The 144,179-nt window shown below is 39.9% G+C and overlaps 3 protein-coding genes across 3 annotated transcripts in view; 2 read left to right on the forward strand and 1 right to left on the reverse strand.

The window, feature by feature from the left end:
• Nucleotides 1–4,966: 4,966 nt before the first annotated feature.
• Nucleotides 4,967–103,711, forward strand: LOC140232007 (globin C, coelomic-like). Its single transcript, XM_072312158.1, has 5 exons — nucleotides 4,967–5,378; nucleotides 83,497–83,570; nucleotides 94,454–94,571; nucleotides 102,594–102,822; nucleotides 103,553–103,711. Exons 1-5 carry the CDS (start codon nucleotides 5,371–5,373, stop codon nucleotides 103,709–103,711), a joined length of 588 nt encoding a protein of 195 aa, XP_072168259.1. The 5' UTR covers nucleotides 4,967–5,370.
• A 14,149-nt stretch (nucleotides 103,712–117,860) lies between these two features.
• LOC140232393 (putative RNA-binding protein Luc7-like 1) lies at nucleotides 117,861–132,774 on the reverse strand. Its single transcript, XM_072312522.1, has 9 exons — nucleotides 132,600–132,774; nucleotides 130,408–130,499; nucleotides 129,004–129,102; nucleotides 128,284–128,394; nucleotides 122,397–122,540; nucleotides 121,200–121,376; nucleotides 120,113–120,345; nucleotides 119,081–119,149; nucleotides 117,861–118,599 (listed from the first exon to the last, which is right to left on the reverse strand). The coding sequence occupies exons 1-9, from the start codon at nucleotides 132,658–132,660 to the stop codon at nucleotides 118,161–118,163; spliced, it is 1,425 nt and encodes a 474-aa protein (XP_072168623.1). The 5' UTR covers nucleotides 132,661–132,774; the 3' UTR covers nucleotides 117,861–118,160.
• A 5,162-nt stretch (nucleotides 132,775–137,936) lies between these two features.
• Nucleotides 137,937–144,179, forward strand: part of LOC140231498 (THO complex subunit 4-A-like) — an 11,717-nt gene continuing 5,474 nt past the window's right edge. The window contains exons 1-4 of the mRNA XM_072311631.1: nucleotides 137,937–138,259; nucleotides 140,789–140,941; nucleotides 141,473–141,620; nucleotides 143,064–143,133. Of these exons, the coding sequence (XP_072167732.1) occupies nucleotides 138,029–138,259; nucleotides 140,789–140,941; nucleotides 141,473–141,620; nucleotides 143,064–143,133 (602 nt within the window). The 5' untranslated portion in view covers nucleotides 137,937–138,028. The remainder of the gene's footprint in view (nucleotides 138,260–140,788; nucleotides 140,942–141,472; nucleotides 141,621–143,063; nucleotides 143,134–144,179) is intronic.

The following is a 144,179-nucleotide window of genomic DNA, read 5'->3' on the forward strand; positions in this document are numbered from 1 at the left end:
GATAGTAATGATGTATCTTATGGAATTATCAACAGGTGTTTCCGATTCAGTGTCAATGAAATTGACTTGAAAGAAGACTAGCGTCGCCCACCAGACTTCAACTGCCTCACTGCAGCAGCCAGGGAACTCGAACCACTGGCCCCGTGATTGATAGTCTGGGGTCTTGTCCTCTATGTAAACCACAGCAGCTCTGCTTTGGAGCCCGAACGCAAGTTATGAACAATAATTCGTTGTGAGATGTACCTGAGGATACATAAAGCATAAAATGATTCTTAAAAAAAGTACTACAGCGTAACATCCAGCCACAGCGCTCTTGGGTGAAGAAGTATATCGAACGGGAATTTCGGCCAATGTTCGACTGACAATGATGTCAAGAATAAAGCCAAACAGATGTAACAATAACAGAGTTATTATAAGACATAACAAAATGAAAGACAATTAACTGCCGTTGTTGCTTTTTTTTACTGTACAGTAAAATATGTCACAATGGCAAATGGCAATAAAAAGAAAATGGGTGATGTGACCACTTGACGATTCTCACAATGTTTTGTACGCGGAAGTGATCTGTGAATATACTCTCTCTAAGAAGATGACAGTTTGAGCGGAATGCAATCAGTCATACAGCATGTACCCAGCATGCATAGACATTTTCATCTGTCCCATAGTTACAGCTCTGGGCCCCGTTTTATCAAAACATAATGTCGATTTTAAATTTCCTTACCACACAAGCTGCCATAGACTTACAGTCGAAATCAAATATAAAATCAATTTTAACTCTTCATAAAACAGGGCCCTGGTCACAAAGTGGTATACTTTTTGTAAAAACAATAACGACATCGCTGCTCATCATAATTTTCTATGACCAAACAATCACAGCAAATTGGAAGCAAATTGAAATATCTCATCGCATTTACTTTACAGAAGACATGATCATGAAGAAAATATCCCCAAAGTAAACTCACTCCCTTCCGATTAAACAACAACAACAACAACAACAACAACAACAACAACAACAACAACAACAACAACAACAACAACAACAACAACAACAACAACAACAACAACAACAACAACAACAACAACAACAACAACAACAACAACAACAACAATAACAACGGCCTACTGTGTGGCGTTTGGTCACGTCCATCCAGGACCCACTCATATGGGGCTATATAGCCCTCGATTCATTTCATAACGCGTTGGACGTGTGTGAGGATGCAAGTATAATCCGTGCCGATTACCTTTCCAATCTGTGTAAACACCGGCAAACTCCGGGCCCGGTAATCAAGCCTCCCGATAAGAGTTCGATTTCATGTTATGTTTCGCCGTCCGCGTGTTGTGGGATCACTATCCACCCACTGCAACCGGCGTGAACTTGCGGATGGAGTATGCCGGTTGCCCGGCGGATTGCTCTGTTATTGACCAAGAGCGGAGATTCGACGTTGCATTTTAACACCAGATCTTGAAGGAATTTTTCTTTTTTTAAGGGGGAGTGGTGGAGGACGGAGTCATGTGTTTATTATTGATTATATATACAGTTGGAAAACTATTCAAACATGAATTTGAGAGAGCGAAGCCATTAATGTCGCACATTCGTTAGTGACGAATACAGTTTGAATAGTTATTAATGGGAAGGAGTCAGGGCGTTGTTTTTGTTTTGTTTTGTTTTGTTTTGTTTTTGCTTTGTTTTGTGATCTTGTCGAAGGGGGCGCAATCCCCCCTTTAGCGAGCAGCCCTGTTTTGGAGCCATCGACCTGGGAGGACTAGAATGAAACCATATCGCAAGTTGTCCAAGTCCATTATTCGATGTCTCACGGTGTGTGAGGAGAACCAGGTCAGGTCAAAGTGGTTTTATTGGGGGACCATAGACTCCAGGGGCAGACCTCATCATCCCCCCGTGCCATTGGGTCTGGATGGGATGGGGGAAAACTATAGCCCCTCGGAATATAGCAGATTTGATTCTCTTAACTTGTCCCTTTAACAGCAACAACAGTAACAACACCAGAAAAAAAAAACACTCTTTGTCCACTCGGATATCTTAACTCTGTTATAGTTGATATCTACAGAGATAGATCTACGCTATGAAGATTTATCTTCGGTATTGAAAGGTTGAAAAGTCCATTACGGAGTTCAAGGTTGTTGTTCTTTTCGTTGATAGAAACTACGGTCAGGATTACCCACGGAATGTGAATTGTGGCAAATCTTGTAAGAGATGAAAATGAAAGGAAGTCGTTCTATACAGAGAATCTACAAGTAAACCTCGAGGATTTTGTTTTACTTGTCACTGTCGGGGGAATGTTGGTGTGGGTGGGGGACGGAAATGTAGAGAAGAGGGGTAGAAACAATATTTATTTTGGGTTTGGTCGCATGGCTTACCCATAAAAGAAAATTCTTCAATACTAAGCACTAAAATTGGCAAGGCAATCCTTTCCTGAAGAAATTTTGTTTGTCAAATAATGTTAGGTGACAACCATAACAGGTACATCTTTAGCAAATGAAATTTGAGTCCTTTTACGAACGGAATGGGGATTATTCATGTTCTTTTGTATATCAAAACATACTTCATATTTCATTTTATTTTTGTTCTTTAGAGAAGGAAAATTATGAACAACCATTTCATAAAGTAGGTGGCTATAAATCATGAAGATAGCCATTTTGTTTTCATGTAAGTTTGTTTATCCTGTATAGGAAAAGATAACAGAAAAAAATACAAATGATATTGTCAGTATATGAGAGAAAAAACAGAAACTATTTTTTCATTATATAGATATTTTGTCAATTTTAGAATCAGCAACAAGATTTGGGAATTGATATGTTTTTTGAATCTCTGCAACAAAAACAGAGACCTATTCAAAAACAACATAGTATGCTGAAATGAAATACAAAAGCATGAAATACCAAACATCAACATGGAATGGTAAAAATTACAAGTTGACAATGCAGCATCGCACCAAACCACAAAAACGTTGATTTTTTAGATTTGATGAAAAAAGTTTAACATTCATGTGCTCTACCAAAACCGCCCCACCCTCCGGGATCGGTATATCAAGGCCTTATGATCAGGTAATCCTCAGCTCCGACAGGTGGATTGGAAAACGGAAGCATTAAATGTTTCCGTTAACTTGATGTTGGCAAGGCGGCCCTTAAAGGGAAGATAAACCCCAAGAGCAATGTGGATTGAGTGAAAGCAGCAACATTAGTAGAACACATCAGTGAAAGTTTGAAGAAAATCGGACAATCGATGCAAAAGTTATGAATTTTTAAAGTTTTGGTGTTGGAACCGCTGGATGAGGAGACTACTAGAGGTTATGACGTATGAGTGGACAACAATACCAAGAAAATATAAAGAAAATTCTACAAAAATCCATTTTTCATGAAAATTACAAATTCCATCAACTTGATATTGACATATGTTAAGGGTAGCAATTATTCCCCCTGCTTTCTGAAAGAGGTTGGTCCATTGCTCTTTCATGATTCTAGAAAAGTGAATTTTTGTTGAATTTCCTTTATATTTTCTTTGTATTGTTGTCCACTCATACGTCATATCCTCTGGTAGTCTCCTCATCCAGCGGTTCCAACACCAAAACTTTAAAAATTCATAACTTTTGCATCGATTGTCCGATTTTCCTCAAACTTTCACTGATGTGTTCTACTAATGTTGCTGCTTTCGCTCAATCCACATTGCTCTTGGGGTTTATCTTCCCTTTAATGATTCCCTTTCAGGTCTGCAGGAAAGAAGGGCGAATGCGGTTTGAGGGCAAGAAGGTTTTTCAGCGGAAGGATTAGTCAATCATCGGTTTTTTCTTCCAGTGTCCTCTGTCCTAGAATCATGACGCTACTGTACTTTACTCCAAAATCTCATCACTGATTTAAACAGATTTTCGCAATTCTGATCAACCTTTAAAATTCATCCCAGGTTCAAGTTGAGTTTGATAAATGGGATGAAATCAAGCGATGAGAACGGTGAAATTCCAGTGTTCCACGTCCTACAATCGTGGCGTTTTAGTGGAACACTCATGTCCGTCGTTATGATTACTTATGTATTTTTTTTTTACCATGACAAAGTGCGCATTGTTTCTTTTTTTTTGTTGTTATGATATTATTCGTGCATATACTTCATATTGTGTTTGATGAACTGTCCTTATCAGATGCCTGAAAGTCAAATTGACAACTTGTACCGTTTTGAATCATGGTGTTTTTTTTTGTGTTTTTTTTTTGACGGAAATAGATAAACCATTGAAAAAATGTGTCAGTAAGAACTTAAAAAAAAGCTTCATAGTGGTTTCAAAATAATGTGTGCAAAACATCAGTTTACTCTCAGAAAAAATTGCATAGGAAGCTTTGTTGCCTCATTAAAAGACATAATGTTCTTGTAATCCTCTCAGACATCATGCAAATCTGCGGTTTTTGTTTATTTTCGAAAGAATGAAAAGTCATATTCTTTGAATTCGCTTTTTATCTGTTTGATGATCTAAAGTGTCAGCTAATCAAACGGGAAAGATCGAAATAATCTTATATAAAAATGTAACCAAGGATTTGGGGACGTGTGGGCGGTGTCATTTTTCCCCTCGGGCTGGAATGAGCAAAACCGAACACAAGCGCGCCACCTCAGTTATATCGATATAAAGCTGTGGCATTTTTTTTCCCCACCTAGGCTCCGCTCGGTAGCGCGCAGCATGGATGCATTAAAATGATCAAAGTGCTGCTACTACCGGTTGTGTGACAGGTTCTCCCGCTCGCTCGGGGTGTTGCACTCTAGTCAAACAACTGTCTGGACCGCGGAGCAGGATCAGTGCGCGTTGTCCGTACTCCGACGATGCGAGTGCGATGCGGACTCGAGTCCACTTTGGCGCGCACTTCAACCCCGGCTGCGCTTACTTTCGAAAGGCGTCGCACAGACATTCTAGGCACCTCCACCGTCACTCCTAGGGGCCTCGTATCGCGACTCACAGCAGCACTCAAGTGAGTTTGTGAAAGATAGCCGAAACCTGTCACTCCTCGCTGCATAGGCAAGTCAGCTCGAATCGCTGAACGGATTTGTTACGCTTTTCTCACAAACAAAACTTTCGTCATCGCACTTCACTACTCCGCCGCAGCGAGTAAACAGAGTGGTATCGCGTATCGCTTGATTCCTAAACGATACCGTTTATCGTCTGTGCAGAGAGGCAATTGGTGGATAGTTTTTTAATGAATTCACCTCCCCCGGATTAGTCTCAGGACAAAATTGGAATATCAATCAACACACCTGTCTCTCTCTCTCAAGCGCCACATCGGCTTATGACTTCGTGACTCAGAACTGCCGACAAAACACGGACTTTGTTTACGTCGACCACCGCCTGGTTCTCCGGCTGGAAGCAGACAGAAAGGAAAATGTCAACGTGAGTTTTGTTTCCTCTCAGTTCTTAATCTTTCCTTTGAAAGTCATCTCAAGTAGGCCCCCAATTAACGTTCTTCTTGACCTTGACATTGCACACGTTAGAATTCGGCGATTATTATGCAAACTGCTGTTGACGGATGAAAACTCAAGTAATTTCATGCAGTCTGTTTGAAAACGAAACAAAATAGCTTGGGCCAGAGGCAGACACTTTAAGTTTTAACCACTTATTTCGATACACACAGTTTAATCACATTCACTTTAGTTTTGCCATCTGTGTTCATAAATACTTGAAAGCATAGCTCGTCAGTGTATTTTCTCATAGTGCATAATTATAGTAATTTAATACATTCATGCTCGCCACCCTTTCATAGACATGAATATACCTACGATGCTGAATTTGCACACGTACTTGTCATTCCCCTCTCATTTCATTATAAATCTGTCTTAACGTTCATTCGTTGTCCAGGCGACGTGATAAAAAAAAAAGCTGACCATACTTGCGTCTGTTTCAGACCAGCTGCAGACCCTAGCCTTGATTTTCAATATATCAGCGGATTAAAAAAGATTTTGTTTGTTTGTTTGTTTGACGTAGAATTGAGTTAGAATGTAACACGAGACGTTATTCTTTTTACAGGTGTCTGTTTGAATTGTACCTAGAATGATCATGTATTGTTCGAACAGATTGGTATACACCGTCGTCGAAAATTTCAGGGAAAATGTATGTGTTTTTTTTAAATCTCTTTACAATCTGAATTTCACTCGAATATCACCGATGAATGCAACCGACTGCGATGGGGAAATTAATATACTGTATGGGATATATCTTCAGTTTAGAATGTACAGTACCTACACTGAAACATCTAAGTATCATTACCCATCTGAAATATTCCACCAAATGAAGATATCGACTATGGTACGTGTTTGTTTCGAATCAAGCTTGGAGTCTGCTTTATCGCCGAAGGACTAGAATGGAAAACGTTTATTCCGTCATTTCAGTTCTGCGAGGCATATCTGTGAGACCGTAGCAATGCTGTATGGGCGGCGATGAAGGTGCATGTGATCACTGATGGGAATATGTGAACACATCTCATGAAAAACAGACAACAGGATTGGCTCGGGTGTGGGGGTATAAGAAATGCACCCCTGGATCTTCCCCTATACCGGGGTTATCATGGTTGTTGTTGTTGTTTAAGTTTATGGCGTTTTCCATTCAACCTGAATGTTAATGGCTCCCTTCAGTAGTCTAACATCCAGACAGTGCACTGATGATCACACACACTTTCCATGCTCGGGATGCAAGGCTCAGCCTCTATTAAATCATGTAGCCCCATGATCAAACTGGGCTCTTCCCACCTCCCTGAACAAACCATGTCACTCTGTGATCAAACCAAGTACCTCCCTGATCAAAATGCCCTGACTGCACGTTCGTGTCACCCCGTGGAGAGCCGAGGAAATTCTTCTCATATACATCTGGCAGATGAGAGACACCCCCTCCCTCTAGCTCTCCCTCTCTCCCAATGTCGTCTTAAAAGGAACAACATACAGGTGGGAGAAAATATGTCCTGACGCCTTGAAGTCAGGTTAGTTCGGTAAAAGAAAGCTATCTCGCTTTGAGCTGATGGATCATAGACATCGACGCTATAATGGAGCGATGCGGCAGCGGAGGGGAGAGTGCTGTCAGGAGGGGAGGGGTTGGTACTTAGTGCTCTACGTACCACTGTGCATCTACATCCCTTTACATCAGACAGTTCATCATTTTGTAGGGCCCACCCCGGGAGAAATATGTTTTCATCTATATTTTTGTAGCAACGAAACAGGGAATGTTGGCGGGTAAACCAGGGAAACATTCCGGTCATTGAAGAGAGCTTAACCTTTCGACAGCACGCCTCCCGTGCACGTTCCCACAAACAGCCTTTTGAGATGAATTCCAGCCGCCTTGTTGCCGGTCTGTATGCAGGCAACATCGACGTTGATGACAAAGACGTCTGTTTTAAAGCCAACCCAGTATCTATTAGGCCTTTCATATTTTCTTCAGTGAGTAAGAACGCTCAGGGATTTCCCAATGTTATGTACTCGATTGATGAGTACTCCGCGATCAGCAATCGAGTGTCTGCCCTTTTTGTTCAGAGCGAACACTTTTCCAAGATTATTCTGTTCTCCAGAACAACTGCTCGGGAGTTGGTGAACACCCCCTTTAAACCCGGTCTCCATGTTGTATGATTGTCGTTCTGTAGAGCAGTGACCAAAAGACGAAAATCAACAAGCCAATGTCGGTATAATTGACGACCTCCATCTGTAGTGTCACATATTCTTCAATATTTGCCATAGCGATTGTTTGACACGAATCGGACCACGTGCAGAGCCAAAACAAAAAGGTTGATTGGCAGTCTTTCTCTTTCATCGAAAAGGACATTGATCGTCAGTCCTCAGAGTGTAGGGTGAAATGAGTGAGAAGATTGTTATTGCGGCGAAAGGAAGCCAACAATCGCATATGCGAAGGGTTAAAAAGATACCATTAATACCTGTGAAATCGTTTCTATACATGGAATGCCATAGCCCTAGGTCCACGGCGTAATTGCTGAGGAGTAATCTGAAATCATGCCGTATGTTTTTATTTGTTACTGTCAGTTTTTTTTTTTAACCTCAGCTGTTTTCAGTGCCTGCTTCCTGCTTCACAAGTTTTTCTCCCATTCATCAATGTGCGATTGTATTTTATGCCCACAGTTACAAAATCATTGTTCCCTTTCATCGAAGACCCCATTTCGCCGTGGCAACACTTTACACAGAGCGATATTTCAAACGCCTCCAGCGATCAACAGATAATCTCTCTGAACACATAGTTTTAACGTGGCATGTTAGTATTATATATTGGAAAGAAGAGAAAGAGGAAGTGAATAGTACCCTTGGCGCGCTGGAGTACAAACTGGAATAATAAACTTCAGAGCAAAGTGCGCGTGGTGCTGCGTTATTTTGTCCGGATTAGTCCTGTCGTGACTAGCATAGTTAAGCTGCATATTCCTGTTTACGGAATGAATATTTGGTTGACGTGGTATGGTAGGAAAAAAAAAAGAACTCTCCTTGACCTCTGAATCGCTTTGGATGTGGAACTCATTGGGGAAGGAAGAAATTACATCCATCCGTCAAAATTCGCCGCGTAAAGTTTATCTCAACTCATTATCTTGGTCTGATGAACATGATAGCGCTAGATGTCCCTTTTTACCTTTTTGATGCTTCCTCTTTTCAACTCATATATATAGCCCATCAATGTACGCCTGATTGGAAGCGTTTGCAGACTCTGCAGGCGTATGTTTACATGTATGGATACATACATGTAGCTGGTGTGACCACCTGGGAAATGTCGCTGATGTATATACCTTACATTTCTTAATTATTTTCAGGAGAAACCAAAAGCTGTATGTACCAGTGACCTCTCTCTCTCTCTCTCAAAAAAAAAAAGCACACAACCGACATATATACGTAATATGTTTATTTATATTTATAAAGAAGCGAAATAGAAATGTAGCAGTTATCAAAATGAATTATGATGCGCTGAGTTGCAGAGAACAAACTTTGGCCTGAAATCAACGCGAAGTCACGAATGGTCCGCAGACTAACGCTGATTGGCTGGCGGGGCAACCAATCTTTTTTTCCCTTGTGCTCTCATCCTAGCAGTTATCAGTTCTATAGATCCTCTCAGGATCTCACCAATAAAAACAATAAGTTTTGCTCTCAAAGGTGGAGGAGAGAAAATGGGAGTTAGAAAGTTAGGGGGGGGGGGTGTCCGGCGTAGTTCGGTCCGTTACGATTAGGCCCGAACCTGACGAAAAGTTACGAAGAGAATACTGTGACATATGTGATATAATAAATGCCTGTCAAAATAAACAAACAATCAAAGGTGTAGTTTTGTTGTTGATGGAAATGAAGAAAAAGAAATCAAGTCAAATATGAATTCAACCCAAGTCTGAACAGCTGGGCCAACCAGATCAAAGCCGCTCACTTTTTTTTTTGCCACTCAAAACGTGCAAAGGTCGCCATCGGGCTTGTGATTTTTCCCTTTCGGAGATTTGACAAAACCCCTTGCCAATTATCACCTTCTTCCAGATCATATGATCAGAGTCACATGTAGCACATAATTACGTGAAACAACCTGCCTCGTGAACTTAGAAAAGTGGGCTGAAATACGTTCATGTAAAACTTAGATGAATACGAGTGTAATTAATCACAATCACGGATAAAGCGACAGTCGGTGCATCCTTGTATGAGTCGTAAATACATCACATTTCGTATTTTGATTTTTTTTTTGTTTTAGTTTGGTAGGACTTTGCCAGTCACAAAATCATTCAAGATGAGCAATGATAACCATTGCCACTTCTACTCCTCGCAGAATGTCTGCTATTGATACTTGATAGGTCGATATTCAATGCAATCTGTACAAAGAATTAGCTCAGTATCATCTTGCAGTTCAAAGTCATTTCCCTACTCACAGATTTGGATATTTGGTCTGAAGCTGATCATCTCGTTTACATATCGAATTAGAGAGAAGATGTTTCACTGGTAAGATGATTTCAGAAATGATTTTCATGTCTCGTTTCTGAATATAGAACGGCAATTCTATTTTGAAATTTTGGCGTATTTCACTTCAATATAGACAGATATATTGAAAAGAAACCAAACCAAAACAAAAAGACACCCCAAAACGATGAATACAAACACGCAAACGCACAAACGAGCTTCCACCCTCCATGAATTCAGAAAAGATCGTGAGAGAAGTATTGAGACAAATAATTTCCATTCATTCTTTCAGCAAAATGAAGAGAAATGCAACTAAAATTTCCATAGCTATATGCAAGAGATATAAAGAACATAATCGAGAACATGGGAGGGACGCATTTTATCTAGTGATGTGAGTTTTGGCTCACGCATATAGGAAAATGTCAGAGGTTTGATTGTGTACGTGTTTGTAATTCTTTTTTGCTTTTATAATCTCAAAATCCCTTGCACACGTGTTGTGATATGAAATCTTATTGAAAAGAGGAGAATGTGAACTTTTACGTGATTTCATGTCACTATGATTTTCTTTGCTTTTTCTAATCTTTAAAAAAAATGTAGGGAGACTTTTAAGTTTTCAACAACTTTGGCAACGACGGGGTTGTCTGTCCTCTAACAACTTCCATCGCCTACGGGAAAGGGCGGTTCTTATCGCGATCGATCATGGCGAAATGTGTTTTCAATTTTCCCGTTTCCGCAACAAATAATGGGTTCCTTCTTTCTTCTTTCTCTTTGTCTTTTGTGAGAGAGTGAGGGGGTCTGAAATTCAAGTGAGCGTCATCTTTTTGGGATGCTAGAAAGTACTGAATCGATGAGAGTGGGGGAAAGGGCTGCATGAATGTTGGAGCGGTGGAGCACGAAATAAGCATGCATTCAGAGTGTGGGTGAAAAAAAAAAATCAGATCGACTCGCAATTCATTGTCGGGCGCCGTTTAATGATAATATCGTGTCGATTTTTATACTCCCATGATTCCATCCACTTCCGATTCGTTTCGTTTATGAGTGTCCTATCTGACTGTATACAAAGAAGTCTGACGTGTCGACAACACCCAAGAATATGCAATATGTAATTGATTTTATGTTGGGGATGGGGCACGGTAGGATAGTGGATAAGACTCTTGATTGTCAATCAAGAGTCCTATTTATTTTTTTGCCAGTATGCGCTCTTATGTTTATCTATATCGTTTATCTATTGCAAAAGCAAATGTTTTTGTTTATGATGTAATACCTGATTTATCTTGTGTTATGTTTTGTTGCAAAAGAATGAAAATATATGAATTGAATTTAATTGAATTGAATCGGAAGTCCCGAGTTCGAATCCCGTCAAGTGCCTACTTCTTTGGACAAGGCGTTTTTACCCGCTATGTCACTTTCGAGTTATCCATGTGCATTTATGGGTACCTGGCAACGCTCCTGTATAGGGTAGTAATGATGATAGGGCCCTCTGGTAAAGCAGTGGCAACACTGAAGAGGCTACCCTGGATAAAGAAAACCATTGTTATTTGGCGTTGTCTTATATCATGATTATGAAGGTGTGAACAGGGCGACATTATGACCATAGTCTGGGGAGTGGTTGCCTTTTATATACCGACCAGACCTGCGTGTGGATCCATCCTGGCGGATGGGTGAATACGAAAGAGATGAGCAGAACTGGAGAAAAAGAGCTTATAATGCTCGACAAATGCTCGAGCCAATTTAAGGGCTCTTTGGAAGCGATTGTCGTCTAACCTTTGTAACCCGAGAGCGCATCTTCGTCCGTGGGCAAACACTGCGCGCCAGCGGACGATGTTTGCTTTCAGATTTGGGACGGATGACTCTCGGCGCTACCATACACAGTGCATGCCGATGCACAGTATGTATCTGTCGGCTGTGCTCATTCTCTGGCTGAGGTGCGATCTCGGTTTTAAAGAGTCCTTATGAAGAAAAACAAAACTGTACCAAAATGACATCTTCCCTATAAAGGCATAGCTTCAGATTGGTCCATGATTTGAAGTTTCAGCGTCAGCAGGGTGACTAAAAACCAGGTTTCTCATAAATATATGGCAAAGACACATTGGGCCATGATTAAGATGATTAGAATGATGACGATATAAAACATAATCAAAATTTAAAGGGGATGGCTAGTAACTGATCAGTGAGAATCAGTGGGAATGCTGGGGGTGATTGTTCCAATCCTTGTGGGATTCATTTAAGAGCACTTTATATATAGGCCTATATTGTTGTGTGAAAATTATTTGCTTCAGAATGCTCTCATAATTATTCAAGTAATGTGCAGTTTAATCTTTCCAGGTTAGCATGCCTGTACAGTGGCGGGGCGATCGTTAACGATTAACTGCACATTACTTGAATATGAGACCATTCTGAAGCAAATAATTTTCACACAACAATAGATATATAATGTACTCTTAAATGAATCCCACAAGGATTGGAACAATCATCCCTCAGCATTCCCACTGATTCCCACTGATCAGTTACTAGCCATCCCGTTTAAGTAATAAGAATCATTACGGTATTCAGCAACGTTGAAACCGGTAACATACGAAGTGAAGGATTTATGACAAATACGAGTAGGCATATAAGTAGACCACGTCCAAGAACAATTAGCTTCTTTTTTTTTTGCAACTCTGATATCAAATCGTAATGTAGAGCTTATTGACGAGCAAGGGCTTACGTTCTCAGTGAATATCTGGAGTGCATTTCACCTTTACACGAAGTCACTCTCGTTCGAATGCACCACGTGACTAAGACTTTCTTCTCAAACTCTTTATGATTCGTTTTTGAGCAGAGCTGGAAGAATATCAGCATGGCACATTTCCATCATGCCCCAAGGCGAGGATGAAACGAACAATAGAATGGAGTTCCAGGACAGTTTACTAGTACATGTGTATCGCCTTGCTCGAGGCGAGTTTGGCTTCATATCAAGGGTAGACGAATCATCAACGCGCAATGTCCGTCGACTCTCTAGTCCTGTGCGAAATTTCCTATGAACCGCTAACTCTAGACGTATACCGAATAGGACCAGTCCTATCTGGAAATGCTCATGCAGCGCATTTATATATATTTTGTTCATTCTTTTTTATCTGATGGTCAGCTGAAGCTTAGGCCGTTTAATCTACCTGACTAACGCAACTTTTGACTGCGCGGAATTAATTGTCGTGAAGCCATAGATATTTGATGATGAAAGTTCGCATGATTTACATAGACCAAAACTAAACCATGGACTTGATGCAAACTGCATTCATGTTCGTGAGTGCGGGTCAAAATGATAATCTATAGGCTTATAGGCCCGAATTCACGAAGGTGGTACAAATGAAACCAAGGTTTAAACCATGGACAAAAACCATGGAGCACCAAGTGTCGCATGGAATATTTCGTTACGAAATCAGTCATTTCGTCGATGAAATGATTATTTTGTAACGAAATGACAACATTTTGTAACTAAACGAACATTTCGTGCACAAAATGATAATTTCGTTAACGAAACGGTCAATTTTGTCGACGAAATGACCAATTTCGTAACAAAATATTCCGTGCGACACTTGGCGCTCCATGGTTTTTGTCCTTGGTTTAAACCATGGTTTCATTTGTACCACCTTCGTGAATTCGGGCCATAGTGTCAGCTATGGTTGACATAACATCGCTACATTTGGAAGTTACAGGCAATAATGCATACTTTACATCTACGGTACATACAGTACATTTCCTTTTTCCATTTCCAACCCTCTCCCTTAAAGCGCATAGAGACACTACGGTAGTGATATGCGCTATATAGAAGCACTGTATACTTCCAACACTTAAAAAAGTGCAATTAAGGGAAGGACCCTTTATTTTTGACACTCCATACTAAAAGACTGAAGAGCATATCGCTCTAAACAGCATTATCGTTACTATTACGACAGTAGGGTGAAATGTGAAGTACAAGTGAAATTTGCTGTGATCATTGGTGATGGGAAGAATATACGTTGTAGCTCAGGTTAGAAGACACATTATTTTGAATAATTATACACTGTACTCACGTTCGCTATCGTTAGCTCCTCTCACCTTTGTTAATTGTCTCCATGTTTACGATCAGATGATAGTATTTATGGTAGCATGTAAGTCATTTGTGTCGATAATGAGGCCTCCATCAGGATCAAGCACTAGCTTAAGATGGCTCTGGACCCCCTGCCTCTTCTTCCTGTGAGCATCAAACTGGAATAATCTCACATCTTCCCGAGAGTATATTAAATGATAAATGTTTTCATATTCATTGATTACAATTGTACATGCAAGCATACATAATATTGTATTTTGTATCACTCATTTTTTATTCATTTTGTATCATGGCATGTAAGTTATCAAGTTTGTTTGTTTAAAGTAGTACAGACATCAGACCAAATTGAATCGAATCAAAGGCCATTGCCCAGAAGGTCACTTCATTGACTATAGAGAGTACTACACGTACTAGTACGCGATGTGAGACATGCGAAAAGCCATGTTAGGCATTTATTTACAATTTATTACAGTCATGCACCGCAAGGCAACTATCGTTATGTCGCTGCATTTTTATTTCCCCATAGACCATGTAGACATTGTTTCTCCCACGGTTTCTTTTTCTTTTTAGTTTCGCACTAAAGATTGGAATGCAAATGCCCTGTTTGTGTGTAATGACAACCCCTACCCCTAACCTATACAGCATCATGTTGGCCCTCGCTGTTGTTTTTACGCTAACGTTGTATTAGACTTCCATTAACATTGTCATCGAATTCAATTATGATTTCTGTTATTATGTAAGAGGTGACCTCAGACTGGCTTAAGTGATAGTCTTGAGTCAAGTCGTCAACTGCGCTATCCCGAGGAGAACCGATTGATAGGGCACAGCCCCGTGGACATTGCGCGGATGATTACTCGAGGGAGTTCACCGTGACCTAGGAAGTTGTAATGAGTGTGTGTGACTGATGGAAGGCTTGAAGGGGTAAGATTGGTTCTGTGTGCTGTGAAAACACTGCAGACAATGAGTAGAAATCAGTCTCAAAACGGCGAAGAGGAGAGAAATGATAGTGCTGCAACACGAGGGGGTTCGATGTTAACAACCGAAATGATGGTCATTACCAGAAAGATGGGGACAACAAAACGCCTAAGGAAGGGTAAAGATTGATAGCGCATTTACCTGACACTGAAAGTCCAATCATTTCGGATGAATTCTGGGTGACATTATTGCGCAATAGGAGGAAAGACGTGAATTGCTGAATGTTCCGTGCTGAATTGAACACGTTGCGCTTTAATACCGAACATGCAATCATTGTCAGAAATTCGTACAACTTACAAGATAAAAACTAGATGGGAGACTAGCCGACGACGTGAAAGCTTGTTTTTTTTATATTCTTCTTTCTTTTCTTCTAAATTATATCCTCTTTTTTTTGGCAGTGATTTAATAACGCTTGAGCAAAGACTATTCCCACTGCTGCGAAAGACTGCATGAAAAAAAAAATAATGTGGGACAATCTCTGCCAATATGTTTATCAGATTACCTTTGTACATTCAGGTTAGACCTGTATTGCTTTGGCAGAAACAGCCTATAAATAATCATTAAAACAGACCATTACGTTGCTAATGATTTCAATGGAAGGGTCAGTATATGAGACTTCAAAAAAGTAGTGGCATTATAGGATAAAAAGAGGAAAAGCACGATGGGAATGGGGTCACGTGGTGTTGCAACATAATCTTGTACCGTAACCTCATCACCACACGGGAAACCATAAAGCTATAACTCTGTAATCGGAAGCTTGCGTTATGATTTATAACCGTCTACGTTTGATCTAAATCATGTAAAACTCTCATTTGGCTTGGAAGGAAGTAATATCATATGGTCTTCATCAAAATACCGTGATCCATGCTGCTTTCATAGGCAAAAACCTGATTGGCAATATTTGTTTCCCGCCATCTCTAAGCTTTCATTCGTTTATTTATTTTTTTTATTTTTTGGGGGACAAAAACTCAGTGTATTTGACCTACACTCCACATTCTGCGAAATGACCAGAGAACAACAGTCACGTATCTCTTCGCGGACCCCCCCCCCCCCTCCATCACACACATACACACAAAACAGACGCCCGTACACACATACACACCAAATACTCACACGCACCCACACATGCACACACCAAAACATAACAGAAAAAACAGAGTTAAGTTCAGAAGTTTGTATTTTGTTTATGCCATACTGACCAGAATTAAAGCTTGACGAACCGTATTTTTAGGCAAAGCCCAGACAAAATGGTCATTTATGGGTAGAGTATGTATTTTTCTTCAATTCTAGTCTTCTCACTTGGGCTCACTTATAAACGCAACAATAGCCTTGAAATTCATTCCTGATCGTCATCCCATTTTCTTGCTTTGTCCACTTCTTGCTATGGGGGATTTTATAATCGGCGGAGTTTGATCCGCATGACAGCCCAAAATCTTCAGCCTTTCCGTAATTCTGCCAAGCATGCGTCACGTCCATACAGGTGCAAATACAATTGTCATGCCACTGCCCTGGGACTATATACGCACACAAGCATAATGATGCGAATGTTTGGTAGTGGCTGACATTGAAGAACACGACAACACATACTGTAGTTGAGCAACTGAATATTTGCAATTTACTGATGCTTGATTTACCGTGTTGTATAACGGCAGTCAGACAGCATATTGAACTAAGTGTCTTTCAGCGGACGAGTTATCCCATTGTCTTTTTGCTTTGTTGATAGATTAGATGAAATAGAACGACCATTACGCGAAGGCTATTGTGTAAAATACCACAAGGAAAACTCAAAATGATGGTGAAAATGGGAACTCGCTTCCTTTTCAGTCGCTCACCGTGTCACACCGTGTAGTACAGACGTCGGACAGATTTCAGTAAAAATGTGTTTGAAAGGATGGTAATCTCTATTGTGCGTGCCATATTGAATAGAAGCAACGGAATTGAGGCATTAGAGCGGAGAAAAATTCGAGCGTATCCAATAGTCAGACAATAAATGGTGTTGTAACATGACAGTTTGAATGTCAGTGACTCATACAAGATGGCGTCTGTCAGGGCATTGATACCTGCATGTATTGTTCGGTTCGTATGTGTTCGTTTATTTTACCATGTGCAGATAAAAGAATTCATTTAGAGATGCTCATTCGCAGGCGGTCCTCAATAATGACGCAATGTTTGATGGTGACATTTTTCCCCTCGGCAATTTCAGTTGCTTTCATTATGTGGCGGCGTTTTCGCTCTAGTCCTAGTTTTCAATATTGTTGTCACATCTTCTTTTGTACCGTCACTATTTTTAAAAGTTCATTTGTTATTCTATAAACCCCTTGCCATTACTCTGACACATTCTAATGGAGGTCAATTGAGGTCAAAACAGGTGTAGAATGCTGTAGACTTCTGTTGAGTTAGTCTGCAGTCACGTGCCAATGTTGACAATAACATTATATTGGTGCCTGTAGTCGTGAGATTCAATATACAAATGATGCACAGGACAGAGTGGATCGGTGAGAATTGGATGCGCAGGTGTAACTCTGAAACTGTTTAAACCCACGAGCGCAGCGAGTGGGTTTTATTTAGACTGTTCCAAAGCTAAACGAGAGCATCCAATTCTCATCGATCCACGAAATAGGCCTGTGCATCATTCGTTGTATAAAATGGGCCAGTAAATTCATGAAACACAATCTTAATAATAATATGCCCATCATGCGTCCGGTACACCTACAACACTATCAGCGACTATTTATATACAAGGCTTGAGCCATAATAAGGGATGCGTTCGGGTTTTACCGGACGCGCGGCTCAGTGTCGATCAGTAAAAATCATTGCATGACAATTGACCAATCAAATTGCAGGGATTCCAAAGCCCATTTTACAATTGTGAAATCATAAATTTGCTGTGCTCATCTTATGTTCGCTTATCGTAACTGATTTGAATGATTGACATTTCCTGCAATTGTTTGACTGACATAGTATTGTTTCTTGGGTCCCCTTTAAAGTAAAACGACAGATCAGTATGTGAGAAATGAATGTGCGCGCACTCAAGTTTGCCAAGTTTGACCTTGGCGGGAAAAGGCGCTGGCAGACGATCGCTCAGCACATCATTCAATCGGAAGTTTAATGTCACGAGCGGTGACATCGATAATGTGTAACTTCGTCTTGACATATTAAGAGGAAATTAAAGTGCTTCCCTACATCAGTGTTTCGAAATTGTCAACTAACTGATGGAGGTACTACTTCAACAGATTTTATTTTTTTTTTTAAATTCCAACGCCATTTGCAACAACAATGCTGCTTCCAATAAAGAATCTCTCTTTATTATACCTTCAGCCCGTCATGCCCATTGCTTCTATAAATACTGACATTATTGTTTGCCCTTCCCTCTTTTTGATTGCTGCTAATTTCTGCCAAAGCTAATGTAATGAGAAGATGACGTTACATTCGGGGTAAGCCTGCGTCAACATTATCTTTCAAATTTCCAGATAGTGGGTGATGAGTAGAACGTGTGAGTAAAATACATTCGTGAGTAGCAATGTACAGTCGACCCTGATGGAAGGATATTAAGACCGAAATAATGAGTCAAGTGTGACATCATTGTCTGCGTCACAATGTGGAGGACTGCCACCCGTCCTTGTGAAGCCCGCCCCTCAATGCTTTGCACAAATGGGCTACTGTCATTATGTATTGCCCCCCCCCCACTATTACACACAATAGCAGTGTCCTGCATTCTTGCGCAGCTAAGTATATCAGCTCTATGTACCCTTTAACATGTTTAAAGGCTGTGCCAAATCGTATATGATCTCGTGGTAGCGATCGCGTATATGAATATTTTTTTAAGCCCAGTTTTTGCAGCTTACGTGATTTATATGAAGTTAAGTATATAAAACATACAACAATGTTCTGCTAATTCGTTATTAGGTCCCTATACACGTATTTCCATGATGATTTTATGGTTCTCACCAACTTCTACTCGCCCTTGCGTTTTCCTTTTTCTCAACCGCAGTCTGCGGCAGAGGCAAAGTCCAGCGCTATACATGTATTTTAAAATGAATAAATGGATTGCTGGCTGCATTGAATTTCAAGGTACTATCGCCTTCTTTTCTTTTAGGTGTTAGGTGAAAGAGACAAAAGGAAGGGTCTGGCTTTCTACCACCTGCCAGTGGCCCTGGTAACAAAAAAGCATTTCTTCGTGAAGTCCAAAGTCAATGGCCATAAATCGACAATCGTGACACCCCTCCTCCCCCCCTCGAACCTCGAGTCATTATTTGGAGCTACTGAGGTGATTGCCAATTTGTCCTACATCCTTTCCAATATCTGTGAGTCCTTGAGGTGTTTTGCGCTCTCGTTTGAAACGTATTGTTTCGTCGTCGATCAAAAACGAAGTTCACAACAGCTCAGATGGATTGGACGCCTTTGGAGTATGATTGTCTCAACTCAGAATTGAGTCAAATAGTTCCAGCATTGTTGGTTGCTGAGACTATTTCCTGCAAGGGAAAACTATGCATTGGAGAAGCTGTAGGTATTCCAACGACGCAAAAAGAAATTCAGAGATGGAGAGATAGATCAAAAAAGAAAGAGAGAGAGATAGAGGGGGAGAGATGGAGGAAGGAAAGGGAAGAGAAAACAATCCTTCATCTTATTTTCTTTGCCATACCACAGGAGCATTATTTTGATGTTACATTCATAGTAAATAAAGGCGGTTCTTATGTTCTTATGAGTGTGCCTTACGAAGAACTGAACAGTGTGAGAAATGTTTGGAGTCTTGGATCAAGGCTAGACAGTGATACCTCAATCTGTTTGCCAAGTCTCGATCGCGCCCGATGATTTCTAAAGAGAGGCAAGAGCTGCCCTCCATTAAGATTTTGTTTGAATATGTATCGTGAGTGTCCTCCTAGAGCATATTGCACTCAAACGAAAGGGAGTACATACGCGAGGCCACATCCGTAAAGAACCTCCAACAGCGCTATTTATTTGACACCCCATCTCTAAAGAACTAACTGTTAGCTTTCGTGGCTATACTAATCGAATCTACCCCGAAGACAATGAAATACTTTTCTGGAGAGAGGTTGTACGACTTCATGGTGCTAGAACACATCTTCTTTGTTGCAAGACGTAACATCTCAAACAACTAAATCTCAGCCGACTCCTTGTGCATCTCACTGGTATATTCAAATATTTCTTTGGAGATTTTTTTTCATTGTCAGATTATAGGCTTTGCGCTAATAAGCAGTTATGGGGGGGGGGGGGAGGGGGCATGTGGTATGGTGCGTAAGACTCTTCATTTAAAAACCGAGGTCCCGGGTTCGAGTCCGGCCAAGTGTTTACATCCTTGGACGAGATTTTTTTTTTTTTTTTTTTTTATCCCATGATGTTCCTCTCGACTAATCATAAGGTATAAAAAGGATAATAATGGGATGAAAATAATGACAGGGCCCTGTGAAAGAATAGTGCTAACACTGCATTTACACACCCCGATTTACACACCCCGATTAAATCTGATAGTAACACATTACTGTTGTAATTATTAGAAAGGTGGTTAGGAATTATAGGATACGATTTCATATACAAACACATGAAGATGCCGGGAACAGTCTCTTATCTCCATATTAATGTTGATAAAGCGTTATTGGACTAAGGCATTTAAAGACCTCGGGCCAGTTGTCAGAAGAAAAAAAAAATCCTGCACTGTTCGCATAATGAAATGAGTTATGGAAAGATGAAAAGATGCAGACAGAGCCAGGCAAATTGTGGTTTAACCTTCCTCGTGAGACGTAGAAGAATTCACCATCTGCCACATGATGAGCTTCAATACTGACGTGACATCAATTTCGTCATTATAGGCCAGTTTGACGAAATGCTCCGCCGGAGAAATCCGGGCCAGTATACTAAATGACAATCGCATGCCTTCCCCCGTTGTGACGTCATGGTGTGAAGTGCTGATGGCATTAGGGATTGTGTTTCGTGACAGTATCGATCAATGCAATCGCGATCAAATGCTCCTTCGACGACTACGTCAGCGAGCGATCTGTCGTTTCGATCAAGCGTTAGATGACTTTGGAAGAGATCGTCAGCTCAGTCTCGGCACTGATGAAGTTTGCAATATTTTAAGGACTGTCACACCGCATTTAGATCTCCCTCCTCGACAGTGCGCTATAAATACCAGCCGATATCTGCTTAGAGGATACCGCTACATGGACACCCTGTTCGTGCCATCCAACATGACAACCATTATTACCAGCGAGAAAATCTCCCCCACCCTACAAAAAAGTGCCTTGTTTGTGAGAGTCGTCGCGAGTAACGCGCATCAAGATCTATGTTTGGACTATACAGAAGTGCTATTGAAAGTTTCAAGGCTGCAGTGTAATTGACTCTGATGTCTACTTTATCCTCATTCTACGTGCTTTTTTCATTAATATTTGGATATCAGTAACGCTTGTATGACGTACGACTTACATCTCCGAAGTTGCATTTGCAGAGCTACGTCTCACGAATAGACTTGAGATATAAAGCATTGTATATTAAGCTATACAGAACTGTGATAGATAGATAGATGAAATAAAAAGCGAGAGATAGAGAGAGAGAAAAAAAAAGAGAGAGCGGGAGTAAAGGAGAAGGGAAGAGTAGAGGAAGGAAGTAAGAAATAAAGAGATAAACAGAAAAGAGGTAAGGTGTAAAGTAGAAAAAACAATTTGGTAGAGACCATTGCAGTAGAGAACTGGCGTTTCCACTTCTCTAAAACAAACATTTAAAGTCGTCATGCTCATGGAATGTGTATTTCGGTTTTATTATCACTCTCCTTACATTCGTCGCCGGGTTTTGTTATCATCTCTGACATCAAATGAATCTCAGAAACAGCATAAATGTAACTTTGTTGTCCATTCTTGTTGATACTGAAGAACCATTTAACAATAATGTGTCGTTTTACAAGGGATAGAACGTACACTTCGAACAATTTTCTGGAAATAATTCATGGAAGTATTATCTGGCGTATCAATTATCATTTGATGGGGAACCAGGTGTAATAGAGAGGGTTTCTCAAAAGAACCACCATTTTCCTTCCATGAAGTTGACAATAGGCAAGTCTGTGACGTAATTAAAAAGCTGGAATATTTTCCTCGAAAGACAGCGTAATGTTGTTGTTGTTGTTGTTGTTGTTGTTTTAAAGAAGAAAAAGAGGAGAGAGAGAGAAAAAAAAAAGCGTAATGTATTGGGTATTTAGTCAACCTGTTCTTACATTTCAAGACTTGGACTCCAATTTGCGTGCGTCGATTGTTGCTATGTCTGACAAGATTCTCAAAATGTTTTCTGATTGTCTGGAACTACCTTTGCTGCAGGGGGATGAGTAAGTCTGACCGAGTTATGTCAACACTCTATATAGTCAGTTGGGGGAAAAAGCGTCTTGTTCTTTTGCATACTTCGACTTACGCTAAAGAGCCAAGAAAAACAAAGATTCGTGCGTCTGTGCCTGCTCTCACGAGCTACTATGAGTCAAACGTTCGGGGACTCTAAGTGATTGGATGAATCATAGTCTTATTAATCAACTGTAATAAAGATGCATTAGAGTTTTATCAATCAGCTAGCAAACAATGGAAGACGAAGAAAAGTGGAACACTTTCAAAACGTACTACATCCTACCTACAATCAGCGTTTTGTGTTTCTTCGTTTCGTTTCGTTTTTTCTTTCCCCTGAGGGTGAAAGTTACACCTAACATGAAATACGTTTTCCACCATCATATTTCATCGCGCCCGCCCCTGCATAAATCACCTTCAAATTAGGAGTTAGCAAATTTGGCGCCATGTTCGGAGAATCCTGGATTGACTCGTCTGTGCAGAACATGGTAACAGATGACAGCATTTGTCGATGAAGAATTAGCTCAAGAAAAGTGTGCATTTTATGCTCAAAGCTTTTATTTCATGTTTTAAAAAGTAATAAACGTATAGCTAATACTGTTGCGATTCTTGCTGATGAGGATACCACCTATCCTGGTTCATAGCGTCTGTCCCGTCAAACATAAATTATTCCGAATAAGTCGATAACCTTTAAGCTATGCTTAACCTTATTGTTGATAATAATCTAACCACTATATAGGTTTGTTTAAACAAAAGTAGCTTCCTATTTGCTTCATAGGCTAAAGCTAGAAATGAAATGTATTAGGGATACTAATTTGGTCAACTAGATGGGATATAAAACATCACAATGACCATAATTTAACAAAGGGTTTCGTTATCATTGTTTCTTGAAAAATTAGTTCAAGCTTGACAAGAGAGAGGTTTCTGTCAGATTTCAGATCATCCCCAGATTTAATGCCAATCGAAAGTGAATTGCATATTTTAGTGGTTACAATGGAATAGTGTAATTCAGTGTATACAGGCGTATTTTTCTTGGCAGTGTTTACCGAAAAGCAGATTGTATTTGTGATATTGCCTGTAGAGTTTAATCTAATATCCGACGAGGAAATCAAAATGTATTCAAATTTATTTCCTGTTTCTCAACTAACGCGAACTCATACTTGATATATTTGTACCACACCACATCTGTTCCTGTGACTTTTTAAAATCTTTCCCATATTCTCATGGTGAAGTGCGTGGTTGGAGAAGGAGCAACTTCACATGAGAAAGCACCGTCTCTTTCTTATTTCAGCTTGCAGAGGTGACGAATTCTCAAGACCAAACGGGTTTGGTCTTGAGTATTACGTTGTTTTCGCGTATAAAATTTGAAGACATGTCGTGTTGACTCTGCGGAAATGAAATACGGACTGTTATGATCTGAAAGTTTAGTGCCGACGTCACTGTTGTCTATGTACCATTTTGGCCGAACGGCATGGAATTCAGAGAGCATCCCCGTTTTACAGAAGAATGCGACCCCAGCGCCTTAGCAACTGTAAATCATTTGTTGGGGTTTTGTTTAACTGTCACAGTGTGAGGAAAGCTAAGGAAGGTTCAAACTTTGCTCATCATTCTCCTTTTAGTTTATGTAGTTTTTTCTCCATTGCTTCATTTGAGTGTCATCTTTTGACAACACTCATTTTCCAAGCAGCAGGTGCCTTTTCCCGTAACTTGCTCAAAATGCACGAACTGGAATCGTCATTCCTTCATGATAACGCTTCTTCAAAGAAGGCACCTCCCCTCTCCCTTTTTCTCTGTCTTTTTTTTTTTTTTTGTCTTTACCTATCGCTATCACTGTATATTTTCCTTCCTAATTCGGTCATTCTTCCATCCTTTCATGTCATCGTACCCTTGTATTTCTCCCTGTTCATTTATCTTTATTTGTATGCCTTCGTGTATGCTTACATGTATTTCAGCATATTTATATTTTTATTGTTGACGTTCTGCAAGGTGCGTGCTAGAATTTTGACTTTATTCGTGTTGTTTTTCTTTTAGGTCGAGTAAAATGAAACTTTTTATCACATCAGTCAAATGTGAATTACAGTCTCGCCATTGACATAAAGGTTGATTTACGATAGCTCATGTTTGCCCGTGAAATCAAAGGGGGGGGGGGGGGGGGGACCAGAGGAGAAAATAACTCGTCAAATCCTTCGACTCAATTTCATTTGATATTTTTTAACACATTCAAAATTGTATAGTTTCCGGCGCCCTTAAAACGAAAACTGCACACACATACACACACACGCACGCACACCTATTTTAGCCGTCGAAAAGGCTTCTGCTATACACCATTTTTGCCTTTGATATTGTAATAATATGCAAACAAGAATTCCGATCCAGCTTGCCCAGTTATCACCATTATTTCACTGACTTCTTTATGAGAGCAGAATTTGATCATGATGACCCGCTATCATCCTCGTCGTTTTATTTTCGCATATTGTACAGTGTTCAGTTCGAGGGGTGGGGTGGGTAGTAAAGAACAATAAGGAGAATATCTGGGATGTGAATGTCTACCATTATCACATGATTTCATCTCGCTCTTTGGTGATTGAAATGGACTTATATGAAGGGGAATACATCTTTTATCGATCGATGAGCGGGCTTTCTAGGGCAAAATAAATCAGCCGTGTGGTTTCCATGGTGACGCTTTGGGCGTCAGGACGCAGCACACAAGTTCGCCAGAGAATCACCGAAGAGCTTCCGCTGAACTTTCTGAAAGGTAACGCCTCCTTTAATGAAAATTAAAGCTCAAGGAGCCACATTTCCCAAGGAAATGAATGTAACTGAAACTCGGGGTTCGGATCACTTTTACATCCCTTCATCCTTTTCACATCAAGGAGTGCTATTCTCTTCATGTCTCATAATGTTCTTTGTATGGTTTGAATGTTACACGAAATCCAGCTGCTCCGTTGTATGAACTGATCGAAAATATCTTTTATTCACACATTCCCACGGCGTAACGGTTGATAACACTGTGCAGTCAAGAACATCTCTACACATGGTATCGTCAGCGCATTGGCAAATGACGTGGACAAACCTCTATGACACTTTAACTAAGTAAGACACTCACTTATATTACGTGTTCTAAGTGCTTTAAACTTCGTCCTAATGGGTGGTGATGTACAGACCAGTTGAGGATGGGAAGAGTCGCACAAATATATCAACTTAATCCATCTGTAGAGCTAAGAGCAAGACGGACATTAACTGCCGAATAGTCGACGATGTACAATACATACCCACAAACCTTCTGAATGACTGTTCTGCAAAGGAATAATTTAATCTGATGTGTGTGACTTCCGCTCGTCATGTCTAAGCAAACAAGTGTATCTGTTCTCCCTGTTAGGTCTTGATCCGCTTCTGCATGCCGTAAGTCTTTCCCTGGAAAAACATTGACATGACGGTGTGTGGTTCCGTGGCTCGCCTCCCTGTGGCGCGCCCCCAAGATGGACCTACGCGGGGCGAGAGGTTAACGGGAATAACCGACGGCGATGATATGACAGCAGTATTTTCATTCCGTTTCGAGTCACCGGAGACACTATTTTAGCTTTTTTTTTCTTTTTTTTTCAAAGGGGAGGGGTTAGGGGAAAGGAACGGATTGGGAGTTATTTCTTCGATGTATTTTCTGTTCATATTACGTAGTGGAAATACTGTATACGCCGAAAATTTCGAGAGGTTGTTATTTTCGCGAATATCGCAAGTCGGGTGCTATTCGCGAAATAAAATACGCGCGAAAAATATCAACTCCCATCCCGACATGAATGTGACGTACCGTCCGGGACTGCAGGTCCCCTATTCCACAATATCGCGAATTCAACTGAATTCAACGAAATTGTCGGGAAGTCCTGATTAGCGAAATGTCCGAACTCGCTAAATATATGGCATATAGGCCTACAGTTACTGACAGAACATTGTCGAAATCTGTTCATGACTCCCAGGCAAAGTTTTGGTAATGTTTTGACATTTTTTCAGCTTCTTTAAGCAGTATACCTCCGGCATGTCCGTTGCCATAGATCCTCAATACATGCTTTTATAAGTGAAACCTCTGTGATATTAATGTGACTAACAAACGACATGGCGAGGGAACATGCAAGTTATGCTGAGTCGAGGGAAAGGTGCATTCCAATACCTTTTGTTAAACATTTCAGTACTTTAGCAATGATTGACCGATGAGGTCATCTCAAGAATATTGGTTTGGAAGGATTTTTTTTTTTTGTGGGCGTTCCCAAGTAATCTGAAGAAAAATAGAAGAAAAAATCGCTAAAAATATATGGAATGTTTCTAGATATTCGTTTCACCGCAAGAGTGATGTTGAGGGTATCATAAATCAACACAAATCAACATGCATTTGGATTTCAGGTCCCCTTTGAATATTGGATTTGGTAAGCGTGACTATGAACGTTTTGATCGTGAATTCTCGTTCGATCATCTTTCCCGCGTAGTCTGCCTAACTTCCGAATTAAGTTGTAAGGGGAAAACGGAGATGGAGAGGGAGGGAGAGAGAGAGAGAGAGAAAGGGAGAGAGGGGTGGGGGAGGGTACCCCGCAACAGTCTGTTAAAGATCTTTTCTCACAAAAACATTCAGTACACAAGTAAAACGGAGGTCGAATGATGAAACAGATCGAAATATATGTAATAAACAAAGTCGTTTAGAAAATACCGATGCATCAGCGGGTTTAAAGGGGCCCTGAAATCCAAATGCATGTTGATTTGTGTTGATTTATGACACCGTCAGCATCACTGTTGCGATGAAACGAATATCTAGAAACATTCCATATATTTTTAATGATTTTTTTTCTTCTATTTTTCTTCAGATTACTTGTGAACGCCCACAAAAAAATCCTTCCAAACCAATATTCTTGAGATGACCTCATCTGTAAATCATTGCTAAAGTACTGAAATGTTTAACAAAAGGTATTGGAATGCACCTTCCTCTCGACTCAGCATAACTTGCATGTTTCTGTGATATTAATGTGACTAACAAAAGACATTGCGAGGGAACATGCAAGTTATGCATTTGGATTTCAGGGCCCCTTTAAACAGGGGACTTGGGGACTATATATTACGGTAGGCAAAAATGAACAAGACCGAATCTTGCAGAAATTATAACCATTATTATCAATATCAAACCTCGTCGAAGTTTTTCTTGTTGTGATTCAAATTCCATTGAAAGAGAATTCCCCACAGTTACAATAACACATGGCATAAAGTGACGTGATAAGTAAGATAAGAAGCAAGTTCGCATTCATTTCTCTACACACTGATGAGGGAAGCATCTTTCACCCGCTGCCAGATTTTTTCTTTTCAAATTCATACGATGCCATGAAGAGATTGTGCCCCGGGGAAATCCTGTAATGGAGCAATAAAGCGGGAATTTGTCGTCTCTTCATTGCGCGTATTACTTGCCAATTTTCGACTGCAAATGAGGCCGACAAGTAGAAACAGTGGTTCACGTGGGGGCGCCCTGCACTATTGCATTTTGTCTCTGTTAACCCAGATAGGCGGTGTGAGCGTGGACCAATCAGGGCAGCTCCGTGCCTCCCGTAACCTAGCTGCCTTCCGTAGATATTAAAGATGTACATAACGTTTGTTCCTTGCCTGATTCCTAAGAATAGGAACCCAGCAGTGTACGTGATTGGACTCGTGTGTATTTATAGGATGCTGACAAACAATCTTCGTGATCAGAGCAAATCGGCCTAGATATTTTCATTGTATTCGACTGTGTACTGATATAGATTGTTCCGTTCTATTCCCGATCTGCAGCAGTGGGTTTGGTGAAAATTCGGGACATGCCCCTAATTATTGGCATGTCTCTAATTACCAGGCATGTCTTTGTCGGTTTGGTGAGGAGAACCCCTGTATGCCAGATAGTCAGCCGCTGATTAATTGAACTTTTCTCTCTCGCCCAGGGTCGCTATGATTTGATTAAACATGCGCCTTACAAGCCCTGAATAAAGAAAGAGAGAAAATGAAACCTTCTAAATTCCAGGAACCACAGGATTCTAACACGATTTAAAACACTCGTCACATTGCTACTGTCCTTGTAAGGATGGAATACTAACTCAAGCACGAGTATAGTGATGCGAACAAACGAAATCCCAAATTACACGCCCCTCTCAACACAGACTGAGTGCCATTTGATGCTCAGTCTTGGTAATGAACCGATGCATTGGCGCCTGGGACCACCGAAAATGGCGCCACTTGGACTGAACACATTACACGTACACAAGCAAGCAAGTAAGGAAGCAAACAAGCTGTAGGCCTATACGTGCACCGGCTAGTGCTGCCATGTCTGCGTGCACTCATTCCGAACCGCGTGACACGCCGATAATATTCTTATAGGCTTACATTATTATTACAACCAACATGATTATCACGTTCAGGTGCCTGGGGTATAGTGTCTTGATTTCAATCCCTCGCTTTGCAAATTCCTTTCGTCTATATATAGGCCTATCACGTGATATCATGATGATGATTAGATTCCTAGGAACACACGTGTGCCCGCTACGTTGAAGTTGATCACTTTCTTTCCGATAACATACAAGAAGCAAACTGACGAAGAGTGGAGATGGTGCGCATAATATGATGTGCACGCTGAAGAGGAACATTGCAATGCAGAGGCTTAAGAAGAGGTGAAATGTTCAAAATGCCTCTCAATGACAAATACGCAGATTGCACCCTTATTTGTTTGCGAAATTAATCTTTGTTCTCATTTTTTTAACGTTTAGAGACAAAAGTTAAAAGTGGAAATATGATGTGAGAACATCCTTCAAGATGCTTCGTACCACTTCCGGTTTATGAACCTGTAACCAAAATGATAACGAAAAAGGACGAAAATGCCACTTAAGACCTTTGACCTTGAAGTAGTCAACGAAAGTTGAGTTTTTCTGGTTTATTATCATGATGTAGTACAACTTCTTTTCTTCACATTGAGCCCACTTTTAATCTTATAAAAACAAGCAGTTTTGAGAAGTCAGAAGTGTTGAAGAGACCTTTGAATATTTCAAAACTTGACCGAGCAGTAAGGCGAGACAGTTGATCAAGCGAGATGTCCAGGAAATGATATTATCACGGATATGAACTGCAGTAGACAGAGGAGTAACATGCCAATTTCGCTTGACGTTTCCTTCGTGGTGTCCACAGGGTCGTTGACTTCGCCGTCACTACAATCTTATTTTCCCCCATCAATATTCCAAATTATTGCCCCCTATCACCTGCTACCGCTCCAAGGAACTCTCTCATTCAATTGACCTCCGACAGTGTATCGTGTGAAAGATACTGCTCACTTCTGTGTGCGACAAGGCGTGGTCAATGAGAGCCACCGTGTCGGCTTCCGCGCACTCCAGTAATTTGGTTTGTCACGTTCAAGGCTCGTCAGAGAGGATGGGAGCCCCAACCGGCCAGAGATGTCCTCGACCTCTGGCTTCTGTGAATAGTAGTCTGATCACCAATAATTGCTCTCAGCTGACCACTTGCGAGGAATGTTTCTGTCTGTGGGTAAAGAGGATTGTAAAATGACATCCAGGTTTTGGGGAACTCCCGCCAGCTGTCGAGGTCATAAGCCGATGAAGAACTCGCCACAAACACTCTCTAGATAGTTTGATACGGACTTACTACCGCGAAATAGACGGAAGGGCTTTCTTCGCCTGTCGCGACAGGTCGGAAGGATTCGCCATAAATGGCTCCAATCCCTTAATTCTCACGTTAGTTTGAAGTGATTGGAGATACAGTGCACTCCCGTTATAACGAACACGGTTATAACGAAATTCCGGTTACAACGAAGTAAAATTTCAGGCCACAACTTAATCCACTCTATGTTTTGTTTTATTTATTTGTTTGGTTAAAACGAAATTTCGATGAAACGAAAGAAAATTGCCCGTCCCCAGGACTTCGTTAAACCGGGGGTCCACTGTAACCATCTAGATTGTCAGGAGGAATAATGGGATTCCACATACATGGGCAGGGTACACATTCAAAGAAACTTGATGTACATGGAAATATGTAATGATGTGTATTTATAAACTCAAACTCGACTGAGAAAGAAGTTATAAATGCCCCTTTTTCATCCCCACATGATATTTCGTGATTTCATGATTACAGTCAACAACCTAAGTGCCGATAAATGTGGACTCCAAGACATTGTTACTAACTTTTGTGTCTTGATAAAAGACAGCATCGTCTTCAGGAGATTAACGAAGAATATCATCTTCGAAGAAATTGGTATACCTCTCGTGAAAGGATTTGCGTACGACCCAAACGCTGAAAGTGTCGTTGACTCTGACTACAGCACCACAATATATGTGTAATGTGAAAATGACTTTAAAATGGTCTTTTTATGAATCAGGATTGTGATCAGATAAAAGCCCCATTCCTTGAATTATTCTTCTCCTCTCACATTTCCCGCTAGTGAATCGGCTCTTTCAGGGCATACGCACCATTCGTTGCCACTCAAATGGCATCGCAATGGTCGCTGTAACCTTTCGATGTAATCCAACATCCGAGGATGATTTTTCTTTTCCCAGAAGACCAACATATCGCTGCCTGAGAGACATTAGTAGTTTTATGAGCGGCGTGCAACGACATATCATGTCATATAAAGATCATAATGTCTTCCGTTATTGACAGCATCACATCTGTGTGAAACAAGTGTGATACGATAAACTCCGCAGGAGAAAAAGTCACATGAGCCGCAAATCGCCCAACTCGAAGCCAAATCCCTCAAACAAACGTTAAAAAGGATGCTAACCTACCCCCCCCCCCCGTGTATACATACAGATATACGAAAAGCTTTTTATTATAGTCGAAGTTGCTAAGTCGGACAATCGGACGAATCGAAAGAAAAATACATGACCTTTTATTTAAAAATATACGAGACTTTAGTTGCATTAGTCGAAGTGATCGCGTTTACAGCGCAAATTTTGGTTACACTTCATCATGTGCTGCGCAGGACTCTAATTCGCTCTGCTCAGTTTTCTTCTAGTGTACATGTCTGCTTTGTAACCAATGTGACCAATCGGTCCCAATCGGAAGCCAAAGCCGTTTTGGTGTAGATATCCGTTCTGGTGCCCAGATGTTAATGAGGAAAAAATCTGTAAATGAGTGATGTTCGTAGATGTACTAAGGCCGTAACAGAGCAGCAACGGGAGTGTACCTAGTATTTTATTTTTCTGTGGAAAAGCAAGTCTCTGATTTTAAGATTCCAGGGCCCCGTTTCACAAAAAGTTGGTATGATAGGAACTCTTGCTGGAATGGCAATTGTCATGGTAACGACAAGAATCCAGCTTCATGATTGGCTGTTGCTATTGGAAGTTGTCATTCCAGCAAGAGTTGCCATCCTAACGTATTTTATGAAATGGGGCCCAGATGACTGTGGTGATCGCTGGTGTATTAATCAGGATTGTCTATAGTCGTGCATGGCCAGCTGTCTAAACTGAACATTAGCAAGCCAACAGTCACTGACAGTAATGACCAGCGTTTGAACGCATTTGCGCACGTACACGATCATACAACATTTGCCATGCTTGCGTTACCTCTTGTTTTATCGTAGGCCTACATTAGCGCCGTGTATTTCCTTCCAATAGCCATACTGTAATATTATTGTAATGGACAGAACTCATGGACCAAATCTACGTTTAGTTAATATCAACATACAGCAGAAGCATGCATAAACATCAATCAATACAATCACACACAATCACGGTGTGAACACGTCCATTACAATCATGTTTACAGCTGGAAAAATCGACTCTCCTGAGAGTCAAAGATTGCTGAAGACGAAGAAAACACTTTCTTCAGTTCACATGACTTGGACTCATGCACACTGCCAAGACGAACGAGACCGATGGGTCGTTTCAGTGACTTCGGTCTCTTCGGTCCTGGCGAAGGAGCCACACGGTGACGTTAGATGGATAGCTGATAGCCTTTTCCCTCCTTTATTACCGCCTTTCGCGAATGATCCAGTATTTTGACCGACACTATGACTGTCGTTACGTGCACGCCGTGTCGTACATCATGCCGCACACAGCTCTCCAGCTGGTTGTTGATGGGTCGTAGGATAGGGAAGGGTTACAGGCCGAACAACATGACAAAGCACTTGACACATTCCACCGGCAGGCCTGCTATCATTAGTTTATCCACGTACTCAGCAGACATTGTAAGCCCTCTATCCCTGCCCATTCATTACAATTTGCGCACATCCCGCACGTCACGCTAAATGCTCATTCTGTCCTTCGGTTCTCCTATAACTGCGTCTGCGCGGGCAAACAGAACTACATGTACTTCGAACGTGCACGTGTGTTTCACTGCTATGCCAAGAATCCTACATCCCATTGCAGTAATGGTAGGAACAAACACAGTTTCGTCTTCTCAAACAACAGAACGTCGTTTAGAACGATTAAGTTTATAATTCAAGCGTGTATGCTAATTCTCTCTCTCTCTCTCTCTCTCTCTATGTATGTATATATATATATATATACATATATATATATATATATATATATATATATATACATATACATAACATATACATACATACATATATAAAACAACAACAACAACAACAACAACAACAACAACAACCACCACCAGACTGGTCTGTCATAGCTTGCTAATAATATCCGATATATTCTCGACATGTGTTTCCGGTCCAGCAGCAAAGCGATGGCAGCCATGAGAATCGTCGACTCCCAGAAGAAAGGAAGTGGCTCCCTGCTTGGAGGTGGATCGGTCTCGCGCGAACGAAACACCCTGTCCACCTGTTCACTCGTTCTCTCTCCCGAGTCCCTCTCGTTTCCCTCTCCATCTCTGACTGAGATGGATACGACAATGCATTCCACTATCTCGCGTTGTCGTAAACGATGGGCAACGTTCACATCGCCTGCCTCGAGTATTGATCAATGTTCGAAAGACTGTCGAATAGATAGACCAGACCGTAGTCTCGTATTCAGGCATTTGAATGCCTCTTGGCCGATCTATGACTCCATAAAGTCACACGTAAATCCCATAGAATTACTTAGTGAATAGGCCGTACGTTTTGGTGTTAATTTGTCACAATGTACTTTTTTTTTCTGCTTCGTCTTGACCTTCCTAATATTTAGCCTATTGAGGTGAAAAGGTCCTGGTCCCGTGGTCCTGGTGTAGAACGCAGATTAGTTGCACACATGTCTCACCTGTCCCCGCCACAGCCGTTACTGGCTCCAACGGTCCCTGGTGTTTCTGGCACGGCATAACAAGCATGTCACTTACAATTGAATTCTGCATGTGTCAGAAACATCTGGCTGGAATGTACAGACTAGGAAAATCACAACAGGCTGCTCTGAAGGTAGGCCTGCTACCAGGGAGGTGGGAAGAGACCCACCTCCCTGGCAATACAATCTTGGCATCTGAAACCAAACGGCTTTCAGAGTGTTTGTTCATTGACAAAGAGGACTATAATAATTGATATCTTGATTTGGCGAGAAAAGGAACACAGTGAAACAGGAAGTCTCAAATTGGAAAATTCCTGCCTTCATCTCTATTCATCGAAATCAATTAAAGCTGTAATGAGGGTATAATCAGTTTTGTACGCACCATTTACGAGATCAGTTACGTTGTAATCCCTTATAGGAAACTGAAAGATGTAAAGTGATTTCACATCAGGGGTAGATGTCAAGTTACGTAATGAATTTACCTGGACCAAGGGCAGTGATTTGGCTTACATAGTCCGTCTGCCTCCCAAACCAAAATGACCAGGGTTCGATTCCCGAGTCTAACTGAGCATTTTTTTTTTTTGGTGCAATCATACCATCCTCTCTAGTAAGAGGCAAAAATCACGGTTTACGCACGTAAAAGATCCCACTTCATTCGTTAATCACAAAAAGCAGGGTGCTAACCGGTTGAAGTGGTCTACCTACATACCCACACAAGAAAACGGGCAAATGATGCTGACCCCTCGTGACTCTTCCCAGGTGACCAGCAATGGCTAGCAAACGATATCAACCAGATACATTGTTGAAGAATCGGGACCAAACAAAATAAACAGAAGTTAGCAATGATAGTGGTGAAAAATAAGTTAAAGTGGCAAAACCCTTCAAATCTATGTACCGACTGTTTGCGAACCCAAGTTCACAAAGCCACCCGCTGTAGCGTGCATCAGTTCCACTGCTTAGTTGAATTCCGACTGTTCTATCTCTCTCTCATTCATGTTAGCACAGTGAAGTAAGTGTGAAGGATTTCAACCTTTCGAAACTGTTTTCCCGTATGTTTCCTATGCTAAGATGTATAATTATCATGCTTTGAGGGATGAAACCGCTCGAAACAATGCTTAAATTACACTGTATGTGCTGTAAGTCATTTGGAACGACAGCGTCCCCGTATTTGAAGAGAATTTACCCCAAATATGCATGTGGATTCAATTAATGCATGCAAATGTGTATCATGAATACACATAAAGTTAAAAATCCTCGAAAAATCTATTCAAAGTGAAAGATTTGGTCAAATACATGTACCGTCATCGCTGGATAAAAAGACTGATTACAGAACATTTCGTGATGTCACAATAGGGCAACATTACTATGCAAGGAAAATATGAAGAGAATTCAGTATGTTTTAATTTTTGTAGGATAAGGAAAGAGCTTTTGGCTAATCCCCTTTCTAAGGTGGGGGTATTGATAATTACCCTCAACATAATATGCCAGCAACAAGTCGACGAAATATGCGCTCTTTATAGAAAAGGAAATTTTGTGGAACTTAACCTCAACTTCACCTCCCTAGGTCCCTTAAACACTTCTTTATTATTTATGGGTATCATTGTGTCAACTGAAAGGAAGTTCACTTCTTAATACCGCTACTATCATTGTATTCTATAAATGTCATTCAAGTTACAATCACTTGCTGTTGTCCTATTTCCGAATAGCGACAGGTTTAGCGACGCTGTTGCTTTTCCTGAACAAGTGGGACAAAGATTGTGGTCGTATATGTAAAAATAGAATCTCCGATGATATTTTCAAGAAGCTCGGAACGATAATATAATGAACTATATACCATCCACTTTCCCCTCCTCTTGCGGTTGGAACAAAGCAAACAGAGTGTTAAACAGTGTTAAAGGCACGACAGTATGGCATGACAGGATGGTCTGGTATATTATATGTGGCCATGGAGCAGAGTACCATGTTTCCCACCGACCTATGACCTTTCATTGATCGATCAAACATCTTCTGAGCCCTCTAGCGACCTGCTAATCCAAATATTAACCCATCAGACTATTCTTGGCTCAGCTAGTCTATCATTGCAGTCGCCCCCCAAAATAGGTATACGGAAGGAAGCAGGAATTTCATGAGGCTATGGTTTACAGTTCTTATGCCTTAAGACCATCTAACCGACTGGAAAACGTCTTTTTTTGGTCAATTTGTAATTTTTTTTTAATATCAAATTGACGACTTGTCTTACAAACATGCAAACTAAGACACACCAACAGACAAGCATTATCTGATTTGACATAAAAGACTTCTTTACATTTCTATGTCGAGGAATAGAAAACCCATCATATTTTTTTTTTGAGGGGGGGGGGGGGCACTTTGTCATGCACATTCAAAAAAGTTCAAGAAGTGACGCCGAATCGCCAGTTCAAGGGGCATAAAGCCGACATTAATTTGCTGGGCACATAGTCGCCACCCTGGATGTAACTGGACGCCAGTATTGGCGTACTAATACGGCTCTACTGTCAGTAGGACAATGATAGCTTTATAGTTGCTTAATCGGTTGCGCTCATGTAGGTAATTTGTCTACATAGGAATTAGCTATTAACTGCATGTAGTGTCGTCAAATTGTTGTTCCAAATGTTAAAATGAAATAAATCGAGGTTGTGGGGGACAGGCAGGATGAGAAAGCAATGGAACGTTTTCTCAACAACCCTGCAATTCAATAAATTGGTTTGGTTGAAATTGGAAGATATGTGTCCACCCTTCAAAGCAAATACATAAAATTTGCATTTTCTCATCCTTGATGAATGCTGACTTTTTATTTGATTACCCTTTACCAAAATGTATTCCCTCAAAGACATATTAATCAAGATGGGTTTGATAATTTTCGAGTTATCATTCGACACTTCGAGAAGTCTTCCCCTACGTTTATTACACAACGCGTTTGCCGGCACACGAGGAATGTTTGACAACCGAAGTCCTTATTCCTTGAAATAGCAGCAACAGCAACATCAACCACTAAACACAACATACATCGACACCAAATGACTGGAGTGAGAGTCATTAACGAGTTGTCGCTGTGAAGGTTATACTAATTTATCTGGTGTAATCAGCCGCAGTACATGGTTGGAACCGACAATCTCTTTCAAGGGTGATATTGATCGGATTTTCCACGATCACCAGGGTTCCATTCCAGCTCCTCGGATCCGATCGCTGTGACGCCCATTTATAATATACTACGTGAACAAGCACTTTCCTGTGTCTTCCTCCACGTGGCCGGTCTCGGTCAGGCGCAGCCCTGGGAGGAGGAACTCGATGAACGAAGTGGGTCACACCTGTAAAGCCACACGAGAGGGTAGTTCAGATTTCAGTTAGACGAAGAGTAGAGAATGTTTAAAGACCGCCGGCATCTTTGGCAGAGTATTACAGTCACGACAGTAGGCCTACTGGTACAGAAGCGCATAATTACTTCTGAGGTACAGGAGTTTGCCCTGGATTTATGATGGACGGTACATACGACATTATTATTTGAACTGTAAATCAATCATGTTTCCTTTTCCTATCTCTCGCTCTCTCTTTGTGTTTCAAGGCGACTAAAATATAGAAACGTCCCGGGTACACAGATGAAGAACAGTGTGAAGGACAAGGGAGAATCAGTATCTATTTTCAGTGAAAAAGTGCATTTCTCGATGGAAGTAGTATGAAGGTAAAAAAAAAAGCTGTCACTGTCATGACTACGCTGCGAACTACCACCTGTAGAGGAAACGTTGATGGGTGTGATGGATAATTGTCTTGGAGAGGTGATCCCTTAAACGGCTGACTACCACTTACCCACCATCTGGTAGAGTGGTTGTGGCGGGGTATATAGGGATAGGAGTTTCATGTCAAGGGCGTGCGTGAACGCGTCTTTCTCTTGCTGATGAAGAATGTAGTCTAAACCTCCCGTCGATCACGAGCTCAGTATGGGCCCTAATGCGTCGAATTAACCTTGACAGTTTCTTGGCGTAACATGAGCGCCAAAGTCGCAGACTGTATAATCAGCGTCCAAAGTTGCGAATCAAACAGCAGTGAACACTGAAAAAAAAAGTGGGGACAACAAAGATAACACTTTCTTTCGGCGCGGGAACACTGTAGAGAAGCTTATGAGACTTTCGGTGCGTATATTCTTATAGATGGGATAGGGTTACCCAATTATGTCTCTCTGTGAGCAATGATTACCTGACATAGGCACTGGACAATCATTTTTGTGTTCTTTTGATTGCGTGGAAAAAAAAACCAAACAAAAACGAAGCACCTGCTTATGCATGTAATGGCTGCCAATCTTTCTAAAATTGCATCACGCACCCACACAATGCATGAAAAGAAATCATAACAAGTGTAATCATATTCCTTTATTCGATATCCACCTTGATATTTTAAAGGGGCATTCCAGACGATTTTCATAATTTCACATCATGTAGTACATAAATCGACAGCTCTGTGTATAAGATTTGTGGAATTTATCGTGGTCCTTGAGCAGAGAAGCAATACTCTGAAAAATCTAAAGCAAATTACACTGAACAGTGTTGATGACATACCAGCCTCTCATATTTCAGAAATGTAGCAGTGGAAATCCATTACAATACCACTTGCTTAACAAGTTCACCTGTGTAGAATGTATGCATGCCATCGTCTTTTGTTTTCCTTCCTTGAGCCCCAACTCATGCATTCTAATGTGAGGCTGACATGTCATCATCCTTGTCCATTGCAATTTGTTGTAAATTTTGAAAACATTCTTATTCCTCAACCCAATCACTATAAATTCTGAAACTCTGTGCTCGGTATAACTAATTTGTAGTAAAAATTGTTCAAATGTAAAAGTCTGAAAATCATCCAGAAGTCTCCTTTAAGTGTACTTTTAATTTGTGTTTGTCCTGTGTGTCTGTGTCTACTACCTATGTAGACCCACTGGATATTAGACCGAATGCGTGTGTGTTTCTAGGCGATGTGTATTATACGTGCTCTGTATGTATGTATGTATGTATGTGGTACAATTACGGGTGTATGCATGTTGATGTAAATGTTTTGTGAACCTGCGTAGGTGCATTCATGCATGTGTTGGATGGCGTGTCAGGTTTTTAAACACGAGTACGTTGTATATTCAGCTCAATCATCTGGGGAAATGTCTTTTTTTTTCGCTTGCAGTTCCACTGAATAGTAGCCTATGATGGATTAGGACAGAAAAACATTAAAAAACCGTACAATCGGAGATGTGTTTTTAATCCTTTATGCAGATTATAATGCCGTATGTATGTAATCTTTTGTTAGCACTTTACGATTTCTTCTTCCCCAACAAAACCACAATATGATTACATCGGGCTTGACGATCCCATGGGAAATAAACGCTTTCTTGCTCGGTTATGGAAAGCGAGGTAAGAATCAAAGAACAATGGATCATAATGCATGTACATTAACTTTTCATAGTAGGTGTGGTAGGTAAAATTGAGCCTCACCAGGCAGTTACAGGCCTTTATTATCACCAAACAATACCAAATTCCTCTTATTCTGGCTCTCCTGCGTTGCTATGGCAACCCTGTGTGAGATGCATTATCACGCTTTCTCCTCCTCTCAATGTATCTTATGACGTCTGCCCCGCCAGGTCTCAACAACATCTTTATCTTATGTCAACCCCTGATGAGAGCATGGGGGCTAGAGAACTCTTGTGTTTCTCACCCCAGCAGTAAGATCCCGGAGAGAAAATTTGTGTCAAATATCTACTACTATTCGTATAGTGAATACCGTAATTCATTGCGTGGTGTGATGCATGCACACTGTCTTTGTCTGCAGCTGGATGACCCCAGAAACTTTGTAAAAGATTCGCCACAAAAAAAAAAAGAAAAAAAAAGTGTAATTCGATTTTTGCCTATTTCCAGAGACGTGAAGAAATGCTGTCAATAAAAAGATTATACTTCTACCAATGATATAATAATAATATTGCTGATAAAGTTCAACAATGATAATAAAGGTAATAATCATAACAGTCGTGCTTAGACTCACGCAGGTTCTTGTAAGCCATGGAACCTTTCTAAAACATAATCACGAAATAATGTTGAAAGGACTGAAATTATGGATATAATTAGAACAGATTTTGGAATGGATATGGCGGCAAAAAATGAGAAGACGTGTTTTGTTTTTGTTTTTGCTTGTCAGCCGATTTGGCGACAGAATTGTCATTGGGTCAACACCCCCCCCCCCCCCCCCCCCCATCAACGAAAAGGTTGATCTGCCCCTAGTGACGATGCTATCAGCGAAACAAAATGATATCCCTCTGAAATTTATACAACGTGTTAAAGAAGTACTGTTCTTCTTGATGACAATAATAATCATATGCATTTACGTTCATAAGGCTATGCTTATAAACATTGGAAGTTCCTCTGGTGAGGTTTGATTTTTGCCTGTCGTTGTGACACTCAGTTCAAGAATCGACTGCAGAAGACGTGATGCATTGGAGGCCAAATAACAACCCTCGATTTTCGAAGATCACTCGGATTCCGATAAGGAAGACGAGCGTCGGTGACGGGGAATTCGCTGCCGCCCCGTCAGCCCGAGATCGTGCACCTGCGACGGCTGTTCGTCGGGCGATATTGATTTTCGAGCGCCTAATATCTTTAATAAGAAACTGATGGTGGTATGGAGTGCCGCGAAGGGTACGATGCGGCCCTGGCTTTGTACTTCGCATACCAACCAAAAAAATATGGGTCTTGCAAGTTTATTTTCTCAAGGGAGGAATGGGTCTCAAACAGGTAAAAAAGGAAGCATCAACAAGTCGAAATCTTGCCTTCCTTCCAGCAGTTCGAGTAAATTTCTGAAAATAGGCGACTGCCATATTCCAATTCAACGGCGTAAGATATTCATTGATTATATACAGATGTAAACATTTACATGGAATTGCACTGGAATGAAGTAAGCTCTCCTAAAGCTACCTTTCAGGGTATGGGAATTGGTCATATTGTCCACGTGAATATTACTTTTCCTTTGAAAGCTAGACCATGACTCTTGTGTGAACTTGGCCCTTCCTATGCACCCGGAGTTCTCTGCGATGCATTCGTCTGGACCGAAGGTTAAGATGATGCCAGCATGCCTTTTAGGGTATCCTGCACAACACATTCCACATGCATGTCGGAATAACATTCGTGGGAATATTTATTATGTTTCGCTGCTTTCAGCTTGTCTGGGAGCACGCTTGAACGCTCAAAATTTCTGTGAAAATTCTTATAGGTATGGTGTCTCCAACCGAGGCATTGCTATAGGTATTTTAGAGCTGGCGTTGACAAAGGCGAGACTCCCGTGGCGTGACTACCCAGCGACCTGCGCGACCTTGACGCAATAACTTCAAGTTTATGTTTATGATTAACTCCCCGGGCCACTTTGATCCATGTGCGGACGTATACACATCAGTCGGTGAAGTGCTGAGCGGAAGGGGAAAAGAATGACCCGTCTGCACAAGGGAGAGATGTGCAGAGCCAGTTCTGCTCTGCATTGTGTCGGCTCGCTATCAAAAGGGAGCTCGGAGGTTCAGCCTCTTTGCGGCGCCAAGTGTCCCCACCAAGCTTTATCAGCTTTATAACCCCATTCCGCTCTGATCTCTTCGTGTCACACCATCATTTCCGATCATTTTATACCACTGTTAAACTGTGCTCTCCCCCTACCCCCTCCATCTTTGGCTTGATACGTCGACCGGCTACCACACAAGTTTTAACATTGATGCATGGACATGACTACAGAACCGGGGAAACTATGTAGGACAGATTAGGAAAACTGAAGGAAAAACTTGAAACCGTTGTGATTTATACGTGATGCACTGTGGAGAAGTGATATATGTTATACGGTTTGACAAAAAACAAACAAACACAACAACAACAAAGAGAAAAATGGTCCCATTTTGTGCCTATCCCCTTCCCATCCCCTAATCTTTCACGAGCAAACTTGAAATTACAGTCACCAATATAACTTATTCATGGCACTAACATTGAGAAGAAAATTTGTATAGATTCCTTAATTTTGGTTCCCCCCCCCCCCCGGCACTGTGCTGCAGGGGACCCCCAGATGGGGAATGGTGCTCATTTGTACAAACATCTATTCTATCACCCTACTAGCAATAGCATCTGCCAAGTTTGGTGGAAATTTGACCATCCATTTTCAAGAAGAAGATGAAAACGTACAGTTTAGGCCCCAGCATGGAGCCCATCAGGGTCCCAAGGGGGAGGGGTACTCCATGAGCCCATACACGTCATGAACAAGTCATCAATGTACTTACTCATATTAACATGACCTCAGTGCTATCACTTCTGGTTTCAGAGAAGACGATTTTTAAAGATTCATTAAAGGGGGAGGGGGCTGGGGCCCTTAGGGAGATGGTAACCGTTAATCGAACAAATTGAGATCCTATCCCTGAAGGGATGCCACCTGCTAAGTTTGGTAAAAATCCTCCCAGAGATTTCCTAGAAGACGAAAATGTAAAAAGTTTAGGCACGACGGACGACGGACGACTCACGACGGACGCCGGACGATGAGTGATCGCAATAGCTCACTTGAGCATTTGACTCAGGTGAGTTAAAATAAGGGCGTAGATGTTAATTGTATTTCAATAAAATCTGTATCACTATTGTGAATGTTTATACTTGATATAGTGACATGGAAGGGCAAATATTTGCGCATTAATTGGATGGTACTTTTAAGGAAGAATAGTCTCATGGCGAGACTTATGCTTGCTATTCACAACATGAATCCCTTGTCTTCAGGAGAATCCTGATGGGTCATGTTCAACAGTTCAAGGTATCATGATGGTATGAGAGTCTTGGAAAAAGTACCTGGTATTCTGTTTGTTTTTGTTTTGTTTTGCCATGGATTGGTCAAACCTCTTTCTCTTGCATTATGTCTTGTGAGAAAGTTTGAACTTCGCCTTGCAAACTCTAGAGGAATGGGAGATGTGTACATCATCTGCAAAGGAAGGAATAATGCCTGTTTGATGTCGGAAGCAATATCCTCTCGCGCTCACGTATGATTTTCACGTGGCATGCCGCCAATTAAAGGAAGACAAGAGATCAATATTAGCCTTCGGGATCAAAGCACAGCTTCAAGTCTACTCCATACAATATACGGCTTCAGGAACAAACACAAGCAATCCAAGCAAATAGACAAACATGCCAACAACCAAACACACAAACAACTGAGTCATAGTAAAAGTGAGTGACAAAAACAACTTTCTCCCTCTTGGTGCTGACAATGATCAAGTGGGGTTGAGCTTCTCTAGTACGTGCAAATACTTTCACGCAAGGACGCTTTAACGTTATTACTGATGATCCGATGATGCTTTTCTTGTCAACACCAATTACTTGCTTCATGTTCATTTTGTAGCAGCGTGTTTTTTTTTAACGAATATCTCGAAAATTCAGACTGCCTCTAATTCATATTCGACAAAAAAAGCTAAGAATTTGACATTCCATCACCCCATAGAGCCGCGTGCCTGCTTTCCTTGGTAAACAGCAGCACTACAGACCCAAAGAAGTAACGTATGTTGTAGTGGTGCGGGGAAAGTCAGTTCAAACGAAAAGACGAGTTCTAAATTATCCTCCAGCTGAAAAAAAGAGTAATGATAAGATGTTGACATGGATAAAATTATGTGGGACGTGCCAATCAGTCGTTCTTTTGATTATTCGTGATTTGTCAGAGTATTTTGATTATTGTTAATTTTCTTTTTCACAGTTGCAAATAGTTCACACGAAATCTTCTAAAACATTGCATTCTCGGATGAAGCCCACCTGCATACATCACCGCCCGTTGGTCTGGGCTTGAACCTTTGGATTTTGAGTGAAGCGCCGTAACTAGAAGATCGCGAAACCTCTCCGCTGAAGTATACACGGAAGCAAAAGAGCGCATCTTTGCCTTTTCATTGGGAAGAGGAGAAAGTTTTATGTATGACTATATTTGAGCTAGGGTAGTTTAAAATAGCTTTTGCCAAATGTCCTCTCCCCAGAGGAGCGAGCAGAGGGTCGTCACGCGATCGAGACACCTGCCGACGGGTCTTAACTGGAGGCCCGTCAGAATTTCAAAAAGGAATTAAGCCTTTTAATTACCGAATTTTGTTACCAATCACCAGAAGCTTATTACATAATTTGTGTCGCACTGACGGCAGAAAGATTCTAGCGACTCCATTGGTCGAAGTGGCTCAATGAATTATTCATTAGGCGTGATGCGCAAATTACACTTCTCCTGACTCATGAATGATTATTACGTTCGAAGCTCTTAAAACACAGACACACAACTGACTCGCGCTGATGTTCCTCGGTTTGCTCAGTACGTGATTTTTGGGGTGCTGTTCGTTATTCCGAAGGTTCGTTATTCCGAAGGTTCATTATTCCGAAGGTTCGTTAATCCGAAACACACAAATTCCCTATACCTAGAGGTTCGATAATCCGAAAATGAAAAAGGGTTCTTTAATCCGAACATTTGTGGCGTTATTTCGAAGGTTCGTTAATCCGAAAATGAAATAGGGTTTGTTGTTCCGACGGTTCGTTGATCCGAAGTGAAATAGGGTCCGTAACAAACCTTCGGAATAACGAGCTTTGTGTCATTTTCGGATTAACGAACCTTCGGAATAACGAACCGTATTTCATTTTCGGATTAATGAACCTTCGGAATAACAAACCTTATCACATTTTCGGATTAACGAACCTTCGGAATAACGAATCTTCGGGATAACGAACCTTCGGAATAACGATCCTTCGGACTGAAGAACCTTCGGAATTACGAACCTTCGGAATAACGAACTGTAACCATTTTTGGTACCAACAACGGTGTGATAGCTTTTGTGCACAGGACAAAATAGCTATTTACAAAAAACAAAACAAAAACAACAACAATGTTTCCTCGACGCGGAGTCGGAAAGTTGCCACGGTTCCACGCTCGGCATGTGGTTTTTCGAACATACTGTTTGGCTGGTGTTTTGTTTTGTTTTTCTTGTTAGGCATTTCGATTGGCCAAATGTTTCACGCAAAGTTTAATTCAAGTGAAATGAGTGACCTTGTTTTTTTCTGGATTACGTAGTGTGTACGGTGATAGAAATAGAATCAATGCGGCGGAAAAGGACTCAGTGAACAATATATCATAACATCGAAATTGAAATTTCTGGTGCTGTACATTGCCGAGAGTCTACTGTAAATTCGGCATTAATTCGACGAAAAAGATCCATGAAACGTTCAAGGATTTAAAAAAAAATATGGCGATAAATTCTTAGTTTTCTGCTCTCTAGCGAAAGTCAGTGGCACTAGAGTAAGTCATGCGTCAATTGAGTAGAGATTTTTCGAGAGCAGAGATTTACGAAATGGTGCCTCTTCTGGTTTTGATGCAGAAGGAACTATGGGAGGGGATAAAGAAGGAAGGGGTACTTGATACCGTGAGGTCGATTCATTCTGAAATTTCGCTACAGTGTCTAAGTGGCGTTGATGCATCTCAATTAGATTTAGGGGGTCATTAGCGCCCAGCTGCACAGTTCAAATCCTGATAGACTGCCGCGAGTTCGTTATCCGATGAAGGAGTGCGGAGTGAGTGAGAGAGGGAGAGAATTAAATCGTCTCTCATTGGACAATTACTCATGTGATTGACTGTTGCCATGTGACGATTTCTAGTTTATTCAAAACAGGAATTCGGAGTGAGAGGATGACTCGATTTGATAACGTTGTTGTGTTGCCATTGAGCCGCCCTGTCTATCTCTTTCAGAATCATGGCATGTGAGATGTAGCCTTGCCCTCAGATTTTACAGTATGCACATATATCGGCATCATCAAACCAAGGAGCTACAGTAGCTCCTTGATCAAACACGCAAAATATAAAAGCAAAACCTCCAGATTTTCACCAATACCATGTACCGGTCTTTCACTGACATTGCATTCTATTAGGGTTTCGCTTTGCTCGTCAAGTATTTTCTCGACATAGCGTCATGTTCGTCGGGTGATATTCACCAAATGACTCGATTCTTTTCCCCCGCCATTCCACGTATGGCATGACAATAATCCCCGGGTAAAAAGACATACTAAGCTACCATAAAAACTCCGTGAGAAACTACGAAATTTTGAATGAGAGGTGCCCTTGTTTCTGAGTGGTGTGGATGTTGGGATTGGGTGTGCTGGATTTAAGGGTAAAGGGGTCGAGTCTGGGAAGGAGCCTGAGACCGGGAGAGGGGGGGAGGGATAATGTGGATTGAGGATTGGTTAGGCTGTAAATTGGATATACATGTATTATCATGACCATGAGGGAGGGGGTAATGAGTGTGTGCATGGGGTGGGTGGGGGTAGAGAATTATAATGCCGGAAACGTAAAGCGTGTGCGTGTGTGTGCGTGCGTGTGTGTGTGTGTGTGTGTGGTGAAGGTTGATTTGTGTGGGAATTATTAGGGAACATGATGGTATAAAAGATATCAGAAGTTAGCGGGGGCGTGAAAGAAAAATGCTTGAGAAAGGTGAAGATGCGTAACTATCTGCTTTAGTCAAAACGCGGCGACGCAGAGTCAAGCAGCTGATGATCAGCCATTCCATTCACGCCTCAAGTCGGGCCGGATTGATTCTGCTTGATTGATCCAGTGAATGTCGCCTGTAGATTAACCCTGTCGACCCAGTTATTTTCCAAGCCAAGTGTGGCTCTCCTGGATTGCTTTAAGCCTCTCAGGTCCTCTATTCTAAAACGGTGTTGATATTTCAGGCACAGTCGTTGCCAAGTGTAAATACAGTGTTCATTAATATACAAAAGGGGGAATGGGAATGGAACTCTGTGAAAGGCATAGGATTAGTCAGTGCGGCTCGGAGCAGGTCAGAATGGTTTGATCTTACCAATGTCCACTTCACTACTGTCAGCAACGTTGAATGGTCTTTGAAAATCTTCTGATAAAGGCCAAGACGAGAACAAACTGCCATTTACCTTTTGCAAAGGTATGTGGTGATGCTTTAAAGTTCATCTTTATCCCTTCGTATTCTGGGGTGCTGTTCGTTATTCCGAAGGTTCGATATTCCGAAGGTTCGTTATTCCGAAGGTTCAAACACACAAATTCCCCATACCTAGAGGTTCGTTAATCCGAAAATGAAAAAGGGTTCGTTAATCCGAACATTTGTGGCGTTATTCCGAAGGTTCGTTATTCCGAAGATTTGTTAATCCGAAAATGAAATTTGGAAAAACGAATCTTTTGAATAACGAATCTTCGGACTGACGAGCCTTCGGAATAACGAACCTTCGGAATAACGAGCTGTAACCGTATTCTGCGCGTTTCATTGACATGTAAATCATAACTTTCCCGTAAGTGTAGATATACACCGTACCAACAACATTCATGTTAAGGGTCCCGTATTTTAGATAAGATTTTTCTTTCTTTCGACATTTCTCATGCTGTAGTGTAAATGTGGCCGCTGATATCTGTTATACCAATGTTGGGGACTTGTTTCATTCCCTATAGATAATCTTAATGATGTTACAGAGGACTTTTTAATATTGCTTCAAGGAGAAAATAGTACAATGTCCTTCATGTTTAATTTCCACACTTGTCTCCGTGACTGCACAATACATGGATGTGTTATCAGAAGTGGACAGTAAAGAATATCTACTACAAATGTTTCACATGAAAAAAGTGTCATGATTATATATATGTATATATATATATATATATATTAGAGATATGTGTATAATTATACACGTGTGAGTGTGTGTGTGTGTGTGTGTGCGTCTACATTTAAACCACAAGATCTTACAGTGATTAGCTTCTGTAAAGACAAAAGTTAAAAGGTATCTTTAGAACTATCAATCAATGATATCGTTCAGTGAAGAAGTATAAATTAGTGCAAACTACAAAGTATTTTTCACTCTTTACTAGTCAGTATCGTATTGATCAAAATCCTCCACTTCTTGTTGCTCAAATTCCATCGCTTTCACCCCGAAGAAACTTGTTCCCACGCAGTTTATCTCCCTTTACCTCGCTAAGGGCCACCAGCCTTCGACATTCGATGCAAGCAAGTTGCTGGCGGTATTCACAGAGTTAACCCGTTTAAGAGCTTCGATCCACTCCTCCCAAGATCAGAAGACAAGTCTGTTACACGCGGGGAGCTGACTGTCGCAGTGCGTATACTTGACAGATAGCATTCAATACCGGTCACAGACATTGATGAACTTCGACCCCTTCCCCTGGAGCAAAGTCATGTCTTTCCACCTGGAACATATGTGCTATTTATTTGGTAATACGCCAACGACATCTGTTCAAATATTCCTCCTGGGAGCGGTACAAATTAGTCATTGTTTAGCAACTCGACTGGTGAGTGAAAAGGCCCTAGGCAAATGTTGCAATGCCACACGGAATGAAAAGGTTACTCCCTATCTGAAAAGGACAAATTACAGACCATAGATAGGATAAGTCGCTGAGAAATTTCCAATGCTGTCCCAATATGCATCTCTGCCATGAAATACAGTGCACTCCCGTTATAACGAATATACGGTTATGACGAAATTCCGGTTACAACAAAGTAAGAATACAGGCCGCAACATCATCCGCTCTATTTTATTGTTTATTTGTTCGGTTATAACGAAATTTCGATATAATGATAGAAAAGTGCCGGTCCCAAGGACTTCGTTAAAACGGGAGTCCACTGTAATCACTTCTCGCAGTGGCAAAATTGAAAAGGGCGTGCAGTGGACAGTAAACACGTTAGAAAGTGCATTTGATTATTACTGCAATTTACTACTCACGAGGGGACTGCATTCTACAAGCTAGGCTTTTAAGCAATCCCCTCCATTTCCGACTTTTTTTTTGTTACGATTCAGTTACAGTTTGTCCATGCATTTCTTCATCTAAAGTATGTTTTGTCTCATTGTAAACAAATGAGGGTGCACTTAAATCTCATTTGAATATGCAAAAGTCACATTGTACTTTACTTTGTTTATATGCAGATGTCATGTTTTATAATTTCGTCGGAAATGAAATGAAATAAAATGAAATGAAATGAAATGGAATTAGAGAGATACCTAGGCCCTATAGGACAGAAAGACGGATGCGCATTGATGTGTCATTGGTTCCAAGGAATATTTCAACCTTGCATTGTTTTCACATATTCTACCTTCTTTCATTTAATTGGGACCGCCACTGATGATATCTTGGGTCGCAGTGTAGTTGCCGCACTCAGCGCATCACAGATAAACATCAATCTTTGTTTTGTTCGAGCAATCATCGACAAAATGGACTAGAAACACTGACATCACACGGATGTGGTCAAATAGAGGAAATCCGTACGTCTTGATATGAGCGAGAGGTCGAGACGTTATAGTTTTAGTACCGAAGGAAATTCAGGTAGCACAAAATCAGCTGCTGCCGCCGAGAATCAGTTGTCAGGTGTCTTGAAAAAGATCACGCTGTTAAGCCATTGCAAAAAGCAGCACCCGCCGAAAGAGGAAAATTGATATCGTTACCCAGAACCTGAGTACGCGATAACATTATTCAACGCGTGCGTGGGAACAATGGCACCCAGCAAGATGGCATTCGTACTGCACGTGATAAAAGGCCGTCAATTCGCCTCGTCTTAAAGTGTTTCATTCTGTCTCAGGTGTCAAAGGCAAGGAGTTCATGGTCGGCGCAGGTGCCTGAAACCACCTACCATGCTCTTGTTCCCACTCCCCAATGTTTTCAATCACAACAAAGCTGATGTTACAATGATCCGCCCTCTTTGTACGCCATGGATCTGTTTTGCACGCCATATCGCATCCCATTACATTCTTGGGACACGTATTGCCGTTTACCAAGGTGGTATACCAAATCTACTGCTCATCGGAACATGATCATGCTGATAGAAAATGATAATTGTTAAATGATGAAGACATTTTGCCCAGGATAATGATCTTCAGGCTAATCTCACTTCACCGGACGTTCTCACTGTTATCATTGTCAGGTATTCACATTTACACCTTGGTCGAGGGAGAGAGACCTGTTAAGCAAAAGACATGCCCAAGTGTAATATATGAAAGTACACTATTAGAACCGAGGTCATTATATTCAGTGTTTTTCACTAGGCACAACCACTTGGTAGAACCATCACTGGTCAAGGTCTCGTCTTTATGCGGTCGTGTTTGAAATCACTCTTCTTCCACTTGTCGAAGAAAATAGATCAGAGTTCATAGTTAAATGTTCAAAATGTTAAATGTTTATAGAGAAAATGAAAATATATGCAATCATAAAAGGTAACAGGAAATCTGAAGAAAGAATCCAATCACAGGGACGATGCATCGAGGCTCAATGCAGGTCGCGTTGTCCGCTGGGTGGAACCATTGACCTAGAAAACCGAGCGAGGACTACGCACGATATGCGGATTACCCAGACCAACGAGCGTGAACCGTTGAACCGCATGCAATCTCGCCAGGAGAAAACTCGCCTTTCGACGCGCGCCTATTAGTCTCCCGCGAACGTCGTTTTTGGAACCCAGGATTATCACTTTGAAGACAAGGTGGTTTCTTTAAAGGGCAAGTTCATGGGGAGAGCCGATGTCTGCACCCTGCGTCACAAATGGAATGGCAGTGCAAGAAACATCCTCGCATGGAGTAGACTCATGTACCAGACCTTTAAGGAGTTTCTTTAACAAAATCAGCAATCAAATGGTTTGTGATTGTTTTACCTAACAAGGATGATGTTTTACGTTTAATGGCAGGAAAAAAAAGAGAGAATCATGAATGATGGAATCACAGATTAAATATTGTATGTTTCCTACAACTTATACCTACTTCATTCTAACTTTACTAAAGTTGATGTTGAAGTAGAAGAAATTTCTATTTATTTGAACCTTCGAAAAAAGTAGACAGTAGATTCATACTCATAAATACAAAGAAAACGAATGATAATGATAGTCACAAAAGGTCTTCAACAGCTGAAACGACAGTGAGGACAAATATTGATATAATGCTATTTTGAATTTTAGCCGTATTTGGCCGTTTTCTAAGACCCGTCGCGTGGTGGCGCATCAACGGGAATCGCTGGGCTTAGACGTGTCCCAGTCGTTAGTTGTAAAACTGAAAATTATCGACGAGCGTTTGATTTCGCCGCAAAACTTTTACGCGTTTGCCTGTGTTTGAGTATGGTGTGTCTGTGTGGGTGTATCGCCGCGAAAATGCCCATCAAAGTCCAGTCTTAACTAATGATACACACTTGCATACCCATGGTCATGAAGGGTTAAATTGAGCAATTCACGCAACAACAAAGAAAGTATTGTGGAGGGTGGTGTTGAGTTGCAGTTTAGAAAACAAGTCACATTCTTTTAAGATAACGATCACGAGCGTTCTGCAGCTACACAGCAGAAGGCCAGATCGCTACTGACAGACTGAAATCTCATCATAAACATGACCAGCACCAGTGACCAGCATTGTTGTCAGGAGATACTACACTGTAATCCAAGAGAGAGTGAACATCCAAAGGCGAGTACGAGAATTCAAAAACAGTTTTTATATAATGTAGTTTATTCCAGTCAAACTGCCAGTATTATGGTCGTTGATCATGTGAGCGTTTTACACAAGTTGATAACTTTCTCAATTATGGCAAGCTCATGTACAAATCAAGCTTTGGCACGATGCGATGACGGCTATGCCTGCATGTATGCATTTGCTGGCACAAACCCTTGTTGGTCATAGAGAAGTCTGTGCCAAGACTACTACATGCAACACTCCCGCGCTGTTTCATAGGCCCTGTGTTGTTGCAGTGCCGTGGTGCCTGTATTAGTCTTGGCGTATGCGGACTCCGTTACGACCAACATGGGTTTGTGCCTGCAAACTGTGGATGCGTCCTGTGCAAACCCAGCAGTCGTGCAACGATCGTAATGCCAAAGAGCAATAGCTCTTTTGCAATGTATCGTCTCTATTTTGTGCATGATGTACCGAGTATATTAGGGTACATTTCTATTACTATTTTGTCGCTGTTTGCAATACTTCGTAAAGTCGAAAGTATGAATGATTATTAAAACCGCAGTAGGAAGCGTTTGCACGAAACGAATGCATCGCACTCGTACGTATTATACATGTACGACAGTGTATACGCAACGTACGCACACACACACACACACACATACACACACAAACAATGAAGTATGCATTATGCATTTACAACGGCGAAGTGCCTGTCGTCACAAGTCTAATAACTGCCAATTTCAAAATGTCATGCCTAATTATGTATTCATATGAGTATTTCTCAGAATGACAAGGATGAATTTCTTTTATTTTTCATGTGTGTACACAAATGATATTTGTCTATACATCAGCCAATTATCTAAGAAATTGAACCTTGTCATTTTCCGTAATATTTTTATACTAACAACTACTACCACATTCATCTTCGTGCTCCATAGGTTTAACACGCAAAGCATCGTAATGCATGATGGGACATAAGGTCATGAATAATGCATTTTGGTCAAAATAGGCCATATTGTGCTATCACAAAAATAGCAGTATATCAATATTTGTCTTTGTCTGAACGAACTATCTACCATAATCAAACAATCTCAAATCCACAACTATCAGACTAACAGACACTATACTGACTACTTCTACTATCACATTAAACCAGCTTTAGACATGCGTTTTGCCAGTATTGCATGATATAACGGCGGTCATTTTTCGTGGCACATTATGTTGGAGTTGGTGACCACTGTACTATCCAAAATTGACACCAACTCCAGTATTTTTTTTTTTTAGATGTGCTCGTCTAAAATGTTTCGTATATTGTTAAGGATTCGTCTACCACCCTCCATAAGTGAACACGTACGGATATACGACGTATGGATACAAGACGACGTTTTTGTTGTGGTTTTTTTTTTTTTAATGTGTCCGTGTGCCTGTAAATTGATACATCGTATGGGTATAACTCTTATATGGAAACGATTATCTGAGCATCATTTCGATATACGACGCATATCGATACGAAGATTATTCATGTCTAAATGCTAGGGTTATCGCGAACTACCAGATAAATGCACCGGTACGCAAAGTTCGTACCGCGCAAGGGAAAGACTCATACATATTCATGAACTTTCCATGAAACACGACAAAGCGCGAGGTTTGACGCGACGCGATAAACGTATCCGGTCGTTGTGTCTGAATGCTTTCCTATCATTATATCGTATATCCATTCTATACGTCATACGAATATACGATAATTCGGTGTGAATAGTCTCATATCAATACGTCATACATCCCCAAAATATGGATATATGGATATACGATAACTCGGTGTGTTTGAAAGTGGCCATAGTATCTGCTTGTGACAGGGCTTTACTCCGTACTTTCAACAAAATTGATTTTCAAGAATAGCGCTGCACCTATGTATGGTCCTGCTGACCTATTTCTGTTCATACCTGCCTTATTGTTTTCTCAATATAAAGCCTCGTTGTTCAACGTTGCCCTCGGATGTTGTTTGATGTTTCAGACAAGCGACAGAGGGAATGGTATTGACATTTCCGACACAATTCTACAAGTGTAGAATAATAATTCAGCCAACTTCGTTGGCGCATAGGTCTGTAGAGAGTCAAAGAGTTGGAATATCAGAACGGGGAAATGTTTCAAGCGAAGGAATTGGAGGTGTGTCCTTGCCAGAATAAATTCCGTCTGCTATTTTCAGAGGGTGTGATCAGGTTTGGCAGGAAATAGCCTTACCGTTCAGCAACTGTTAAAACTGGTGCCTATACATCAACACCAGACCAAGGTGCTTTTTCATTCGACCCCCTCTCTTTCTCTTGAACACATACACGGTTGAAAAATTAACCTCTGAAGGTAACATGTGACTAATTTTTCATTGTACATTTGAAGTTTTAACATTAACTGCTAGCATGGTGATATTATTGTTCATTCTACCTAGTTCGGTTTACCTTTCAAGATGGACATTATGGAGCAAGCTCGCTTTTTTCCTTTTTCCTTTTTCCAATTTACCAATGCATGCATAATCCCACGTCACTGTATATTTTACCACAGCATTCCAGACACAAACATTGCACCTAAAAGGAGAGTAAAATATTGAAGATTTTTTTTTTAATCACAATTCATATCAAATGTTTTAGATTGCTCCCACATGATTGCTTGTTTCAACAACTAATCAGATTTTGCATTCTGTTACTGAAACTTTTATACTATGATGTGCCACGCACAAGATGAAACAAGTGTATGAGAGATCCACTGGCCAAAGTGAGCGTTTCAATGGTGAGATTGCAGGATGACATTTTTAAGAAGGAAAAAATTCATGCCCTGAAGGACTTAAAACTTCCAGAATCTACAATTCCATTAAAAACGTCTTTTAGACAGAAATAAGCTACTCCATATCATGATAATACTCAATTCATTATCACTGTCTTGTTATCATTTGAAATGACTTCTAAGTCACTTATTCTTCGTTGAATGAAAGCTAAGATTAGATTCTGTAGCTGTTCTGAAGGTAAATTCAAGTCACGGATGAATTTATGTGCAGCCTGGTATCCGGACTCATAAAAAATGGAATAGAACCTTTAAGTTTCCAAGATTGACGGATTCCCGCCTGAGCGTATTCTCTCGCTCTGTCGTTGAAACCGTACTGGGATTTGTCCCACACCAGTCATTTCTCGTCCTGATGAACGAGATTTCACGAATGCCAGCGCGGCGGAAATGGGGTTACGACAATCAGGCGACACCCTCATGCTAAACCACTTTCCCGCCAAACAGTTCATCGAAGAGCATACCGCTTACCCCGTGGAACTTCCGAGTTGAATGACTTAAAACGTGCAGTTACGATATTGATGCGAGGTCTCTTTACGAAATATCCTCACCATTAGATATGAAAGTGTTCCACACCCAAAAGGCCTTTGCAATTTGTTCCATTTCGGGAAGTATATATACCGAAAAAAAAAATGGTAATGTTTCTTCACAACAAAGCAAATATATATATATATATATATATATATATATATATATATATACATACACACTCAGCCAAAAAAAAAAGGAAAAAGAAAAAAAAAGAAAATAAACACTTTTTCAAGTTTTTATTTTGCATTGATATTTGGCTAAAAGTTAGTTTGATATATACCATAATGTAATTTGATTGACTATCAACCTGCTAAGTCAGTAAAAAGGGAAACTTTTCGTATGAGTGAACACCTTTATATTATTTTCTCTTCCGAGGCAGAAAAGTAAATATTGCAAAAATGAACAAGTTGTCATTAAAGGGTGTGTACAGTTCTGGTCGGGGTGAGGATTTAGCTTTTAACGTTTTGCGAGATATTCAGAAACCACTCTATGAGATGTCAAAGAGCATGCAATTCTAAGGGGTATCAAAAGTTTATTTGATGAAAATCGGTTTTGAAATGGCTGAGATATCCAAAAACAAGGTGAAACAAAGAGATCCTAATAAAGGTGGGGCATGTCGCCTTTTATTATTATCACTTTTGGGGATATCTCAGCCATTTGAAAACCAATTTTCATTAAATAAACGTTGAATCCTTCTTAAAATCACATGCTCTTTCATATTTCATGAGAGGTTTCTCCTTATCTCACTTAGGAATATTCAAAACATGAATCCCCACCTCAACCACTACTGTACAGTCCCTTTAATGCTTAAGTGCTCTTCCATGTAACAATAAGAACAAAAAACAAATTCAATACAATAAAGATGAATCAAGTTGTAAAAAAAAAAATCCTATGATCTCTATAATCATACTTGAACGCCAAAAGATCAATAAAGGCTAAAAATAATAAGGAATCTAAATTCAAGTGAAGTGAGAGAAGCAGGTAACAAACCGTATAGGCCTACATTATGCACACCGTGTTTAAAAGGAATCCACACCTTTACCAACAACCAAAATAGAATAATCTTTACGAAGTGGTTGACATGCAAAGTTATTCTTCTGCAGTACAGCAAAATCTGAATAATCATGCAGAACACTTTTCCAAACAGGATTTTTTTTTTTAAATCTCTGTTGTTCTTTAAATATACAAAATCTGTATACATCTTGACTCCATGGATGCCATCAGGCAAAAAAAGAAAGAAAGAAAAAAGAAAGGAACAAAATAGTAATCATGTTATGTGGCCAACATCAGCTCAATAGTGAGAGAAAAAAGGTTCTCCTTATTCACGGCACACTAAACATGCTAAATGATTGTGCATCAATACAAATGTCTACCAGTTTAGCTCCTCCCTCTTAATACAATTCAGACATTTGAGTCCTTCTGTATCTTGTCTGCTTTGTGAGACCAAGTTAATTCAAAGAAAGACGAATTTATATAATGCACAATGCGAGGATCAGGCTTTGGGAGTTATAGCAATAGAAAATTCTGTTTATAGAAACCAACAGTGACTTAATAACAGTGATTCTTTAAAAAATATAAAAAAAAAACTGTTAAAGATCTTTTCAACCATGATGTAATTTGACTTCTAATGTCTTTCTTTTTTCATGCTTTTTTTGCTTGTTTGTTTGTTTTGTTTTCTTTTGTTATTGTTGTTTGTTTGTTTGTTTTGTTTTGTTTTGTTTTTTTTTGCAAATGATTTTATTCAATTATGTCGACCGAAAAATTTATGCCCAACTATTTGAAATAATCTACCAGAAGCCAATTCAATCTATATCCGATCTGGTAAGGGTTGTTCTTTACTTTTCTTCTTTTCACCGATCCACACGGATTTAGTCTTTGAACATTATTTTATCTGTGGATTAGAAAACATACCAAACTCATAAATGATCTTTATTGAATGTCTTAAATCAGACACATAAAAGGAGAGTATTGGTATTAACATAATATTGTAAATGTTGCATTTTTTTTTCATTTATAAATACCTGAAAATTATAAAGCTTGACTGTTCAATCAATATTCCAAGTATTTTACTGAATTTCCAAATTAATGACAACAATCCTGTCATATGCACCCATTTAATGGACAATTGACTAAAGTTAAATGAACATTACCATAAATAAGGAATTATGACACGCAGAATCAAATTAATCTTTTAGATTGATAAGTAACGTACCTTGTTTAACCATGAAATCTCTTTTTCATAAGAAATATAGTTTGCATTACGCTTTAAACACATTTCCTACTGAAAAGACACACTCCACATAAAGTGCAAATTCACACGACAATATAGTATTTAGGTACCCAGGTTTGAAACAGGATTAATTTATCAGAAAGAGAAAAATAGGGGAATATGCAACTACAAGTGAAGAGTAATCCATTTATTTAAAGAATGAATTAAAAGTAACATATTATCTTCATTTTTTCTTTTTTCTCGAAATCAGCTCAACATCGTACATTAATTAGATTTACTGCTGCACTGCGGTATATATGCTATATGAACCCTACTGGAAAGAACATAGTGTCTCACTGTGTGTTCACAGTGTGTTCACATAGTCGACTCTGTGAAAACGCTCGAATTCAACAGTGTGAAGATTTCAAACTGTGGTGTGGTTTTCACAGAGTGTTCACATAGTAACACTCTGTTCCACACTGTGAATTTATTACTCACATTGTGTTCACACTGTTAAAATGCTCAAATTTAACAGTGTGAAGAGATTTCACACTGTGTTCACACTGAGTTTCGCACACTGTGGGACACTGCTCTTTCCAGCAGGGAAGATACAGATTTAGTCCGTGACAACAGCTCCACCACGACGCAATGGAAAGACACAAAGGGGTGTCCCGTGTACATCTCAGTTGAGTGCAATGTGACAACGAAATGGCGATATCTTGCAGGCTTTTTAAGGTTATAAAAACATCGTGTTTCCTTTTCAGTCTGTCATTATGATGGAAAACCTTGTCGTCTCTCAATCAAACACACGGACACAGCTGCAAAGCAAACCCATTTCTGAATAATTCGATCAGAGTCAGCAGGCAGCCTACTCTCCCCCAATTGTATTTTGTGACGTGATTCATTCACTTCGAATAGTTCATCATCTCCACGCCTACCTGACGTTCATCTGACGTCAGATTTACGCGAACGAGAATAACTTTCCCACTCACCACATGGTTACGTTTTAAAGCTCTCTTGCCAACGAGCTACCTCAGAGGATAATCAGCTGCAATTTTAGTTGATTTCGTACTTTTAAAAATTGACGTGCTCACTGATGCAAGTAATGAAGTAACTTTCAATCGAAATAGAAAAAATGATCAAGAAGAAGCTGAACACCTTCCCACAATATATTCGAGTAGGTGGGACCAGTAATTGAATGATGTCGTCGTAATTGGGTTTCAGAGACACCTTCTTCCAAAGACCTGTGATATCATATAGTATAAATTTTATCTGAATCAATTTTGTACATGCCACATGACGAAATAGTAGGCCTCCTGCCTTGCAAGAACATATCTAACTTGTAAAAATGATTTTGTCCGATTTTTTGAAAGTTTCCATTGTTCCGTTTGTGTGACAGTACTATCCTTAAACCTATATACACTGTATTAAGACGAACTTAAAAACTGCATGGTGATTTCCTGAACTATTTCTGATGAGCAGTATAATAGCATTATGTTGTGACATTCCGATTAATCATGTTAATTGACGTGAATGCATTGTCCAAATCAATGTCTCCACATTATATGCATATCTTTATCCCCCGCCAAAGATTAATATTACTCTCCAAGTTACCAGATATTAATTGACTGCTGGAAAATGGAGTGTTAAACTTGTCGCACTTGGCTCCCATGTCATTGCCGGCAACCGACCTTCTAAAGGGTGACATTTTAAAGGGAAACCCCCACTCCGCATTAACTGTTACAAAGGAGAACGGAGTGGAACAAGCGGACGAGTGAAACGTTCATCGAAATCTGACAAAGAAAAAATGATATGATTTTATAGAATTTTGAAGCATTTTACGAAGCAGTGGTATCAATGAAAGTCATAGCCACATTAGACGAGAAAAAAATAATGATGTCATATTGCCTCGCAGATCTTTTTCCTTTCACGTTTTGTCCGGTAGTAATTAAGTAACTACACTTTAAAATGCATCATTGCTAACTCGCTAAATTTCTGTAACAATTAATGCTAAAGATATTATCTTTCTTCCTAAATCTGTACGTCAGAGCCAATATTTTTGGGAAAATGTGTCTGTTAAGTTTTGTAACACAATGACTGTATATAGAACTTCACTTTCCAACAATCCCCGAAACACCTGTAGACTTGACCCTCTGTAACGTTTTACTGTCAGTCCAATTTCAATAAAATTTCACCGCTGTATTATGTATGCGAACGTACTTTTTGGTCTTTTTTAAAACTATTTATGAAGTTCTCTTCTTTAGAATGGAATGGATATTCGATTTCAGCCTATTGTTAACTCAGAGCTTCGTAAATGTCGTTGTTCCATTGTCCAATGCTATATCCTTCCATCTTAGCAGGAATTTCCCTGCCCAAAGCGAACATTGTTTTTAGTGAATGTAGCGAAACAGAATTGACAGGTCAGTATAATCCCATATGCGCCATTGATTGGTGATTTTATGCAAACTGCCACAATCTTCCTTTTCTCTCTTGCAATGATTTCGTAGTCCAACTGCTCAAACCTTCATTTCCTTGGCACGCTGATATGAAGCAATATTATTTTAAGGTTCAAATTCTCCTCAGAAAAATTACAACCACACATGAAAATGCCTCCATGCTGATTCCTTTTCCTGGGAACGCGGCCAAAAAACACATTTCGCTATTTGTTCATGGAATTTCGTATTAGTCTTTCGGGGCAGCTTGCTTGGATCAAAAATATCACCAAGGTTTTAGAAGACAGTCTTACTCCTTATTCGTTTCCCGTGGGGAAGTTATTTTTCAGTCGCTGTAAGAAGTTTTGTCCTGTGCATATAGGCTCTCTCATTTCTTCGAATTAGGGTATGTCTGACACATAAGCGACAAGCAGTGCTTAGACAATTATGCCCAATCTTTAGACAAGATATCTAAGGATTGATGAACAAAGACATATTATGAAGAACTTAAATGCAAAGACAGGTAAACCACATTTTATTGTATTTTCTTTTTAAGAAAGGCAATCATTGAATAAAGACAAATTAAATCTTTTCAATTTAACCACATTCGGTCGTTACATAAGAAGAAATGTTTTGAAGATATTATGAAAATTATCACATCCCTACAGGAAAGAACACAGTGTCCAGTGGTGTCTTCACAGTGTGTTCACAAAGTGTTCACATAGCCGACTATGTGAAAACGCTTGAATTTAGCAGTGTTACGATGATTTCACACTGTGGTGTGGTTTTTCAAATAGAGTTCACATAGTAAATAATGTTCGGTTTCACACTGTACATTGATGACTGACAGTATGTTTCCATTGTTCAACACTGGATATTTAACAGTGTGAAAAGATTTCACACTGTGTCTACATTGTGTTCACACTGTGTTTCACCTTTTACGGGGGGGGGGGGTGATAACTGGTGATGCGGAGAAGGAATTTAGGAACGAGAGATGCCGATTACCCTCTTCAATCTTGATGCTGCCTTTTTTCCTTTCTTCTTTTCCTCCTCTTATCACCCCCATGTTTACACGTAATACAAGATGCATGCCGTCGGGATGATGTGTTCTCTCCATGGATGATACACGAAAATCCGCCGCGTTCGTGTCTAGCTAGAGGCCTTAACTCTCCGGCGAGAGCCGAGGCACTTCCGAGCATTAGGAGGGGATCCCTCGTCCTTGACATTGGCCCCGCAGCGGCATTTAATCTCCAGAATGTTTGAATTATAAACACGTTTGAGGCCTGAATGTGGTGCAATTCGGCCCCAAGGCCTGGCGAGGGTAATCCGATCGCTCTGGCGGGGAAGCCTCACACCCGTCTACGTTTTGCGCATACATCCTTCAAGAGGTTGCTCATTTTTGGAGCGAAAATAACTCGATTGTTGGAGGAAAATAGTATAATAAGCTTGAAGGAAATATGATTACCACGAATCGATAAACGTGCAAATGTACTTACGTATGTAAAGTGAACTTGCGCAATAAGAAAAGAAAGGAAAACTATCAGAACTAAAGTTATTACATGGAGAACCCGCGTCTCTCCTATCGAGGGGTGTGTTATCTGGGATTATGAAACCTACGCGACTGGAAGAAAGACTTAAAAGAGACTGTACAGTACTGGTTGAGGTGGGGATTCATGTTTTGAACATTTCTAAGTGAGATGATGAGAAACCTCTTATGAAATATGAAAGAGCATGCAATTTTAAGAAGGATTCAACATTTAATTGATGAAAATTGGTTTTCAAATGGCTGAGATATCCAAAAAAGTGATAATTATAAAAGGCGACAGGCCACGCCTTTTATAAGGATCCCTTTGTTTCACATTTTTTTTTTTTGATATCAGCCATTTCAAAACCGATTTTCATCAAATAAACTTTTGATACCCCTTAGAATTGCTTGCTCTTTGACATCTCATAGGTTGGTTTCTGAATATCTCGCAAAACGTTAAAAGCTAAATCCTCACCTCGACCAGAACTGTACACACCCTTTAAAATGAATTTTCGAGTGGCAGACTCCAAGACAAAAAAAAAATGGTTTAAAAAACTTGGAAACGATTTGCTCTGCAGCTTCTTTCAGGTCTTACTACATTATTATGATCGACTATTTAAAATACAATGCCACTCCACAAATTGACTTTGAGTGTGACATAGTTAAGTCGAACGAGCAGAAGGATAGATATCGAATTTCATTGAAATGGGTTATGGAAGTTTCTGAAAGTTGAACTTTTCACGAAGCAGTGATAACCGAAAAAAAGGAACTTGATCTAGTTTGATAGATAAATTGAATGAGACACTGACGTCATCACCAACACTCCCATAACTTAACACATGGAAATATTGAAAATATCATGTGCTTTGTCCATGATTAGAAACTGCAACCTTTTCGCCAGTAAGCCATTGTTTGCAGTTGCTTAAAGCACTTCAGTGAACTGATACGAAAGACACAGATTTTTTTTTTTATTTCATAAAAAAGCGAGAGCGAAATTCTATGAAGATTTTACGATTTATTAGACTTTCGAGGCGATGGGTATTATCTCTGTAAATATTTCTGCATGAGAGGAGTGGCCGATATGACTATTCCCCCCTCCCCACCCCCCACCCCCCAAATAAAAACATGTAAGCTCAAAATTCTTCACTGTTACTTTAATTGTATACACAATGAAAATAAAATAAGAAAATCCAATAGAAAGTTTCTTTTTAAGCAAAATCGGACGGAATTGGTAACCAGAAGAAGGAAAATGAAGGAGTAGTTGAACATCTTTTTCGAAAGAATTTGCTCACAGTTCTTTCGCCAAAACCTTAGATAGTCTGAACAACCAGTATATCACCAGTTTGATACGGAGGGCGTGTTTGTTCACGAGGCGGGGGAATAGTGATATCACATGCCCTTGTCGTTCGATGTCATCTCGGTTATTGGGTATTTTTAAGGCGATGACCCGTATCGCTCACTGTGATTGATCGTGCCCCCACGGACAGCTGCTCAAAGTCATGATACATCTGGACTAGATCTGCCGGAGGGGGAAGACATCCCAGAGAAGGAGAGCGACCTGTTAAAACCTTCCAAAAGAATCCACATGTAAAAGTCAATGACTCCAGCGTCAATAACGTCAGCCTCCCTCTGGAATATCACGTTAATATCGAACGCGTCGGTCATGTTTTCCGTTCAGCTCTGTGACATTCCAAGCACCACGTTGAAATCGGATACGTTATTGTTCTCACCGTGAGCCGAGCCAGATTTTCTGAGATCAGAATGGTATTATATGGGATTGTTCTCCCTTGAACTCAACGTCGGAGTCAATGTCTTATCTTTTACAGTCTAAAATTGATCGCGTTGGATCCTCGACGTAGCCGAGTCTTCATTGCTTTGTCGAATCAAAACACATCGCCCGTATGGAACAATTTCTGTCAAGGTGTAGAACAGTACTGCAGTTCCATATCATTCCTATATGCCCCAAGGGACTACACCATCGGTCGATAGGCCCAGGCTAGAATTTACAAAACAGCCTGTAGTAAAGTGTGTAAAAAATATGTTAACAATACACTCTCTAAGAGACTTCAGCTTGATTATCAAACATACGCTCACATACACACACACACACACACACACACACGCCATTACGCTCGGAGAACATGGAGAAATTACTGTTTGCAAGTTCCAAAGTAGTTTGCCAAGACAACAAACAGCTTAAACTTGGTAATCTGATGTATCTAATGATGCAATTTGTGTACGATGATATAACAATATCAATAACAATATATTGTTATATATAACAATGTATAATAATGTATATAATGTATAATGTATAATGTATAATGTATATAATGTGTATAATGTATATAATGTATTGTTATATTGTTATATATAACAATGCATGGGAATAAAAGTTACAGAGAAAATGCTCAAAATGTCTCAAAACATAACATGTATGTTGATTAAGGGCCATTGTAAAGGGACAATTTTGAGAAATTTCCCTCATTTTCCTGCAGAAGAAGAAAAAATAGGAAATCAATCATGTAAAACACACATGACGAAATACTTTCACAAGAAACATACTTGTACCCGCATCTTAAAACCATCAATTATGACGTCATCATTTGGCCTACCCATAGCCATCAACGGGTATACTTATCATATACCAGACATGATTGAGGTGAACTGGCAGTGAATTAACGCGCCATAATGATCTCGAGGGAGTGTTCTCTTACGATATCAAGGGTTTTATACAGTAATCAGCGTCCACCCCTAGCGGGCGCCTTACTACTCCTCGGTAGTTGTTATCCGTGCATAAGCAGTCAAACCTGTCTACAGCGGTCACCTGAGGGAGACGAAAAAAGTGGCTGTCATAGACGGGTGCATGGCCGCCATGCACAGGGTCTTTACAATCGCTTTTCTGGAGGGGGGGGGGAGATATTTTGCAGTAACTTTATACAACAAATGACCGCTATTTTGCAGTAACTTTATACAACAAAATGGCCGCTATAGACAGGTGATCGCTAAGGCAGGATTGACTGTATATATATGCATTTATCAGATCTGGAACAAGGCCTTCTTTGAATAAAGCACGCATATCACTCGAAGAGTGAGGAGGGGCTTAAAGTTTTACACTGCACAATATTAATGTATTTCGACGAGTCAAGGACTAAATTTTGTACTTTCTTTCTGTAGCTTATATTCTGATATGTATAGGGACAAAGTTTTAAATACCCCTTGACTATGCCTGTTATTGTGAAGTCTGAAGGAAAAATGAAACGACAGGACTGCAGAAGTATCATCGTCTTATTTTGTTTCTTTCTTTTTGTTTTGCTACTGCTTAAACTAGATAGACTCAGTGACCGCTGATTAAAATACTATTGTACAGACAACGCTGTTGGATTTATAGGTTCTATATGCTTTCTTCTATTAAATGACATTTTAATGTCTTGATGACTCGCATGCTGAATGCGAAGCTCTATTTATAGAGACTTCGAAGTGCCATTATTCCGAGGTATAATTTGCAATCTGATGAGTATTACATGCTGAATAATTAAATAGCTAATGCTTTACCCGGATTGCAGCTATAGATATCAAAGGAATGATATAGGTCTTGTATTGGTTGAGATGAGGATTAAGCTTTTAGCTTTTTGCGAGATACTTAGAAACCACTTATGGAATTTACAGAGCATACAATATATTCTAAGAGGAATTCAAAGTTCATTTGATGAAAATCGTTTTTGAAATGGCTGAGATATCCAATAACAAGTTAAAACAAGCGATGCTATAAGAAAAAAGTGGGTTCCACCATTTATGAGGATCCCTTTGTTTTGTATATCTCGGCCATTTCAAAACCAACTGTCATCAAATAAACGTTGAGTCCCTCTTTTAATTACATGCTCTTTCATACTTCATAAGAGGTTTTTCATTATCTCACAAAAATTGAAAACCCATCTCAACCAGAACGATCCTTTTAGGACTATGTAATGCAGTGCGCTGAGCTCAATGCGTTTACATTTAAAATTAAGGTTAGACCTGGGTGGGCCCAGTGAAAATATAGTTTGGAGAAAGAATTAGAATTTTACAGTCATGCATGTTTTACATTTCACCGTAAAACTTTATAGACTGGCTTTCTTTAAAATTTAGTTTCAATCGCCACATTGCACGTGATATCACACACACGGAACACACACGGGACACACACACACATGCCCCCCCCCCCCCACACACACACATAATGGCAGTGGGTATATGGCCGGTCGTAGTATACAAGCTGCAAGAGGAAAGGTATACATTGGGGATATACTTACGCCATTTGTACGCCATACCTGGGAGCTTGATTGGAAAATCCACGAAATGGGAGTTGAATGATTCCTTGCAAATGAAGGAAACCGCGTATTGAGTTTGACTCGAACATCCACGATCACATGGAAGTGCAGTCGCAGCAGCGCGTATCTGTTAAGAGACATGGGCACTTCATATAAATGAGATTGCCGCATTCCCGTGACGTCGATGTAACCGAACGTTTTACGAACATGACCCGCCAAAATATGCTATGCGGGCGTTATAAGACCCACCACGGCAATATTCGCTGCGCCCAAAATGGATTAGGCTTATTACAAGATGATCACAGTAATCACCCGAGGCCCAAGAGGAAGTGGATCGAGGCCAGTCTACTTTAGTTTTGAGGAAAAGGTGGATGCTTCATGTACGAAGAGAAAATTGTGATACAGGGTAATTGATGACGCTGTCCACACTGCATAGCGCAATACTTGTGATTTACCTTAATCGAGCAAACGAATTATCAAAGCGACTGTTCATGTTGCTGGTCCATTTAAGAAGGATCCGACTCAAGTGACAAAAGTCAAATCCTTAAACTCATACCGGAGTAAAACTGCAAAAGCATAATGAACGCTTCATTAACACTGTATCCACGTCACTCCACTATTGATTTGCAATGAATATCAAGGGTGCCTGGTGAGCAAATCTTCTTTTTTTTTTTCAATTTTGTGGAGATATACTGTGTTCCTTTCTGTTGTAATTACATAGACCATTTTGTACTGATTTGATCGGTTAAAGGTGGACGATATTGAAGTTCTAACGTATGTTTGATCATGATGACTTTTTTAAAGACATTGGGAGATAGATCATGACCCCGATCTATCTATAAATAAAAGTTGAATCTACTGACATCATGAAAGAGAAAGAAGGTGGTGAGTGATTACCGGCAAGTAGAGGAAAGAGAGGTATATGGACTGATTGTGTGTCGTGCTCTCCCTTCCCCTCTCTCTCTCGTGAGGGCGTCCCAAAGGTTTTGCTATCTACTGAAGATCCGCGCACCAGCGTCTGAGCGTGGTATCCACAGCTACTAGTAACCTCCGCAGCTGACCGGATGACATGGTGTGTCCATGACGGACTGTTATTTGTGTGTCCGGCTATCACCGTTAATGTCACTACCGATTGGAATATTTTTATATGAAGGGTGAGGCAGAACGCGGTCCTCTACCTCCGCTGACGATCGACTAGACCGTCAGGACATCATTACGACGCCTCATCACCAGTGGGATAGCTGGCACACCCAACCTATAGCAATTCACCTACATAGCAGCTAGCTTTGTAGTGGTGGAATAAACAGTGTAGTATAAACACTGCATGTGCTTGTACCACGAACTTTAACACGCGAAGTGCTTTGTTACTATATGCTAGGTGATTTACTTAAAAGTATGAAAAAAATCATTCACCTGTTGTGTCGCTATTGTTCACAGATTTACAATTCACCATCATCTAAAAACGAACGCGGCCGGACGAAAAAAAGTACACGTGCGTGATGAAACTTTTTGACCTCATATTTCACAAACAAATTTTCGACACTGAAAAAAATAATGTTTCCTCTCTTGTGCATTTTATGTGTGCGTATGTGTATGTGTGTACGTGCGTGTGTATGCGTACGTGTACGTGTGTATGTGTGTGTGTGTGTGTGTGTATGTGTATGTGTATACATGTGAAAGTGTATACTTCATGTAACCATCCGATTCGATTGAATGAAAACTGTATACAAATTGTACTTTCAATGATTAGCTTGTACGGTACATGTATCGTTGTATTATGTTATAAAGTCATAGATATTATAATCAATGTATTGTAGTAATGTAACGTAAGTGAGGGGACTGCAATCTACAAGTTCACTTTTTAGCAGCCCCTCAATTTTCATTTCCATGAAGTTCTTTTAAGAACCAATATGTATTATATCTTCCAATATATGTAATCATGTCAAAGTGTATTACCTGTGTTTGATTGGAAATAAAAATAAAAAAACATGCATGCATGCATGCAGTAATGTGAAAATGTAAACCTTGACTCACAAATTCTAATCCATACATTATATCTGCTCATATCGGCAATCACATGAAAACTATTCAACCAACTTTTGGCCCCGTTTCATAAAAATATGTCACGATAGCAACTCTTGCAGGAATGGCAACTTCCCACTGCAACAGCCAATCAGGAAGATGGATTCTTGTCGTTACCTTGACAGTTGCTATTCCAGCAAGACTTGTTATCATATCAACTTTTTTTTTTTTTTTTTTTTTTAAATGAAATAGGGCACAGGTGTGCTTAAAGCTGTCGGCATGGGTTCATGGTGCCAATGTTCGGACTACAACATGAATAATGTAAATAATCCGGGTGTCAAATTTTTGTTCAAGTGGCTTTCCTGTACATGTATAATAGATCGGACAGTCACACATCGTGCCTTGCCATACTTTCTTCTCTGCGTTTTGAAAACGTATCTAGTAGTACAGTGTACTTTTGTTTACCCCAAGCTTTTCCCCCCGACCTTCAAATACTCAGGTGAGTGTTAGGGGCTGATAAGTGTGAAAATAATCAAGGCATCTCCGCGGACAAATCGCTTCCTGTTTGACTGATCTGGCGGAGAGAAGAGCATCATTTATTTGGAATAAAGAAGCAGCAGCGAGCACCATGACACCATTATCTCTTGATGTCATGTGCAAATTCCGTCAGGACGCCTCTCGCGGTTGAGCGGGAAGAGGCATTGATGCCCTGACCTAATTTACCCGCGTCCTTGAGGGAGCCTCTAGCACAACGAGACGTACGAAAAATGGGTGACTTTGTCAGGCGAATATGAGCGCAAATGGCCTGCTGATGCGTTCTCTGGCCACTTTAACGTGATCGTGCTGGTGGCGGGGCATTGACCGACTCTGCTTGTAACTACATTAGCTCTGGTGTCATCTCCTTCACAAGTCTTTGTGATAACAAGTGGCCAATGACTGTCAAAATGCACTACGAGAAAGTTGCTAAAGAAAATCCGTCCTCCAGTGCATAGGCATCACCATCTGACACCATTTTTTTGCAGAGATTTCTAAGTATAGAATAAACCAGAACCAAGCACACACACGTACACACACACACACACACACACACACACACACACACACACACACACACACACACACACACACACACACACACATAGGAGTATGTGTCCAATAACGTCACAAACTACTTAATTGTCATGTGAGTGACGCCCCCCCCCCCCCCATACCTTGACTCAGAACTACTGACGCTCATAACGAAATCATAGAATGCCATAAGATTGATGTCAATTTTAGTAAATCTTCAGATGCGTGTGTGGTTTGCAACGTTTGACTTGAACAGGCAAAACTGATATTTTGGACATACACTGTAGGCCTATACGCAACTGAATATTCTTATCTCATGTCAAGGGTCTTGTCTACATGGCGATATCTTTCATGATAGGTGAGAAAAATCCCTCTCTGACTGCGTTTTTGGAGTTATTTTTTCTTTTCTAATTGCCATGTCACTTTTCAATCGTCTAAACGTGAGACGTCAGACACCGTGTCTACATTGAAAACACCACACCCCATGAATTGTTGAAACACACACACACACACACACACACACACACACGCTAGCACATACTTATAAGAAACATTTGGAACGCAAAATGCACCTGTTGAAAAACACACAAAAAAGGAAAACATTCTGGAACTCGAAATACAGGTGTTGAAAAACACAAACACTCACACACACAAAAAAAAAACACACCAGAAAAAACCCAGAAAAAATGTTGGAACGCGAAACACACCGGTTGAAACACACATACACACACACACACACACACACACACACACACACAACACACAACACACATACACACAAAATAACAAAGAATATTGGAACGCGGCACCTGTTGAAACACACACACACACAACATCATGTTGGATCGCATAATATTTCGCGCTTTATATTATAGACTTATTGTTCTTAACAAACTGCACAGGTGTGCAGTGTTCCATGGAGAAAGACTGTACAAACAACTCCCACACCATCTCATCTCGTGTTTACTTCTTGATAACCACCAAGCATGCTAAGTGTATAGAATACAATACGATTCAACAAATGGCAAAATGGTGTTTCGTCACTTCATTAAATCGTAATTACGACCTGTGAATGTAGTTCCTAGTTCATTACATGGTTTCACATTAATTTTGCATTGTTAATATCATCTAGTCAGCAGCGGCAGTTGTGTGCGAGTTATAGCCTTAATATTAAATTCATTTTAATTCAGTTGAATACAAGTTGATTGTACTTATATCCAGCAAAAGGTAATACATTATGCAAAATAGGCCTACATTCGACAAATCGTACTGCTCAAAAAATTTGTAAGAGGTAGACCTACAACATGTACAAGTAATAAAGTATAACACAAAATATATACTAGTAAAGGAATGATAATGAGAACAGGAATACATGCTGTGCAAGGGTAACAAAGACAAAAGAAGTGAATATAGTTATGGAAAAGAGTTGATATTCGCTTCATGTAAAACGTAAATTGCATATTTGCAGAGCATGCAGGGGACCGGGCAACAATAAAATATTTCTGTAAGACGCGAATTCTCTTAGCATGCTTAGAAAGGGTTAATGCACTCATTTAAGTATTGTTGTTACGGTTACAGTTCGTTATTCCGAAGGTTCGTTATTCCGAAGATTCGTTATTCCTAAGGTTCGTTAATCCGAAAATGTGATAAAGTTTGTTATTCCGAAGGTTCATTAATCCGAAAATGAAATAAGGTTCGTTAATCCGAAAATGAAACAAATTTTTGTTATTCCGAAGGTTCGTTACGGACCCTATTTCATTGGTGGATCAACGAACCTTCGGAATAACGAACCCTATTTCATTTTCGGATTAACGAACCTTCGGAATAGCGAACCCTATTTAATTTTCGGATTAACGAACCTTCGTAATAGCGAACTCTATTTCATTTTCGGATAAAATCGAGCCTTCGGAATAGCGAACCCTATTTCATTTTCGGATTAACGAATCTTCGGAATAACAAACCCACGGAATAACGCCACAAATGTTCGGATTAACGAACCCTTTTTTATTTTCGGATTAACGAACCTCTAGGTATAGGGAATTTGTGTGTTTCGGATTAACGAACCTTCTGAATAACAAACGTTCGGAATAACGAACAGCACCCGCTGTTACACCAATCCTTATTTCAGAAATGTGAAGGAATAGTGTGCCATCAAAGATGAACTACTATGGGTATTTTTTGTTCTTTTTAGTTCGAAAAAAAAAGCCAGTCTGAGTCGAAGAAATATAGGACCATAAATTTCGTGTTTTAGCACTGTTCAGTGCCGACGTCTTTTGTACGCCAGCCGTTGAATACTTCCCTGGAAGTATCGAGTTACCATAGGCAAAAATAGATCCCTCTGTTTGACGTTTTTATTGTCGCCGCGTTTGGCCCATTCAATTGAACTCTGGACAGATTGGAGCCTCAGTCACAAGAAAACAATAACCTCGAAAATATGTTTGCATTTCATATTACTTCCTTTGATTCTAACAATAAAAAATCGTAACGTCACATGATGTTCGTCTTTGTGGTAGGTGTTACATCGGTTGAAAGAGGGCGTGCGGACGTACTCTCAAGGGTGGTTTTAACCCCATTATATAGTTTGTGAGCATCTTTTGTTGACATTTGTGTTTTTCCCAAGGTAGGCTGCCTCTTTTCTTGTGGTAAACGTCAGACGATTCATGAACAACATGCCGAGCTATGCAGGCTGTGCAAAATACACACAAAAAATACACACAGCTGCATACACGAGGATGCAGGTCGGTTTGGTCTGGGATTTTTTCTTGACTTTTCATCTTTCTTTCTTTTTTTTTCCAGACGACAGCAGAATTAGATGATAACCTTCAACCTCCTAAATTCTGCGTTAAATCTGACCCGTATTTTGTGAGAGCTTCCCCTTTTGCGTATGTGTATAGGTTTCGTTTGTTAGTTTTGGTTGATTCATGTAGATTCATGGTTGATCATATATTTTTGTTTCCCTTGAAAGATCCCATAAAATCAAGGTTCCGATCCACTGGCAGTGGGGTACTTTCGACAAAGGAGTCGGAACGAAATTCTCTCTGAGCCACGAGCTAATGTGCACGAGACCGTGTGAAGTGTCTCGCGGTTGGGCAAACTTAAATAAGAGTTCATGTTAAAAGACAAAATAAGATATCACTATTCTCCTCCCCTTAAACACCCTAAGCTCTGATATGGACTTGTACTTGGATTAATCAATTTTTAGTTGTTTACAACCTATTGACAGAGTAAAAACCAAAATTGAAAGGGATTACTGCTAATTGGTAATGCTTATAGATCCAGTCGTGGGGCAACAATTTCAGTATGTTGACTATGTTCCTGGTTCGTACCTCTAATTTCTAGGGAAACTGATCTGATGTTTTGTTCCAAAGTGCTTTTGTCTAAACTGGATAATACAAAAATATCTATATGTATGCTAACGATGCTCCGTAAAGGTCGGTGTATTTTTCATTGCTAATGATTATAAACCCAGCGAATGCCATGTAGACTATACAAAGCGCCCGCTCGAAAATGAGTATAAAATGCAACTAATTTCGAGTGCAGAAGATGATAGATCTATGCATGTTCACGGTTAACTGTAGCAGATTTTCATATCATGAACATGGACATTATGGTTCAGTTGATAACACAATGTATTTTCAATCGTGAGTTCTCCAGTTCGAGTCCACTCCGCGATACGCGATGTTTGTTGTTACATTATCGTTACCAGAGGCGTGATTTATGCATACACATAGAAGTGTAGTCCTTCCAGAGGGATGGATGAGTGCATTGTAAGTCACACACACAACAAAAAACGTTTATGGGTGATGTTCGTTATTCCGAAGGTTCGTTATTCCGAAGGTTCGTTAATCCGAAACACACAAATTCCCTATACCTACAGGTTCGTTAATCCGAAAATGAAAAAGGGTTCGTTAATCCGAACATTTGTGGCGTTATTCCGAAGGTTCGTTATTCCGAAGATTTGTTAATCCGAAAATGAAATTCGGAATAACGAACCTTCGGAATAACGAATCTTCGGACTGAAGAGCCTTCAGAATAACGCACCTTCGGAATAACGAGCTGTAACCCGCATTATGATATAAGGGAATGTGCGGAGAATGTCAAAATAGATTTGTGCATTAACAGTACTTTATGATACACACCGTCATTGTCATTACTATCATAGTTTCTTTTGTTCTTTATTATCATAATTATCATAATATCATTATGACATTGTTACTATGACATTCAGTGTGTGATCATGATGCTGATGCTGATAATCTTTGCTGTTGTTATGAACATTATCAATATCAATATCGTAAATATCTTGTAAGGCGCAGGCATTAGTTGTATTCATATTTTATTCACTGGGAAATTGACACAAAATATGCAATCTGCTATGATGCTTTGATGGACATGACAAAGGATGGGGGAGGGGTTGATGAAATGATCAGGATAGGTTATGCCCAAGCTGCTCATTTTGTGAAAGTATTGATGTTTTGCTGGCGCAGGAAGTGCTATGGCACGTTGCATTGCATTTGCAGTGATATGAATCCAAACTACACTGTTTTTTTCACCTTACTTCTCCAAACTGCGGAGCTGCCACTGGGATATAACACTGGCATTACTCACAATTCACTATCAATGAAGCAATAATTACAGCTCGTGTAATTCGATAAGGCAGAACCCGTGAACTCCATTTCTAAACTCTTCTCAGTCGCCATGGCAACGCCACTGTAAGTGGCATTGCATGGGATGAACAGCGCACACCAGTTGACAAAAACCCCAACCGCGTTGATTGACATCTGCACAAAGTGGAGACATGGTACAGAAAACTCTCAATTCAAGCAGAAAGGAGGAAGAAAAGAGAGATGAAGTCAGGAAAGGAGGGGAGAGAGAGCGAGAACACAGAAACTCCGGGAAGTCTACCCTCAAATTCAACAAATTGAGTAGACGAGTTGGAATTCAATACTTGTTCTTGATGATACCGCCATCTCCAAATTCCCCGGGAGAAAATGGCCTCAGTCCAGGGTGCCAACTGCGTCGAGGCGGTTCGCGATGGCGATGCGTCGGCCTTTCCATTTCAGGGAATTGTCTGCCGAATTATGTTATGCGCTAATTTCGGCATATTTGTGCTTGATTGAGCAGCAAGATCGGCCGTGAACTTTGGTCGCATCGCTTTCGTCCCAGAGTGGGAAAAGTGGGTCCGTCGTGGTGGCGTGCTCAGAGAGGGGAAATATGCACAGGCGAACATTGGGTGGCTACAAGAAGGAAAATATGCGACCTTAAGTTTGCGTATCCATGGGACAATTGGTGCAAAATTGCGTTCCCTCTCCGTGGAGTATCGCTGAATCCCTCATTCTTTCCTATAGATGTCAGCAGACGACAGCCTGTTTTTTAGGAGGAGAATTCGCATGGCAGATAATTCAATTCATCTTCTGAATTAATGACCTGCCGTGAGGAAAGAAGGAAAGGGCAGATATGTACATTAAGTCCTTTGTTTTGAAAACAATTTTATTATTTTCTATGTCTCTTAGATATCCCCTTTGTATCATGGTTGGTTTCAACCTCTGATTTCAGCAGTGGATCAGGGCGAACCGAACTTGATTTGTACTTTTCTGATAGATTCACGATACTTCACTATGTCGCACACCTGCTCTGAAACACCGCCCTCATTGGGCCAATTATTGGTCGAGCCAATTTATATGTATTCAACAAAGTCAACAAGGCTCAAACTTCAGTAGGTAAAGTATTTTACCATCGACTGTGCACGAGGAGCAGATGAAGACGTATAAAGCAATGTATTTATACATCACATATTGTGAAAATGCGAATTTAACGCAATATGCACAGTATATATTGCTCATTGTTCTCATCCATGGTGCAAAACAAGGTATTGTACATTACACAGTCATCATAAAAAGTGATAAATCAGCAGGAAGGGCGGTAATAGTAATTTCTTCTGCGCGAACAGAACTGCTCGATTGTATAGAGTTTACGGCTCGTATTATATACCTAATATTGCCTATAGTCAACCGAAAAAGATCCTGAGCTTGGCTTCCGTAGATGTTTCGAAGATTGTTGTATGTTGGTGTATACTTAAGGTTAATGATTGAAATGCCTTGTGTCTTTATTGAATAATAGTAATGATATTGTGTCATTTATATAATTAGGGCATCACTTCTTCAGTGTTAACACTCTTTGCCGTGAGAGCCCTATTGTTAGTATTTTCGAAACATTGTCAGTTACCCATAAATAAATATGACATTTTGGGCGAAGTATCTTGAATAAAAGCACCTGGGAGGACCCAAACCCAAAACGTTTTGTTTACAAATCCAGGGCCCTGTTACAGTACATAAAAACATATTTTTGAAGATGTCCTTAAAATTATCACATATCATTATTATTTTCTCTTTTTGATACAAGTGCATATCTGTTTTGACAGTTAATTTCCCTGAGTATCGTGAGTATTGTTTGTGATTTTGAACCACAGGGCAATCTCTTGTACATGTCTCCGGAATAGCGTGGTTCTTTTTGTCTTAATGAATTATGACATCTACACGTTTGAGCAAAAGATTAGACAGTTCCAACTAGTTACAAAATATGATTACATGCATCCCACTCCTTATTTCTCCAAGATAGTAAGTTAATAGACTTCTTGCCAGAATTAGCTGTAAAGGCGCAGCTCTCGCTCACAGTCCTGTGTAGCTGTACATGGCTGCTCTGCACGAGACTGGTGGCGATATATTAATAAGGAGGCCACAGTTGTGAGAGCATCTCCGCAGTTTTACTCATTATGATCCGCGACTGTTGCATCTTCACTTGCTACTCTCTTAAATCGCCCGAGGTCTGTCGTATTTCCTGCCAAAACAGTCTGAGAGGTCACGTGCGTGCCAAATTCACTGTAATGATATATATACACACACAGCACATTATTTTCCCCTCGACATTGTTTATCTCAAAGGCATAAATGCTTTAGCCTTATTCCGCGACCCAAAGACGGTGACGAGAGTGTGTAACGACGCACATAAATCTAACACATTCGCGGTCACGATCTCGACTCTCACTGCCGTGAAATTTTCGTGTAAACAACGACATACACGATTGGACGGCTATTTCCAAATAGTTTATTTCCGTGCTCAAAAAAAAAGAAGAAAAATAAAGAAAGACAAGAAATGGACCGTGCCATAAATCACGTTGATACCGAGTTGCATTGTCACGAACATTCATCTGGATTAGTTATGTTAGTCTTACAGGTTCTGCCCAGAGGAAAGAAAGAAAGAAAGAAAGAAAGAAAGAAAGAAGAAAATAAAAAAGGGAAAATGCCGAAAGAGTTCGAGCAAGCAAGAAAGTGTAAAAAACGAAGAAAGAAGGAAAGAAATCCGTGACTTATAGTGCACATACCTGCGATTTCTACCGGGTGCACGTCACGAGTTCGATACCCACGAATCACACAGCCCACGAATCATACAACCCACGAATCATACAGCTCATGAGTCATACAGCCTACGAGTCATACATCTCACGAGCCATACAGCCTATGGGTTCGACACTAGGCAAACAAAGCCCACGAGTTTGACACTTGAAGCAAAGGCCCTCTAGACTAACCCGTGATGAAACGTCGAACTCGTGGGCCGTTTTACCCAATGTCGAACACGTGGTCTTTTTTTTTTTTTTTTTTTTTTTTGCCTTATGTCGGACTCATGGGCTGTATGACTCATGAATCTTTTTTGTTTTTTCCAATGCCGAACTCGTGGACCGTATGACTTGTGGGTTTCGGTCTCTTGGGATGACCCCTTTCTACCGTATTAGAATTATTGAGAAAGGCGTAATTTGCGTTTATAAAAGGATATATCAAAATTCACAAAGACTGTGCCTACTCCATCATTTTCTTTGTTAATTTCTCAGTAAACCGGATATATTATGTCAAACAAGGTAGGCTTGTCTCCAGGATCCTTGACCACTATAGGAACAATATCGACATAAGATGAATGTTCAGAAGGAATAACTTTTTGACATCAATTTTGTGATTATGACGTAACCTGCACCTCATTAAGCATAGATTCTGAACTCTTTAGGCATCTGACAGTCGCCTTTTAACCATGTAAAGCTAACACAAAAATTACCCCCGCTCGTCTATTTCCACATTTACACATAATGTCACAGGCCTACGCTGAAACCTGAACCACGCCCTTTTGGATAGCATTTGTAATCTCCGCAGGTTATTTCGTTAAATTTTTTGAATATGGCTTGCAAAACACAAATCCTTGTTATTATACCATAAAAGAATTTGTTATTTTTCCACTCAGCTGCCATTGCCAATAGTGTAAAACCAGTAGATAGGCCTACATCCCGTACACTTTACACCCTTCAACCTGTGTAAGCTATAAGTGTGACGGCGAAATAGTTCGGAAACATTTAAAATGAATATGTTTTATTGATATAACAAATTGGTGCTGTTGTTGTTTTGTTCCAGTGTTCCACGTCTTACAAGCTTGGCTTTTTAGTGGAACACTGTTTTCCATCGTTATGATTATTTACTATTTTTGTTGCCATGGCAAAGTGCATTGTTCCTTTTTTATGACATCATTTGTGCATATACTTTATATTGTATTTGAAAAAAAAAATGCCTTTATCAGACGAGTGTAAGACAAACTGAAAAATTGTACCAATTTGGATCATGTTCCCTTTTTCTTTTCTTTTTTTGATGATGGAAATAAATAAAATATTGAATTGAATTGAATTGAAAATTGAAAACATTGAGAGATATTGCTTTGAATAACCGTTTGTGTTTGAGCTTGCGTTTTATGTTTCTATTTGTGTTTGTGGATGAAATTGTTCGTAACGTCCTATCAAAGGCTATCAAAGGATATTACCCATCATGAAGTACCTTAGATATAATATTTTCCCCTCTCATGATTTTGTGAATTAGACAATGTGCTTTATGTCTATCCCAGAGAAGCGATTGCCTATTCCCTGTTGAAAATCACGATAGTACGGTATATCCACAAGATATTGATAAGATTTCAAACACATTGTATCGCCAAAACTCGAAAGAAGACCCACTCTTATTGCAAATTAGGACTATCATTCCTTGACACAGTAATGACCGAAAATGCCTTTCGGTTTGTTACAGAATTAATTATCTTTCACAGGATTAGTTTAGGTATGATTAAGTAGGTATCACGCGTGTGATAAGTATCTTCTTCAGATGATACAAGAAGTGACTGGTATACCATGTACAGTATATTGATAAAAAACTCAAACTGTCAGTTATTATTAACATGTTCAAGGAGCGTGATTTATTTCTGTGTTTGTTCACACGCACGTATATACATCGTGGCCTTTAATTTAGGGTCAATGTGGGCTCTGAGACAAATGTTCTTTTTAAATGAAAACAATTCGGTATAGGTCTTCATTTCTTTCATTTGCTATTGTATGGATAGGGATTATGTTTTGTTCGTCTCTTGTCTGTCTCGCTCCTTTGCCATTACCGACGGAGGAATAAATCACTTCCATTGACGTTGATGCAACACAATCTCCAAGAAGAGATGAAATATTACTTTGAAAAAAGAACATTTTATTGGATTTGAGCTCTGGTTGCTAAATGTTAGATGTTTTGTCGCACTTATCAAGTGGGCGACGGAAATGAAAGTTATGTTATGATATCTATACATTGCAATAAAACTGTCAGAGAGTAGTGACCCCGTGCAACCGTTTTATACGGTGACTTTATCGTCAGATAAACAGTATGGCGATGTTGTTGTTTTAAGGGTACAAATTGCAGAATGTTGTCTTAAAATATGGATTCTCATCCGCGTCACATCAAAAGGAACATAAATTCAGGTCTAGATTATTTGTTGTTTCTTGTCACACCACCTCCGTGGATGTATTCACTTACAAAACGTCAATCACACGAAATGAGGGTGGATGATTGACAATGACGCCAATGAACCCAGGTGGGTACGTGCTCGACGCCACGCCCTCCAAGACATTCTTCAAATTCTTTTCTTTTATGAATATTTTGAATGCGTCAGTCACATTGTCACCTGTGCGTCCACCATAGAAGTTTGCGCTCGTTTCTGCACGCAGTCCCGAGTATCTTGATGTATGTGGGTCAATGAGTTTAGAGCATCTCTCAATGATAAAGGAAGTAAAAGAAGAGCAGATAATGATTATGAATGACTGTCGCCATGGCAACTCTTCATGCGCTTTCCTTCTCACTGAACATTTGATCATATAGACGTAACAAAATTTCAGTTTGATTCTTGTTTGCGTGTTAAAGAGATGTATGTGATGTTAAAATTTGTGCTGTGGATGCGAGAATTATTTGTCTATGTAATCTTTTAAGTGCGTCTATTATTTGTTTGTGTGTATGTGTATAGATGTGTGTGTGTGTGTGTGTGTGTGTGTGTGTGTGTGTGTGTGTTTCTCACTGGTTAACTTATTGAATCACGATTTCAGGTTTATGTGGAAGAGATAAATCATCCAAATGGATTAATTCCAATCTGTCATAGCAGGTCGTGACTGGAATCTCTCTGAGCATTAAGACCATGACGCACATAACAGCAAAATTTCTTTGGTGTCATTCTTGTGATCAATTATTATTGATCACGCATCAAGCCTTATGTTAGCGTCTTTCCTATTCAAATGTCGGACTTAATAGTTACTTCTCTTTTCGCTCTCACGACAATGGGCTATCCGAGCTTTTGAAAGTCACTTTGGTGGATTCACTTCATTACACTCTTGAAAAATGTAATGAAATAAGCTGCATAGAGGCACAAGCTGTGAAGCGTTGGATTCTTTTTCTTTCTTTTTTTTTTATAGGATGAACCGAAGCAACTTATGGAACTATCTCCGTCTATCTTTAAAAAGGGGACTGTACAGTTCTAGTTGAGGTGAGGATTCAGCTCTTTACGTTTTGTGAGATATCTAGAAACCACTCTATGAAATGTTAAATAGCATACAATTCTAAGGGAAATTCAAGGTTTGTTTGATGAAAATCGGTTTTGAAATGACTGAGATATGTAAAAACAAGGTAAAACAAAAAGATCCTTATAAAAGCCGTGGCCTGTCAATTTTATTAGGATCACTTTTTTTGGTATCTCAGCCATTTCAAGGCCAATTTTCATGAAATAAACGTTGAATCCTTCTTTACATGCTCTTTCATATTTCATAAGAGGTTTCTCATTATCTCATCAAAAACTGTTATAAAACCTGAATCCTCAACCAGTACTGAACTGTACGGCCCTTAAGTGACCACAAAATAATCGTGATAATAGCTCTAAGCATTTTCTCTCTTAACCCTCACTGTCTGTGCTAATGAGTCCAACGGGCACAAATCTTGCACATATAATTATCAAACCCATGCAGATACAGGGAATAAATCATAAGCATTAATTTAGATTATACATTTCATGTCGACACGCTGCAACATCGTTCGTCTTCTGATTCTCAATCTTCGACCAATCGGAAGTTGCAAAGTGATCGAGAGCAACGATATTTAAACGTGATTTTTGTAGAGGTCAGTTACACTCCAGCTTGTTAGGACATGAGGAACACGCAACGCTTTCAAAAGACACGCATATATTCAACCAGTTCGGGGTGAGAACGAGCTGTAATGTTCGGAGCCAGAGAGTCTACATTCATGTAGACTCTGTAATCGCGCTTATCTCTGATGATCTGCAGTCGTCCATGCGCGATAGACGAATATTCATTTTGGTCACTTTGCCATATAGGGAAGCTTGGTAATCAGTATGTGTGTTCTTCACAAGGCCGTACGATCGATCTGTAATGGTTTATAAACACGATTTAGATTTAACTAGATTGCTTACGTGTGCATGCCAAGAGCATTTTTTGTATCAGCTGTATCTGAAAAAAAAATGTTAAGAATGCGTTTAAGATTCATTGTTCACCAATAAGTAGTTTGATTTTGTCAAGAGCATACATGTACTTTCACTTTAGTCACGTCAAATGTCATTCAAGAGAGCTCTTGTCCTATAATAATGTGCATATATTGTTATATATAATTATATATGTATATAAACTTTATATGTACGTGTGCGTGTGTGTGTACGTGGATATGAGCAGAGGGATATATAAATAGTACTAGTATTCTTCAAGTTAAATAGTAATAATAATGATCCCAAAGCACAAAAATTTTGTTGCCTGGCGACGCGCTAATCAAGCAAATGCTATAGTGATGATCAGAAAGGAAGCTAGTGGACCTTTGCTAGTTCTCTCTCTCTCTCTCTCTCTCTCTCTTGCATTTCACATCTATATTCCCCCATAAACAAAACGAACTCAGCGATTCCTGGTCTGATGACTATCAAAAAGAAATTATCGTGGCGATAACAATCGCAGTCAACTGATGAAAGAGGAGGGAAGTATAAGGGGGGGGGGATGATACACAATGAAAACCATGGCATCATCTGTACTGAATAAAAAGTGTCAACAACGCCCCTTTGCATTTACAGGTCTCGAGTAGCTTTCACGTTGCTAGAAATGCGAATGGGTTGTACATAATACGCAGAGCCAGAGCGAATTACACACATCAACTTCGTTCCCGCCATAACCGCTCTTGATAAGCTTGACGTGCTTGAAAAAAGACTAGGGTTATGACCAATGAGGGCTCCAAAGTCTTTTACTTATGCTACCACCCTTCTAGTTCATAGCCGGCAAAAAGAAGAGCAATGGATGATGATATAGTGCCCATGAAAGTTGATTAACGTGCTTGTAGAATTCAGTTCGGATCTCTTCAAGAACTCATGTCAAAAGTAATTTAATTTCAGGGGCCTGTGGTCTTAGGCCTGTATGTTTGGTCACAGTACAGTGGCGGGTCCAAAGGGGGGCGCAACCGGCGCACGCCCCCCTTTATTTTTCTTTAAAAACAAAAGAAATAAAAAGAAAAAATGAAATGAAACCCGAAAGTGGCACCCGAAATATTAGTTGCGCCCCCTCCCCTTTACAGAATTCCTGGATTCGCCCCTGCAGTACACAGTAGTTGCATGCGCTAACTGCACACTGTGCTGTTCAAAGAAAAAAAAAAAAAAACCAAACAAACAACAACAACAACAACAACAACAACAACAAACAAACAAAAAACCCAAACAAAAAACAAGTCAGATGTGATTTATGAGAATGGAAAAAAGATGAGGAACCGTTTTCTGTATTGGAAACGTCCAATTTAGAATGCCACCACCATCTATTGGAATGTTTTCCTTTACATACGAGGTTTCTTTTATTATTTTTCCCCTTTCAATTTCATATCGACATACTATTTGCCCGATCCGCCCGATATGATCAACGACTAAACATCATATTGACATACGTAAGAGATAAATTAGAAAAAAAAAATGTGCAAAATGCGTGAAGTGTATTTACTTTTCCCGCCATACATACCAAACAATGAGCCCGAGGGAGAAAAAAAAAAAGATGCCGATTGCAGCAGCCGCCGTCGCACAACAAAGTGGTTAATAGTGCGCAGCAAGACAAGTGTACGGGATATCATAGGGCCTAAGGGAAGAGGCGATTTCTGTAGGATCCCACATTCTCTTTGAGTCGTTGGATTCTCCTGAGCAGACGTGTCGCAAATCAGCACCAATCAGAACGGTTTCAACATGGAAAGCTAGTAAGCCTCGGTTCCTAAAAGTATTTTATCCTCTGCCGATCATTTTTCACCGATATAGAACGTTTTGAATGATGAGCTCCTGTGGCATTTAGTGTGTTTATAATTATGCTGTAGGATTAGTAGTGAAAATAAGAGAATTGTCACTTCAGTGACATCAACTTTCACAGACCAGTTTTTTTTTTTTTTTTTTTTTTAAATCCTGCTTTCATCGCGTAACAATGACGATAAGCTCTCACATTTATACAGGTATACTAACGTCCTCAACCAGAATCTCACCATTTCCATAGGACACTTTGCTTTCAATAACGTCGAGTGATTCGAGATCAAATTTTGTTTAAATCATAATCTAAGTTTGATCTTGGTAAAATCCAGTGGGGTTGCTGTGGCATAGTGGATAAGACTCCCGACTCTCGATCGGAGGACCCTAGTTCGAATCCCGCCCAGTGCTTACATCCTTGGACAAAATGTTTTTACCCACTGTGTCCCTCTCGACCCAGGTGTATAAATGGGTACCTGGCAACGCTTGGGTAATAATAATAGCAGGGCCCTCTGGTAGAGCAGTGGCAACACTGAAGAGGCTACCCTGGGTAAATAAGACCTTATTATTATTATTATTATTATAATCTCCCAATCATCTGTTAAAAAGGCATTGATAAAGATAACATGACTATTGCTTTCATGTGTTTCTATATCAATTACTGGATTGAGTATCATGTGTCATGGATTCATGTATGTTGGTCTTGATGGGCCTACTCATCAAAAATTTAATGTCAAAGTATATAAAGTACTTATTATCGTCTGTTGTAAAATCTAATTGGAAAGAAGAATAAGTGTCATTTCCGCGCTGTCAAACTTGAACTGCAGGAGTTGTAAAACTTTTGTGAATTTCGTGACCTCAGCTCAACAATGTGTCAACTTCGCTTCATAAAATTCCTGTCGTGCTCGTACATAAAAGTACCCTGTATCTAAGAATAATGACACAAATTAATTTATGACATGTATGGCATGTCTTTATTTTACCGTTTAGAAAGCAGCACAGGTAATTCGCCAACTGAAAAAAAAGAGTCATGGGAAATGTACGTGATGACATGGAGTGTCAAAATAAATTGTGAGACAGTTCTGTAGTCCACCTTGGGTTTAAGCACAACGAAGTAACAAGTAGTTGCTTAGTTTCACCTCGTGCTACTTATACTGCGACGCAGAGTGAGAAGGATAGCTATCTATACCGTGGTGTAAAGAATATATCGGACGTGTTTCATATGGCAGGAGTAGAAATACTTGAATATATTCATATATGTCTAAATCCAGGATAACCTTTCGAACAGTGATTTTCTCGCGACTTCCATCATTTTCCAAGTTATGTCTTCTTTCTCCATCGTTATTCGGTTATTCCAGACCTCTCCTCCTCCTTTTTCTTCTTCTTATTCTCCTTCCTTTCCTTCTTCTCCTCCTCATACTTATGCATTTCCTTCTTTCAAAAGTTGATTCTCTCCCTTCATCCGCTGCATTGATCTGTGACCAATATAAAAGATAATTTCACCATTACGGGAGTTGCAGAAGTTGAGAAGCATGTGGAATGATTTGTACTGTGCCTTCCTTTAACGCCCGAGTCGGAGGAATTTGATTCATTCGTCTCTGAAATTGCTAAAACGGTGTAAAATGACGAGTTCAGCTCTTGTAGCAGATTATACCCTAGTTATGTCAACGTTCCCGATTTGATGTGTGATTTCTATAGTTATATTATTTTGGTAGGAACATCACAGAGCAAAACCTATGGGACAACTGGTAAGCAGAGTACAGCGTCTTTCATCACGATGAAAACAGTACACACATTTTCATATGGTCATGTGATATCAAAATCATTATTTCTTTACGTTTCGTGTGAATCCACTGGTGGTTGTTGCTAATGCATTATAGTCAACACATTGTATCATTGCATCATCAATAAATCATAGTTTCGCTGTACGTTATTCCATTATTCAAATTGACCAAATCATTCAAAATTCTCTCTTTTTTTTATTTGTCACTTTTCAGCGTCCCTGGTGGAAGCTTTTTGAAGCAAGCGTGGGCGGCTATAACATCGTTTTTTGGCAGTTTCTTGTCAGGAGGTAAGTAACAGAAACACGGTCCATATAAGACAAATAGTACAAACAAATTCCAGTGGGTAAGCACCATTTCATTAAGGGAAAGGGGCGGAGTTAGACGCCCCAAACCTACCTGCGGTCTTGCGGATCATTGTGGTGTGCGTCCATTGTTGACTTATTGTTAAAAGTACTGTATTTCACCTGTTCTACGTGCGGAAAAGCATGATCACGCTCACAAAGCCTTCAACCTCGTACTGGTTATCAACCGTGTTTGAGCATAGAATGAACACAAACATAAACACACATAGATCTAAAGAAACATCTCTCTCCCGCTCTTTATGTATATACATTAATATATAAATATGCATGTATATATCTATCTATATATATCCACATAATGAACACATACACACACGCACGCACACACACACACACACACATGTATATATATATATATATATATATATATATATGTATATATATATATATGATTATGAATATATTCATATTCACATGTATGCACACTATCGTGTGTCTCCCATGTGTGTATGTATGTTTCTCATCGTACATATACCATGTATACTGAAGTTAGAGTGCGAGAGCTTCTTCTGGATTCCTATCAAATTTCTCACAGGGTTCAAGTCAGCCAACGGCTAGCTAAACTTTGAACTTTACCTTTGAATAAAGAGCAAATACTTGTTCAAGGTTACTATCAGCTTTTATCTGCCCTATGGGTTGTGCAGAAGCTGTCGCGGTTTGTCAAATAATTCACTGTTTACCCTCACACGGGACAGCCGTTTTGGATGAGTGGATGTCTCCGATACCCTCCCCCCCCCCCCCGATCTTTCTCTCCATAATAAGTATTAAGTGTGTATATATATATATATATATATATATATATATATATATATATATATATATATCACATTTATATATTCCCATATCATAGTATAGATATTCGTGGAATTTTAGTGCATTGTAGGAAGTGCGATCAAATTCATAATAAAGGTACCTATATGTACATTTTGCACCATTCCAAACGAAAAGAGAAATATTTTTTAATTGACCACGATAGATAACGTTATATGCCTAGTATGTCTCTCATATTCTTTGATATTCTGACGTTGTAACAGACGCAGGTAGAGAAACATAAGAAAATGGTATGTGATCGATATTCTTGGGGATACCCTACAAAAAGTACGAGGCGCGCTGCTCTAAGCAATCTATATGACTGCATTGTCTTTTCCATGTAACCAACAGATCTTTCCCTTCCCCAGTTCCCCATCTCTCTCTCTCCCATCTCTCTCTCTCTCCCTCTCCATCTTTTGCTCTCCCGGCCCATTTAAGACTTGCAAATTGTTGATTCCATTTGGGTTTGCTGGATCGGATTGTAATCAGCTTGGTCAAAGCGGATTTAGTTCGTATGTACACCAACTCAAAATTATGACTACTCTTGTTTGATGCCGCGTGAAATAAGCAATATGGAGGACACGATGGTTGCCATGGAGATTCGAGAAGGTGTGTGCACGATCTCCATAGAGGCATTAAATGTAAAGTCGTTCTCGTGGGGATGCAAACATCGCAATTTGAGTAGGGACGTTTTTTATCTAGCTTTTTTTATTTTGAAAATAATGGCCACATTGTGGATGCTATATCTATCATGCTTCGGCTATAGGTATTCAATATTCAAAAGACAGTGGACATTCCTGATGCCGTTGCATTGGAGTATATAATTACTTATGTAAACATTTGTCTTTTTGAAGGTTTCTTCGGGTAGTCGTGAAAAATATATAGTTGATAGTAAAGTTACGTTATTCTTTATTTTCCGACAAAATTGCATTGCAAAATTGCAAAATTGCAAACCTCAAAACTCTAGTCGTTCTATTTTCTTACTTTGCGCCAGGTTTTAGAATTTTTTTTTATTATAATATAAAGGATTTAGGGAGGACTTATTTTCCAAAAGCATTTTTGAAGCCCATGTATAGCCATGTAATAACACACCAATGTACATAGGTCATGATTGTTCGATTTATAGTCTCTGGGTGCAGGCAATTAAGAACACAGATGTGCCTGAATAAAGGTATAAACACAAATTAGCATGGCATAATCTTTGAACATGTTCACAACTTGACAAAAGCGAAGGGGCTCGAAATGATGCTATTACGGTCCAAAGTATGGTGATCTCTTTGTGTAGCTTGTTCCGCTGACAATGACTTGCGCTTATGTGGTTAATGGGAGAAGGTCAGTGCAGGTTCGAAGGCTGCGAGTGCATTACTCGATATTGCCACATACCAGTACATTTTCTACCACTGCATATCTTGGGGCGTTTATACAGGACGAATCGTTCATCTGCGTTATCTCTGTTACATCAAACGCCCGCCTTAGCGTAAATATCAAAGTTCGTTATACCTGAACGTGCCTGTACTCACAGGGTTGTTTAATCCGAGCCTATCTTCCGTACAATTTTAATATTTCCGGCTTATTCTTTCATTTGCAAACAAATGAGTCGGAATGTCAGAACGCTTTTGCACTTGACATTTCTCTCGGTAAGATGAATTTCAGGTTACTTATTACTCCACCGGTACTGTAATCTTTTCCGGAATGCTTTTCTCCTAATTGAAACAGGAAAAGTCAAACGAGAACAAGTTTTGCCTCTCTACTCTCTTCAACGAATGTTGATATGTTAGCCATTCCGTCTCCTCCATCAAATATGAAATCAACATTTGGCCGACACCCAAATACCATAGTGTGGGATCATCAAAATATTTGTTCTTGAAGTTTGTGCACAAAGAAACAGACTTTTTATAAGCTCCTTGGTTCTTTGCAAATTCGACAATGGACCAAACAGGATATCAAACTTCTAATGGCAACCCGATGATACTCTGTCTCTGGGGTATCGAGTGTATGAATGGAGTTACAATCTAAGCCCATCAATGTACACAGAATCACGGGTAGAATTTCGTTTGGATTCAGGTGACGCGTTAGATCTATGCATTTTAAAGTATCCAATGTGTATAGTTGTCATCATCGTGATAACAGACATTTCATTCATCGTCGCTATGATAGACCCATCACCATCATAATCTTTCTCTTCTTTCTTCTTGCATCCTTATCCTGACAAACTGGATCACTTCAAAGACTCACTCAAGCTTCACATTATCTTTTCACCAGGCATTCAGTTGCTAACTCTCTTGGCACTTGGAGGATTTTTGCGCCTTTGAATTTTTCTACAACAGATATATGGCGCTGATGTACAAATGCTGTGGATCATCATCATCATCATCATCATCATCATCATCATCATCATCATCATCATCATCATCATCATCATCATCCTTCTCTCCCCTTTCCTCGTACTATGACATAATCAGGGTTCCCACAGGAATTTGAAAACAGAACTCCATGACTTTTCCATGACTAAATTGCTGCTTTCCATGACCTCCTTTCTGGCACGGTTTCCAAAATCAGACACGTTATGATGGCCTCCTCCACCTCCCCTCACAGCCATCCGTTCCACCCACTATCTTACTCATGACATGTACATCTATTATCATTAGTATATGTCCCGGGAGTTATGTAGAATTTGGGATGTCACAAAACTGGGAAAAATGGAAATCATGAACACCAATTATAATAGCAGAGAATGATCACATACAGAGTATGAGAGTTGCGAGACACGACAAACTGGAAAGCTGCCATAGCCAAGAGGTAAATGCAATTCCATGACTTTTCAATGACTTTTCACAAATTTTCCAAATTCCCTGACTTTTCCCTGACTTTCCATGACCACAAATTTTTCCAGGATTTGCCATGACTGTGGGAACCCTGACAATTGTTCAGCTTTTTCTGCCAGTCTTTCTCACAATCATTGCGATGCACGTATTATGACCTTGAAGTTCCCTTCTTCGTCATTATCATCTCCATTTCCAATGTCAGTCATTTTTCTCTTCTTCTTCACTTAAGTCTTCTTCTGCATCCCTGCATCTCTTTTCTTTTTCTTATCCATGACATCGGCTGTCGATATGTAAGTCTCATCGTTTTCGTCATTCCATTTCGTTGGCCTTTCATGTCTTTACAAATTGCGTCTCCATATATGGCATGAAGACATCTCTAGGTATTTCATTATAGGTGGTTGAGTGATAATCTGGTCAGCATTCAAGTTGAGAATGTCGAGGAAATATTGCTAAATCATCCTGATAATAATTTCAAAGGCGTTCCTGGGGGATGGTACATTTCAGCATCAAAACAAAACGCCGCTCTTCGACTATGCGAGGCGTGTGCAGGCGAATTCCTCCTTATGCCAATTTGTGTGCGTATGTGTGTGTGTGTGTGTAAAGAGAGAGAGAGAGAGAGAGAGAGAGAGGGGGGGGGGGATGACTAAAAGAACAACAGCTAGAATTGATACGAGATGATAGCGTTGACTCGAACTCCATGCCGATGAATTCTAATCTGAGTTTGCCATCGCTTTAAAACGATGATATCTCTCGAGAACAAACACATTAACAGGATCCGACATGTACTTAGTCAGTGGAACCGCCACACCACTGGTATCGCCTAGGTCCAGCTGACTCCCTAGACTCGCAGGTCAGTTGATTGGGAAGTCACGAAGGTCTGTCTGTAATACTCTACGCTGTGCCAGAGAAATGTCGCCGCGAGATTTCACATAATGGAATCTATCACTAACCATTACGGTAAGACAAAGCAACCATGTGGTCATTTCTCGATTTATTTGCGCGTATGTAGCTATCAGCGACTAGCCTCATCTAGATTGCCTGCATTCTATAGTTGGTCAAGTTTTCACATGGAGAGATTCTGTTATACTGCCTAGGTGATATGGAAGATCCACTATGCTCGACCAGCTGTTTCGCGGACCGGAGTGCCAATAAGCCGAAAAAAAAAAACTTGCTAAAGCTCGTGACAAACAGGTTCACTAATGATTCATTCTTACTTATTCAAAATTTCTTCTGAGGATGTAGTAACAAGACATTATTTTTATCTGTTCGTTTCTATTCAGAGCAATTCATAATGTGGAATACTGTCTGTCTGCATCAGTTGTTGATATGTCGGGCAAAAATTGCGTTCGCTTTCTGGTAGTTCGGAACAACAGCTGTTATACAGATACATGGAATTTTAATTTGTTGGTGAACAAGGCTACAACACTTGATTTAAAGGCTCCTGCAGTTTGGAAAACTCCTTCGTTGAACTGCCAACCTGCCGTATATATTTTGGATTCAAGCCGATCCTACTTTTGTCTGCAAACAGACCATTCCACTCAAAGATGAATTTGCCGCATACTTCTGCTGTTCAAGTTTGGGTCATTTTTGCATTAACCCCCCCCCCCCAAAAAAAAAGAAGAAAGAAAACAAACTCGCCGCATTATGATTCATTTGGAGCGAATTTGTAAAAACGTCTTTGAGTGAACACTAATGCAAGATCAGACTTTGTAGAAATGTTAAAAAGCCTTTTCCGATGGTCAAATGGCAGTTGCGCACTAGTGCAAACTCGGTTAAAGACGTAATTTTCCATTTGCAGATGAAACCAAAAACCAGCATTAGTGCTTTAAAATAGTTCTAAAATGTGAGTTAGAGATAGAAACAATGACTGTCAAAATTTGAATCGGTAAAGTTGATATTAAGTATTGTTCAATATACAAAATGTGAACGATAGTTATAATTGCTATGCAGACTAGACTGTCTACAGTTACGGTTTATTGACAAAAATACAAATATCTCCTTATATTTCAGGCTTTATCGCAAACATTTTATATGACAGGATGTTTTGTGGTACAACAGACCTACACATATACATTAAATGTCATATCTTGATTTTTTTTTAAATCACTGTTCCCAAAGATAAACAGGACCTTTAAGTCAATGTTACCAGCAATCTACTGAATAAACAATTGCCTGAATGTAACTATACGTTCAAGCAGAGAAAGAGAGACAGACGGACAGACAAACAGAGAGACGGAGCGTTACAATTTCTAATTGTAGGGTACTGGCTTATACTAAGTTTAATAACTGCACACAATTTGAGCAAGATAAGAAAAGAATAAAGAATACACGTTATCCAATTCATCCAGATTTCTCAGAATACTGTGCTATTTTTAAGATGCGTTTGATGTTCTTTTTTGTCGAGACTGCTTTCTAAATATTTTCACTTTGTATGTAGCTGCGTATCAACCGGTATGGTTATTTTCTATTAAGTATTCAATTAAATATTAATTCAATATCTAATAATATTCAATAAAGTGCATAAAGAATCAACTTGGAAGCATTGGTCTACGGAATTTAAAGCGGGTTTCTGTTGTGATCGGCGGACACACTGAGCTGGACGGTGGAGTAGGCGTGCGGCTCTTGCTCCGTGCAGACCAAAACACTCCTATGGTCAGCCTTTGCACTTAGTGAGCGGACAGTATAGACCACTATTTCCTAGAAAAGTACCTTTATTTGTAGCATTTGTAGTCAAGAAATTACATCAAAGATGCAACTGGATCGCTGTAATAAATACTATAGGTATTGTGTTATTTGAAATAACGGTCTCATATTAAACACAGTAAAGCCTTTCCAGTGTATAGTGCCCTAACAGGCAGCCCAGTCATTATGGTAACTCGAGCCTTTAATTGCCGTCCAACTATTCCTTCTTCGAGAGCAGCTTGACCATGTGTTAACTAAGAGGGAATCCAGTAGTGCAACAGCTAGGCCAAGGATGACTGTGTGCACAGGGAAAGGGTCCAGAACCAGAATACCCCTTTAAAAGAGCCGAGAACCTCATCCACTATGTGCTTCCATTGCTCTGTAATACTCCATTGAAAATATAACTCGCTCGATGAGACTACAACTTTCCATCAACCTCCTTCAAAGGGATAACACCTGAACGACGGGTCTCAAAGTTCGGCTTTATATAGTTTATGATTTCCTGAGGAGACTATACCAGTCCCCTATACCAGTTACCGCTATCAGATTAACGTTTTCTACAACTTTGTGTCATTTATTTAAATAATGTCGACAAAACAAAATAATCTAAACTATCATATAAACGCCACTCCTTTATTCGCCAGATTCTTTTATAAGCACCTTATGTTACCAACAATCATACTGACAAGAGCGACAGCCTTTACAACTTGCCAGAATGGATCGATATGGAACAATTTTGATAGCAATATAAAACAAACTTGGGACATTATCCTGATTATACCGACGCAGTTGTCTTGAAATGTAACATCCAGAACACTAGACTGTGAACCTTTTCCTTACCAAGTATACCAGTCCGCAATACGATGTCGGCACCTTCCAATGACCTATTATAGCCCCATGAAATAATACCTTCCGTCGGCTAACTGTTGCAGTGATATAAGGAGTACAGTGGAGTAACGAAATAACCGTTGTCTCTGCGTTCCATAATATTATGGAACGCAGAGACAACGGTTCTAAATCCACAATTCTAAATCCACAGTGATCCACGATCTTTAAAGGTTTGTATGCCCTTCCATGATGATTAATACCATCAGGAATCCGGAAAGAGTTCGAAACACTCCAGCTCTTTGAATGTTTATGAACCAACTTGGGTGTTCTTTGATAAATTTTGATAGTGAAAGCACGTTTGCTCTAACTTTTGACAGACTATTGTATCAGTCAGTATGGTCTATGCATGTAAGTTTACGTGCAATGGCGCCTCGGCGTTGCTTTATTGGCATTGGACTGACGAAAGAGATCCGTACAGGGGAAAAAAAGTGTTAAGAGCTGTTTATGTCCGCTTTTCTTCTCATTCACGTTTCAAGGTTTTACACGTGAATGCGGACATATCAGCATCATCATAATCAAACAACATCAGAATAAGAATAGGCTTCACGAGTGTTTATAAGAGAACCTGCAAGGCGAATAAAGAACTGGCGTTTAACGTTGACGCATTGACGGTAATGATGGGAATTTGTTGTGATGTGTCAGCGTCCAATAGGTACTACCTACTTTGGTATCAATAGAAGTGTCTATCGAGTTGTTTAGGTTCCCCCTATAGCTTTGTCAGTCAGACTTCATTTTTGCTGTTACTGCTCTTGAGTTCATTGGTATTGTTTGTGGATATAGAAGACGTATATCGTCGCTATTGTGTCCGAGGTCGTAGCTGTTTGCTGTTTATGACACTATAGATATAACGCCTTTGGGGTCAAAACGTTGTACTTTTCTACTTTATTGGTCATGCACGTTTGTATAGGATACGGATGTATCCCCCCCCCCCAAAAAAAACAAACCAACAAACAAACAAACAAACAAAACCAGCAAAACAAAACAGCAACAACAACAACACACACACACACACACACACATACAAGTAAACAAACAAACAAACAAACAAACAAACAAACAAACAAACAAACAAACAAACAAGAAAACAACAAAATGAGTTAGACTTTGTAACGTAAAGAGGGAGTTCAATTAAATTTGGCTTTGTTTCTTTCTTTGTTTGTTCGTTTTGGGATTTTTGTTTTTCTCGACCAACGCATAATGCGTAAAATAACATAATACATGAAGAATTCCTTGGAGAGTGAAGCGTTTTCTTTTTGTTTTTAAATTCCGTCGGCAATTTGGAGGAATGTCGTAACTTTCGTGACATAAAGAGGAACAAGAAGAAGAAAAAAAAAAGCAATCAGAAATAAATTCTGTGGTATTTTACATTGCAGGCATACTATTCAGGACTGAAAAAGACAATTGATGAGGTATTTAGGCATGATGAAGAAGAAAGTGTATGAGTGACTGATTGCAGAGGAATGGAGTGCATAGCGCGGCGATGTGTGTGATGGGGACAGCTCCATTTTCATCCATTTTTAGGTTTTTGACAGGCAATGATGTCATTTGCAAAAGGCAAAGACCTTACTCCGAAGGTGAACCCTCAGTCATTGCCTTTTGCACATGTGAAAACAGTTTCAGGACGATCGTCGGTGTTGATCGATGCCGCTTTTAATTGCCATAACATACTGCACAGTGAAACGAATAGACAAATTCACTGACAAGAAACGTGCATGGAGAGGACAATACGAACGGCATATGCTCCGTAGTTTAATGACCAATATGACCTTTAATGAACTGACCTACTAACTGACCCATTGACAAAGTATCTAACTCATTTTATTGAAGAACTTGAGTGTTTCATTTACTAAGAATATCTAACAGTTCAACTCCTTTTCAGGTAGTGACGTTTTCTAAATATATTGCACAAACGGCACAAGGCAATAACATGCATGTGTTTATGGTGACAAATAACATATCTGCTCCTGCGACAATCGCTCCGGTCTTTTCTTCAAGGACTCATGGTTAGGGTTAGTGTTGTGATAGGGTTTTAGGTTCAGTTTGATGTATATAAGGATTAGAATTATGACCACAATGACTACAGGATTATATTTGTGGGTAGAATTTATGATTGGCTTATATAGCGTGCAGATACTTCATGGGAGCAATTGTCGCAGGAGCAAGTGTCATGGAACTGTTTTTATGGGTTATCTATCTACTAGTTGACCCATTTATTCATATCATGCAGGCGTTAATGACTGAGGTACGAGGATCGTCCTTCACCTTCCTTGAGATTTGTCCAACGTACGCCCACCTGGAATACTCTTTTTTCAGATCGTGCCGTATCAATTAAAGGCCACGTGGAATACTAGGTCAGGTCTATCTCAAGACCGAATCAAAGCTCAAGGACCCGTTAGTGTCCGTCAAGGCAGGCTTGCCCTCCTCATCCATCAAGTACCCATTACGACCAGGTCGTTGTACCCTCGTAAGATGGGGGAAGATATCACGACAATATACACCGCAGATGTGTCGATGCGAATAGGTGTATGCGTGGCCCTGTTTGTGCGTTCTGTTCTGGTAGCACCTTCAAGAGGAATTCCGGATCAATACAAATCGAGTCTAATTATAAATCAGAGAAATTTCGATCAAATCAGAATCAAATATTGCATATTTTAATTCGTTTCTGTATAATAATATATATATTTTTTTTTACAATTGTGTAACTGTAGTTGTCGAGTGTGTCTTTTATTATGTAAGATGTATTTATCTGTTATTCTGTATTGTCATTTGTCTTTGCCTTGTGTCTCCTGTCTCATCAAGGAGGCAACCTATGTAGGCCTTTATGTCACATTGTTTATTCATAAAAAGATGTTGAATAACAACAATTGTGAGGTTTCGCTAAATTCCAAGCAGTTCTTGAGCAGTCAATATTATGCAAATAATGAGTTTATAATAGCACCCCCTCACAACGTGCCTTATAGAAGTTTGTACACATAGGCCTAAACTTTTGAACTTTCAGGGGTTTTTGATATAACAGATTCTGATATATCATGACTGATCATTATTTTGAAGTTGTTCAGCCAGGAGTAACATTATGTTTTACAGCTTACTGAACTATAAAAATTGAATTTAAGTCATTTCTCAGTAAACGATTAGTGGAAAGTTGGCATGTGATGACATCATCAGCATATCAGACTTTCAACTTCGCGGATCTCAGTTCGCACCTCTTATTCAAGGCATAGTATTGAGTCATGAGACGTCACCTATAATGGTCAACCAAACTTTCCAACCTTTTTTTCTCTCTTCAAAGGCGATTTTTTTTTTTCGGAATGCCATTTATTAACAATGATTAAGATGTATATATACCAAGTTATACATCCAGCCAATGTACCTGCTTTAGTGCTAAAGGGGGAGTAATCAAAGAACCCCCCCCCCAAAAAAAAAAAAAAAAAAAAAAAAAAAACAGAAGGAAAAAGAAATGGGGAGGGAGGGGGGGAAGAAGTATTTGCTTTGTCCCAGCTTGAAGGAATGACGCTTTTATACTTTCACTGATTGCTATTTAACGTTATTGACGTTTACAACTACATTGACGCCTAAGAAATTATATTTGTTTTGTAAATGTAGATGATGACACCCCGGATGAGAACACAGGGCTGACCAAGCAGCAGAAGAACCTCATTCAGAAATCATGGAACCTGGTCTTGGAGGACAAACTTAACGTCGGCATCGCCTTATTCATCAAGTAAGCCAAAACTCCTCGGGTGCACGTCACGAGCTAGACACCCCACCCACGAGTCATACACTCCACGAGTCACACGTCAGCCCTTGAGTCATGCTACCCACGAGTTATACAGCTCAAGAGTCAGACAGCCCAAGAGCTAGAAACAAAGTTAAAAAGGTCCACGATCTCGACACAAGGAAAAGTCCACGAACTCGACATTACATGTTAATGAAGCCCAAGAGCTCGACACCAAGAGCTCGGAGGATGAACAACGTCATCTTATACATGTTATAAACCAGTAATAATATAGGCAGTGTAGAGCTCATGGACTTTTTTTTTTGTGTCGAGCTCGTGGGCCTTATTTGCCTAAAGTGTCTAGCTCATGTACCTGTTTTACTTAGTGCCAGGCTCGTGGGTCCGTTTCAGCCCCCAACTGATGTTTAGCTAGCTCGTGGGCTGCATGACTCTTGGGCTTTAGTATCCTTATATGACTCATGGGTGTACGACTCACAGACATTTTTTTTTTCAGTATTTAGCTCGTACATGGGTCTCGTGACTCCTGGCTGTGTAGCTCTTGGGATGACCCCAACTTCTCTCGTTCCTCTCTCAACAAATATCCCTTATCACTCCTCTCATGATTGTCTTCTTGCCACCAACACATATCAGATAATTCTCTGTTTTGTCCGCTATGGTTGGTTCAGTTACTCCGTTATTCATAGGCGTATGATGCAGGATTAATCTGAAAATCTGCTCAGCTTTTGCAAGGAAGGGCATGTCATCTTTTCAAAATTCCCGCGTCTTTTTTTTTTTCAGAAGCTCCTCTTGCTTGCTGACGCAGGTTCATGAAATATGTTCAGGGAAATCTCGTTATAGCGAGCTCGCTTGTACATCAAGGTACGTCGCTCTTATGAGATGAATTCGGCAGTCCCGATTTTCCATAACCGTTTTTAGCCGGTCTCTCTTTTTTTTAGTATGTTTACAAGGAGGTACTGGTTATAACGAGGAAAAAGTCGGCGGTCCCGGCGATCTTATTATAACAGAGTTTCCGAGTTAAGATTATGCATAAGCGCTAATGTAATTCCTAAAATTCAATGGGTTTTGAATTAGGTGATTGCTGCAATAAACTATGATGCATATTCATGAATGAAAAACCGAGAATGTAGTCAATGATTTATATAAGAACACAAGATTTGATTTGTTGATCCCGATGATGGGACACTTAATGAATAGACTGCCCTCGCGGAGTGTAATCATTGGACCTTTGTTCTACGAGAGATTTCAATTTTGTTTTGATGTGTTCAATCCTAGGGTCAATAGCAAAACAAACAAACAAACAAACAAACGCAAATAACAATAGCTGCTGATCTCGAAACACCTGGTATGATACAATACGAAATCGTATAATGTATTTGGTAAATTCTAACTTTTGGTCGGCTAAATCAGTTAATAGTCTATCATTGCTTGATATGGCCTGAACCCATGGTACCAACTCTGCGTTTAGCAGAGATATCGGGAAGGCGTGATCCTAACTAATAGCGAGAGTGAATGAACATATCCACGCTGGTAGAATACGCTAGCTGAGATTTCCAATCTGGAGTGAATTCTGCATTATTCATTTTTATCTTATCTCCTCTCTGGATCTCCACGATTCCTCATATTTTTCACCTGGCCAATGTAACACGTACCTCCAATCAACGGACCTTTGTATGTTGACCGAATCTTTGGCCATACGGGCACACTGAATAGTGGAAGCAGAATCGCTTGATTCAGCTGCAATTCCAGGCCAAATTTCACACAGAGACAAAAAAAGGACATCTAACTGGGATATATCATAATGAAACACCCCCAAGATGACCCCAGATTGCCATAACTGAAAGCTTATCAAGAGCAATCTACTGCTTCCGATGATTTTTGTTTTCTCTTTGATTTACTTCTCTGTTCAGAATAGCTAGTATTTGCACTGGACGACATCCGCGCTCTGGAAACCACTACATTGATTATAGCTATCGTGAATTACGTGCATGGTAATTCATCTATTCCGAATATTTTCCTTTCCTTCCATTTATCCCGGATGTTTCTCCAGTCTTTCTAAATAAATTCTCCCCGTTTTCCGTTCCCATATAGTTGATCCGATTGGTTGTAGGGGCCAACTTTAATACTTGACTGTTAGTCTCAGGTTATTATCGATGCCATGCAACGATTTTTGATTGAGAGCACATGGTTACCTGCTTTCTTGTCACTCCAAACTAAGAGGAGAAAACGACTAGTTTCTATTTATTCCCGTGGGGCTGAGGTGAGGAAGATGGTAACGAGAAAATGACGGAAAGTATGGTCTGATTTGTTTTTGAGCATCAACGGAAGGATCGAGGAGCTCATGTTGCCTTGTTGTTAACAGGGGCAGCGGAATCGCGGAGCTGGGGATCGAGCTGCTGCCCCTCTACCCCCTCCCCCCCCCCCCCCCGGCCATCCACACTTTTAGCTCTGAAAGACAACTCCGGAAAATCGGGGGAAGGAGGGGAAAATCATCTCACTACAGCCCCCACCCACCCCTCTTCCCCTGCAGCTCCCCACGGCCCCTGGTGAAAAGGACATGGCAGGCAGTACTGCCCAGTGTTGACTTTTACACCAGGACCTCCCTACCAATCTTCCACGGTATCCCACTGAACTCTTCCAGAACATCTCTCTAAGATCGCTGCTGACATTGCGTACCAAATGTCGCCCGTAGGTATGGACAGGGTTAACGATCGCGGATACCGACACCATTTCCCATCTGGCCGGGTTTCAGTCCATCTTTCGTCAGTCGTGTTCAGCTATTCGATATTGTGCAAACAAGAGTCTCTGGAATCTGCGGGAACACAATCGTGTGATAACACAACACCTGGGGGACCCACTTCCATCATCGTACCTGTTTTCTAATCCCCGCGAAGACAGAAATGGCCGTCCCATAGGTGTAAAGTGGGTACTGACTGAAAAATTGGGTGACAGTTTGCAAACTTATGTCTATGGCCCTGTGCAGCAGCTATTGGTATGGACATCATGGAATTATCAAGGAGGTATACCTCCTTGGAAGGAAGTAGGGCCTCTACCTCCTTGGAATAACCAGTCACTGGAGGATCCATACAGACGGTTAAGGGATAAGGAACCTTTCAACAGTGAGGGGAGAATTCCGGTTTACACCAGGCTACCAGGTGGTGAAATTTATGTCATAATTTGATAACACCACAGAGCTTCTTTACGAAAATAATGTTTGGGAATTAGATCACAATTCGTTGTCCAGGACTGTATCAGAAGGCAGTTTAGTGATTTAGCAAACCCAAAAGTTGACTCGAAGTTTTAAATCCATATACATATCTCGAACTGAGTGTGTATCGTCTTGAAGTTTAAAAGGCCGTGGCACACCTTTCCGGGCAAGCAACCCCGGCTTGTTGCGAGGAGGGATTTTCCAGCACGCAGGATATTTTTTTCGCGGGCAGAGAAGAATGTTTGCGAGTTTCGCACTTGTTTCTTACCTGCTAGACGCGTGCTACTTACCCTCTACTTGCGTGTATTCCGTGTGACCTGCGTGAGAGCTTTGAAGCCAATCCGTTTTCTGTTACGAGCGACTTACGGGTACTGAGAATTACCTGCGTTGGAGTTGCCTGCGAGGTGCTGCCAGGAAGGGTCTCCTACTGGTGTCCTGCGTGTACCTCTCCGAGCGAACCCGCACGACTCACTCTGAACAAGTTTTGAGCATGCTCAAGGCCTTGTCATGCTGTGTCTGGGGAAGTTTTGCGGCTTGTCTTGCGGGGAAACAAATTTGCTACACTGAGCTCCCCGCAGTTGGTCCGCACCAAACAGTACCTAGCGCGTATCTCGCCTGTAGTTGCCCAGAGGTGCGCACGCAAGTCCGATTTAACCGCAGCCAAGTTTTGAGCATGACCAAAACTTTGTGCGGGTGAGTCGCGGGGATGCCCGGAGAGGTCCACGCAGAACGCCAGTAGGAGGCCCTTAGCGGCAGCACCTCGTATAGTATAGGCAACTCCCACGCAGGTACTTCGCAGTCCCCGTATGCAGCCAAGATAATGACATTCTGTGGGACTTCTGCCATTCCTTCAGAGGAATTCCTTCACTTAGTTGTCAGCCCCCACGTGCCTGGCACACAGGTCACACAGTATACCCGCAAGTAGAATTTAAGTAGAACGCGTCCAGCAAGTAAGACACGTACATGCACTGACTCGCCCAAATCCTTGTCCGCCCTCAGAAATTTGTCCGCGTAGCTTGCTCGGATAAGGTGTGACAGAGCCTAAACATGGTTGCGGGTGAAAAGATTTGTGTGCGCACCTCCTGGCGACTACGGGTGAGATACGTGCTAGGTACTGTCATGTGCGGGTCATCTTCGGGGGCCTCCGGGTAGTAAAAATTGTTCTTCGCAAGTCGCACGCAAGGCTTGCTCGGAAAGGTGAAGTGTCCTTATTCATTCACCTGCGCGCGCATGATTTCAAATTACGCGGAGTTTATGAGTCACATTAACGTTGTGTGCCTGTCTCGCACACAGAGGCGATGTCATTATGCTCAGTACAGTGATTGTTGATCGTTAACAATATTCATAATTCATCCATACTGCTCGGTGACATCCGGGTTTAAGAATGACTAGTTTTTTGGCTCATTAACTTCATAATGACATGTAGTTTAAATTCCCGCGGTTGCATAGTTCAAAATTAAAAATTAACATTTTCAAATGAAATGCTGTCGAAAAAAGGATGGCGTTCTGAAATACCTAAATTCACTTTAACAGTTTACAAATATTGGACATATGAATTGATAATGCAGTAAATCAAACATTTGCTGAAGTCAGCCAGGGAGAGGAACAACAAACAATAACATAATATATACTGCATGTATGTGGCAGCATGTTCTTTCCTTCAACAAATACGAAGCTCGATAACCGCCCTCCTTTTCCGCCTATTGATCCCCCTCCCGCATGAAAACAACAACAAGAAAACTCTTTTCACCATGTTTTTGATGCCAATGCGTTCTGACTGCGCCATGCTGCTTTCAGAGAAACGCAGAATGCAGTCTGGGAGACATATTGCCAGCACCATATGAACAAAAAAAGACTTTCCATACGTTTCACGTCATTTCAACGCATAACTTTTTTTTTTTTTTTGACAGGGATTGAAATAAACCTTCATGGAGGAAAAAATAAGACCACTAGAACAAAAAAGTCGCTTTGTGAAATGGTTTTCGTTTGTCTAAATTTACTATGGACTAACTATCGCCATGTCATGATAAGTCGCGATAGCGATTGGTAAAAACAGTAAAAAGGAGACCTGCTTGTCTATATTTACGCAATAGTCAGACGGATTAAGATACTGTACTTAACCTTACATGGGGATAACAATGGAATATTCACACATTTCATAGCAAAGGAGAAGTCGAGAAGCAATAAGGGAAAGCCAGACAGTGATGCATTGTATTTCAATCAACACGTGTTCAAGTTTAGCGGAAACCATCGCGTCCTTGGCATTCTCACTCGACAAAGCCATTACTCGGCCCCGTTTTCCCTAGTTAAAGATGACTCTACCTCTACTTCTTCATCCCCCTTCTCTCCCCCCCCCCCCCTCTCCATCTTCTCCTTCATCTTCTTCTCCCCCTTCCATCTCTCCTCCCCATCACTCCCCGTCCTCTTTCTTTCACTCACTCACTCTCCTGTCAGCTCCTTTCTTGCCAAGTGCTGCCCTGGGGCCAGTCCTGTTCCCCGATTATTATGATTAGCAGGGGAGATTCACTTTCAGTTTGGATGGGACTTCAGGTTTCCAACATTTTTTTTTTTGAGATAATGAGAAATCTTTTATGAAATATGAAAGAGCATATATTCTTAAGAGGAATTTCGGTTTCAGTTTCAGTAAGTTTTATTTCTCCACTAGTACATAACAGAAGATAAGTATAACAATGTCGAACATATCATTCACAAGTCATGAAAATATAAACAAAATGTCGTATTACAAATATATAATCATGTGAAATAATACATAAATATCATTACAGATCTTTAAGTGTACAGATGGAGGAGACCGTTATTAATAAGCAAAACGCTTGACTTGGACAACGGCCTCTGAACATAATATGCCTTGTAACGTTTTTATTTAACTAAAGAAAGGAACGGAACAATTATACACAGGTAGAACAAATAATGTAAATCTTTAAAGTATTTTAAATGTCATTTGACCAAAAAGGACAACACAAGGTGGAATGTATAAAGACGAAAGAAGGACAAAACAAAACAAAACAAAGAATAAGGTGCCCGAGTAGGAAGAGTAGAGGAAAGAGAGATGAGAAGAAAAGCGATGAGATACAGTGTTGAGGAGTTGGGAACAGTAAAACAAAAGCGTAATTTCTATTTCGAGTGGTACATTGCGAGAAGAACATTTTTTATAAGATGATTTAAAACATTGTAGAGAAGAACTGCGTTTAAGGTCATCATTCAATGAGTTCCATATTGAAAGTTTCTTTGATGAAAATTGGTTTTGAAATAGCTGCCATATCTGAAACAAAACAGTCCTAATAAAAGGTGTGACCAACTTTTTATTAGGATTGCTTTGTTTTACCCTGTTTTTGGATATCTCGGCCACTTCAAAACCGATTTTCAGCAAATGAACTTTTAATTCCTCTTGAAAATATATGCCCTTAAACAGTTCATAAAGTGGTTGCTATTCAAAGTATAGCAAAAATTTAAAGGCTGAATCCTCACCTCGACCAATACTATACTATCCCTTTAAGTCGACAGAAACAATTGTATTTGCAGATTTCCCACTGTCCCGAGTTCGTCTGTGAATGATTCTGCCTCGTGATGCTCGTAGAAAGTTAGCCATAAGTTATATCAGTGTATTAGTAGATGTATAATACGGAACTTCATATCAAGTGTAGGATTAAAAAGTGCATGATGTTTATAATCTTAGTACACATCGTACGAATATCTCAAAAGAATTAAATGCAGTGGTCGAAAAATAATTGCGAAGCAAACGAACACGCGTACAAACAAACAAACGCACAAACCTATAAAGCGGCAACTAATCGTCAAACAACTGATCTGTTATGGTTCTCGATAGCTTAGACAATTTAAGCCGCACTTTGCTCGCTGACCGGTGACACCACCCTAGATGTAAGTGCAGCGAGCATGGGGCACGTTGAAATGAGCCCAGCCCAAGACGCTTTACTCATTAAGTCAACGAGGTACTCGCTCATGTTCAAGGTCGAAATGACGGTTCATCTGCTTAAAGCAACACTTCCTCCTTTTTCCGATCGGTATGAAAAACTTGAAAACTGCATGGATGGCCGATGAACCCCCGAAACAGCAGGAATTCCGTCCACTAACGACTAAGATTATTGTATTCTTTTCGAGGGGAAGTGATGGATTATATCCCGTAACAACTGTTCTGCTTTTCTTACAATATACTCAACTGAACTACTGCTCGATTTGCCGAATCTTTCAAGAAAGTTTACAGATCGAACATCCTTATTCTTATTTTAGAAAAGTGTCTTTTCTCGACATGAATAAAAGAAGAGTCAATTCGTTAGCTGGTAAAAATTCTGTACGAAGCGACGTTAATTGGTACCTCTGCCGAGCAAGTATCGCGAATGACGAGGTTTAGTCTCCTGTAGTGAACTCAACTATATTTGACAGCTCAGATATTTAAAGGAGCATAAGAGAACCTTGCGTGATATCAAAATACACGTGCATTGATTATAATAATAACAGTTGTCCAAACACCTCTACCTTCATTATTGTGCAAATACATACACCTTTTCCCCAACAAGATATGGCGATTTGTCTCATTTACCGCGTTACAAAGTACTAATCGTCATGGTAAAGCTATTTGTGTCAGGATCCTGTTAATATGTTATTGCTTTCATTATTGAGCTAGCAGCTCCATGGTTGTAACGAAAATTTCGTTATAACCGTGTTCGTTATAATGGGAATGCACTGTATAGATGTCAGCAATGGATGAATAAAATGAAAATAGTTAATCCAGTAATTATGTATCTTTGTTTAAATCCTTGCAGCTTGTTCAAGGCATATCCAAGCTCCCAGGACATGTTCGAGAAGCTCCGTGACATCACAGATTTCAACGAGCTGGCCAGGAGCAAGAAGATGAAGGCGCATGCGCTGAGGGTCATGGCGGCTTTCAACTCCATGGTGGAGAACATCGACCAGCCCGACATCCTGGACGAGTTGCTACGCAACACGGCCAACACCCACTACAAGCTGAGGATGCCCGCCCATTACTTTGAGGTTCCTTCCCTTTCACCTAATAATATATATTCCGTGCAATATAGTAAATACCTATTTAGTAAGTGATGATGTCACACTCTTTTGTTATAGCTAGGGTTGGAGCCAGTTGCAAGCATGGTTAGCAACGAGAGTACAATGTTATCACACTGGACTAGGTGAGGTTGTTTAGAGCCAGTTTCCATGGCTATGACAGCACACTTTGATGATTGTTCAAAAGGACTGCCCTGCCCCTCATTGTTGTGATTTCTAGCTGTAGAGTAGAATAAACTGGGGGGGGGGGGGGGGTAAGTCTACCTAGATAATCTATGAAAGAGAAAATGTTTTATTTTTTCAAATCATCTTCTTACCCTAGCAATACTGAGATTAGAAAGAAAAAACTCCATTATTACAATGATAATTCTTTGGCTTTCCTATTATACATAGGTAACAAATTGTGTTGCTTCATCACGGTAATGTTTCGTAACGTTTACTAACGGAGTAAACAAAGTGAAGGACATTTCAAGGAATGATCTACTTTTGTTATGGTAAAACGAAAGAGACAATTTGATTATATATTTGACTTATATTGCTTCGGTGTAGGCACCTGCAGAAAAGATTGTATAATAATCTGGAATATATGTGTAAACTCGTGGTAGTAGTGGTTAAAGTGAAATGTACGATAGCGAATGACATCATGTCCGCAACTAAATGGTATTCAACACAGCCACCCTTGTCTGATTTCCGTTTCCAGGACTTAGGTGGCGTCCTGCTCGATACGTTAGGCAACCACTTCGGGGACAAGTTCACGCCCAAGATGAGAGAAGCATGGGCGACATTTTACACATACATGACCAGGATATTGCTGGAAGAGATGGAGGAAATGGACCCAACGAAAGATGACGCCCTCTAGAGGGATTCGCTTTTATTTTCTTTGTTTGTTTGTTTTGTTTGTGTTTTTGTGTTGTTGTCTTTTTTGATAGCACCAATGGTGGCGCCCTTCTGTGCGATTCTTACTCACCTGTGAACTCAGAGACTTGTAAATATCGAAATTACTGTAATTATATTGTTATATATCTGATGGTATCATTTAAAGAAAAGTGATTTTTACTTCTTGTAAACGGCTGTACATTTGCTATATCGTTAACCACCTCAGTGATATGGTTCCTTTATTTCATTTTTCTTTCGTGTTTCCCCGTTGGTAATTGACACATAAGATATTTCAATCAGTCTCAGTAATTCTTGTGAAAGCGGCTCACTTATGTTGTGTGGTCTTGAGATATAGTAAGTTATGCAGACACGAATGAAATGGCTACAGCTACGGAAGTAAAAAGCAGTTGGGGCCGGTCAGGTGCCCCCAACCCGCCAGAAAGGAGAAATCTGCGTGTATATGTGTTTGATTTACATTCTAAGAAATGACCAAAACATAATTACGATTAGCATCCTGTCGAAACTAGCTGCCTCCTGACCACTCCCCTCCCCTGCCACACCAGCCGATAGTACCCCAGCCCCCTTATGGAGGCTGACCAAAAGTTTCACACTTTTGTCTTGTACGACAGAGAAAATACTGCGACGATCGAAAGAGTTAGATAACAAAAGCCTTCAACCATGACGTCGTTTACAACTGTTTTAGGGTCCTCGAATATCATAATTGTTATCACATTGTACAAATAGATTCTCTCCTCAGACTTTACGCCACAGCGTATATTTTACATCGTTCATATCACTCCGCGCTCTGAAACTCGTCAACACCTGGGCGTACAATCGACCGCGGCTACAATGCAATGTTAACGAGCTGATGATCCGTGTAGTGACCTACAAATGCCAAAGCGAAGAGGTAACTGCCCATTCCGTTTGTAGAGATGAGTCAATTAGCAGACGCTGCAAACATTCTAACCACGGGCTGCCGATGGCTGCCTGACATGTAAATGATTGTATTAGAAAATGAGATGACATTCGGACATGTGGCGAAGACGTTAGGGCGCCTCCTGTTGGCCTCTTCGAGGTCACCCAGACTATTGCGACCGGCATTCCGCAACAATCCGATCGTCAAGTTCAGTCCTTGTTAGCCTATCGCGAGAAGTTGTACACAGCTCAACGCATTTACTAGTAGTAATTCCTGCTGAGTTTTTTTTCTTTTCCTTAATGCCGAATCCGAAGACCTTGAATTACAATATATGTAAGAATTTCGAGCTCCGATGACAATCTTACTTCACTGTTGAAATATTCGAGCATTATTTCACCTTAAGAAATCTTAGAACGCAGTACGAAACGACCCGAAGTTGTCTTGCCATATAGGGAGAGGGGGAGAGATAGATAGAGACAATGAGAGAGAAAAAAAATTGAGAGAGAGGGCGAGGGTGATTATTGTGACGTCACCCCTCGAGATCCCTTCCATAAGATACAGAAGTAGGCCCATCAGATCACCACTCTAGTTCTCTCCATAACGGTGCAGTCGAGCCGGTATGTCATAACGATTTCGCCCCTCTCGAATCACTACTTACAGGGCATGCATCACTCCAAATCAATTTACACAGAATCTGCATTTTACATACAATACATCTCAACCAAGTCTCTTCCTATATAAGATCTTCTCCGAGTTTGTCGTTCTTTATGGGTCACATTTCCCTTGGCTAACTCCAGTTCGGCACAATATAATGTCCAGTGCTTTTCATTTCGTTTCGTTCATTTCATTTCCTTTATTTCATTTTCAACAAAACTATAATTACAATAAAACATTTGAATACAAAAAATGACACAAAACAGTGCAACAATGTAATCAAGGAAAATATTGTGAACTGAAATACGATAAACGGTGATAAATGATGTCACTTGTATGACACATACCGAATCAAATTTGTTGGAAATGGAAGGGACTGCTGAAAGGCAGGACTTAGTAGTTTGCAATCTAAAAACAAAAACAAAAAAACCGCACACAAAAAACAAAACAACAACAACAACAACAACAACAGCAACTAATTGCCAAACTAGCAAAAACTCGAAGTGTCACGTGGTTGTTCGGCTGTCTCCAACCACAGTGAGTTTGACAGTAATGGCAAGTGACCAAAAGACGCCCTCTGACATTAGCAAGACGGAAAATATTTTCGAACAAGTCATTCCCCATAACACTTACCACACACCGCCGCGTGGCGCTCGATCCTTCCATACAGTTTCTGGAAAATCAATAATAATGTTTGGCATCGCTCTCCATCGTCTGGTGTCCTGCTCCACGGCGCTGCTATTCTCATCACTCATCTTATTTCCACCTCTTGGTTATTTATAGCATCTCTTCTTTCCCACTACACGCATTATGGTGCGCTACTTTTATCCGTTTAATTTTGATTTCAGATCTATCACAGACACTCGCGTTATCCCCGGCGTGATGCGCGCTGTCGTATATATTGCGGCGAGTCGCCGATATTGCTATCTGCTCCGGCGTTCTACATTCTTGTACAATGTATCCCTGAATGTCGTTGCACGTTGGCACAAGTAGTCGTGCTTCCAACATAATTTTCAACATCATGATCATATCATTATACCTCCCTACTACAATACAAGCGGATACCGAAAGAAGAGGGATGAAATATCTCCTCTTCTAATTTCTGAACATAATAACATTAACAAAATCTTTGTTGTCTTGTTGTTGCTTTTTGATTGGTGAAAAAAAAATGAAATTGACAGAACACCAAATCAAAAAAGTATATTGTAATTAATGAAACGTGTTTGGTCTCCAATTATTTTCCCCATCTTTCATATGCCATTAATCAATAGTAATACTGAGGAGGTGTTAATATTGTCTATTTTGATACAGGTTTCATAGCTTTTGTGACCCTTATAAACTCTTGTAATTCTTATAAATTATGTTCATCTGTTTTATCCTCTTCGTCAGTTATTGTGCGTCGATAATGGTTGCAAGTAGCAATTCCTGCATTCGATTAAATTTATACTAAGAATGATGGTGACGTTATTAATGTTTAGTGTTTTGTACTCGTGATCAGTAAATAGCCGGAAAATGAAATGTGTTGAAATTTGGGGGAGAGGAAGGGGTTACCTTCAATTTTGTTCGTCTTGTCTTGGGATTCTTTTTTTTTTTTTGTAATTAATCGTTAGGACGAAATTTATTTAACGTAACGTTGTTACACCATGACTCACAGTGTGTGTATAACTATAAGGCGGGTAAGATGGAGCTAAATGAGCGGTTTATGTTACTCGGAAATTGGCTCATTCGACTTGACAAGCCAGTTCTGTTGTCATATTGCATGCGGGCATTTTATACATTAGGAGTGTTTCTCTGTTTCAACTGCGATTATATTTTCTCATTGAGACTATAGGGACTTGTATGTAAGAGAAGTGATTTTGCCCTAAACCAGGCGGGTTTTTAGAGAAATGAAGTGAACGGAAAAAAAGTGCGGCAAAATTCAGCATGTGTGACACTGTTGTGAATTTCGATTATCTTTTGTTGTTGCGGTTGTTCACGTCATCACGACGTAGTGTGTATAGCCATAGATATCACTTTTATACGGATCATATACTATTTGAATATGAGATACATAGTGGACTTGCATACTCCATCGGACGTGTAAATAATGTTGTGTATAGTTTCTGTATTTAGTTATTATCATCATGTGAATGTGTTAATGACCTCTTTCATTGACACTGAGGTAAAAAAGGAGTCCGGATTATACCCCGTAATCACTGTAAAATAAGTCATCGATCCAACTGTCAGGTACGATTGAGGGTTAGTGACGTAATGTCGCTGGTGTATATTCCAGTCAAATGGTAAACTGTTTGTATACATCGTTAAAAACGTGTTTATAAGATCATGCAACCGACATAATTAATCGTAGGCCATTCTGAAGAATATTTTCCTGTCGGAGGAAAAAAATGGTATTTGGATATCAGCGAGGCATTCTTGTGTGATTACACTCTGCAAGGATTTAAAAACTCTGAAAATTTCAAATTAATGCAGGTGTCACCAAGTGTCTTCATGCACTGACGTCATACTGCAATTATTATTATTATTATTCATATTGACATTAGATTCCCGACACAACGGTTGAGATTCATGAAGTTCTTGATATCTTTGAATTTATTCAGTCGATTTCTTTCTCAATGCTCACATGGGATATCGAACGAAGTCTATGATTCATAACGCTCGTTATGACGCAATTTCCTTCAACTGAAGTAATTGACTTAAGAATAACTTTCCATTCCACCCCCATGACTAACATGCGGCATATAGAAATCATCATATATTGTCCGATTTGAAAAATCCAACAGGATTTACTATATTCATAGATTTATGAATCCAGGGCATATCAATGCACTCGTTCATTGAAAAAAAAATTAAGGCACTGCACGATTACATATATGAAAATGAAATTTTATAAACATGCAGTCGCTTGGTGGTTCAATAACACAACTCACAGGATAAAATTTTCCTTTGGAAAGCTGGGAATATTTCTTAGGAAACAAGCTTCCGATTATCTCTGCTTAGCACATCATGAATAATAGTTGTTATATCAGTGGAATAAGTCTGACGGAAATAGATTATCGCAACTAAAAACGGACTGTTTTAATTTAAGTCTTGTTCTACAGTAGTTGCTGTGGCTACAGTTCGCCACTCTTAAAGTTCGATATTCCGAAATTCCGTTAATGCGAACATGAAATAGGTCTCGTCATTTCGGAGGTTTTCGTTATTCCGAGGGTTCGCTCTTCCGAAGTTTTGTAATTCCGAAAATGAAATGAAAATGAAATGAAGTTCGTTTTATTTCAATACCCGAAATTCGTTAAGGTTCGTTAGTCTGCAAGGTCGTAATTACGAAAATGAAAATAAATGTCCGTTAATATGAACTTTCGTTAATAAAAAAAAAAAGAAAACTCGTATTTCGAAGGTTCGTCAATCTGAAATCAAATAAGGTTCGTAATTCTGAAGGGCCATTTTCGAATCGACGAACCCTTCGGAATTATGAACCTTATTTCATTGATTAACGCACGTTGGGAATACCGAATCTTGGGAATAACACCATAAATGTTCGGATTGTGAACCCTTTTTCATTTGAGGACGAACGAACATCCAGGTATAAGACGAATTTTGTGTTTCGGAATAACAAACCTTATTTCATTTGCGGATAAGCAAACCTTCGGAACAACGAACATTACCGGCTGTTATAGTACTCTTTTAGTTGAAGGTGCTCTTAACCCGCAAGCACAAGAAGAAACATCGTTCATAAACACCTCAGATGTGACGTAAGCAACGTAATTCCAAATATGACATACACCATTATCTTTGGCAAGTGCTCGAATATAGAATTTCATCATAATCTACATTAACAATAGTTCAGGTGTTGTGTTATCAACATCTTATCAAGGATTGTTTGTCACTATATAAGTGAAGATATACAATACATGAAGTGTAAACCTCAACCACTTCAAATTTAGTTTTATATGAGTGTGATGGGGCAAGTCAAATAAAGAAAACGAATTCTCTGATCTGTCTCCCTTTTCCTGCACACATTACACTGCTCACGTGTCTACCTGTTCGTTCTCGAATGAATGAAATAATGTCCGTCTTTTCCCCTAAAACTCAGGACAAAATCAAATACTCAGATACCGAGATTCAATGGATGGACGAAAGCCACAACACATAGACATATGGTAGACGAGAAGCAATTTGTGTATATCAAAGGAGATCTAGTAAAGTTCAAGTTTTACGGTTGTACTAAAGAATGGCGTATTCAAGTGTATGAAAGTCACTGTCCAAGGTGGAAGGCACCTATCTAGTAACAAAAGGAGGGAGTGAGTTGTTAAAGTAATTAAGCACTGTTATGAAATGATGGAGCAGATCCTAAGCAAATGATTCTTTGAAACGTATACGTGACCAGACATTTATCATTTGCCTGACACGTTTGCTTGTTAATGAATTATGAAGAACGGTCATTAGCACTTTCACGTCGCAATGATGACCACGCGAGATTTCATAGTATTATTATGACGTAATTTACTCGCGATGAGGGTGATTTGTCAAACGACAAGGACCTGCTTCATCATGTTATAAAACAAATAATGCACATCTTTTTGTTCGGGCATTATAGTATGATATTACTCACACTAGGTACTTTCGAAGCAGTTCAAATGCCATTGGTTATCGCCTCGAGCATGTTGTGCTGTTCCAAAGGTACCTTGTGTGGATAATTCTTACTGCTGCCCTCAATGGTGCGTATACAATTTGCATAATATTTGCATAATATTCTCCTCTTCAGCCGTTCCCTTCTGTTATCATTTAGATACGTCAACCGTCTCGTCACTGGTATCAACAACTCCTTCTCAGAGAAAATTTCTAGTTGAGGGAATTTTTGGTAAACTGTTAGGAATTTACACTTTTCTTTTCCATTGTTATGAGACGGTGGCGAAGTTTTATACCAGGGGAGCAATCAAAGTCGTCTAAACTGCATTGAGCAACATCTCGGCAGTACATCGATGTAAGTAAATGCACGTGAATTCTGTTTAATAATTTGGATATTCGATCGTATAGTTCGGCTGAAGCCGAATGGTTTAAATTAGAAGCTACTTGCCAATAATGTCTGGAAATTCGGTGTATTATAAAAATACGTTAGCTCTGTGTATTAGAGACACGTGCAGCGTATAATAAGCATGGTTTTATCTATACATCGGTTGCTCATCGAATATGCGGCTGCTCCTTTTTATACTGAAGTAGTGAGACGAATTTTACGCCTTGTACCATATCCATGAAATGTATTGTATACCCGTTATTCCTGTTTAAACTTGGACATTTTAGTGTGGATTTTAATAAATTCAGGTATATCAAATGAAATCAGGGTCTATGTTGCATTCATTGACAAACTTCCCAGTTCTTTCCACGAGAGTAAGTCTATACAGTCATATCAGGTACAGGGCAGGGGCCGCATGCGCCCCTCCACCCACACATACACATGCACATTTTTGGCTCTTCAAGGAAAAAAAAATCGATAAAACCCCGAAAATTATAAAAGCCATGATTTCCCAAAGGTTTCTGTCCAGAGATTCTTTCTTAAAGAGGAAATCACCCCCCCCCCAAAAAAAAAAACCTTCAAAAGAAAGAGAAAAATATTCTCTACAGAACGATACGAAAATGACAAAAATCGGAGAAGAAATGAGGAAGATATGACATTTTGAAATTTCACACATTTCATTCATAATATACATGAAGAATTGCGAGAGCATGACATCATCAACTCGCTCATTTGAATATTCATAAGGATTGGTCAAGAAATGATTTCGGAAAAAAAAAATTAAATTTCACAATGTCATCTTCCTAATTTCTTATCCGATTTCCGTCATTTTTTTTTAATCATTCTGTAGGGAATATTTTCCTCTTTCTCTTGAAGTTTGTTCATCTTTAGGTGGATTTCTTTTAACCCTAAAAAGGCGGGGGGGGGGGGGGGGTTGAATCACCCCCTCTACATTTTTCGCGACTACTCCGCCGTGCGAAATTTTTTGACCGCGCCATTCGCTGACTTTTTTCTTTCAAGTCTCGCGAAAATCGCGCATACCGTTACGACGCTGCACGACCTTTTATACATGCCTGTCGGACCGAAAATAGCTCTAACACGTGATTTTGTGTATAAAGTCTATGCAAATGAGTTTTCTCTTCTTATTCATAAAGATAAATGATTATTTTCACTTTCATATGCTGAAATCAATTGATCATGCTTGACATAGGTTCTGTCATAAATTTTGCGAAAAAATGATAAAACAAAAGGTCGAAATACAAAGAAATACATAAGAAATTCATAAAACAATAAGATACATAAGAAATTGATTTTGATACCAGATTTTTTTTTCGAGTACATTGTTAGGAATGCTACAAAGAATGTTATCATCAAAAATTAGGATTCTAGGAGCTTTACTTTCTGATTTAGAGCTAGATGTATGATTGTATGCATGTACAATGTATTAGCATAATCAATTATTATGACGAAAAATTCCATTTCTTTTTGTATGGGTTGGTAGATTACGCCACAGGTAATGCATGTGCCAATTTTCGTGGCGATTGCGCTATCGATGGCCGAGATCTCGGGGGGGGGGGGGGTAGGGGTTAGGGTGAATCAACCCCCCCCCCCCCCCCCTCCTTCCGACCACAGAGCCCGGCCTGGTTAGGGTTAAGAGGGGCTGTCCATTTTAAGAAGATTCAGTTCAAGAAGAGCTTCACAGAATGCAAAGATAAACGCCATCATCCATGGTTATAAGAGAAAAAAATATGAACAATTCTGCACTCGTTACATGAGAAACATTTTAAGATCATTGAAATCATCACATATTCATGTATTTTATGTTCTTTGTTTGCACCAGCTCTAATCTGAAATGTCTCAAGTTAATATAAAGGGATATACATGTAATAATTTTGCATTTAAACCCTTCATATAGGGGCGGTGCAAGGACAGTTACTAAACGTCACAGCCACGTATCTCGTGCAAGTTTTGCTGACAATATCATACTTCAAATTCATGAAATTCTTCCGTCGAGATGTTTTCATTGCAACTGATTGACAAATTGCCCTACATCGACGTAAATAAGCACTGAAGCAACTGATTGACAAATTGCCCTACATCGACGTAAATAAGCACTGAATTGTTCAGTGCTTATTTACGTCGATGTAGGGCAATTTGTCAATCAGTTGCAATATTATACATGTATGTAAATATATACAAGATGTATACAACGTATATACACACATACTACTTGGTTAGTGGTACATGTACATATAAATGTATATATACACATGCATATTCATTTTCTGACTGGAATTTAAATGCTTCAAGAGTTTACTGTATTAGACTACTAATGAATATATTTCTGTTGAAAAGACCAATTTGATGAAAATGGATTTGATATTATAATTATCATAAACACACACGCACACACAGAATCACAGGAGATGATGACAAAGAACGTAACCACACAAATTGCAGCGTAGACACAACGTGTATCTTCTTGAATTGCAGGACAAGTACTTTATTGTGGTGACTGAATTTACTACCACAGAATATATATACAGGGGTTATTCCTAACTCGTCAATACAATGGATTCTTCAAAACTTGAACCTAATCGACGACAAACAAGAGGGAAAAAAGGAAGTTCATGTAAATATGGCATACTATTCAACCATCCCTTCGCCCTTGTCCTTTCTTGCTTCAGAAGATAGCATAGCACAACGCTTAAGCGTGTACACAAGCGTACTGGTATAGCACAACACTCAAGGCCTACGGTAATACATGTAACTGGTACTGCCTGCATGCTAGATGCGCTCTGTTGTAAATAGCCTCGATTAACACATTTTCATGCAAATTGAAATCTCGCCATATTCAAAAGCATCGAGACAACCATACGCACGTGATGAAAGTAGAACACATTGCTCCCGACTCTAAACAATACATGCACAATGCGGACTTCTAATGCATAGGCACAAGAATCCCTCCAAAACGGTCTCTATGGCATGTTAACATCGCACTCTTCCAGCAAAAGGAAACTTGCAATTGAAAATAGTCTATAATCTGAAAATATGACGTCCGTTCGAAAGACTATCATACGAATGCAGAAATTGAAAAGATATAATAGTACTCAGATGCCCACAAGTCAGCAGCAGTTATAACATTACATGCACTCCTGCTCAGGTCTGTGTAGTGAAATGAAAAGACAAGCAAATAAGATAAGAGTAAAGAAAAGCCTTCAAATAAAAGAAAAACAGGATATGGAGCTTGAACAGCAATAGGAGAATCTACTTCTTCTGTTTTGCATTTCCCTTTTTCCATGCAGACCTACACACATCTTTTCACACGCTGGCAGGCGCAAATACTGCGTACAAGATTGTATACATGAACAATGAAGACCACACAGTAGAGAGCACTCCGTTATAATGAACACAGGTACATCAAAATTCTCATTACAACTAAGTAAAAATTCAGGTCTACAAATTACCATCTTATCTTTTTAGAAATTAACTGTTTGGCAACAACAAAATTTACAGGTGCGAGGACTTCGTTATTAACAGGAGTCACCAGCATATCTATTTTAAAAAAAATGCAGATGGCATGCCCTTCAATGATGGGAACGTGACTTAGAGGAGGAGGAGGAAGAGGAGGAAGGACAAGATGAACAAAGATGGAAAGAGGAAAGACAAAGAACAAGGCTCTCAAAGTTGGACTGGGGAGTCACACACGTTCTGACCATGTATGAGGTTCAAGCGAGAATTGGACACACTGTCTCAGCTTGCAATTGGCTCTGCACCTGCACTCGATACACCAAACATGGTAACCTTATACAGTATACTGTTTTGTTTTTCCAGAACCAGCTTGAGTGAAGACATTCATGACCTGTGCCATATGTGTGAGCTCTACGATATGTGTCATAAATTCAGCCCCATCCCACCACTCTCAAAAAAAAAAAAATAATACAAACAAACAAACAAACAAACAGACAGACAACCAACAAAACAATAGGTTTTCTCATGAATTTAGGTACATACAGAGTAAAAACTAGGAACTTTTACAAGGATTGTTTTTGCGCACTTGGCTACTTACAGTGAACTTTAGCTTTAACTTTAACATTTGGCATCATCTTGTAAATTATTTGAATTTCACCATTTGTACGATGGTTCAGTCGCGGGGCACAATTCATGAAAAAGTCTATACTTGCATTTATTCCACATTTGTGGTAATCCATATAACTTTCCTTACCTGCTGGGCATGATTTCAAAGAAAACAGTGGGAGCCAATGAAACATTACTTCATACAAATATTCTGTTTGTGTAAATAGTATCTCTGGGCCAACCACTCATCTTGGAGCCGTTACGCTGACCGCAGGATGACAACCTGAGATCCTAAATACTGTATCATCCATTCAAGGACATCAAAGACATTGCTTGACTGATTAATACAGGAGAGCATTGTTATAACGCGGACCTATAAACCATGACAATCACCCTGTTACATTAGGCTTCTCACTGTATCAGAATTCAAAAACAAAGTAACGTGAAACTTTATGACCTGCAAAATTACCATATCTCCAAAAAAAGAAGAAAAGATTTAGTTTTATCTGACCTCTTTGTAATGAAGCGCCACAGTAATGTTGATATCATAAGAAAAACAAAAGGTAACTAGATATTGAAACTTCAACAGTAACGAAAGCACACCTCCTTCCACTTCAAGTCTGTTTGGCATGGGCAAGACATTGTGTGCATTGTGTGCAGTCTAAACGCTAGAGTCAAATCTGTCCTTTTCTACATCAGACAGCAATGCACAAATGGAAAAGAGAAGAGTTTACATCTTAAAGAAAGAAGGTAGCAAAGTACACTAATCCCACTGTGCTGACTGGTCTCACATCCAGTCTTTTTTTTTTTAAACATTGTGACAATCTGGAAAACTATACACTTTAATTTGGCTTGATGACAATGAAAAACTGCCTTCTCTGAAGACCACTTTGCTAAGCTACTTGCCTAGCCTGCAATACTTAAAAAACCAACATACTTTTCTTTACACCTAAAGCAAAGTATAACATAAAAAAATATACAGAGAATTTTGTGACAATACATCTGCATGCTGTTATGCCCAATGGAGGTCATAGGACTAAGGGCTTGCGTGCATTAGGTAAAACAAAATTAACTGAACACACAAAAACAAAACCAAACACATTCATCCCTCCCTTAAAAAAGTCACATCAGACATCTCCTTTTCTTCATGGCAAAAACATCATGTGGTACATACAGAAATCATGCAGCAAAACACTGCTGATTGATTTGGCTGGGGGTATACGAGTGCAGCAAAGGTGAATGAAAAATGAAATATTTAGCATAAATTAAGCAGCATATAACTACAGTGAAGTCAACCTGGTAAAAAACAGCACTGCAGTATTCTTAGGACTGAAAAGGTTTGGTTTTTGTGGGGAAAACAGTTTCTTCCATAAGATCTGCAGTACATGCATTTTTTTTTTTTTTTTTTGGGGGGGGGGGGTGTAAAAATGCTACAACAAAAAAGCAGCTGGCATCTCTGCAACTACTTGAAATCCACAAGCGATTATGACTGATGACAGTTAAACAGAGAAAACTCTTGAATATAAGAGAGATAGGGAGTAGTATTTGCTCTTTTCTGTTTTGAAGATCTGGTTGGTTACATGTTCATGATGTACAAACAAATTAATCAATTTCGAAAAATTAAGACTCAAAAAGCTTCAATCCATTAGGCACTGAGGATTGAACCCACTGAACAACCCTAATGAAATATTTGATGTTTGTGTGTCTCAATGAAAGCTTCAGACACACAGACAAATGCTGACTGCTCTTCAGCAAGCTTCATTGCAGAGAAACTAAGCATGAAGATGCTCTTGCGTAACAGTAATTTGTATTCATTATATCACATCTGTTGTTTTTTTGTTTTCATAGTTTTGTTTGTTATACAAACAGAAGCAACACTATCAAAACATACAGAAATCTGTGCCACTAGAGAATTTACAGAAAAGTTCAAGCTGTTTCTTTTACGAGGTACTTTGATATGTTGACCTCTTTGCACTGAAGATTCTAAGGTGTATGTCTCTCTCTCTGCATTCATTTTATTAGCTCCAAGGGATGTTTCATGCTTATCTGCTGAGGTAATCAAGACACATTATGACAGATAAATCCAAATAATGGTAATATCTCCTTTGTGACCACTGAGCCCCACATCCCTCCAACCCATGCACTATCCATCTTAACTCTTTATGTGCCACGTTTGCACGCCCGACTAAGTTGACGGTGTGCCATCTTCGCATACTCTGCTCAAACACATATCCACCCAAACCAATCGATAAATCGCCAAAAGCCATGGTACAACAAAAACGTTTTTTGTGATTTCCTTCCTCATGCACCACTTGCATTTTATGTACTGATTGACTACCAAGCGGTGTTCCCTACTGGATTTGCGTATAAATTCTAGGTTTCTGTCACTGTTTTGTGTGCAAAAGTCATGCCTTTACAATAACGAAGCTACTGGTAGTTTGAAGGAAAAACAATCATAAATTTGTCATACAATTTACATCAAAGCACAGTTTGGCATTTTCTTTAAAACTTTTCTCACTAAATATCCAGCTTATCAGAAATACATAAAAGTTACACAGATTTGGAAAAAAAAAATGTTAAGCCATGACTACGTTGGTGTCTTATTAATAATGTGGCACACAGGGGGTTTCCACAGTGGCACATAAAGAGTTAGAGAGGCTTCCTTTGATATTCCATATTGCATAGTCAAAACCACATTTACATAACATGAGAGAGGAAAATCTTGTTTCCATTATGTGTCTACATGTTCAATTACGTAAACAGAATATTCTGAATAAATCCATTAGGTCGGTAACAAAGGATCAATACATCTGTACAATGTAGCTCCCAGAACATTAAAAAAGGGAAAAACAAAATCAGCATTTATAAATATGTCAAATAACTTACATGATAGCAGCTTAAAATGTTGATACATTCTTGTAACAGAATTTCTTTGCCACAGATTGGGCATCCTATGGATGCTTGCTTAAACACTGTCAAAATTATCAATGAGCTACTAAAACATTGTCAAAATTATCAATGAGCTACTAAAACATTGTCAAAATTATCAATGAATTAGTAAACATTGTCAAAATTATCAATGAGGGCAGACAAAGCACAGATGAATTGATCAGGATACCTGACATTCATGTAGATGTCACTACTTCACTTATTCTCTTTTTCCCTGAAGGCTAGTCAACAACTGCCAGACACTATAAAAGTGGCAATGGATTTTTTTTTTCCACATACAGCTGTAGTAACATTAAAGAGTGCATGCTTAAAGGGATGGTATACTTTTGGTAGAGATGAGAATTGGGCTTTTAACTTTTGTGACAACCAAGAAACCACTTATGAAATAGTACAGACCATACCATTCTAAGAGGAATTCAGAGTTTATTTTATGAAAATCGGTTTTGGAATGGCTGAGACATCCAAAACCAAAGTAAAACAAAGCAATCATATTAAAAGGTGGGTTCCACCTCTTATTAGGATTGTTCTGTTTTGGATATCTCAGCCATTTCAAAACCAATTTTCAACAAATAAACATTGAATCCCTCTTTTGGAATTACATGTTCTTTCATATTTCATAAAACGTTTCTCATTATCTCACGAAAAAAATGTTAGAAACCTGAAGTAAGGTCTCAACCAAAATGATACGATTCCTTTATCTGTTCTGTCAAAACCACTTTAGCGGAAGGATGACGATGCACAAAATAGGGTGGTCCACAAATGACTTTCTCTGTACAAGCGCTGGAAAAAAAAAGGTAATCTGTCCCATGAAAATTGTCTTTTGCTTTAAAATGCAGGTTCACGCTCCATCTCTTCCTCCCCCTCCTCCTCTTCCTCCCGCTCACCCATTTCTCTGTCGCCTCCGTTCTTTAAATCCTCCTCCTGGTAGGATCCATCTCGCCTCTCCCCATCCTCCGGTGAACTGGACGGCCCCCTCTTCTCTTCGAAGTCCTCCTGTCTCATCTCCCCCTCCTCGTATTCCTCATGGGACGCTGCCTCGGGCCTCCGCTCCTCCTGCTGGTAGTCACTCTCGCGGGAGCTGGAGCGCCGCCGCCTCTCTCGATCCCTGGAGCGACTCCGGTGGCGACGGTCCCGCCGCCTGCGCTCCCGGGACCGTGATCTGCGCCTTCGCTCCCTGGACCGGGATCTGTGTCTGCGCTCCCGCTCCCTCTCGCGGCTGCGGTGCCTTCTGCGGTCTTCACGGTCTCGAGATCGTGAACGGGACCTACGTATCAAATATTAACAACAACAAAAGTACAGAGTATGAAAACTGAGAAGGATCGCCCACTTTTTAAAGAGAGTTGTAACATACTCCTTTGGTGAAAAGAAGAAAAAAAAAGTGACAAGGCTTAAATGGATTTCATAAATTTGATATGCATTTGACAGGGAAAAATTCTTCTAAGAGAATAATGATCTATATTAATAGGCATGGCTGCTAACCTGTACAGATCAAGAAACAAAACTGAATTGAGGAAGCAGGTAAATCAAATAGTTTTTTACATGGCTGTGGGAAGCAAAACATGCACGGTTTGATATGATTTGGTAGCTATTGCTCCTGATCAGACTAGGAAACTGAATTGGAGGGAGCAGGTGAATGAAATGTTTTGTTACTAGGCTGTAGGAAGAGATATACCCACAGATTGTAAACTATCACAGAAACAGTGCTATTGGCAGCTATCGCTCCTGATTAGACAGCGCGGACTCACCTGTGTCTTCTCTCCTTGGATCGACTCCTCCTACCACGTCTGCTCCTGGACTTGGACCTTGATCGAGACCTGTGAGAGGACACAATGAAGGCGAAATGGTGGTTGATTATGAACATTACCACTTCCTGCATACGTACATGCATACTGCAATGCTGCTGAAAGATTATCAATAGATGCAAATCATGTTTACACAAACTCGGAACTTGGGACAAATCTTACCTAATTTTAGAGCTCACTTTTGCAACTAGTGTAAACTCATATCCGAGTATCAGGTTGAAATATCTCAGCATCAAAAGGGCACTTGACTTGCCTCTTTCAGAAGGCAGGGGTAATAATATCACTTGTAAGATATGGCAGTAACAAGTCAAAGGAATGTGTACTTTTCATAAAAGATTCAATTTTTCTGGAATTGTTTTTTTCTCCTTCATGTCATTCCACTACCGTGACATCACAAAACATTGCAGCCTTCTTATTCAGGGATAATGGCACATGGAGTTTAAAATACCTAACGTTTCAATGGCTTGTCAAATTTTCCTCCAACATCACTAATAAGAACTGCTACTATTTCTGCACTCACTGATCCTCATATACATTGGGGTAAAGTTCCCTTCAATGGAAGCCACAGAGAGCTGTTAGGGCAGTTTTTGCTTCAATCATAAGCACACCTTACCCAAGACTAAAAACCAAAGGTAAAGTACATGCACATCAGCGTAAGGTTGGTATTTCCCTCTGTTTCAGTGTGACTGGCATTCACAGGAAATGTATACAATGCACAATAATGCCATGGGGTGGCACGTTAGCCACAGTGAATGCATGTATCCAAATCTTAGCCCATTGAGGACAGTCTGATTTTGCTACGACACGCAATTAACCCATTGAAGACGAGTTCGGAGTACACTTGGGCAGGTGTCTATGTGAAATGCGTGTTGTAGCAAAATTAGACCGTCCTCAACTGGTTAACAAGGACACCTGCCCGAGTATATTCGGAAGTAGTCTTCAACAGTTTAATGAGAGACAAATGCAATACTGGACCTTCTCCTTTCTCGATCTCTGTCTCTGTCTCTGTCTCTGTCCCGGTCCCGGTCCCGTTCCCTGTCCCTATCCCTGTCTCGCTCCCGATCTCGATCTCTGTCCCGGTAGCTGTCCCGCTCCTTGTCCCGGTAGTCCCTGCTGCCCTTGTAGCCTTCCCTGTCCCTGGCGTAGTCGTCTTCATCGTCCCTCTCGCGCTCTGCCCGGCGCTGCTCCCGTTGCTGCTCCGAGAAGTTCTGCAGGACAAAGGACAAGAGACACAGGTGTTACATACCAGAGCATTAGCCACCTGCATTAATGAGCCACACGTAGCTTTTGACCGCTGCTTGAGACGAGTGGTACTGACTCTTTTTGAATTGTTAAGGTAACTTTCTCAGGACCAATGTCTTAAAATGCTATCGACATTGCACACAAACAAGTTGCCATCAGGACTGAAGTATTTCACTTTATCATACAGGGAATTCTGCACTAATTATAATGTAGCCTGATAAGGAAGAGTAAAATCTCATTAGCACAACAATGACAATTTGACAAAAAATTGATAAGAATTAAAGAAGCTATGAAATTGTGAAGTTTGGCTAATTTTTACACTACAGTTTATACACAGAATATTGAAATTTCCAGTATTGTTTGGTTTTTTTTTTTTTCAAATGCAATTAGGCTTTGGTCTCAATCCCAAATACATGTACAGTCAAACCTGCCTACAGCGACCGTCTATAGTGACCACCGGCTGTATGTGACCACCAAACACAATGTTCCCCAAGAGAAAAGCCATGTTAACGACCCTGTCTATAGTGGCCACCTGTCTACAACAGCTACTTTTTTCATCTCCCTTGGGGTGGCCGCTATAGACAGGTTTGACTGTATATCACACTGATTCTTATTTTGAAGTTTTAATCTATGAATAACATGATGTTCTACACTTAAACTTTCGAGGGGTCCAGAATTCTCCACTGATGTTCCGTCTAAAATAAAGTTCGCTGCAACAATAAGGATGAAAGTCTACACATCATCCTTTGTATTGTCTCTGCCTGTAATGAGCCTCACAATCCCAATCAACACAGCTGTAAATACCTTGCAGCATCCTTACCATGAGCCACTGCAGTTTCTCCCTGATTTCAATGAATCCCAGATGGAGCTTGCCCCCAAAGTGGTCAGCCAAGCGGCGGTCATTGTCCTGCAGTCCCAGGTAGGCCCCACAAACTTCGCACACCCTCAGCTTTTGCTGCTGGTACGTCGATGCCGGCATGGAATTCCTCAGGTCCTCCTACATCGAGAAATTTCAATTTTACTAAAGGTGAAAGAATGTGAATGTGAATATGAATTATTACTGTCCACTTCTACAAGAGGCGATAACCATGATAAATTGTATCTCCAATCTTGAAAGGGACTGCCTGGCTAAAGAAGAGCTTTGTTTAGCTGTTTTGCTCTAATAACACATGCCAAAGAAATATCTACAGCATGGCTACAATTTGCATGAAGAGAATACCAAGATATAGTCAAGAAATTTATGGACTTCATCGGGTATATACATTATGTGATAAATTTTTGTCTGCCTGTGCCTTTTTAACAGCAAATGATTCATGCCTACTGCCTTGTAATTATCTGATCAATTGTATCCCTAATGAAAATAATACAGCACTGGTCACATGCACACACATACAGTAGGTACAGTACAAGCTAGCTTTTTTGGCACCCATGCAGACATGATGGGAAGGACTGGGTGTATGCAGGGGGACAGTGATAGATTGTTCTTTTTGTATAATACATGTACCTTGATTGCATCGAGCAATATATTGTTACAGAGAGTCAACCTGGCAAATGGCTAAACAAAAGTTGTTTTTCTGGAGGAGGCGGTGGGAATTTCTGAGATAAAAATAGCTGTGATACATGTATACGAGTGGTGTATCTGTCACATAGCAGACACAAGGTCCTTGCCTGGAGGGACCCCTGTTCCAAGGTACTGTATACAACCAATGATAACACTTGACCACCATATGGACTTAATTCGTGTGACTTTGCATCCTCCAGCGCTATATATTTTGCAAGGCTTTTATTCTCGCAAATTTCGCAAGTCACATACTATTTGCTGATTTCAAAACATAATGAAATAGTAACTCTAATCGTGACATGAATGCACGCATGTATTTCTCCATTCATTATAGCGCTCCGAGATCGCGAACTTAACTACTTCCGAAATTGTTGGGAAGTCCTGATTCACAAAAAAATTAGACTCCCTGAATATATGGCATATACAGTAGCTCACAGAGTTTAAGAAGGGTCTCACCTCTGCAGCAATCTTCTTCTTGCGAGTCTCTTCCACCTCGGCCATGACCTCCATGGACTTTTCCACATTGCCCTCCTCCCCGTGCTTCTCCGCTTCCGCGATCTTCTTCCCGAGCGTCTCCGCCAGCTCGTGCACCTTGTCAGCCTACCGTGAGCAGTCCCAGAAGAGAGAGCGAGCGAGATAGAGAGAGAGAAACGGAGAGAAAGCGTGGGGGGAAGTGGGGGGAGATGGGAGGAACAAATGAATTAGAAACATTCTCCGCAAAGTTCCGGTACTCTACTGCATCTTTACAGAGAATACTTGTAAGTAACTGTGCAGTCATTGTCGAGTGCATTTCATACTTGCTATTGACATACCGTGCCCCATGCCACACACCTGTTGAATGATATACATTGTAGCTCTGACATCAATGTTTGGCAACTTCTGGAAAAGATCAGACACAAAGTTACTCACTTGCCACATCTAATAAAAAAAAAAAGAAAAAAAAAGGAAGGCATTCAAGTTCTACTGATCTCTACCATGTAAGACTGAGGGGCTCTGGATACTGATGAGATGAACACTTCACTGATATTAAAGGAATGTGCTACCGTATACACTTTATACACATGTCTTTATGTCTGTACTCTATATCTGTTAGTTGTATGCGAATCGCTATTATGTTGTAAAGAATTTAGTGTACTGTAACACAAATCAAAACAGCTTTTAATCTCTCTCAGGAGGCTGTATCAATGTGTTGAGGCACCATCTGTTTAATTGTAAGTGAATCAAGATATCACTAATCATTCTGAAACTAGACATAACTGTATACTTTTTTCCATCCTTTTTTGGTATTCATTAATTTCCCCTTTTGGGCTGGGGGTAGAGGGAAGTGTTTCTACCTCGTACAATTGATTTACAAAAGCTTGTATCACAACAGATGATGCACAAGTTTTAGGTGCCAAGTAACAGAAAATTCACAAGGCTCTTGAAAGCACGATTACCAGTTTGGTGGCTGGCAAGTTGTACGAGACCTCCAGTGTATAACATGAATGGTTGCTGATTACGACTATCTGTGAATAGTGCTCAATGCCTCCAAACAAAGCCGACAAGTCTGCTTGCCAACGTGTGTCACTGTCACTCAAGAAAAGTAGAATGTCTGGTACACAACAAGTCCTTCCCCACTGTACAGGTGGAAAGGTGAACTGAGCTGGATGAGTATAGAAACGCTGCCTGGCCTTACACCTTGCTTGAACAGAGACTACATTGTAGGCTGCATTCCTATGAACTCAGACCACTTGGTCAAGGGATTCTACTCCAGACAGACGAATATGTAATCATGGAAAAACACATCTCAGATAGAGGTTGATGCATCATGTGGAACACACTCCTTTTGTAATCGACTCCGAAAATCAACATCGGACATTCTCGGGCAGAAGCGCCGAGAAACTGCCCGTATCACGCCATGTGGTATCCTATCCAAACGCATTGCAGCAGACACATGCCTTGGCAATTTTGTTATGAGTGGCCTTACTTGCTAGATTCATAATTTGAAACCACAAATGCAAAGCAAATTGCCTTTCAATTCCTGATTTGTGAAATATGCCCATAAAATATTTGGCATCTACAGTACTATATGAAATTGTTTTGCAGAGTTGAAAAAAAAACTGTGAAAATAGCAGAGATACAGTATTAAAATGTCTAAATGGATGGTTATACACATTTAGTTTCTTTTTCATAGCATCTAAATAAGGTGAGAAAGTTCCGGAATTCAAGTTTGTCCTTACACCTATTTTAAACCACAGGTGAAAAGGTCCACGACAAACAAAACACTCTGCATCAAACATTCCACATTCCTACTAGAGCCCATCCTCTCAGCTAAAACTTGCTGGAGTCACTGTTCAACAGAACTCTACAAGTGCATGTATCTGCCAACTGCTTTTTTCATCCTCTCCCTCTCTCTCTCTCTCCATCTAATTCTGTCTTTCTCAGTTCTATTTTGACAGGCTCATGGTTGGTGCTTCTGCATCAGCTTCCCCTTTTCCTAAGCACTTTGATCAGAGCGTCTTGCAGGTGTGTCTGAAATGTGTGTCCAGAAGGTTCTCTGTAATGCATGTGGTAGTAGCAGCTGGTTTACATGGGGACTCCATTGATGACACCCTTATTTCACTAATGGGGTGTTGCAAGAAAGTTGCAATCGATTGCAAGTTGCAACTGATTGTTACTGGCCAATCAAAATCATTGCTGCATGCATGTCTTCTTAAAAGGGCAGACCCTGAGCCAATCAGAATGGTTGCTTCAAAATTAGCAATTATTTGCAATTGATTGCAACCTTCTTGCAACACCCCATAAGTGTGAGGAATTGAGAGACGGTATGGATTTGAATAAATGAACCACGAGTCTCTCAAAAAATACTGAGTGGACTAAACAATCATCAGGATACCATCTGGAGGGTAGAGCAATTAATGAAGGTATTTGATTTGCATGACAAAGTTTGTTCCAACAATCCGAAAGCTAGCCCGTGACTTGTTTGATATAGCAACAATGAATGCATGCAGACTGGACCCAAAATATTGAGATGCACTCACTATGTAAAGATGGCGGAATAGCTTGGTGCTAGGTTTTCTTTTGGGGAAAATTTCAAAATATCAATAACATTGGATATGTTTGGATAAACAAGGTTTCTCCCAACTTACCGATAGAGAAATGTCAGTGAAAATCAGGGACACTCAAACTCACATACAAGTGCCAAATTTGGAGCTCAATATCTTACGTCTATGATTTGATACATACATGTACTTAATCTAGTCTACTTTTCACAGGAGATATTCAGCAAGACGAAGGGGCATTTACTGGGAATGTGTTCTCATTGCATTACAGAAAACCTCTAGAACACACAACAGCACTGCTGCTTTATCTACATCAAATTGTTTTCTGCTTCTACACATGGAGCCTCCACGGGGGATCCTCTGTCCACACAGCTCCCACGCACATGCACAAAACTTTCTGGTGACGTCCAACTAAACACTACAGGTGTGTGGCATGGACACATAATGGAAACCAAGAGGTACGCAGTGGCTCCTCTTATCTCTGCTTTTTACACCTTGCTGCAAATTGAATCTCGGTGACTGTAAGTGAGAACAAAAAGCTTTAAATACATACAACTGCAAAATGTTATCATCAATGGTGAATAAGCACTGGGAGTGAATTTGGCTGTGCATCAAGATGTCACTGTCTACATCATACGTAAAAGTATGAAGATGTCTTGAATTGGTCTTTTCTTTCTTACTGTTAACATAGAGGGCGCTTTGACACCTCTTGATTCCTTTTCTTGTACATCGAATTCACTTGTACCTTCAGTTGAGAACATTAAGGGCACAATGACAATTCAAAATGGATTGAATTCCCTTCTGCCTCTCAACTGACAATCCCAAATAATGACAAGACTGTCTAGCTGAGAGGCACCGAGGGATAAACTGCAGTTGTCGGACTGAGATTTACGTGGGGTTGAAGTTGAAGTACATACATTAGTAGAGAGAGTAAGTTTGGTGGCCATTGCTTCTTCTGCCTGCTCTGGTCCGGGTCTCTCAGCAAACCTTTGGGGCAGACTGGTTAAACAAAGCTGGATCTTTCCCAACGTTCAGTGTACACGACACACGTGAACAAAAAAAAAAAAAGTCTGCTTGAGAAAGTTATGCACTTACAACGGCTTCTTCTACACGTTGCGGCCTCAAAACAAAACACCGAGGATGAGACCGCCGCCAAGCGTCTTGGAGAAAGAGGAAGATGTCAGACAATGTCTACACACTACGGAATCAATGAGTATACTCACGTTTTGCCGCACGCATTTCATATTACGTTTCTTTGTTTGTGTGTCTTCTCTTATCTCTGTTTTCTTTTGTTGCTTTTTTTTTTGTTTACGTACCCATTTTGCCCGGCGCACTCTTGGAAAACTTTGTGAGAGTGTGATATGCCTGTCTTTAGAGCACTACAAGTGAACGGCAATTTAAGCGCACTCCTGGAGGAACAAAGATTGCTAAGAAGACAGATCACAACACAAGCATTCACAATTGTCCATGGGCACTTACATACTACAGCTTATACCTTGCATAAACTTTGTGGCCACATAGAGCACTCACTGGAAGAGTTAGACTGTCAAGTCAAAATGAATTTGTACTGCCAGAAGTTTTCAGTTCACACACAATTGCGGCCCACTTAAAAAGAGCGTTCAGAAATCCCAAAATAATTATGTGCATTGCAGAAGTTACTTCAGAATGAATGCAATATCATGCAGTTAAGAATTTTGGGTGCAGAAATTTATGTGCTCAGAGAAAGATCAAATGGTAGAAACACCATGAATAATGTGGAACAAAATATGCAACTTTGCCCCGGACAAGTTTTCTCCAGGAGATTCCACACAAACATTCTTGGTGACAAGACAGGAAATGGAATTTTTGCTCACAAAATATGTTTATGGTGTTGTTGAATCCTCCCTCCCCTTTCCACTCATTCAAGGTCCCCCACAGTACATTGCATAAACACACTGTATTACATAAACATGGCGATGGCAAATAAACAGTTGGGTTTACAGCAAGTCTGAACATGGTGTCGGATTGAAATGTATTCAAACTATTCAAGCCAGAAGCACAAATAAAATTTGACAGATGGAGAGCCATTTTTGTTGGACAGCAAATTTCATCTTTGAAAAAAAAAGAAAAAAAAAAACCCAAAACGTTATACCATTTGCAGCAGATTTTTGCCACACACAATTATATACTTGTACAAGCCATTATCTGCACAGTCCTTGCACTGAAAGTAATTCATGTACTCAAGTATAGTAAGTCCGAGAAAATCCCAGATTTTCTTGTTTTCATCAAATTCTTGAGAATTGATCTCTGTGATTGGTCACAAAGTAATCACACCAGAACTTAATTAAACCACTGATTGTTTGCCATCAGTTTGTTTACTGTAAACAGTGTGTACTGTACATGCCTGCTAAGACATCATAAAAGGCAAATGAATAAAATATTAAAAAAAAGAGGGAGAGAATAGCATTCTTGGAAATTTCCTTTAGCTTGTTCATGTGTGAAATATGGATCAATGCTGACTGACTTTACATCATCAGGGACACATGAAATATATACATATATGTCTAAATATATATTTATAAACATTTAAAAAATATATATTTATGTCAAGAACATAATGCACATGGAGTTATTGTTCGGGATGTTTTCTTAGTATTTGCTGCTTGTCAACTTACAAACTCCTTTAACATGGCACTAAAGGCTGCTTTCATAGGAACCCTTCAAGAGATGAAATCTGTCCGGAGGAGGAGAGAATGACCAACAGATGTAAAGTATCAACGACTGACGCTCAGTGAAAATTGTCCGCACATGATGTTACTTTCGGGTGGCGGGATCATAACAGTTGCTTGGCTGTCACTGCCTCACCAAATGCAAGGGACTGTGGTCACTATTACGGACTGGCTGCTGCCACATTGCGTAAGTGACTGAAATGAGGCTATGCAGCACAGTGGGTGCTTCAGTTACGTCTCTCTCATCTTCTGTTTTTTGTCTTTTTGGAATATTAAGGAAAAAAAGTTTCCTTCATCAAAAGTGCTGATTACACTGACGAAATGTGTGCAATGCAAGGACGGATTGCACGAAGCACAAAGAAAAATGCAAAAAAAAAAAATCAAAAGGAAGTAAAAAATAAAGTGCATGCAGAGTCTAACTAAAATTTCTTACTGCTTTCACAAGAATGTCAGAAACTGTCATATTAATGGAATCTGTTCCAACTGTGAAAACTAAATGATTTTACAAGAGGCAAGTTCTTTTAATAACAGATGGATCATTTGGCATCACAATGAATGACAAATTGGTGCTTGGATGGAACACTTGCTACAAACCTTTTGATTAACTTCTGCGCTGAGGCTTTCCTGGGTCTCTGCCAGGCGCTTCTTCGATATCTCCGTGCGTCGATCGCAGTCAGCAATGAACGTGTGGAGGTGCTGCATTGCCTGCAGATAGAGCGAAGGGTGTGAAGGGAAGATGAGGATGATGAATACAAGTGGAGTTACTGGCTGTTGTCCTAATACATGTATCTACAGTAGTTCATATAGTCCCATCTTCATCATGATTTTCACCACTTAAATTTTGTGAATCTGTAAGCTCTGGACCTTTGCCACTATACTAATTTGCTCATCATCACTTTGACTACCACAAGCATTATTCTGATAGCTATACTGTCCCTTTAACACTGAGACGATCAAAGTTTTCTCTATGTAGAAACAAACAAGCACACTTGACCAGTAGTGACAATGTTCTTTTGCTCTGACAAAAAAACAAAACAAAACAACCACATATACTACAATCTTCCTTTTAAGATTGCAATGATCAAAGTTTAATCTTTTCAGATTCAAACAAACACACTTTAACTAGATGAATACGTACAACTTGTAAGTCACAATGTGCTCCTGCTCTGCCAAATATACAACAAACAACAAGCACAGTGCACCTACTTGGGACAAATGCCATGTCTTCAATATTTCTAAATAAGGTATCATGAAGAATAGCACCACTGCATGGGTTATTAAGCAAATTGGTATTAAAAAGCATGTGCAACTCACATCAATATGGAAACCATAATCCTTGTGTTTGGCAGCTTGCTCATAATCGGCCCTCAGGGCGGGGTCGTGGACTTTGGCACAGGCTCCCAGGTCAGCACGCTGTATTGAAAAATGATTCAGAAGATTTCACAACATTACAAGACTATGAAGATCAACTAAAAAGGATCTCCTTTATTAATTATACACATTTTTTTTCCCCATTTTGTCTTCTCTATCTGGATTCTAAAGTTGATGCATACATACACGTGTTAAATGCATTGTATTCAAAATCCATATCCTGTGATAGACCTTCAACACAAATGAAAGGTCAGATTGAAAAAGGCAGAAGGCCGAATCAACCAAGTTGTAGACCATACATTGATGTAGTTGTAGGCAGGTGCATCTTTTAATCTGAGAGAGAGTGAGCTTCTAACTTGGAAAAACTACATGCGACATAATCTGCACCAACTCTGCCATGTCCACAAACATTAGTGTGAAGGTCAATGACATGTCGAGGTAGCAAATTTAAAAGATGTGTGATATAAGGCATTTTATATTTCCATGCATACACCATACCTGAAAGCTGGATATGATTTCTATACAGCAGGAAGCCTATAAATATACCTGAAATGAAGAGCCTTCCCCCTCCCAAACATTCCCTCCGAGTCATACACGGATTTTCTATTGTGTTCCTGCCACGTTTTAGCCTTGATAACAAAAACTGAAGATACCCTCCTACGTATGCATTTGTTGTCAGAATGTACTGTATACGCAATAATTTTCGCGTGCATAAATTTTCGCGAATTGCCGATGTCACACATTTTCGCGAGTGGTTAAATTTGCGATTGGGGGACCGGAGAAAATATGAAGTGGCAAAGAAAGTGTGAATTTTCACCTTACTAGCAACGAATGCTACGAATGCTAGTAAATTAGTTAGACGTGGACATGCTATATGTACGTAAACAAGCTTAGCCAGTATGGTCTGTTCGGTAAGCCGTAAAATGATCGTATCGTCAAGGCAAGGGATTCATTTTGGAAGGTAATATTTTCGCGTGTTGTTAATTTCGCGAATAGCTCCCGACTCGCGAAATTCGCGAAAATAAAACCCACGCGAAATATATAGCGTATACAGTAAACAGATTCTATGCCAAAGGAGTTCCTCACTAGGGGGTACTGCAATACAACTGCTTTTGACATCACATCACATCACCACACATCATTCTGGAAAATCTTCTTAAATATTTTACATTAGCTTTTGACACAAATGAAACACTAAATCTCCTTTTATAATCAACTGAACAAGACTCAGTATCTATGTTTGGGCATAAAGGGGAGTTACAATACCATGCACATGTACGGTGTACATGTACACTTCCCTTTTGTCAGAGCCACACTGTGAGAGACCAATTGCAAAATTCAACTTACCGTGCTGGCAAGAATGTCGTGAGGACAGCAGTTGAGGAGGAAAGAGCGGCAGACCTTGGTATCGGTGAACCGGAATCTGCCCACATTTTCACCTGGATAAGGGCATAGGGAAAAGAACTGTGATGTATTCACTAAATTTAGAATATAAATGATGAAAGAATTAAAAAAAAAAATGATTATACCATTCATCACCATTCATTTTTGTCACTGCTGAGTGGGACTTTAAATGTAACATTACACTGACAAGTGCATTACACTTACTATGTACAGACTCTCATGTTATGCATCAACTGCGACCAGGGCTAACACTTTATGGGATTCCGGGTCTCGTACAGGGTTATCACGGCTAAATTTCAACTTACACTTGTAAATACTAAAAATTGTATCAATTTGATCGTATACCAATGTAGTCCATAAATTGACAAAAGGACGCAGTGAGCATTTGGTTCCGCTAAACAGGTATCTAGTCTATTCATGTCTAAATCGATGACTTCAAATGATTCGGTCTGACGGATTTGAAAACTGCCTACAGTGTATGCACTTGCGCCAGCCGGTAGCAGTGTGGTCTTTTCTCCGCTTTTGACCAGGTATCCTTCCTTAAGCCGAAGGCTAAAAACATTGAGACACTCATGCATATCACCGATGTGCAAAGTGCCACACAAAGGTTGCATTGAAAAATGAAAGAATAGCAGGAGGTATGGAGATAACTTGTAGTTGTATTCACAAGTAAAGCCCAACTGCCATGCTTATTGAGTTATGTACTGATGAACGCCACACGGTGGGGCTGAATTCACGAACAGTATAAAACAAGCAAGTCACCGTATAGTAAAACCCCCAATTTTCGGACACTAAGCTTTTTTGCAATATTATTTTGTTAAACTCAAATAATACTCTACAAAATCATATCTACCGTAGGTATGATAATGCATGTTAAAAATATATCAACCTATTTTTTCCCAATATTGATTTTGTTAAATACACTCGTACATCATAAAATTCACAGAATCCCCAAATATTATCACCTTGTCAATTCCCAGAAATTCGGACAGCCTCTCCAAAATTCGGACATAAATGCGCGCAATGTCAATACACATACTGTACAAGGCTGCTGAAAATTGAGCGCGCGCCACATCTTGTTGGCGCAAGGTGGCATCAGGGACGCTGCGGCGCCCGTTCGTGTCCGTCAGCACTTGCACTCAGCCCCTGTACATTTATTCACTGCATCGGCCACCTACGGAACAGCGTAACATTAATATTTCAATTTTCAGCACTTTTTTTGGCGACCCTGATTCTTTACACGGGACCTACACCTTGTACATGTATTATTAATTATTAAATTCCCGCGCGCTCTGGAAAAGTTGCGGCGATTCAGCATTTTTGACGGCAAAATTTGGGATTTTAGATGGATTTTTGAAGGTGGCTCAGGCACTTTTCTGTGGTGAACGAGTGTGCCAGTATGTGAAACGATGTGATACGTGTGTTGTGACAGTAGAATTTGCTGGCTTGTGCTAAGTGATAAGTGTCCGGTTTTTGGAGGCCGGCCAATTTTTTTTTTTTTTCCTCTAACATTAGGGCCTACTGGTCTACTTAGTTAGTACAGACAAGCGCAGTGGTGGGGCCAATTTCACGAGTAGATACTAGATTGTCTATGCCTGTGTTCTTTTTTTCAACGTAATTTACAGATAGTGTCTATAGACTCTAAATTAATCTAAAACACAGTAACAACATTAGGCCTCGTGTTTCCTCTCTGTTGAGTCGCCAGGAGGGTGCTCCGGCTCCCACACTATTATATTCTATTAACCACACTTCCATTTCAAGTAGAAGAACATTCTAAATTTAGGTATCCTACACTGTACGTGAAGGAGCGCCCCGCCCGGGGTTAGTTATGTACGCGCGTGCATTGCCTAGGTAGTACAATTATTAGCCTACATGCTATAAAATACTCCAGGAAGTGATCGAGGATGAGAAGGGTAAAAAAAAAACCCCAAAAAACTACCGGCAAGGGCAAGGCATATAGGAATGGTTGTTACAGTGTATAATATGCATTCTAACTTTTTAGTTGTTGTTAAACTGAAAGGCGAGCTGCGAGCAACTAACGTTACAGACACGTTCACTGCCAGTATTGGCAGTGCATTGTAATCATTGTTTGGACAAGAAGGAGGTTTGTTGGCAGTTACAGTGTAATTCCTTACCATTGCGTGAAGTCCCCATGAGCTCGTCAAGCATTTTTCGCATCTGCTCCTGCGCAGACATGATGCTGGTTCTTTGACAGACCAAACGATTTCAGAGAAGATGATTTTTGTCCAATAAGTACGACTAAATAGTAATAAAGTAACTTCAGCTGCAAGCGTGGTTGTCGGAATATACGGTCGCAGTACATGTAGTCTCTATAAGTACGTACGTCCGTGACACTGGTACCGCGCATAAGCCCACATACATTCCTACGGAAGATGCTTTTCCCCGTACGCTGCTAGAAGACCTACGTTGTCGAAACTATACGCACGCATTGGCTTTGCGCTATGTAATCTCGTCGTGCCGCGTGTGTCGCGTGATGCGCCACTCACTCTAAACTCGGTAAATTTGAGTTTGATGCCAAGAGATTCAAGTTTGGAATTAACAAAAAATAAGATATAAAGAGTACTAGTACTTATACATAGAATACAAAAAGAATAAAAGGAACATATGACTTACAAGTCACAGGTATTTAAGAATAAATAGAAAGCAAAAAATGACAGAACGTGGATCATTGGTAGTAGTCGAGTCTAGTTCTTTATATCTTTGGCAAGATCTAATAATTAAGTTGTAGTGATACAACGCGGTGGTACATTGTGTAAAATAGTTTTTACGTACCGTACGATGTAAATTGAAAATAAAGAAAAAGATAATAAGGTGCGAACTTGCCTATACTAAAATTATAAAACGAAAGTACCTTAGGCCTATTAAGGCTTCAAGTTTGTAATAATTTCTTATCTGTGGGCATCCTAATTTACTATGACCTATTGTTTTTTCCAGTTACTAAAGTTTTCAAAGTTTGTATGGTTGATATAGTTTTATATGATACACAAATTTGATACAGCATACAGGAGTGCGTAGGCCCCATGGCCGGCGGGGGGGGGGGGGGGGGGGGGGGCTCGCCCCCGGCCCTTTTTGTGCACCATACAAAGGAATACATAAGGTGTCATCATGTCATCACTTACTTGGACCCCCCCCCCACACTTTTTTTTTTTAACCCGGAGGTACGTACGTAAGTGGCACTAAAACAAAATAAATTAGATAAAGATCTTGAAGTGCGAGCGCGCCGTAAGGTTATGTTTTTCCACCGGAAGACCCCCCCCCCCCCCCCTCTTTTTTTTTTTTTTTTTTTTTTTTTTTGTCAGCCGAAGAAACTCGGAAGTGGAAGGGGAGAGATGAGCTGAGGACCTTTTTTTCCTTGTTAGCTCATGAAACCCGGAAGTGCCCCCCCCCCCAACTTTTGAAAACGCTCCGCCTGCCCTGGGCCCTACTATACATGTAAAACCTGTAGCCACTCCTTGGGGTTGATTGGTTAGGGCTGAGCTATAGGACAGAATCCCAAACCTGAACTCTAAATGCGTGCCCAAATTCAAGTGTCACACCAAAAGAGTAAATGGAGGTCATGATGGAAAGTACATTTTTGTGCATGCAAAACTTATTTGCGTTGTACACCTGTTTGGGCTCCAATGGCTGATCCAACCTCTCCAACGATATAGCTACAGGCTTCAACAAGCCGGTTTGGAGTGGTTACAGTTCGTATATTCCGAAGCTTCAAAGGTTTTCTTATACGGTCGTTAATCAGAAAATGAAATAACGTTCGTTATTCCGAACTTCCTGATCCCGAACGGAATAAGGTTTGTTAATTAGATGGTTCAATTTGTTGATCTGAAAATTAAAAAAAAAAAATCTGAAGGTTAGTTAATTAAAATGAAATAATTTTTCATATAGACCTATTAAAGTAGGGTCTGTACGCATCATCGTATACTTTTTCGGATTAACGAACCTAGGAATATCAAACATCACGCGTACATAAAGATTATGCACTCTGTCGGATTTTGGCATTAGGCCAACGATCATGTTATATGCTGAAAACCTATACGTATAGGTCTATCTATTCCGGGGACCATCTATTCCATAGAACACCGCTGGTATCAACGGTGACGGTTTTATGGAAAAGGGGAAAAACATTATAGAAACTGTATGGTAGGCCCCTATAATTCTATTTGTTTGTTAGTTTGTTTTAAATTGAAAAACAGTAGTTGCACGTTCTACTTGACATTCTATTCCAATAAGGGTAGGCCTTAACAATTCCCTTGTATTACCTTCAGGTGGGGGTAAGTCAAGTGCTCTTTCATTATACTAGAAAAATTGAAATAATTAGGTTGAATCATCTGTTCGTTATACATCCTGCAATATTGTGACACATACCATATACTGGGCCCCGGTTCATAAAGAGTTGATATGATCTTGCTGGAATGGCAATTGTCATGGTAACGACAAGAATCCAGCTTCCTGATTGGCTGTTGCTATTGGAAGTTGCCATTCCAGCAAGAGTTGCCATCATAACATCTTTTATGAAATGGGGCCCAGATATCTCCATCAGTGACTGATACGGGGACGGGCGGGCACACCGGGCGCGCAGCAACGCCCCTTATTTATTTATTTTTTTTTAACTAAAAGAAATAAAAAGGAAAAATGAAAGATAGGCATTTGCTCCCCACTTTAATGTTGTATGCAGGAAAACAAAAATCCGCTGAAGCCTTTTTCTTCTTCTTCTTCTTCTTCTTGCTTGTCAGCTTATCTTAAACCCGGAATTGGCATGAGAAATAATTATGTTTTGCACCCTGTACGAAATTCCTGGATCCGCCCCTGCATATAAGCTGCTTATAGCCTTTTTATCTAGCGATGACGGTAGGTTTACCTACAGATGGATATGGCTGATACTATCAAAATCCGTATAAAGAATCCATGTCAATCTGGTCAAATTCCTCTGTTCTCAAATTGTCGACCGATAGCGATTGACCATTGATAGAGCTACACCAAATGAACCTCTTTGAGCTACACTCAGTTGTAGCTCCGTGTATCGACTTTGTCAACTTACCCTGCGCGTTGAATTCTGCCTTTTGGGATAGTGTAGCGCAAACCTTCTGCTGCGCTACTAAACTATCCCGTTGAACGCCATAAGTACTTGTAAGGTACAGGTGCATGTACATACATGATTGGTGTGCGTGGTTGTCGTGTAACGTCAATTGTACGTAAACGCTGCCTCTCCAAGAAACTGTTTTTCAATTATCAAATTACTATTTGTTTCCATGCGTATCAAACACTGATGTAAGCATAAATTATTTTGAATAAAGATAAGATAACATTGCACTTAATTTCTAATTTTATTGACCGTATACTCTGCATTTCTCTCATTTTGAATAAATGGAAAAAAATTAAATTGGCAACTATGCTGCTAGCCGCAACTGAAGTAAGAGACAACTATCTTATTGCCAATTTAAAGCCTTGCATTTCAACGATGCTAAGTAACAGGCTGTCAGTTGTAACCCTTGTAAGTATACTTCTGCCATGCTGGGCACTTACAAATTCTTGAAGTCGGTGCAATTGAAGGTGATATTGAGAATGAAGACTTTTTAGAATAAAATAGCCCATGTGTGCTCTAAACACACATACACGTGCGCGCGCGCGCACACACACACACACACACACACAAGTTAAAGGACCAGTGGGTATCCCCAAACAAATGAGGATCATTACAGTTTGATCCACCACACTATTTGCAGTAATAGGCCTAGTAGTAGAAGGAATGACAAGATAGAGAATGCATTAATTGTCAATTATAGTAGGACCTATTTATCAAAATTCCTGTTTGTTTGTTTGTTTGTTTGTTTGTTTGTTGTTGTTGTTGTTTTGTTTTGTTTTGTTTTGTTTTTTTGGGGGGGGGGGGGGCTCTCCCTTCGTCAGGGATGAAAATGCTTTGTTATCTTTACAGTGATATTAATGGTATCAATATCCTATTAGTGTGCTTAATCTCAGTGTAACAAAAGCAATAAAAAACAACAATCAAACAAAAAACTCATGCCAAGATACTTGCGCGCTTGATATGAGAGTGACATATCCTAGGCTACTTGACGTCAATGGAGATGATATCTCACTGAGACTGCGCGCGCTGCACAGAGGATAAAAGAATTGCATAACAACAGTATATGATAATGATGATGATGATGATAATAATAATAATAATAATGATAGTGATAATAATAATAATGATAATAATACTAGGCCTATACATGATGTTTGTATTTGCCGAGGGATATCTTTGTAGCCTCTCTAGGAATTTATTAGGCCCGCTGTTCTTCCAGAGAACCATGCCATTATATGCATTTTTGTTACCCACTGCATGCAGCATTAATTACCAGACACCCATTTTTACACTGCTGCTATATGTATGGGACGAGAGGAAAATCGGTAAAAACACCAAGTCCAAGGACGTATTTTGTAAGCACTTATAGCAGGACTTGAACTCGGGCACTTTATTTCGAAGGCATGCAATACTATAATAGACACGTGTAAGTGCAGTGTGGAAGCAAGTATTTCACACAGCGAAACAGGTTCCGGCTGCCAACCACATTCAAACGTTCATTAACAATTATTTTGCATGACTGTGATCTCTGGCAGGCCGATTAGTTCTGTCTTTGATGTCAAGGCACTTTATTGCAATGCAGACTCTACTGCTTCTATTCAAGACCGACACTGAAGCGAGTTTTATGTTGTTGCACAACTTCCATGCTTGATGTATATGGCTCATATAGAAATAATTATTCTTTGCAGGGTAATTAAGTATACAAAATAGTTTTAAACTTTACTTTAACTTCGATATCATGATAGGCCTTATCTCACCTACCGGGTATTTAAAGTATAAGTCTTCCCGGACTAATTTCGAAGATATCCTTTCTCGTTTTATGTGAAGTTAAATTAAACAGCGGTGGAGTGACTTAACCCTCACCAGGCCGGGCTTTTTTGGGGTGTTCTGTGGCCGAGGGGGTGGAAGGGTTGAATCAACTCCCCCCCCCCCCCCATGAGGTAAAATGTTAATTAATGTTGCAGGGAATATAATTTTCAAAGTTAAATTTGATTATCAATTTCAGCTGATGAAAAATATCCTCAATGATATATTGTACACTTCTATGTAAGAAAACAAAAGTTTCTAGTAGTTTGTGTAGCAGTGGTGTAAAAATGCATTGCAAATTGCGTTGCGATACCAGGAAAATTATTCCCTGTGTTGAGTTAGTTTCTCACACTACTAAAGAACACCAAGAGCAAAATCGTGTGTAACAAAAGAACCACATAGCAATCGGTTACTGGGTGAAAATCCTTAAATTGGCAATATCTGTTATTTGACGATTGGGTGACCACGCGTCCGTCGTTTGTCGTGAACCTCAGGCAGCTTTACGAGAGAAGCGACGCGCCGCCTGTTAACAGTTCGTGTGCGTTGTAGCGCCATTTGTCGCGTGTGCAGTCAATTCTGTGGCAGCTCGTGTAGCTCTGAAATCATTTCAAATTCAGCTAAGTTAAGACCCTGTACGGGGGGAAAACCCGAATCAAAATGGGTGACAAGATTGATATGAGTCTTGAAGATATTATTAAATTGAACAAAACGAACCGACAAGGCAGAGGTGGCCGAGGAAGAGGAGGTGGAAATAGAGGAAGAGGTCGAGGCGGTGGAGGTGGCGGTCTTCGTGGCGGCCGCGGAGGTGGACGGGGAGCCGGCGGCGGCGGTGGACCCATGAGGAGACAAAGAGGTGGAGGCGCAGGTAGACCGTCGCCTTACGCCAGGGTGAGTAACTGGCTCAGACTCTGTTACTACATTGTCTACACGTGTTTATGAATATTTCTGTATACTTGTCTGTATATTCTGTATATTTAGCATGCCGTATATTGACTGCAGAAAGCCTTATAATTTTAGAAAAGTGTTTATTTTAAATTCAATTATAGACTCTTAATTTAACTCTGAATGTGCCTTGGCTTTTTGTGGGCTTGGCCCATGTCTCTTGCGTGTACCCTGCTGTATAGAAATGTATGACTGTTTTCTACTGTAATTTTGTGTAGAACCTAGTAAACTTACCGTAGTGTTACCATGCAGCGATAACTGTGAATAACCATTACGACCAGACGACTGTAAAATTAGGCGTATGACTCAGAAAACAATTATAAATTTACTCTCTTGCAAGTTGTATGTGTAGATGCTAGACTAGCAGGCAGAGGCATGCATGTCCAGCCCAAAAAAGTACATGTACATCTAGGCCCTAGCGCCCTAGGACTAAACAAAGGCTTGGGTATGTTGTATGTTGAATTAAGTCAATTGAGATGTGCAGTTCATAGAGTGCACAAAACCACACACACACACACACAAAGACAAGTTGGCAAACACATGCACATTTCTCAACTGACTCTTTTTTACAACTTGCCACAATCATCCATGTACGTACATGTACAGTGTACAAGGTACATTGATGTTTAGCTCCCCCAGCATTGAGTCCTTGCCTGGAATGATAAAATGTACATCACATAGAATCTAAATGTTAAAAAGGGCTAACATCAATTTCAGATTGTGAAGGCAGTGTACAGTGTATGCCGCAATCTTGTGCAAAGAGTGAATTGCTTTCAAAAGTGACGTGACAAAAGTCAACATCAATATTGATGCTTTCTGACAACCAATTTAAATAAAAGAGCAAGAACTGGAAGCCCAATTGCTATGACAACAGCATCAGGGTTCCCACGGTCATGAAACCCTGGAAAAGTCATGAAATTTTGGAAAAAATTTTTCCAGGCCTTGAAAAGTCATGGAAAATGCAGAATTTGTAGATCATATAGTACGACATGTGTTTGGGTAGATATACTCTGACACTTACAGAATCACTACTTAAAATTCTAAATTCTTGAAAAATAGTTGATTAAAAAAATCTTAATTTCTGTTCTGTGATAATTTTACTACACACTCCTCTGGGAACTGCTCTTTCTTTCCTGCTTTTGAGCCAAATCATCCCTATTTTTCAGTCAGAAAGGTTGGGAGGTCAGCAAAATGGACAGTTGTTGAAAAGAAAGAAGAAACACATACATCACCCTCTGCATGCACAAACCTTGTACATTGTACATGAAACACACACACCACACGTACTGAGCTTACAGTCCCTTGCAATTATAAACTTGTCCAACCTCATATTCACTCTATTAAAAGTCTTTTTTTTTTTTTTTTTTTAAAGAGAAGGTACCCCACATGGCAAACAGGATCCATAGAGGTACTGTACTGGTTTGAGATTTCTCATTTCATCAGTTAGGTGAAGAATGTTGAACATATAAAGGATTGTGTGTGTACAGTACACAATTCAAAAGCCCTCACAAGTTGTACATGGTGTTTGGAAATTATTCTTGTACATGTAACTTTAGAAAATCTTTGCCTCAGAAGACAGAGCATGTCAAGATTCGCTCATTTTAGATCTCTCCCACTTTAGAATAAAAAAAAATATTCGAAGGTGTCTAGTTTCTATATACAAATGATGTACCTGTCCCTGTGGTGCAATGTGATCAGTGGTTTGACAGTCTAAAAGAATGGTTGTCCAAACTGTTGTAAAGTGAGCAAATTTGCACCTTGATATCATAAAGGACAAGATCTGGTACAGTGCACTCCCGTTATAACGAACACGGTTATAACGAAATTCCGGTTACAACGAAATAAAATTTAGGGCCGCAACATTATCAACTCTATGTATTTTTATTGTTTATTCATTCGGTTATAACAAAATTTCGTTATAACGAAAGAAAATTGCCGGTCCCGAGGACTTCGTTATAACGGGAGTCCACTGTAATGTGAGCTGCATGTGCAGTAAATAGAAGCTACATAGCATTTGGCAGTTAAAGACATAATTTACCCTTTGCAGATGAAACAAATACCCAGCATTAGTGCTTCAAAATAGTTCTAAAATGTGAGTTAGGGATAGAAACAACCAATGTAAAAATTTGAATCAGTATATCAATGTTAAGTATTGTCGGGAAAAATAAAAAAATGTGAACAATAGTTAAAATAAAGCTGTTTCCAGACTAAACCATCTACAGTTATGGTTTAGTGAGAAAAATAGTGATATCTCCTTACATTTTAGGCTTTATTGCAAAAATTTTATATGGTACATGTTTTGTGATACAACTGACCTACAAAATTGTACATGTACTCGTATGCATCAAAACTGTTATTGTGATTTTTTTTTTTTTTTAAATCACTGCTCCCAAAGGTAAACAGGACCTTGAAAGAATACATGTATTAACAAAACATTAGCCTCAAGGATAATTTTATGTTGCCTTTCTCTTGCAGCCCAAGCAGCTCCCAGACCAATGGCAGCACGACATGTACGAAAGTGGCGGAGGAATCAGGCGGTCGGGTGTGGGTCTCTCATCGGGAGGGAACGCTCCAGGGAAACTTCTTGTCTCAAATCTTGATTTTGGTGTATCAGACAATGATATTCAGGTTAGTACAGTATCCTTCGTCCCTGAATAAGGTTATATAATAGCATTAGTACATGACATATAATGAATAAAAAAAGTTGTAAATATAATATATAATGTAGCATTCTGTGCAATTCCAAGTCTATCAATAGCTCTGGTTATGAAGTTTTGCCCTCAGTGCATGTAAGGTTATATAATAACATTAGTACATGACATATTCTGCATATATATATTTTTTTTTAATAGTTATACATGTAAATATCATATGTACAAAAAAATGTAACATTCTGTGCAATTCCAAGTCTATCAATAGCTCTGGTTATGAAGTTTTACCCTCAATGCATGTATATGTGATTTTTTTTTTTTTTTTATTATCATCTTTTAAGTGATAACTATGATAACCTTTCTTTTAGTTTTGTGATTTTAGATAAACATACACTTTTGTACAGTAGGGACGCTTAATAGCTGTAACTGTTAAATGTGATTTGAAAAGAAAATCCCAGCTGTAATGGCTCATCATCTTTGTCTGGTTTGTGATTTACATTGTATGTAGGAATTGTTTGCAGACTTCGGGAACCTGAAGAAGGCGGCCGTGCACTACGACAGATCAGGCAGGAGTCTGGGCACAGCAGACGTGATCTTTGAGAGGCGAGCAGACGCGCTGAAAGCTATCAAACAGTACAACCAGGTTCCTCTTGATGGTGAGATCAAAACGAAGTGCATGCAACCATTTGATCTTTAACTGTAAAAGTGGCTGTTTTTTGTGAGTTGTTGTTATGTTTTTGGTGGTTTTTAATTTATTTTTTTTTGGGGGGGGGGGCTGGGCCAGGAAAGATGAATTTTCCATGTTTTTGATTCTGTGGAATCAAGACATAAATTACTAGAACATATGGCAAGCAAAAATAAATTTGTGTGCTCTATTTTCACGCTAGTTCTGGTCGTGCGAAATGTGCAAAAATTCAGCACTGTGAAAATTTCAACTTTTTCCATAATAGACTTTTTTGTGTTCCTACAACGTGTTAAAAAAAATGTATTCATGCTGCAGGATATAAAGGGACAATAAGACTTGTTCTGAGAACAGGTACATTTGTATTCCGTGACTACTGTAGTTTGGGAACAAAAGCATAATTTCTTTAGAAATTGCTGATGTTTTTCTGGGCATACAGATTTCTTTACTTTCTTAATTGCATGGAGCAGGTAGACAAGCATAATCTGATCATTAATACCCCTAAAGAAATCTTCAGTATCTGCTCATCCCTCGGTGATAGCATATAAAAATCTCCCTTATTCAGGAATTATTTTCTCCCCATTGAGATTGCATGTAGCAAAGAAGTTTCTCCCTGATTACTCTTGAATCTTCTCGATTTTTGATGGATGAATGTTCGCAGTTCTACATGTAGTGACTACAGGTATAGATGTATATCCTGCAGTGTGTCATGTTTATGTGCACGGAGTTACAGTGGACAAGGCTTTAGCTCTTTGAGTATAAGATCATGGTTTAATCTGACCATCCATGGACAAGATGAAGGGTTGTCCCCTAGTATGTTGTTAAGACATCATATAGTACGTTGTATGTTTTATTTTTTCTTCATCAAAAGTATAAATGCATTTATAAATGCTTTTTGAATGTAAAATATTTGTTCTTTTCGTTTCTGAAATTTGATTTGGCATGTGTAGTATTTAAATGTGATTTTCGCATTTGTATTTACTGTACAGTAGGTATGTATCCATGAAGATGTTTTGCCCACTACTGTACATGCTGTTATTTTTGCAAAGGTTTAATTTTCGCGAATTTCGCGAATTACAGTTGGATCGCAAATTCAACAACACACGAAAATGTCTCCATGTGCTTTGATAAAAGAGCATTAACAAAAGCATCGGCGTCGATTTGCGAAAACAACATCTCGCGAAAATGTCTAAGACCTCGTCATTCATTAACAGCGTATACAGTATATTTCCCTCAATCGAGTAGAATTAAAGGTAATGTGGCAGTGCTGGGTAAAAAGACAATGCAATTGCCCTCTATAAGAATAAAACAAACAGAGAAGGGGTTGAAAGGAATAAATCAAGTACTCAAAGAAGACAGTAACATTCAGTTTCCTGTATTCTCATTTCTGTTCCCATTTCCCCCCTCTTTTCTACAGGACGACCAATGAACATCCAGCTGGTGGCATCAGCCAATGAGCTTGACACGAGTCCGATGCAGAATAGGCAGTAAGTCAAAAGTTTTTACCACCTTAAAACTAGCCCATGAAGAGGAAGTCAGTAATACTGTGTTTTTAAATTGAGAACATGTACACATACAAACTTATGTATAAGAGGCCTGAGGTTATATGAAATATGATTCAAGGAAAATCATGTGATAGGGCTATGCTTGTGGTTCCTAGTACATGCACAGGTGTAAATTCCCTTGTAGCACTATAAAGATTTGACAATTTCACTCCCAGCACACCTGTAATGCCCACACACCCTTTGTGAGCATCTCATTTCAGTGCTCTTTTACCTCAAAAGCAGAGGAACAATGTGCAAGTTATTCCTGTTTTCAGACTAAACTGTCAGGAGCACATTGGAAATGAGCATCACACAAGTAATTTACGGGGTGGGGGGAGCATTTCAGTGTGCCAGCAAATTGCAAAGACGTAACAATTGCATTAAAATCATGTATTCTCAAACAAGAGAAAGCAGGGAGTGTAAAGCTGGAATCACTTAATGTGAACTTGATTAGTTGTGTTCATCTTTTAGGTAGCTATCTGTGGCCGAAACTAGATCAGGACTCTTTTTTTTTTTTTTTGGCCCCATCTCATTCTCTCTCTATCTCTCTGTCAGTGTTCAAGCCTCATGAAGAAACAGTTTAGTTTCTGTTAAAAGTATTTAAAGGTACAGTGGTGCTTAATTCAGCAGTTTACAGATTGTTGAAATAGTGTCACAAGGACAGAGCCTGCCTCAAATTGAGTTCATCATTATCACAAGAAACTCTACATAACCAAATCCTCCCCAGTAAAGTTTTCAAAGAATGGTTTGGGAGATCCTTCCCAGCAGTGTAAAGGGTGTAGGAGATTAAAGAGGCTCATGCAGAATAATCTTCCAAAAACAGCATCAAAATGACCCCAACCAGGATGTACAAGTTTCTCCTTTTGTCTTGTTTCACTTGAGCAGTTTTGGAGCCATTGTTTTGCTAGAGCCATTGCCACGTGTCAAAGGGTCAAACCTATTGACCCTTTCAATGCGTCCTTAATTTTACCAGGCTGGTTTATTTGGGG

Source organism: Diadema setosum, chromosome 8, assembly GCF_964275005.1.
Source record: "Diadema setosum chromosome 8, eeDiaSeto1, whole genome shotgun sequence".
Classification (NCBI taxonomy): domain Eukaryota; kingdom Metazoa; phylum Echinodermata; class Echinoidea; order Diadematoida; family Diadematidae; genus Diadema; species Diadema setosum.

Excerpts from the sequence above, each read along its gene's own strand:
- LOC140232007 (XM_072312158.1), top strand. Across the intron at positions 94,572-102,593 it reads GGCATCGCCTTATTCATCAA|CTTGTTCAAGGCATATCCAA; the intron begins GTAAGCCAAAAC and ends AAATCCTTGCAG. Across the intron at positions 102,823-103,552 it reads TGCCCGCCCATTACTTTGAG|GACTTAGGTGGCGTCCTGCT; the intron begins GTTCCTTCCCTT and ends TTCCGTTTCCAG.
- LOC140232393 (XM_072312522.1), bottom strand. The coding sequence starts at position 132,660 with ATGTCTGCGCAGGAGCAGATGCGAAAAATGCTTGACGAGCTCATGGGG. Across the intron at positions 128,395-129,003 it reads ATTATGGTTTCCATATTGAT|GCAATGCAGCACCTCCACAC; the intron begins GTGAGTTGCACA and ends CTCTATCTGCAG. Across the intron at positions 119,150-120,112 it reads AGAGATCGAGAAAGGAGAAG|GTCTCGATCAAGGTCCAAGT; the intron begins GTCCAGTATTGC and ends GTCCTCTCACAG.